Below are 144,179 nucleotides of genomic sequence, written 5' to 3'. Positions count from 1 at the left end.
TAGCAACTACAATACTGTTAACAATAATCACCATGCTATACATTAAAGCCCCAGAACTAATTCACCTTTTAACTGAAAGTTTGTATCCTTTGACCAACCTTCCTCAGCCCTCTGTCCTTGGCAACCACCATTCTTCTCTCTGGTTCTATGAATGTGACATTTTTTAGATTTCACATATAAGTGAGCTCAAACTTGCCTTTCTGTGTCTGGCTTATTTTCACTTAGCATAACCTCCAGTTTCATCCATGTTGTCACTAATGACAAGACTTCCTTCTTTTTATGGCTGAGTAATATTTTACTATGCACACACCCACACAGACAAGTTTTGTTTATTCATTCATCTGTTGACGGTAAAAGCTGAAATTGTTTCCTCTAAAATCAGGAACAAAAGAAGGGTGCCTACTTTCACCATTTGTATTCAACATAGTACTGAAAGTCCTAGCCAAAACACTTAGGCAAGAAAAATAAATAAAGGGCATTCAGAAAGGCATCTACAACCCAGAAATAAAACATGCTTAAAAATCAGCTCATCTTTGAGAAGGCCTCCAAGAATATAGAATGTTGAAAAGATAGTCTCACCTGTTATTTCAATGATTTTTTAGAAGTATCAAATAATAAAATCTTCTGTTCACCCTGTAAACTGGTACCCTTGCTTTGACAGACTCTAAACATATTTCAGAGGGAATGGGTCCTAACTCATTCTATTATACATTATCCTTATACCAAAACTTGTTATATGTATTATAAGAAAATTATAGACTAATATGACTCACGAACATAGATATACAATTATAAAACAAAATATTAGCAAATCTAGCCCAATAATGTGTAAAAAGAATTATAAACCATGACCAAGTAGAATTTATACCAGGAATTCAAAGCTGGTTCAACATTTAAAAATCAATTAATGTTATCCACCACATCATCAAGCTAAAGGAAAAAAAATCATATCAAAGATAGATAAAAAGATTGGAATACACACCTCACAAAAGAAGGCACACAGGTGGCAAAAAAAATCACATGAAAAGATGCTTATTGGAGGGGAGGAGCAAGATGGCAAAGGAGTAGGAGACCAAAATATCATCAGATCCCAGGAGTTCAGCTAGATAGTTATCAAACCATTCTGAACACCTACAAACTCAACAGGAGATAGAAAAGAAGAGCAGCAATTCTAGGAACAGAAAATCGACCACTTTCCAGAAGGACATGCGGAGAAGTGAATCCGAAGCAACAGGAAGATAGACTGTGTGGGGGAAGAGGCCAGCTCCCAGCAAATGAGGGAGTGGCAGAGCACAAAGTCGGAGCTTTTAGAAGTCTGCTCCACTGAGGGACGTCCCTCCAGAGGCTAAGTGGGGGGTGGAGCCCTCGTGGGGACAGTGGTCTCTACTGTCCTGTGGTCTCAGGACCCACAGGGAAACAGAAAGACCAGGGGTGTCTGAGTGTGGCAGAGCTCCCAGGTATCAGAACAGGAAGCTGGCTTCAGAGACAGAGCCAAGGAGGGAGCTCTCAACTTGGGATTACCTTAAACTGTGATCTGCTGGGCCACTGCTCTTCGGGCAGGGACCCAAGAAGCAGCAGATCTGGGGAGACTCACCTTCCTCCTCCAGGAGGTACAGTGAAGGACCATGCTGCAGGAATTGGCTGGATTTGGAGACTCCAAATGGGGTCGTGTGCCAGAGATAGAAATGCTCAGTCACAGGCCAGGTAAGCACGGAGTGCAGCCAGAGATCAGGAAGGCATGAGGAATTAACTACTTTTCTCTGAGGGTGTACTGAGGAGTGGGGCCCTGAGCTCTCAGCTCCTCCAGGCCAGAGATTGGGAGGCCACCATCTTCATTCTCCTCCTCCAAAGCTATAGGGAAAGTGTTCAGGGAACAAAAGCTCCTGAGAGAAAAACCATGCAAATTAGTTATCATGGACCCTGGCATAGGTGGTGCAATTCCACCTTGGGCAAAAACATTTGAGAATCACTGCAACAGGTCCCTCCACAAGAAGATCAGCAAGAACATCCAGTCAAGGCCAAGTTCACTGATCAAAAAGAACTATAGAACTCCACAGCTAGGGGAAAGCAACACAGAATTCTTGGCTTTTTCCCCTGATCCAGTAGTTTTCAAGGTTACATTTTTCTAATTTTATTTTTTCTTATTCTATTTTTTAAATGTATCCTCTTTCTTATTTTAACATTTTTTAACTATTTTCTTATCAATACCTTTCTAAAAATCTTTTAATTTTCATCTTTGTAGTCATATTTTATCCCTTCATTGTATTTAACCTTATTTTTTGTATACATATGTTTTTTCTTCTTTAAAATTTTGGGATACAATTTCTTCTAATAGATCAAAATATATCCTAAATCTAGCATATGGCTTTGTTCTAGCCTCCAGTGTGATCACATTCTTCCTCTTTTTTTCTTTTTTAAGCCAACGTCTTATCTTATCAATTCCTTTTTAGAATCTTTTTTTTCACCTTTATAGTCATATTCTATCCCTTCATCGTGTTTACCTTTATTTTTGATATACATAAGTTTTTCTTTCTTTAGAATTTTGGTAGGTAGTTTCTTCTAACAGACCAAAATACACCCAAAATCAAGTGTGTGGCTCTGTTCTATTCAATGGTCTAATATATATATATATATATATATATATATATATATATATATATATATATCTTTTTTCCCTCTTTTCTTCTCCCCCACCCCCAGTTTTGAGTCTCTTCTGACTTGGTCAATGTGTATTTTTCCCTCTTTTCTTCTCCACCCCCCCCCCCCCCGGTTTTGGGTCTCTTCAGACTTGGTCAGTGTGTATTTTTCTGGGGTCATTGCCACTCTTTTAGTATTTTGTTCTCTCATTCATCTATTCTTACCTGGATAAAATGACAAGGTGGAATAACTCAACACACACACACACACACACACACACACACACAAAGAAAAAGAAGCAGTACCAATAGCTAGGAAGGGACCTAATCAATATGGGCATTAGTAATATGTTAAAACTAGAGTTCAGAATGGCACTTATCAAGGTGCTAGCTGGGCTTGAAAAAAGCATGGAAGATATTAGAGAAACCCTGTCTGGAGAAATAAAATCCCTTTTTGGAGAAATAAAAGAACTAAAATCTAACCAAAAAACCAAAAAAGCTATTAATGAGGTGCAATAAAAAATGGAGGCTTTTACTGCTAGGATAAATGAGGCAGAAGAGAGAATTAGTGATATAGAAGACCAAATGATGGAGAATAAGGAAGCTGAGCAAAAGAGAGACAAACAACTACTGGACCATGAAGGAAGAATTCAAGAGATAAGTGATATTATTAGATGAAACAATATTAGAATAATTGGGATCCCAGAAGAATAAAGAGAGAGAGGGGCAGAAGTTGTATTGGAGCAAATTATAGCAAGAATTTCCCTAATTTGGTGAAGGGAACAAGCATCAAAATCCGGGAGGCACAGAGAAACCCCTCAAAATCAATAACAATAGGTCCACACCCCATCATCTAATGGTAAAACTTACAAGTCTCAGTGACAAATAGAAAATCCTGAAAGCAGCTCAGAACCAGAAGTATGTAAAACACAATGGTAGAAATATTAGATTGGCAGCAGACCTATCCACAGAGACCTGGCAGGCCAGAAAGGACTGGTGTGATATATTCAGAGCACTAAATGAGAAAAATATGCAGCCAAGAATACTTATCCAGCTAGGCTATCATTGAAAATAAAAGGAAAGATAAAAAGCCTCCAGGACAAATAAAAATTAAAAGAATTTGCAAACTCCAAACCAGCCCTTTGGAAATATTGAAAGGGGTTCTCTAAGCAGAGAGAAAGCCTAAATGTAACAGACCAGAAAAGAACGGAGACAATATATAGTAACAGTCACCTTAAAGGCAATACAATGGCACTAAATTCATATCTTTCAATAGTTACCTTGAATGTAAATGGGACAAATGCCCAGGAAAAGATAAATAATAAAGATCACAGCAGAAATCAATGAAATAGAAACCAAAAGAACAGTAGAACAAACCAATGAAACTAGGCGCTGGTTCTTTGAAAGAATTAATAAGATTGATAAATCCACGGCCAGACTTATCAAAGAGAAAAGAGAAAAGACCCAAATTAATAAAATCATGAATGAAAGAGGAGAGATCACAACCAACACCAAAGAAATATAAACAATTATAAGAACATATTATGAGCAACTATACACAAACACATTTGACAATCTGGAAGAAATGGATACATTCCCAAAGACATATAAGCTACCAAAACGGAATCAGAAAGAAATAGAAAACATGATCAGACCCCTAACCAGTAAGGAAATAAAAGCAGTCATCAAAAATCTCCCAACAGGGACGCCTGGGTGGTTCAGTCGGTTAAGCAGCTGCCTTCAGCTCAAGTCATGATCCCAGGGTCCTGGGATCGAGTCCCCACCAGGCTCCTTGCTCAGTGGAGAGCCTGCTTCTCTCTCTCCCTCTGCCTGCCACTCTGACTGCTTGTGCTCTCTCTCTCTCTCTCTTGCTCTCTCTCTCTGTCAAATAAATAAATGAAATCTTAAAAAAAAAAAAAAAAAAAAAAAAGGTCCCAACAAACAAGAGCCCAGGGCCAGATGGCTTCCCAGGGGAATTCTACAAAATATTTGAAGAAGAATGAATATCTATTTCGTGAAATTGTTCCAAAAAATAGAAATGGAAGGAAAACTTCCAAACTCATTTTATGAGGCCAGCATTACCTTGATCCCAAAACCAGACAAAGACCCCATAAAAAAGGATAATTACAGACCAATAACCTTGATGAACACAGATGCAAAAATTCTCACCAAAATACTAACCAAAAGGATCCAAAAGTCCATTAAAAGGATTACTCACCATGACCAAGTGGGATTTATTCCCGGGCTGCAAGGTTGGTTCAACATCCGCAAATCAATCTATGTTATACAATACATTAATAAAAGAAAGAACGAGAACCATATGATACTCTCAGTAGGTGCTGAAAAAGCATTTGACAAAGTACAGCATCCTTTCTTGATCAAAATTCTTCAAAGTGTAGGGAGAGAGGGTACATTCCTCAATATCATCAAAGCCATCTATGAAAAACCCACAGCAATTATCATTCTCAATGGGAAAAACTGAGAGCTTTGCCCCTAAGGTCAGAAACACAGCAGGGATAGCCACTATCACCACTGCTATTCAACATAGTACTAGAAGTCCTAGCCTCAGCAATCAGACAACAAAAAGGAATTAAAGGCATCCAAATCAGCAAAGAAAAAGTCAAACTCTCACTCTTTGCAGATGATATGATACTTTATGTGGAAAACCCAAAAGACTCCACTCCAAATCTGATAGAACTTGTACAGGAATTCAGTAAAGTGTCAGGATATAAAAATCAATGCTCAGAAATCAGTTTCATTTCTATACACCAACAGCAAGAAAGAAGAAAGAGAAATTAATGACTCGAACCCATTTACAATTACAACCAAAACCATAAGATACCTAGGAATAAACCTAACCAAAGAGGCAAAGAATCTATACTCAGAAAACTATAAAGTACTCATGAAAGAAATTGAGGAAGACACAAAGAAATGGAAAAACGTTCCATGCTCATGGATTGGAAGAAAAAATATTATGAAAATGTCTATGCTACCTAAAGCAGTCTACACATTGAATGCAATCCCTATCAAAATACCATCCATTTTTTTCAAAGAAATGGAACAAATAATCCTAAAATTTATATGGAACCATAAAAGACCCTGAATAGCCAGAGGAATGTTGAAAAAGAAAACCAAAGTTGGCAGCATAACAATTTCAGACTTCAAGCTTTATTACAAAGCTCCAATCATCAAGACAGTATGGTACTGGCACAAAATTAGACGCCCAGAAATGGACCCTCAACTCTACAGTCAACTAATCTTCAACAAAGCAGGAAAGAATGTCTAACTGGGAAAAAAAAAAAAAAAAAAGAAAGAAAGACAAGTCTCTTCAACAAATGGTGTTGGGAAAATTGGACAGCAACATGCAGAAGAATGAAACTGGCCATTTCCTTACACCACACACAAAAATAGACTCAAAATCGATGAAAGAACTCAATGTGAGACAGGAATCCATCAAAATCATTGAGGAGAACACAGGCAGCAACCTCTTCGACCTCAGTCACAGCAACTTCTTCCTAGAAACATCGCCAAAGGCAAGGGAAGCAAGGGCAAAAATGAACTATTGGGCCTTCATCAAGATCAAAAGCTTTTGCACAGCAAAGGAAACAGTCAACAAAACCAAAAGACAACTGACAGAATGGGAGAAGATATTTGCAAATGACATATCAGATAAAGGGCTAGTGCCCAAAATCTATAAAGAACTTAGCAAACTCAACACCCAAAGAACAAATAATCCAATCAAGAAATGGGCAGAGGACATGAACAGACATTTCTGCAAAGAAGACATTCAGATGGCCAACAGACACATGAAAAAGTGCTCCACATCACTGGACATCAGGGAAATACAAATCAAATACAAATCAAAACCACAAAGAGATACCACCTCACACCAGTCAGAATGGCTAAAATTAATGAGTCAGGAAATGACAGATGTTGGCAAGGATGCAGAGAAAGGGGAACCCTCCTACACTGTTGGTGGGAATGCAAGCTGGTGCAGCCACTCTGGAAAACAGTATGGAGGTTCCTCAAAAAGTTGAAAATAAAGCTATCCTAGGACCCATGAATTGCACTACTGGGTATTTACCCTGAAGATACAAAGGTAATGATCCAAAGGGGCATGTCCACCCAAATGTTTATAGCAAAAATGTCCACAATAGCTAAACTATGGAAAGAAACTTGATGTCCAAATACAGATGAATGGATAGAAAAGATGTGAGATTACTATATATAATAATTTTAATAATTAATATGTATATATAATATAATATTTTATGTATAATATATAAATATATACTATAATAATATATTAATATATTATATATTTTATTATATATGTTATATATGTTATATATTTTTATTATTATGTTATTATATGTAGTAATATATAATATATATAAAATATATTATTATTGTTGTTATATATAATTATATATAAATAAATATATATAACATATAATTACTATTATTAATTATATTAATTATTATATATAATTATATATAATATTATAGTGTATTAATATAATATTAATTTTATTAATAATATTAATATTAATATATTATATGTTATATATTATATATACATAATAAGTATTGTATATAATAATCTCACATCTTCTTTATCCATTCATCTGTTTTTGGACATCAAGTTTCTTTCCATAGTTTGGAGATAGATACAGATATAGATATAGATATATACAGATATATGTATATATATATGATGGAATACTATACAGCCATCAAAAGAAATGAAATCTTGTCATTAGCAACAATGTGGATGGAACTAGAGGGAATTATGCTAAGTGAAATAAGTCAATCAGAGAAACACAATTATCATATGATCTCTCTGACATGAGGAATTTGAGGCAGGTCAGGAGGTTGTAGGGGATAGGAAGGGAAAAAATGAAACAAGTAGGGATTGTGAAGGAAACAAACCATAACAGACTCTTAAAAACAAAACAAACTGTGGGTTGCTGGGGGGTGAAGGGGTAGGGATAGGGCGGCTGGCTTATGGACACTGGGGAGAGTGTGTGCTATGGTGAGTGCTGTGAAATGTGTAAGCCGGAACAGTCACAGACCTGTATCCCTGGGCAAATAACACATTATATGTTAATTAAAAAAAAAAAAAAAGATGTAAGCATCCTATCATAGGTCATTAGGTAATTGCAAATTGGAACAACAACGAGATACCAGGACATATCTATTAAAATGGCTAAAATCCAAAATCTAATAGTACCTAAATCTGGTGATGATGTGGAGCAATAGGCAGTCTCATTCATTGCTGGTAGAAATGCAAAATGGAACAGCATCTTTGAAAGTTTGGTGGTTTCTTACAAAGCTAAATATTACCCCTTTTTTTCCCCCTCCAGCTTTATTGAGATATAAGTAACATATAACATTGTGCAAGTTAAAGGTGTATAACATAGTGATTTGAAATATATTGCAAATGATCACCACGATAAGGTTAGTTAATGCAACCATTACCTCATATATTTACAAAATTTTTTGTGTAGTGAGAAGTTTTAAAATCTACTCTATTAGCAACATTCAAATGTACAATACAGCACTTTTAACTATAGTCACCATGCTGTATTCATCAAAACTTATTCATCTTGTAACTGAAAGTTTCTACTCTGACCACTTCTGCCCATTTTCCCACCTCTTATCTCCCACCCCAACAAAATTTTATCATATATTGTAGACTGAATTGTGTCCTCCAAAAATTCATATGTTGATGTCTTATCTCCCAATTTGACTGTATTTGGAGATGGGGGTTTGGGGTAAGGAGGGTAATTAAGGTTAATTAAGGTCAGAGGGGTGGGACCCTAATCTAATAGAACTGTATTTATAAGAAGAGGAAGAGACACCAGAGACTTCTCTGGAACAAATGAGGACACATCAACAAAGCCAAACCAGGAGAAGAGACATCACTAAAAACTAAAATTTCCCACACTTTAATCTTAGACTTCTGGCCTCTCTGATCTCTGAGAAGATATATTTCTGTTATTTAAGTCACCCAGCCTGTAATATATTGCTATAGCAGCTGAGTAGATTAAGATACAGCATGATCCAGTGATTGTTTTCCTACATATTTATCCAGGTGATTTGAAAAGTTATGATCATACAAAAACCTGCTCATGGATATCTCATAGCAGCTTTATTTAGAACTGCTAAAAATTGAAAATTCACTAAGTGAATGGAAAAACTGTGGTATACCCAAAGAGATATTATTTAGCGATAAAAAGAATGAACTTAATATTAAGCTCCCACACACATATACAAAAAGACATGTAAAAAATTTTAATACATAATGCTAAATAAAAGCAGCAAACCTGCAAAGACTATAGACTCTATGCTTCTAAGTATATGACATTCTAGAAAACACAAAATTATGCAGACAGTAGAAAGATCAATGGCTGCCAGGGGTTCAGTGGAAGGAAAGAAGGGACTAATAGCAGGAGTACAGGAGATTTTTTTAGGGCAGTGAAACTAGTCTGCATGATCCTGTAATAGTGGATGCATGACATTAAATATTTGTCAAAACCCTTAGAACTCTAAGATGCAAATAGTAAACCCTAATATAAACTATGTATTTCAGTTAATAATTATGTTCAAATATTGATTCATTGATTGTAATAAGTGTACCACATTATTGCAAAATGTTAATAGCAGAAGTTATGCAGGTGGAGGAAGAATATGGGAACTCTGTACTGTCTGCTCAATTTTTCTATAAATTTAAAACTGTTATAAGCAATAACATCTACTAATTTAAAAAATCATATGACTTGGAAAGGAAGAAGCAAAAATTTTGATTTTGGAAATGAGATGTTTATATATAGAAAATCCTAATAGATCTAAAGTAAAACTACTAGAAATAATGAGTTTAACAAAGTTGCAAGACACACAGTCCATATACAAAAATCATTTATATTCTATATACAATGGTAAACAATTAAAAATTGATATTTAACAATTGCCATGGCACCAATAAATGTGAAACAGGTAAGGATAAAATTAGCAACGTGTATGTAAGACTTGTATACTGAAAACTAGAAAATACTGGTCAGAAAATTTTTTAAAAGATCTAAATAAATGGAAATCTATACAATGTTCATGGACCAAAAGACTCAATATTGTTAACAGGTCAGTTCTTTCCAATTGTAACTACAGAACACAATTCCAATCAAAATCACAGCAAGTCTTTGAAAAATCAACAATTACAATTCTGTAGTTTCTAGTCAGACATCTAAGTGTTTTGACATTGTCACTCCCATCCTCACAAGAAAAAACACCAAACTGAAAATCAAGAACTCTTCTTTGATACATCAGAGAATTGAGATCACAGGGTAAACTGCTGTCCCCAAAACTGAAGAAACAAACAAATAGATACAAAGAATCACAGCTTACTGGGAACAAAGGCCTAGGAGAAGCTGGCAGCTGGAGTCAATATTACAAGAATCACTTTAAACTGTAACTGATGAATTGCTGGAGGCTTACTGTGGAGAAACTTGAAGGTTAAAACACCTAAAAAGGCCAGTTGCTTTGGGGGGAATTCCACAATTAAAAGAAGCTTATCTCCAGGAGTCCTACTACTGTGAAGATCAGGGAAAAATTCTTCTGTGTTTACAGGGGTGGTACTGGAAAAGGAATCATATAAAAAATGTGCCCAGAGCATTTTGTTCTTTTTAACAAGCTCTGCCCTCAAGGGGAACTATTTTATCAGAGCATAACTGACTTGGTGGAGGGAGGAGGTTTACCTTATCCTCCTAAAGGGAGGGAAATAACTCCATCCTCCTAATAGCCTTCAGTGTGGGGGAAGAGAAATACTCAAACCAGGATCATTAAAAGACTGAGACCTAATCACACAACTACAGAAATTTAAATAACTATAATTAATATGCTAAGAGCCATAATGGAAAAAGTAGATAACATACGATAGATAACATAAGTAGGTAGATGCAAATGCTAAGAAAGAATTTTTTAAATTCTAGAAATCAAAAACACTTGTAAAAGAAATGAAGAAAAGGGATGCCTGGGTGGCCCAGTTAAGTGTCTGCCTTCTACACAGGTCATGATCCCAGGGTCCTGAGATTGAGCCCTGCACTGGGTCCCCTGCCCCCACTCATGCTCTCCCTCACTATCTCCCCGTTCTCTCATAAATAATGAAAAATAAAATCTAAAAAAGAGAGAGAGAGAGAAAGAAAGAAATGGTTAATGAATGGGCTTGTCAGTAGAATGGACAAGGCCAAGGAAAGAATCAGGAGCTTGAAAACAGATCAAGAGAAACTTACCAACTAAAATGCAAAGAGACAAAAAGAATAGAAAAAAAATTTAAACAGAATCTCCAAAAACTATGAGACAATTACAGACAGTATATGTTTACTGGAACTGCTAACAAGAGAGGAAAAAAGAACCAAAGAAATATTTGAAGTAATAATAGCTGAAAATTTTCTGAAATTAATGACAGACACCAAACCACAGATCCAGGAAATGCAGAGAACTAGAAGCAGGATAAACACTAAAAACAAACAAACAAACAAACATCTAGGTATATCATATTCAACCTGCAGAAGATCAAGGATAAAGAGAATATTTTGAAAGAAGTCATAGAAAAAGAATACCTATAGCAAAACAAGGATATTAATTATATCAGATTTTTCACCAAAAACCATGCAAACATGAAGAGAATGGAGTGACATTTTAACTCTTGGGAGAAACAAAAACCAAAATACCAACCAAGAATTCCACATCAAGTGAAATTATCCTTCAAAAGTGAGAAGGCTTGGGGTGCCTGGATCACTCATTTGAAAGAGCGTGACTCTTGATCTTAGAGTCCTAAGTTCAAGCCCCATGCTGGGTGTAGAGATTACCTAAATAAATAAACTTAATTAAAATTATTAAAAAATAAACAGAAGTGAGAAGACTTATCCACCAATGTCCAAACGGGGAAGATAAGTAGCAGAGTTTACTCAGGATGAGGATTTTAGGAGGCAGAATTTGTGAAAGGCAGATAGAAAAAGGAATTAAGCACATAATCAAGAAAGAATAAGTGAAAATAATGTAACATGGAATCTACGCTAGGCAGAGAGAAGAGTAAAAAGAAAAGATGAAAGAAACAATGAATTTAGGTATCACAATGAGATTGAAAATGCTCCATTGGACAGCTAACATCATAATCAATGGTAAAAAACTAAGAGCTTTTATCCTAAGGTCAGGAATGAGACAGGGATGTCCACTCTCACCTTTTATTCAATAGAGTACTGGAAGTTCTAGCCACAGTAATCAGAAGACTCACTATTTGCAGATGAGATGATTCCATATATAGAAAACCAGAAAAACTCCACCAAAAACATTACTAGAAGAACTGAAAAATGAATTCATTAAGGTCGCATGATACAAAATCAATGTGCAGAAAGCTGTTGCATTTCTATACACTACAAAGCAGAAGAAAGAGAAATTAAGAAAACAATCCTATTTACAATTGCAACAAAAATAATCAAATACCTAGGAATAAGCTTAACCAAGAAGGTGAAACAGTTGTGTTCTGAAGGCTATAAAACACTGATGAAGAAACTGAAGACAGCACAAACAAATGGAAAGATATGCCATACTCATGGATTGGAACAACAAACACTGCCCACTGGTCCATACTACTCAAAGTAATCTACACATTTAATGCAATCTCTATCAAAATACTAACAATATTTTTCACAGAACAAGAACAAATAATCTAAAATTTGTATGGAACTATAGAAGATCCCTCATAGTCAAAGCAATCTTGAAAAAGACCAAAACTAGAGGAATCACCATTCCAGGTTTCAAGTCATATTACAAAACTGTAGTAATCAAAGCAGTATCGTACTGTAACAAAAAATGACACATAATTCAATGGAACAGAATAAAAAGCCTAGAAACAAATCCACAATTAAGTGGTCAGTTAATCTTTGACAAAGAAGGCAGGAATATATAGTGGGAAAAAGTCTCTTCAACAAATGGTGTTGGGAAAACTGGACAACTACATACAAAATAATCAAATTGGACCACTTTCTTACACAAAACACAGAAATAAACTCAAAATGGATTAAAGACCTAAATGTCAGACCTGAAGTCATAAAAATCCTAAAGGAGAACACAAGCAGTAATTTCTCTGGCATTGGCCATAACATCTTTCTAGATATGTCTCCCAAGGCAAGGGAAACAAAAACAAAAATAAAACATTGGAATTACATCAAAATAAAAAGCTCCTATACAGCAAAGGGGGCCATCAACTAAACAAAAAGACAACACTCTGAATGGGAGAAGATATTTGCAAATGACATACCGAGAAAGAGTTAGTGTCTAAATATACAAAGAACTTAAATAGCTTAACACACACACACACACACAATCCAGTTTAAAAATGGGCAGAAGATGGGGCGCCTGGGAGGTTTAGTGGGTTAAGCCTCTGCCTTTGGCTCAGGTCATGGTCTCAGAGTTCTGGGATCAAGCCCCACATCAGGCTCTCTGCTCAGGAGGGAGCCTGCTTTCCCCCCTCTCTCTGCCTGCCTCTCTGCCTACTTGTGACCTCTCTCTCTGTCAAATAAATAAAATCTTAAAAAAAAAAAATGGGCAGAAGACATAAACAGACATTTCTCCAAATGAAGCTATCCAGATGGCTGACATATGAAAAGATGTTCAACATCACTGTTCAGGGATGCCTGGGTGGCTCAGTTGGTTGGACGACTGCCTTTGGCTCAGGTCATGATCCAAGGAGTGCTAGGATCAAGTCCCGCATCGGGCTCCCAGCTCCACAGGGAGTCTGCTTCTCTCTCTGACCTTCTCCTCGCTCATGCTCTCTCTCACTGTCTCTCTCTCTCTCTCTCAAATAAATAAATAAAATCTTTAAAAAAAAAATCACTGTTCATCAGGAAAATGCAAATGAAAACCACAATGAGATATCACCTCATACCTGTCAGAATGGCTAAAATCAGAAACACAAGGAACCAGTGTTGGTGCAGATGTAGAGAAAAAAGGGACCCTCATGCACTTTTGGAGAGTGTCACTGTGGAAGACATTATGGAGGTTCCTTAAAAAATTAAAAAATAAAATAAAATTTTTAAATTTTTTAAAAAATTAAAAAATAGAACTACCACATGATCCAGTAATTTTAGTACTGGATAATTACTCAAAGAATATAAAGAATATGAATTTGAAAGGATATATGCATCTCTATGTTTATTGCAACATTATTTACAGTAGTCAAATTATGGAAGCAGTCCAAGCATCCATCAATGAATAAATGGATAAATAAACTGTGGCATATATACAAACAAAGGAATACTCTTCAGCCATAAAAGTGAATGAAAACATGGATGGACTTTGAAGACATTATGCTAACTAAAATAAACAAGACACAGAAGGACAAATATTGTATTATTCTGCTTATATGAGGTAGCTAGAATAAGCAAATCATAGAGACAAACAGCAGAATAAAGGTTACACTAGGGCATGGGGAAGGAGAAAAGGAAGAGTTATTGTTTAATGGGAATGTAGTTTATGTTGACAATAAAAAGTTGGAGATGATGAAAAGCTTTTGTGTATAAATAGTAGTGATGAGTACACAGCACTGTGAATGTAATTAATGCCACTGGGTTGTATGTACATTTACAAATGGTTAAGATGATAAATATCATGATATATATATTTTACCACAATTTTAAAAAATGTTAAAAATAAAGGGAATAGTTACCCAGAAAACTAATAACTGACAAATTCTAAAATTCATATGGAAATGGAAAGGACCCAGAATAGTCAAGCAATTTGGAAAAAATACAAAGTTGAAGGACTTGTACTACCTGATTTCAAAACTTGCTATTAAAGTGGGGGTCCTGAGTGGTGCAGTTGGTTAAGCTCTGATTCCTGGTTTCAGCTCAGGTCATGATCTCTCCCCAGACCCTCTGTCCCTCTCCCACCCCATCTCTAAAATAAATAAAAATATATCTTTTAAAAAAACTTGCTATAAGGCTATAGTAATTAAGATTGTGTAGTATTGGTATAATAACAGACATACTGATCACTGGAACAGAATGGATAGTCCAAAACATACTCATACATATATATCCATTTGATTTCTCAGCACAAGGACCAAGGTAATTTAATAGTGTTGGAACAACTGGATCGTCATAAGAGAAAAAAATTAAAAGAATCTTATCTCACACTATGGCAAAAAAAAATTACCTGGGCAAGCTAAAATTACACAATGTCTAAGACAAAACATCAAAGAAAAAACCAGTTTCCTTTACTGAAAATAGATTTCGTGCATAAGAAACTGTATGTGTTGCAGCAGATTCAATTAAAAAAGTGGAATTAGTCACATGTAGTTAATATGACTTTAGAAGAGCATTGAAACAAAAACTATTTCAAGGCAACCCAAAAAGTTAAAATAAAATACTCCCCTAAAGCAGCCAACTGTTTTCAGTAATGCTTTTCAAGTTCTCAAAGCACTTCATAATTACGTATTTTTATAACATGTTTAGAGAAGTTATTACTTTAAAAGCCTCTGTTAGATACTTACCTAAAAGCTATCTATTATCAGCCACTTTTCTTACAAAATATTATGTCTTAAATCACAGAGCTAAAAGTAACAAACTTCCAAAGAGTGATATTTGGACAGCAGTTAGCCAAACATTATGTAAAAGAAAAGAAAGAGGATCAGTAAGAAAACCATGTAACTAAGAAGATAAATGATCTTACCAGTTTTTTTCTTCCACAAATTACCAACTCAAGGATAGTACAAATTAATTAAAGAAGTGGGTAGTTGTATCGCCTTTTCCATGTTTCTTTTTTAAAGATTTATTTATTTATTAGAGAGAGAAGGAAGGAGGGGCAGAGGGAGAGGAAGAGAGAGTTCCAAGCAGACTCTGTGCTGAGCCTGGAGCTAGACACGTGGCTCAAAATTAACAGAGATATGTATAAAATCCTAACACACAGTGGAGAAGTGGCAAAATTAAAGCTGTGCTAGACCACTCAATAGGAATGGTACACTGCTAAGTTTTTCAGTTACATAGTAGAATAGATAGGCTCCCATGGAAGAGCATTTCCTAGGACCCAGAAGTTGCTCTAATTCATACAGAAAAACTGGAAGTGATACAAAACAACTCATTATTCTCAAAACCCTTTTAATTACCATGGACTATCAGCAGCCACTGCAAAGGAGCAGAAAGAAAAGAGAATTAAAGGCAATATGTCTTAAACAACCTGTTTTTAAATCCTGTCTCTGCCAGCTTAATGGCTATGTGACTTGGAAAAATTACCTAACCTCTCTGTTCTGCAGATTTTTCATCTGTAGAATGAAGATAATACTGCCTACTACCTAGATTTATTATGAAGGTTAAATGAACTAATATGTTTAAAGCACCCAATACAGTGTCTAGTACATAGCAGGCATAAGTGTTTGCTGTCATCATTATTACAATATTATCATTATGGAAAATGTTAGGAAAAACAGATTTTTCAAAATTATTTACAAGAAGTGGTTAGGAAGATCAATTCAGCATATAAAGTCTGATGCTGATTTTAATGTTCGACAATTAATAGCTTTCCAGCCCGACATTCCCCTATCCTCCTTGTTCCACTTCTGAGCAAGATGATAAAGTCCAAATGTCCCCTATTTTGGTGTATATTCAGACCACACCAGCCTGGACCCAGGCATGAGAACTTCACCCCTTAACCACCAGGATAACCCCAAGTCTGTCACCTTTCCCTGCTCTCTCAAGCCATTTTCAAACCAAGTTAGGAGCCAGCTGTGCTCTCCCCAGAAAGCCTCACTGTGTGCATAAACTTTTCCGTACCTGCTTGGTATATTTGTGGTATCATCAATCTCATAATTAAATTCTGAATGGGGTCTATCCTTCTATGCAAGGTTTTCCATAGAGAGAAGAGCTAATCCAAACAAAAATTAATTATATAAAAAGGGTTGAAGAATGTCATGAGAAAGCCAAGAAGTCAACTAAAGGATTCAGAAAGACACATATTATGGTGTCAAATGTATTTATGAGTATCTAAAAAGTAACTATTATAATAAGAATTTCAAAACCTTCTCAAATATGTTAGTATCAATAAAAAAAACAACAGGCCCTGAGTTTCCTCATTTTCATAGATCTCAGGATTATCAAATTATTCATAAAATATATTGATCAAAAGGCAAAAGAATATATATTTGAGGAGGGGCTCTATACTCCTATTTCCAAATTCAAACTCCATTATTAAAATAGTAGTACAGAATATTTTAATTTTAAAAAAATTTCCTAAATTTCATCCAAGTTTTGCCCTCCTTCACTGATTCTACCTAAGTTTTTTTTTTTTTTTTTAAGATTTATTTATTTTAGGGGCTCCTGGGTGGCTCATTTGGTTGGACATCCAACTCTTGGTTTCAGCTCAGGTCATGATCTTATGGGTCATGAGATCTAGCCCCATGTTGGCTCTGTGCTCAGTGGGGAGTCTGCTTGAAGAGTCCCTCCCTTTGCCCCTCCCCTCACTCATATTCTCTCTCTCTCTCTAAAATAAATAAATCTTTAAAAATAAATAAATGAAGATTTATTTGTTTTAGGGAGAGAGTGTGTGTGTGTGCAAGTGGAGGAAGGGGCAGAGGGAGAAGGAAAGAGAGAATCTCAAGCAGATACCCCGCTGAGCCCACAGCTGGACATGGGGTTTGATCTCATGACTCTGAGATCATGACCTGAGCCAAAATCAAGAGTCAGATGCTAAACTGACTGAGCCACACAGGCACCCCAGGTTCTGCCTAAATTTTAAATGACTAAAAATAATCTATGAAAGCATCATGTTAGGTCTAAAAAAGAAAAAATAAATAAGGAAACCCTCAAAAATTTGAAACTGGGAAGAAATGTACCAAAATGTTAGTGGGATAGTTTCTTGGTGAGAGAAATATAACCTACTTTTCACTTTATGGTGTTCCATATTTCCTAGCTTTTCTCCTAATAGCAAGTCACTTACAAACTGATGCAACTTTGTTGTTGTTGTTATTTTGTTTCCTTCACATTCAGAGTGCAAATATGAGTAAGAATTGTAGGCATGAGCACTGAAATGCTTAGGAATCCCAGGCAAAATTTTATCTGTCTAATAAAGCACAGCAATATGCAGATAATCTATAAACTTCAAATTGATTGTGAAGACCAATCTGAAATGTTTTAATTCTATGAATTTTAATTACTACAGATATTATTTAAACCTTCTCCTATATATTTACAGATCAATATACACTGATGATCATAAGATCAATATATCAAGCTAAATCCTATAGATGAAAAAAGCACAAGAATGAAGTTACAATTTATAAAAGAGTACAACATTAAAGGATGGAAATACTGTCTCAAATATAAAAATCATCCTTGCATACTCATACTGGCCTCATATTTGTTTAAGGTAGTCTTCTCTTCCTCCAAGTGTTTTACCCCTGCTCTCATCTCTTTCTCTTTTACTTTGGTAACTTTCAGTAACTAGTATTTGTATATAACCTTACAGACTACAGTGTACTTTTCACATATATTGTGTAATTAAGGGGAACCACTCAGAATATCGAAATAAGCCTGGTAATGTAGTAGAGTTGTCTAAAGTATTTTGAATAGTATACATATAATTTCTTGTAGCAGTAATATTATAACCTGGCATTTATAGATTTTTGTTCCTGGAAAAATGAATGAACTTCTGTGTATCTAAAAATTAGAAGTCATCTCACTGGCACCTTCATTTTAGAGCTTACAAGCCATTCCTATATTCTGTATGCGTTCTAAAAAGTTCTTAGTATTGAAGTATAGTTGACATACAATGTTAATTTCAGGTGCACATTATGGTGATTCAACAATTCTATACATTACATGATGCTCACCAGAATAAATGTAGTCACCATCTGTCACCATACAATGTTATTACAGTAACATTGACTATATTTCCTATGCTGTACTTTTCATCTTTGTGACTTATTTATAACTGGAAGTTTGTACCTCTTGATCCCCTTTACCTATATCACCCTTTCTTCCAGCCCCCTTGCCTCTGGCAACCACCAGTTTGTTCTTTGCATTAATGAATCTATTTCTATGTGTTCATTTGTTTTTTAGATTCCACATATAAGGGAAATGATATGGTGTTTGTTTTTCTCTGACTTATTTCATTTACATAATACTCTCTAGGTCTACCCACATTGTCACAATAGCAAGATCTCATTTTTTATGGTTGACTAATATTCCATTGAGTACATCCCATACCACCTTTAGACATTCATCTACTAATGGACATTTGGGTTGCTTCCATACCTTGGCTATTGTAAATAAGGGTGTATACATCTTTTAGAATTAGTGGGGTTTGGGGGGAGTAAATATCCAGTAGTGGGGAATTATGAGATCATGTAATATTTCTATTTTTATTTTTTTGGGAAGATTCATATTGTTTTCCACAGTGGTTGCACCAATTTATACTCCCACAAACAGTGCACAAGGGTTCCTTTATTTCCACATCCTTGCCAACACATTTTTTTTTATAATACCTATTTTGACTGATGAGAGGTGGTATCTCATTGTGGTTTTGACTTGCAATTCCTTGATGATTATCAAGATGTTGAGCATCTTTTCATGTATCTGTTAACCATCTGTATGTCTTCTTTGGAAAAAAGTCTATCCATGTCCTCTGACTACTTTTAATGGGATTACTTAATGTTGAGTTGTAGGAGTTATTTATATATTTTGAATATTAACCTCTTATTGAATATATCATTTGCAAGTATCTTCTCTTATTCAGTAGGATGCCTTTTCATTTTGTTGAGTTTCCTTTGCTATGCAAAAACTTTTTATTTTGGTATAGTCCCAATAGTTAATTTTTGAACACATTAGGACATTTAATACAAAGCAATTTCAATTTCCCCCAAAATACTACCTAGGACTTAAAACTTGGGGCAGTGCCCACTAACCAACCAAAGGAAACAGTGGACTTCCTTCCATGGAGAAAACCAAAGTTGCTACCAAAAGAGGAAAGAGCTCTCAAATGAAAAGGGAGAGTCTGGTAGCCAGTATCTACTTCGAGATATAAGGAAAGTAAAGAAATGGTTCTCTTGTAGAAATAATCTAATTCTGTCAGCCATTTGTATGTCTTCTTTGGAGAAGTGTCTGTTCATGTCTTCTGCCCATTTTTGACATGATTGTTTTGTTGTGTGTTGAGTTTGAGGAGTTCTTTAAAGATCTTGGATATCAGCCATTTGTCTATAATGTCATTTGTGAATATCTTCTCCCATTCCGTGGGTTGCTTCTTTGTTTTGCTGTTTCCTTTGCTGTGCAGAAGCTTTGATCTTGATGAAGTCCCAAAAGTTCATTTTCACTTTTGTTTCCTTTGCCTTTGGAGACATGTCTTGAAAGAAGCTGCCGTGGCCGATGTCGAAGAGGTTACTGCCTATGTCCTCCTCTAGGATTTTGATAGATTCCTGCCTCACATTGAGGTCTTTTACTCATTTCAAATGGATAAAGAAGATATGGTCCATATATACAACAGAGTATTATGCCTCCTTCAGAAAGGATGAATACCCAACTTTTGTATCAACATGGACGGGACTGGAAGAGATTATGCTGAGTGAAATAAGTCAAGCAGAGAGAGTCAATTATCATATGGTTTCACTTACTTGTGGAGCACAAGCACTAACATGGAGGACAATTGGGAGATGGAGAGGAAAAGTGAGTTGGGGTAAATTGGAGGGGGAGACAAACCATGAGAGACTGTGAACGCTGAGAGACAAACCAAGGGTTTTGGAGGGGAGGAGAGTGGGGGTTGGGTGAGCCTGGTGGTGGGTATTATGAGGGCACATATTGCATGGAGCACTGGGTGTGGTACATAAACAATGAATTGTGGAACTCTGAAAAGAAATAAAATAAAATAAAATAAAATAAAATAAAATAAAATAAAATAAAATAAAATAAAAAGAAATTGGTAACAAATGAAAACAATCCAAATGAGGGGAAAAAAAGATAATTCTGTAGCAGATCTCCTCACAGATAATCTCTTGTCAGATTCTCTCCTAGTAAGAATCAGATTCTCTACTAATAATCTACAAGAGGAAGTCAATCATCAGTTTAATAAGCACCAAAAGGAGGCAGTATCTATTCCAAATAGTTTATTGAAATGGCAGAAGGCTATAAATAGACAGAAAATAACTTGAGAAAGCGTGACAGATACTGACAACATGTTTCTCTAGGCTATAAAAATGGCATATGCCCTAGAAGTTTTGATTTTATGTTTTCTTTGGTCTCAAGGACATTCGTAGTACACAGCTATCTAGCCATTTCTTCACTACTTTGGATTCATGGCTATTAGGTTATACATTTTAAATTATGCCTAGTTCCCTACTAATTTAAAAAGTTCAAAAGCAGGGGCACCTGGGTGGTTCAGTGGGTTAAGCCTCTGCCTTCGGCTCAGGTCATGATCCCAGGGTCTTGGGATCAAGCCCCGCATCAGGCTCTCTGCTCACAGGGGAGCCTGCTTCCCCCTCTCTCTTTGCCTGCCTCTCTGCCTACTTGTGATCTCTCTCTCTCTCTCTCTGTTCAATAAATAAATAAAATCTTTAAAAAAAAAAGAAGTTCAAAAGCAAACATCTATATAATTGTATTTTATAATAATTTCAACAAGAAAACATTACAGAATACATTAAAACAAGATGATTTAACAGAAAAGAAAGTAAAACACATAGCATAGGCTAGCCCAAGAGAAGCAGCAGGGAAGACATAACCATTGGGAAGTCAGTCTCATACCCACAGTCCTTCCATCCCACTCAGCCATAGAAGAACAGGCCTTGGGCAAGAACACTTCCTTACCAAGGCAAAGAGTCCACACAACCTGTGTTGATCTTATCACCTTGTGTAGGAAGATAAATCCCTGTTTCAGGCTCCTTTGTGTGTGCTCATTTGTCCTGCTGAAATGAGTGCCTCAGAGGCCCTCAGACCTGCCCCTAGCATTCAATATTTCAGTCTCCACAGGGGAGGTGTCAGGCCATTTGTCCTGCATTGGCTGCCAGGGGACTCACTGGCCATGGGGGACCAAAGCACACTGTTAGAGCTGATCTTGTTCTGCCTCTTCTGTACATGAATGAGCATTGCTCCATTCAGTACTTGACTGTGTTGTGTTTTCCTTGGTGACTCTGATACCAAGATGCAGCAGGCAGAAGTGTCTGGACTTCTATTCCTGGTGCTAGCATAATGAGAAGCTATTCTGTCCTCCGTAGAGTTGGAGTCTTCTCTGGACATGGGTAACCAGTACCCAGTGTTCGACTTAACAGGTATGGCAAAAGTAATCCCTCCCTATTTTGTCTATTTGATTAACTTTTCTAGCTACCATTGTACTTCTCTAAGTATGGTCCATGAATCATTAGGGGTCTCCAAAACTTTTCTGTGGGGTTGACAATGTCAAAACTACTTTCATAATACAGGCTTCCCTCATTATCTGAAAGCAGAGCATTCCTATGAAACCTTCCATTAGGCAAAATGGGGTAAAGCAAAGAAGTGATTACCATTAATTTATTTAAAAAAAAATGTTTTAGGGGCACCTGGGTGGCTCAGTGGGTTAAGCCGCTGCCTTCAGCTCAGGTCATGATCTCAGGGTCCTGGGATCGAGTCCCGCATCGGGCTCTCTGCTCAGCGGGGAGCCTGCTTCCTCCTCTCTCTCTACCTGCCTCTCTGCCTGCTTGTGATCTCTCTCTGTCAAATGAATAAATAAAATCTTTAAAAAAAAAAATAAAAAAAAATAAAAAAATGTTTTAAGTGTTCCCAGACCCAATAAAACCCCCTTAGGCTATTCTTATACCCTGCAACTCATCTTGCTAATGGATGCATGAAGTAAGTTGAGCTAAAGCACAGATGCTCACAGACACAGTTCAAAGTTATAGTGACTCCGCCCTGAGATGGCCAGTATAGTTCCTGGGGAAAGAGCCTGGCAGTGCTGTCCTCCCTATTTGGGAGTTACAGCCTCTGTAACTGCCCACTGCCAAACAGATGCTCACAACTATTTCCACTTTACAGAAAAGTGGAAATCCTCTAAGGCTTTCATTCAGTTAGTGAGGAAAGACTCTGACATAGGTCTTTCATAAATCCAAGATGGCAAAATGCAAACTTCCAAAAAAACAGGGGGCACCTGTAATACCAAGATGCTATTTGCTTTTGGCTGTGCTGATATTGTACTGATGGCACAAAATCAAAGGTGGTAAAACCACTGGCACCTTAGTACACCAAAGGCAGTGGCATCAAACTGTACAAGCAATTCTTGTATTCTTCACGGTTTTAATTCACAGTAAACAGACAGTAAGTCTATTGAGATGTGTCTTTAACTCTATAAAATTAGGGACATAGAGTCAGACATAGATTAAAAGGAGACAATGTAATTCATACACTAGAAAATCATTTTCCACTCACATGTACTTTGATTATACCAAATTGTATCAAACTGCCTGAAATTATGCAAACGACAAGAGGTTAATCATACAGTTGCACTAAGACGCGCAGGTGCCATGACTGTTCATGTCTAAAATACAATTTGCAGAATATCACTGAAGATGAATGAGTAAAAACAGCAACAACAAAAAGAAATGTTCTAAACTTACAAGTGAAATTACTGAGCAGATTTAAATAAGTCATTATAATGCTAAGTCTCCTGAGATTACTTCCACATTCAGCTTCACAGAAAGCTAAACATTATGAACACTAAAAAATACACTAAAAATGATTGATTCCTCTTCTTGGTGACTGATTCCTATGCACTCTCACCAATCATTTAGTTTCAAGAAAACTTTTTCCATATCAAGCACTCTTACTAGCATTTGAAATTTTAAGTGTCCTCCCTTCAAGTTCTAATCAGTCATGTGTCAACTACAATAGGAACATATAAATTCAAAAAGTCTCTTTTGACATTCACAGTGTAACAACTTTGGTCTAAGATACCATGCTACATAGAATGCTTCTCTCATCATAACATTTTAACAGGTGAACTCATGTCATTTCTTCCTTCTTTTCTGCCTTTTATCAATTCTCTGTTTTGAAACCACTTTGGACACTTAATTATACCAAGGTTTTGAGATTGTATACTATAAACTCATTATAAACCAACAGTAGTAAAGCACTCAGACTAGGTCTTTTATCTTTCCAACCTGATTTTAGCTCAGAGGATATTAGCCACAAGAGAGAAAAGCCCCTTAGCAGGAATTGTCCAGCTTCTTCAAACAATGTTCTTGCTTCATGAGTCTGGGGTACATGAGGACTGTTGTTTTGACCACCTAGAGTTAGAATCTGCACATAGCATTTTTTGGGAGTACTCTAACTCTACATTGATAACAGAAAAGAAATCTTTCTCAAGTTGTTTTTTTTTTTTGTCTTGTTTTCTGAATAATCTTCATTCTAAAATTATTGATGTGTTGTCTGAGCCAAAATTTATTTCTAGTTCAAAACCGTAATGCCACCTATCTTTTAGAAGAAAATTAAAATGTAGTTCTTGAGGTTTTTCTTTGTGCTCTGATAAACTGGCAAAGCTTGCACCTATATATTTAACAAAAGTATTTCAACCAGTTGCAACTTGAGCTTCAAGTCCTTCCCCAGGGAAGAAAAGGATTGGGCATTATGATTTTCTGATAATTGTCAGGATCTCATGAAATTTACTAGAATTTAAATTTGAACTCATTAACAACACAGACCTACAAATAGGAAAAAAAAAAAAAAACAGAGAAAAGAATGTATGATAAGGCATTTTAAAAGACTGGTATTAAATTCTCTTGTTCTCACAGTTTTATTGAGATACAATTAACATACAAAAGGGTTAATGTTAAATGTAGTAGAGACTACAAGGCATAAAATTTTAAAAATAATCTATTGTGTGAGGCTCCTGGGTGGCTCAGTCAGTTAAGCGTCCAACTCTTGATTTCAGCTCAGGTCATGATCTCAGAGTCATGAGACTGAGACCCCTGTTAGGTTCTGTGCTCCGTGCAGAGTCTGCTTGAGATTCTCTCCTTCTCCCTCTGCCCTTCCCCTGCTTGCATACCCTCTCTCACTCTCATACATAAATAAATAAATAAATAAATTCTTCTAAAAATTATCTACTATGAATGTGGAGGGAATAATGTTGCTAAAAAGACATCTAGTCATCTGTAATTCCACCCACTAACACAATGATACACTTATATACAGGTCTACCTCACAAATTTGCTAGCTGAGGGCTTTTTTAATAGATTTATTTTTTTAGAGCACTTTAGGGTTACAGAAAAACTTAACAGAAAGTACAGTATCACCATATACAGTAGTCTCTCCTTACCTGCAAAGAATATGTTCCAAGACCAACAGTGGATGCCTGTAACCTCAGATAGTACTGAACCATGTATATACTGTTTTTTCCTATACAAACATACCTATGATAAAATTTAATTCATAAATTAACACAGTAAGAAATTAACAATAACAATACACTGTAATAAAAGCTATATGTATGTGGTGTCTCTCTCAAAATATTTTATTGCACTGGACTCCCTTCTTCTTGTGATGATATAAGATGATAAAACATCTATGTGATGAGAGGAAGTGAGATGAATGATGTAGGCACTGTGATGTAGTGCTAGGTTACTACTGACCTTCTGAAGATACAGCCGAAGGAGGATCATCTGTTTCTGAACCATGGTTGACCATAGGTAACTGAAACTGTAGAAAGTGAAACCATGAATGGGGGGCAGGGAGGACTACTGTCCTCTCCCACCCCACCCTGTTTCCCCTATTATTAACATCTTGCATTGGTGTGGTACAGTCTTCACAATTAATGAACCAATATTGATGAATTATTATTAACTAAAGTCCCTGGTTTCCATTAGGCTTCACTCTCAGTGTTGTACATTTTTTTTTTAAACTTTTTTTTTTTTTTAATTTGTCAGACAGAGATCACAAGTACGTAGAAGGGCAGGCAGAGAGAGAGAGAGTGAGAGAGAGAGGAGGAAGCAGGCTCCCTGCTGAGCAGAGAGCCCGATGTGGGGCTTGATCACAGAACCCTGGGATCATGACCTGAGCCGAAGGCAGAGGCTTTAACCCACTGAGCCACTCAGGCATCCCCAGTGTTGTACATTCTTATAGGTATGGACAAATGTATAATGACAGGTATAGATCATTATAGTATCATACTATGCTATCTATGACTTCTTTCACATACTAAGATTTCTTTCACTTAGCAATGTGCTTGTAATATTCCTCCATGTCTTTTCATAGCTTGATAGTTCATTTCTTTCTATCACTGAATAGTATTCCATTGGATGGACGTACCACAGTTTGTTTATCCATTTACCTACTTAAAAACATAGCCAAAGAAGAGCATAGTCTACTGAAGACTACTGCATACAGTACATACAGATGTCTATTTCGCAAATTGCTGCAAATAAAAAAATTTTTTAAATATAAAGTGCTTTAAATTCTAAGCAGATTTATAGAATTTTAGAAGTTTTAGTGAAATGAAATTTAATGAATGAAATGAATTTAATGAAAAATTAAATCACAATATATTATTAAGCCTATAACACATGGAAATGTAACATATTTTCTAAGGAGGTGGGTAGGAGGTGGGTAGGAGCAAAGCTGTACTGGGCTAAGGAAATTATTTCAAATGGTAACATGAACCCACAAGGACAAGAAATGAAGAAAACCAGAAATCCTAAATAAGAAGGTCAAGGTCAGGGGTGCCCGACTGGCTCAGTTGATAGAGCATGTGACTCTTGATCTCGGGGTTGTAAGTTGAGCCCAACATTGGTAGAGGTAACTTAAAAATAAAATCTTTTTTAAAAAAAGTCAAGGTCAATATAATAAAAGCTATAAATATGTACTTGCTCTTTTTTTTTTTAAGATTTTATTTATGTATTTGACAGACAGAGATCACAAGTAGGCAGAGCAGCAGGCAGAGAGAGAAGAGGAAGCAGGCTCCCCGTGGAGCAGAGAACCCAATGTGGGGCTCGATCCCAGGACCCTGGGATCATGACCTCAGCCGAAGGCAGAGGCTTAACCCAGTGAGCCAACCCAGGCACCCTGTACTTGCTCTCTTACTGCTTCTTTAATATATAAAGTAATCATTATAACAATGTATTGTTGGGTTTGTCACAACAATATATACAATATGTATAACAATTATGCCACAAAAAAAGAGGGAGATATGGAATAAAATTAATTTAGAGCGAGGTTTTTAATCTCATTGGAATTAAGTTAGCACAAATCTAAAGCTGAGTCTAGTAAATTAAGATGTTTATGGTAAGCCCTAGAGCAACCACTAAAAAAATGCTTTTAAAAAGAGTAAAAAAAAAAAACAAAAAAAACAAAAAAAAAACCCTATGAATAAACTTAACCAAGGAGGTGAAAGATTTGTACTCTGAAAACTAAAATACATTGATGAAAGAAATTAAAGATGACATAAATAAAAAGAAAGGTCTTCTGTCTTCATGGATTATAAGAACCAATATAGTTAAAATGTTCATATGATCCAAAGCAAACTCAATACAATTCCTATCAAAATACCAATAGCATTTTTCACAGAACTAGAACAAATAATACTAACACCTGTGTGGAAACACAAATGATCCCAAATAGCCAGAGCAACCTGAGAACGAACAAAGCTAAAGGTTCGTAATTCCAGAATCTCAAGTTATACTACAAAGCTATGTAATCAAAACAGTATGGTACTATCACAAAAACAGACACATAGATCAATAAAACAAAGGAGCCCAGAAATAAACACAGGCTTATATCATAAATTAACCTATGGCAGAGGAGGTAAGAATATACAATGAAAAAAAGAAAGTCTCTTTAACAAATGGTGCTGGGGAAACTGGACATGAAAAAGAATGAGACTGGATGACTATCTTACACCCTACACAAAAAATAAACTCAAAATGGATTAAAGATCTAAATGTAAGACATGAAGCCATAAAACTCTTAGAAGAAAACATAGGGAGTAATTTCTTTGACATCAGCCACCACAAAATTTGCTAAATATGTGTCTTTAAGCAACAAAAACAAAAGTAAAAATAAATTATTGAGACTATACCAAAAAAACAACAACAACAACAACTTTTGCACCTCAAAGGAAACCATCAACAAAATGACAAGGCAACCTAGTGGATGGAAGAAGATATTTGCAAATGATATGTCTGGTAAGGAGTTAATATCCATAATATATAAAGAACTCATATAGCTCAACACCAAAACAAAACAAAACAAATAATCTGATTAAAAATGCACAGAATATCTGAATAGATATTTTTTCAAAAAAGAAACACAAATGGCCAATAGACACATAAAAAGATACTCAACATTACTAATCACTAGGAAAATGCAAATCAAAACTGCAATGAGATATCACCTTACGGCTGTTAGAATGGTTAGAATCAAAAAGGCAAGAAATAATAAGTGTTGGCAAGGATGTGGAGAAAAAGAAACCTTTGTACACTGCTGATGAGGATACATATTGTTGTGGCCACTGTAGAAAACATTACAGAGCTTCCTCATAAGATTGAAAATTACAAACAGAATGATCCAGCAATTCCACTACTGAGTATTTACCCAAAGAAAATTAAAACACTAATTTAAAAAGATATATGCAGGGGCACCTGGGTGGCTCAGTCAGTTAAGCATCCAACTCTTGGTTTGGGCTCAGGTCATGATCTCACGGGTGGTGAGATCAAGCCTAGCATCAGGCTGCACATTCAGCAGGGTACCGGAGTGATACTTTCTCCCCCTCCCCCTCCCCTCACACGTATGTTTTTTTTTTTTCTCTCTCTTTCTAAAATAAATACATCTTAAAAAAAAAAAGATACATGCACCCCTACACATTATTTACAATAGCCAAGATATGGAAGCAATACAAGTGTCCATCCATAGATGAATAGAGAAAGAGGTTGTGATATATATATATATACACACATATACAAAATGGAATACCATTCAGCCATATAAAAGGATGAGATCTTGCCATTTGCAACAACATGAATGGACCTAAAGAGTAAAATGCTAAGTGAAATTAGTCAGAGACAAATACTGTATGATTTCATTCATATGCAAATTTAAGAAACAAAACAAATTAAAAAAGAGACAAAGAAAAAAATAGATCCTTAAATACAGAGAAAAACTGGTGGTTGCCAGTTTTGGTGGTTGCCAGTATGTTAATTATACTTCAATTTTTTTTTTTTTTAAGATTTTATTTATTTATTTGACAGAGAGAGAGAGATCACAAGTAGGCAGAGAGGCAGGCAGAGAGAGAGAGAGAGAGAGGAGGAAGCAGGCTCCCCACTGAGCAGAGAGCCCGATGCGGGGCTCGATCCCAGGACCCTGAGATCATGACCTGAGCCGAAGGCAGAGGCTTTAACCCACTGAGCCACCCAGGCGCCCCCAATTTTTTTTTTTTTAAAAGGAGACAAAGTGAACAAATATCATTAAAGTAACTGCTCCATTAGGAAATATTCACCTGATGCAAAATAAAGCAGTAAAAGAGGGATAGAGGAACAAAAAACACATTAGACATATAGGGAAGAAAGTAACATGACAGACATAATCCAACTTTATCAATAACATTGAATGCAAATGAATTAATCATTCTAATCAAGAGGTAGAGGTCAGGGACACCTGGGTGGCTCAGTTGGTTAAGCAGCTGCCTTCGGCTCAGGTCATGATCCCAGCATCCTGGGATCGAGTCCCACATCGGGCTCCTTGCTCGTCAGGGAGCCTGCTTCTCCCTCTGCCTCTGCCTGCCATTCTGTCTGCCTGTGCTCGCTCTCTCTCCCTCTCTCTCTCTGACAAATAAATAAAATCTTTAAAAAAAAAAAAAAGAGGTAGAGGTCATTAGACGAGATAAAAAAGTAAGATACAACTATGTGCTGTCCATAGGAGACACTACAACAGTGATCTATCATGCCAGCAGCAATCACAAAAGGGACATTTTGTAATAATAAAAGTGTCAATCCAAATGGAAAAGATTTGTAAACATGAATGCACCTAATTAAGAGAAGTGAAAGGAGAAACAACTCAACAATAATTGAAGTTTTTAAGACCTCACTTCCAATAAGACACTAAGATTCCAAAGTGTGATCTGACTAAAACAGAACCCTTCTTTCCCACTTAAAATCTGTTCCTCCTTCAGTCTCTATCTCTGTAAGCAGTAACTGCATCCATCCAAGTGCTCAAGCCACACACCTCTAAGTCGCTGTCTCTTGAGCCCCACATCCAAAGAATCACTGAATTCTATAGCTTGTCCTTCCAAAATATACCCAGAATCCAGCCACTTTTTCCATTTCCACCCTACTTGAAACCACCACCATCACTCAGGAGGATTACTGAATTACACTCCTATTGGATTCCATCTTTCCTTTTCTGGTGCCCTGCTGTCTATCTCCACAGAGCAGCCAAATGAACCCTCCAAAATAAATTAAATCAGGTCATTCCTCAACCCTAAACTTACTCTATACATTTGAAATGAAATCTAAATTCTACTACCTCCCCTTCCAGCTTTTTTCCTATTCCTTAATCACTGCACTTTCTTCACACTGAACACTTTGTTTATAATGCAATTCTTAAAAATAACAAAGTAGGGGTGCCTGGGTGGCTCAGTTGGTTGAGCGACTGCCTTCGGCTCAGGTCATGATCCTGGACTTCCAGGATTGAGTGCCGCATCGGGCTCCCAGCTCCTTGGGGAGTCTGCTTCTCCCTCTGGCCTTCTCTCTCATGCTCTCTCTCACTCATTCTCTCTCAAATTAATAAATAAAATCTTAAAAAAAAAATTAAAAAAAATAACAATGTAGTATGTATAAAAGGTAAGAAAGAATAGGCCGTACCATAAAATGTGAATAATTATTTACAAATTATAGTCAAATATAACTTTTATTGCAAAAAAAATTTCTTGCTTAAGTTTTCATGAATAATTCATGTAGTAAAGTATATAAAAACTCAATGTAGAAAAACCCTTAGACGCAATGTGTATTTAACCATATACCAAATATGGGAATAAACCATGCATGTTACCAAAAAAAAAAAATCATAACAAAAGAAATTTAAAAATACAAAAATCGAAAAAACTTTACATGTAGAAATAGTGTTTACTAATATATGATCCAGGTACTTTCACATTCATTGTTTCAGTTAATTCCCATAAAAACCATTTGTGATGAGAACCATTATCCTCATGTTACTGATGTGTAAAATGAGGCTCAGAAAGGTTAAATAAATTGTTTGAAGTGGCAGAGTGGTGAAGCCCAGGTCAACTCCCCTTGAATGGTCATTTTCTAAATACAATTCTAAATAGCGCTTCATCATGGTCATATACAATAGCGCAAAACTGAAATGACATACACATCCACCAACAAAGGAAAAAAGAGACGTCACCTAGTTATAAAAAAGTTTACTGAAACCAGAATTTTGTAAAAATAGATGGATGTGTTACATGAAAAAGCGAACTATAGCATTCTATTCATGAGTACAAGAAAACAGTATTTTCATATGGAAATTGTCCAAAATAAGCCAATATGTTAATGTTGGTTCAGTTTCAACAATAGAACTCTGGGTGGTTTTGTTTTGTTTTGCTTTTTGTATTTTCCAGATTTTCGTGAATGCATCAGAACTGTTTCTAAAACAAAACAAAAAACTAAATTTCATGGAACAAAAGTAAAAGTTTTTGTTTAGTAATAAAAAAAAAAAATTCAGCCTCCAGTGTCTTCCCAGCTACGGATTCCGAGTCTAGATCTAAACTAGATAAAACCTTAAGTATTATCTAAAAGGGGATCTACATTCTTTTAACTGACATCTGAGAACTCTCCTTGGAGCTGGAGCTTTCTTCAAAGGATTTTAAGATACACTTTTTATTTTGTTGGTAGCCTACGCTAAGACGAGCCAGTTAAGAGCTTATCAGGATTAATGACTGTGCAGCTAAGGCGGTCCAACTGTAATAATCTCTTTCCATGGGAGGAACATAATGCAGAAGCACTTTCAAACTACCCCTGGAGTGTGTATCTTGAACGAAAATAATACTTAAAAGGAACCAAAGATGGTAAGAAAAAAAAAGTCAAGAGTACATGCTTGTTCCCAAAACCTTGTCTCTGGGGCAGAACACTTTGTGGTACTGTTTGGTAGCGGGGATCCAAGCGTTGTGGGTTTTACGCTCCCTGTCTGCAAAACACAGTCAACGTCCGCTTTTTTGAGTTCGGCCTGAGCGGGGGTCAGCAAAGCGTGCTGGGTCCCCTGGGCCCTAAACTGCGGCTCTCGGACCTACTCACAACCAGTCGGATCGGCCCCGTAGCTCCGAAAAACCGCCCTGGCTGGAAAGGTACCGAGAGCGGCGAGGCTGACGAGGGCAAAGGAGCGCAGGCTCAGGGCCCGAGGAAGGAAACGCCGCAGAGGTTGGGCGGTTTCTCCAGGCGCGACGAAAATGTACTGATCCGAGAAAACCAGTTCTCACCATAGAGCCGTGGATACGCGACGCGGCGTACAGGGGACCGCGGGCCACTGCCACCCTCAGGCACGCCCACCCCTTTCGCAAGACGCTTGCACGCACGCACGCACCACGCACGCACGCACGCACGCACGCGCGCTCTTCCCTAGGCGCGCGGACGGAGGGCCCACGGTCGGGAAGCGCGTGCTTGCCGAACCCCGCCTTTTCAGGGACTTCCGGCTGGTGGGTTCGGCCGCTAGGCTGTCCCTCCTGCGCGGGCTGGGTCTGGGCTGTGTCTGCACGTTTCCGGTGCGGCGGTTCCCGAACTCTGGGAGGAAAAGCAGAAGAGTGAAAATTTGGACTTAACATTGTCTCTTTATAAACGTTTGCTTACTTATTAAAGTAGTAAGTGCTGTTTGCCTTAATTTTAACTCCGCCTTGCCTAAACCCCATTCTTCCAAAACTACAACACTGTTTCGGGTGCACTCTTGACAAATCCCTCTTAGTGCAGTAGGAACCTACTAACTGGTAGTAACTACTAACTGGTAGTAACCGTGTAAGGGAAAGAGAATTGGTGAGAAAATTCTAAAGGAAATTTGCCAGCATCATTTTCTGAAGTGTTTTGTTTTTGCTTTTACTATGCTCTTTTTTAAAAATTTGAAGGGTTTGTCCAAATCTGAGTTTGGACCAGTCATAATGTGGCTTCAAACCTGAACAGCTTAGCGTCTATTCTCCCGACCTGTTTTCCTTTACCCACACTCTTACAGCATGGTGAGCATTGTCGGATCACTCTGTTACACATTTGAAACTAATAAAACATTGCATGTCAGTTACACTTACATTAAGAAATTTTTTAGATGGTGAGTGCAATGTGTAAACCTGACGATTCACAGACCAGTACCCCTGGGGCAAGTAATACATTATAATGTTAATAAAAATAATTAATAAAAAGTATTTTTTTAAGAATCATACAGCAGAGGTGACAAGGCAGACAATACTGTGGTTGAGGAAATTGAGATTTGCCTATGAGCTCTCAGTAATAAGCTACTCAGCAAGAAGGAAGACGCTACAGCCTTGGAACCCAGGGAAAACAAGATATCCGGATGCCCATCCAGTGCTCTTTCCATTACTTTTAACTCAAAAAAAAAAAAAAAAAAATTGAATATCAAAGAGCTGTGTGTGTTGGGGGTGGTGCTCAACAAGTAGATGCTAAACAAATGACATTTCTGTGGGAAGCAGCAGGGTAAGAGAGGGGAACGACTGGAATTAGATTTCACTTCATATCCTAGCTTCACACTTGGGAACTAAGTCATCATAAGTTACCTTACCTCCTGGTGCCAGTGCGCTAGGCTTCTTTTGCCTTGAGGTATATTCTACTTTATATCCAAGATGAGACCTCTTACAGATTCGCACTTACTTCCAAGAATAAATCTGAAATAGGTTTGCACATACATAGACTATGTTCATCTATTTTAATTTTAAAATTTATTTTTAAATAATTTTTTGTTATTTTAATAAAATCTGAGCCAATCTGGATACAATGTCACATGGCCTTGCCTTCATGGGCGCTGGGGCAGAGAATATAATAAACCATAAATATAAGACTGAATTCATGCTACTTTTGAAAAGATATATAGGGATAAGAATTTAGAGGCAGAAAACAATTAGAACTCTGAAATCCCAACCTACACACTATTAGTACATAAATAGACATATGGTTGAATATATAAACCATCTTCAACATATTTCTGAAAACTTTTTCCTATGAAAAATGTCTTCCAAGTTATACCTGAGTCTCATTGTTAAGGAGAAAGAAAAATCCTTCCCAAAGAAAGCAATATAATTACGGACCATATAAAGAAATGCTACAGGGGAGGCAGGGAGGAGAGGGAATCCACAAAAATCAGTACTTATCCAAGGATTAATGTCCCATATTAATAGAGTCCACGAAAGTAAAACGTCTAACATTTTGAACACGTTTAGGTGTAAGCCAATGAGGGACTCATTTTGTACAAACATTTGTAAATCTCCCTTCCTGAAAACCAAAATATATAACAAGCCCAGATATTCTGAGGTCAAATTTCTATGGTGAAACCAAACTCAGTTGATTACAAGAATAAAAGCGATCGTCACCCCGATTTTGGGTTCCAGAGTATAAAGAAAGATATTTTTGAAAGAGAACGAATATAGAAATCAACGTGGTGTTAAAAGCTCTCCAAGAGCTAGTAAATATTTTCTCATAAAATGTTTCATTTAATCGATTGCTGTAGAACTCATTATAGAAAAAAAATGACATTGATTTGGATCAAAAATACTACTGAACCAGCAAACCTAACGACTCTCGAATTGTTACCCCCAAATTAAGCAAAAGCTGAAAGGAAATGCAAAAGATTCAAGTAAATGTATTAATAATAATTCCATATTAAAAGACATTTACGTTCTAGATACAGTCCTAACCTCCCAGCATTCTCAAAATGTCTTTCTACAAACTTTCCATTAATGCCATTTCAGATTGGATTATCTAGCCAGTAATAAGACATTTACTATGTCCCCATGCAACCCAGCAGCAAAATCATTTTGTTTGCCCTCGCTCGTTTGAATTAACTCGTGGGTCCCTCAGTGAAACTTGCTCTCGAAACCGCACACGAAATACCGATATCCAACTCCCTCTCTCCCTTATAAAGCAAGTTATCAGAACCAAATGTCCGGTGCCAAGAACGACAAGCGGGTAAGCCTAAATCACTCACCCCTAAACCCTTAGCAGGTGCCGCCTATACCTCCTCACGCCCAACCCCCGTCCCGGAAGTTGCGTCATGGCGCTCGTGCGCCATGTCCCCGGATGCACTTCTATATCCGGATTCTTAGAGCGGAATCAGAGTTCCGAGGTTCCCTACGCGGTTAGCACATGCGCGAGGGCTGTGCTCCCTCTTCCTCCACTTCCACTAGCTTCTGCTGTCCGGGAAGCCGCCGCCACCGCCGCCGAGGAGTCAGGAAGTTCAAGATGGCCGCCGCGGAGACTCTGTCGCTGCGGGAACAGCCAGAGTAAGTAGTCTCCGCGAGCGGTGCGGAAGGCCGGCGCACGGGAGACTGCCGAGTGGGAAACCGCGGAGACCTGCACGGGCGGGCGGGAAAGTTAAGGCCTAACGGCGAGAGCCAAACTTTGCCTTTCCCCGCGCGATACGTTGTTGGGCGGGAGGCGTAGGGGGCGGGCGGGCCGACGGCCTTCGAGCTTCGCTCTCCCGGAGGCCGCGGCTGTTGGGTCGAAGGCGGCCGCGGCCTGCCGCGCGTCGTTGCCCTGGGAGGCGTACGCGCGAGCGGCCTCTACAGGTCCCGTGCGCGAGGCGGCTGCCGCGACTGTGCGGTCGCGCCTTAGTATTCCTTCCTCTGGGACCGAGCGGAGCTCCCTGGCTGCAGTACTCAGTGGCATCGGTGTTGGGCACCCGAGGAACAGTGGAGGGAGAGGGGCAATCCACAAGACTTTGCAAGTCTTAAGACGTCCTGCCGTCGTCCCGCTGCTGGTGTCCTAAAGGACTTGAAAACAGGAAAAAGGGATGCTAGGGCCACCCTCTTTGACCCTCCTAGAGCTATATAATAGTTTGTCTCTAGCGGGGTACTTGCCCTGTGCTTTTACTCCAGCATCATTCGTTAATTTTTTTTTTTTCTCCTTTGCCTATTGGCAGTTTATTTGCCAACTTCCCAACTTGAGGCAAAGTAAGATCAAGTTCTTGGTTTTGAGGCCTGACATTTTTGGCCTGAGTTTGTAGGGCTTCTTTGGGAGTACAAGAGGAAGAAGTAGTAGCTGCTTCCAAACCCAAGCACTTTATGTCTATAATTAAGCTAACGTAAGAATCAATGTGGCCAAGTGAAAACATAACTTGTATATTCTACAAAGTCTAATCGTTGCTTAAAAGTAGTATTTTGTTCTGCTCATGTTGGGAAAACTCAAAGAACCGAAAACAGAGTGGATTTTAAAACAATTCATAGAGCGGTCGTTTTGTGCATTAGCATTATCTGATTTTTTTTTTAATCCATTTTAGGAAAGAGGTAGATATAGACTCCCCGCAGCTAGGGACTGGGAGGAGAAATTTTTACTACCAGGCGCCCCAGCATTTCATTGCTATACATTCTGTTCTAGACTCCTCAATCATTTGCTTTACTCAGAGAATTATACTGTTTTTCATTAAGGGCTTTTGAAGATTGCTCTGTTTCCTTCACAAATTGACTTAGAAGAGAGCAGATGGATTCTAAAGTTTTAATGAAACTTCACCTTTTTGTTTCTCATTGAGTCCACAGTGTGGCACGTTCCAGTATTTATGCCAATACAGTACAGATGATAGGCAGCTGTTTTTTTCTAGCAACCTCTTCAAAGTTCTATAGTATTATGTCCATTTATTTGATTTCAGGGACTGTTCAGATTAATTTTGAGGAGTGCTTGAGTCCTATTTTATATGCATATTCAAATTCTAGACTTAATAATTAGCATTTATTTATGCCTCTGCAGTATGAGTGCCCCTGAAATAAATAGTCCTTAATTCCACCTCGCCTCCCCCACAGAACTCTTGGTATAAATGGAGTATTTGGTCTGTAAGTGTCCCACTTAGTTGGAAATGTTTAACAAATAAATTTTGTATGAAAGCAAGTACTGTGTGTGCTCCTTATAGTGAATGCTGGAATATAGTGTCTAAACAGTTCTTTTAGAGGACACCAAGTAGTTTACAATTGTATGAATTCTGTTCGAAGTGGAACATTTGGGAAGAAATTAAAAAATTTTAAGTAGTTCAAGGCCTTTTAGTGGCTTTTACGTTTGTCCATCTCTTTAGCTCAGCCTCTTTGATGGTTTTAAACATTTAAATTTTTATCTGCATTCACTTATTTGCACTTACCGAGTACCAAATACTGTTCAAAGCACTGAACAAAATATCCTTATAACAATCCTATGGACGTAGTTGCTATTTTACAAATGATTAAACTAAAGCACAGAGAAATTAAGTTAACTTACCCAAGGTCACATTAAGTGACAGATCCAGGATTTAAATCCAGGTAGTCGAATTCTAGAGCCCTGCTCCTAACTTATTCTATTGTCTAGCCATCCACTATACATAGTGGCTCCTTTTAAAAACAGCCTTTAAGGTTTGAAATCCTTTTTATTGACTTCCAGTGTCCCAGAAAAGGTCCATTTTATTTTGATGTGACAGCTCTAATTCTTTGAAGCTTAATTTTCCACACCCGATTTGGAAAAGGGGGGGGTGGAGGAGTTCATTTTAAGACTAGTTGGTTTTTTTAAATCCATTCTTATTTTTACATCTACATTAATTCCGTATTAAAGTAGTTGAAGTTGTCAGAGAAACAGGCTTAATTACTTTCTTTGTAAAGAAGTAATGGCATTCACTTTGCTCACCATTCTCTATTTCCAGAGCATAAATTGAATGCCTCCCAAATAGATGTCATTAAGAGTATTCTTTTTTAAAAATTTGAAATAGGAAATTAAAATAACAGTAGTGGTTCCTAATCAGTCTTTATTTTAAAGTTGTTTCATTGTACCAGATGCTCAGAGACCCTTGAATGAAGGATGAAACTTACACGTTGCATTTAACAATAAATGATAAAACCAGTCTTTTAATATTCGCATATAGTCTGCACTTCAAATCAGCTTCGTTTCCAAATAATGTGATTTGAAGGATATTACTCAATTCTCAGTAAGTACTGTTTTATGACAAACTTGTTATAGACCATGTTGGTTTAAATATAGACCTGCTAAATGTGTAAATTGCAAAAGTGTTAAATTGCAGAACGTAAATGCTAAAATGTAGATTTGCGTATATGGAACTTCAATACCTGTGTTTATTACAGATATGAACTATGCAAGAAGACTTTTGTTATCAGGGTACCTTTCTGTAAAGTTTTAGAAGAAAGTTGTTGATGTTGAACCTAAATTAGCTGCTTTAGCACAAGCTTGTTAGGTGTAATATGCCATCAATTCACTGAGTTCACATTTTCCTAATTTATGTAGTCAGACTTTAGCTGGTATTTTCTATGGAATTTGCATTGAGAGAGCAACTTGAGGGTGAAGGTCTACGAACCCTAGCATAGGAGAACTCTAGAATTATTAAGGTTAAACTAATGGGCCCTAAGTGCTTTTCGCATCTTTGTCAGTAATGTAATCATTTCTTTAGATAACATTCATTAAGTTACATTAGAAACTAGGGCCACTCAGATAAATAACTCAAGTGACAGTGGACATCACGATATAGCTTCTAAATTCTCAGAAGCTTTAGGAGCTAGATTTTCTTTTTTTTTTTTTTTTTTTTTTTTTTTAAGATTTTATTTATTTGTCAGAGAGAGAGGAGAGCGAGCGAGCACAGGCAGACAGAATGGCAGGCAGAGCCAGAGGGAGAAGCAGGCTCCCCGCCAAGCAAGGAGCCCGATGTGGGACTCGATCCCAGGACGCTGGGATCATGACCTGAGCCGAAGGCAGCTGCTTAACCAACTGAGCCACCCAGGCGTCCCTAGATTTTCTTTTGAAGGAAATTACTTCCTATCTGGGTAAACGCTTAAGAATTTTGATTTGCAAGTCCTCGAACACTTGTAAATTGTAGAAAGCACTAGAAGAGGGTTCAAAGAGTAGATTTTTCTTGGGGAGGGAGGTAATTAAATTTAAATCATTTTGAGGTACTGCATCCACCAGATAGGTGTATGCAGTGGACATATAATTGAGCAAAACCAAAACATTTCCTGTCAAGAGATCAGCGTAATATAGGCAGTGTAAGCCAAGCTATAGTCTAATGAATACAATTTTTATGTGTTATCTATATAAATCATTTCATTGACACAACAAATTACTTACTGAGTACCTGGTTACTATAGGTTCAGAAGTTTACTAGGCCTTAGGGATAGAACAGTGAACTAATAAGTAAACTACAATTCTGCTCTCACAGGGCATATATTACAATACAGAAAGGCAAACAAGAATTAGGTGGTGGCAATTACTTCAGAGAAAAAAAAATAAGAGCAAGGGGATATGTCTGTGGTAGGGTGAGGGTAATGATTAAAATGAATTGGTGAGGAAAACTTGACTGAGAAAGTAATTTAAGCAAAGATCTGAGGCTGGGGAAAGGAACCAGTAATGTATATGTCTGGGAAAAGCATTCTAGGTGGAGAAACGGCAAGGACCAGTACCAAGGCCCTGAGATAGAGGTTTTAACTGTTGTTTAAGGGGAGTGATGTGGCTAAAGCATAGTGAGTGAGGGAGGAAAGCAGTAGGATCAGTGTGTTGGGGAGGTTGGGCAGATAGTGTGGGGCCTTGTAAACAGTTTTGGTTTTTACTCTGAATGTGATAGGAAGGAATAATCAACTGTCACACAGAGTAGTGATATGATCTGACATTTTAAAAGCATCTTCAATCAAATGGAAGAGCTCTTGACTGACTTGTAATACTAGCCTTCTCACTAGCTTGATGTGTGTTTGACCAAAGGCAGGACTATTTAACTTCCTTGAAACTTAGTCTCCTCTGTCCTGGAGACTTAGACAGTATTTCTTCAGTAATTTGTGTAGTAGCCTTTTATATATGAACTTATTGCTGCAACAAACCTGTGACTTATCAGTACTGTTATTTCCCCAGTGTACAATTAAGAAAACTGAGGCATGGAGGAAGGACTTGCCTAAGGTTACACTAGGTGTGTCATGTTGGAAATACCATTTGAACAAGGTAGTTTTACTCAGTCCATGCTCTTTGACCATTTTACTGAAAATAATATTCTTAGTGTCAGCCCTGACAGCTCTGCAGTGTTGTAGTAAGTAAATCTTTTTATCCAGTAAGAGTAATCTCTTACCTTTGAGGCACTTGGTTTGTGCTAAGCACCATCATGAGCCTTAATAACATCTGTTAACAACAATGCAATCCTGACAGCTTGCTTTGAGTAGGTACTGTTTTCTCCATTTTGTAGATGAGGTGCCTGCAGAGCAGAGATAACTGAAATTTGCCTGAGGCCACACAGCTAGTAAGTATTGCATTCAGGATTTGAACCCAGATAGTCTCACTCTGGAGACTGGTTCTTGAAGACACATTAGAGGGTCCTTAGATAGTTTGAGTTGTAGCTTATCGACTAGAATTTTGTACTTTGGGACTGAGATTTTATATACCTGAAAATTATTGTCAGTCTTTAAGCAGGTTCTCCATACTTGTCTCCAAATCTTAAATTAGCCTAATTCAGTTTTTCTCACGTTTCCCCCTACAAGTCGAGTTTTGGGGTGGGGGGGGAACATACACCATCACTTTCTAGCTTGATGGGAGATTTCAGGTGAAGGGATGTGGTTACCTATATGAGGTTACAGCCTGTATAAGGAACAAAGTTGAAATGACTTTGTATTGGGGCACCTGGGTGGCTTGGTTGGTTAAGCATCTGACTCTTGATTTCAGCTCAGGTTTTGATCTCAGGGTCTTGGAACGAGCCCCATGGAGGGCCCCATACTCAGCAGGGAGTCTGCTTAAGGATTCTCTTGCTCCCTCCCACTTTGCGCACTCTCTCTCAAATATAAACCTTAAAAAATAAATCTTTGTATCTCTACTTAAATCTATGATCTCCCCTCTCTCCTCGCCATAATAAAACCATACTGGGTTTTTTTTCTCCCCCATGTAAAGATACTACACTTTCTTTTTTTAAGTCTTTGAGAAAATTTGATGATCCCGGAGAACCTTGCTGTATTTATTCTGTCATCTTCGTGTCCCATTAGCGAGAAGTCAGTCCATACTAAAACCTGTCATCCAGAAGATCCAGCTTTCTCTGCAGCTCCCTTCAGTACTCAGAGTTCAGAGTACCAAAATGGAGATTGGCAGTCTGACAAAAATTAAGGTTCTTGCTATGTGGTAGTTTTATGTTCTTCATGTTCTCCACACCACCTCATTGTTACCAACTAAGAACTTTTCAAGCATACCTCTAGTAGTCACCTCCCTCTCCAAGCCTTCCAAGTTTACTGAAGACTGAGACCTGGCTGGGGGACCAGACTCCCTTCTGACTCCTGCTGTAATGGCAGTGTCCTTACAGACCACTGTCTAGCAGTCTAACCCTGTAGATCTGGGCCTCTGACTCTATCTCAGCCATTCTAGGAAGAATCTCCTGTAATATCTTTTTATCTCCTGGAATTGGTGCATTTGAGATCTTAGCCATTAGACCAGTTTCTTCAAAAGTTTGATGCCCTGGCAACACTGATCTGCTTATAGTTTGCTATTTATAACTGTACCTTTTGTCACCTCCCCCCCCCCCATCTAAAGTACTCTTTTCCTTTCTTGTTAATTTCTTACTCATTCTCTAGGACGTTATTACTCAACCTTTATTTTCTGATCCATGTTCCTTCTCAATAAATATTTCTTCTCTCCTTTCAGAGTCTCTGCTTAACAAATAACTTGGGTTTTTCTGTGATCTCCTTGATCTTTTTCAGAGTGATGTTAAGTGATCATTGTTCCATCATGCCCTTATTTGTGTCTTTTATCACTGCATTCTTCCAGTGTTTTATATGACTTTCTTTTCCACTGGACTATAATTTTCCTTGAGGATGGCTGTTATTAGTCTTACACATTATTTAAAAAAACATTAAAAGAAATTCAATTCCGGGGTGCCTTGGTGGCTCAATCAGTTAAGGGTCTGATTCTTGATTTCGGTTCAGATCATGATCAGAGGGTCATGAAATTGGGGCACCTGGGTGGTTCAGTGGGTTAAGCCTCTGCCTTTGGCTCAGGTCATGATCTCAGGGTCCTGGGATTGAGCCCTGCATCAGGCTCTCTGCTTGGCAGGGAACCTGTTGGCCCTCTCTCTGCCTGCCTCTGTGCTACTTTGATCGCTCGCGCGCTCTCTCTCTCTCTCTCTCTCTCTCTCTGTCAAATAAATTAATAAAATCTTTTAAAAAGGGGGTGGGGGTCATGAAATTGAGCCCCAGATCTGACTTTGTGCTGGGTGTGGAACCTGCTTAAAATTATCTCTCTCCCCCTCCTCCCTCCCCCTCCCTTTCCTTCTCTTAAAAAAAAAAAATTGAATACCTTAGTTCTTAACTTTGGCACAAATCATAAATTTACTAGAAGTACAGGAGTATATAACTTGAAGGACTTAGACAAAATAATCCATATCTTCCTCCAAATATTGTGATTGTCAGAATCCAGATGATTGAAAGTCTGGGATGTGATGTTTTAGTATGGAATGATTTTAAAGGAGAAGGTTAAATAATGAACTGCAAGGATTTAGCAAAATAATTTGGAATCATAAACTCAGCATAGTCTAAACATTTAAGCACAAAAGCTACCCCTTTGCTGTAATTAATTTTATTAACATTATTTTTGCATGGCACCAATCAATATGAGCATACTTTGGGAAACTAATCTTTCATTTGAAATTTAAAGAGATTAAATAGCCCATTGAATAAATATTGTTTGAACTGTAAGCTTTGGCTGATATTGAACTATTGTTGACCTACAGGAGATCCTTTGATGTGATTCAGTCTAATACCACATGGCTGCTCAGTGGCCACTACAGGCTGAGCTTAGTAACTCCTGGTCAGATCACTCTGAAATTTTAACCCTTGGAAGGTGTGTTATACTCAGCATCAGCCACCACTGCACATTGATAGAATGCCTGTTTTGGATATAGCTGAATACTGGTTGTAAAGATTTTAAAAAGAAAAGTATACTTCTCAATTTAAAGTGGAGAAAGAGATTGGGGGTGTGGCACGTAGATTTGATTTTAAGTCTGTGTGGGAAATTATGATTTAAAAACAAGTTACTGAGTGACTATAAATCAATATTAACATTTTATTATACTGGTTTTGGATTTTCTTTTTATTAAGTGTGATTATTTTAACCTCCCTCATGTATGTAGTCTGTGTATTTGAGTTCAGCCATTAAGTTAAATCACTAAGTCAGTTTTTGCCATATATCTTTGCAGTAAAATGTCTGAAGCTGTTCCGAAAATATTTCAGTGACTAACTTCATGTATTACATTGGGATGTATTTTATTATTATATTGTTGCGACTAAATGCTTGATAAATGATACAATTTTGAAATGTGTTTGATACATTTATAGGATAGAAGATGCTGATAATTCCGAAAAGAGTGTAAATGAAGAAAATGGAGAAGTATCAGAAGACCAATCTCAAAATAAGCACAGTCGTCACAAAAAAAAGAAGCATAAACACAGAAGTAAACATAAGAAACATAAACATTCCTCAGAAGAAGACAAGGATAAAAAACATAAACATAAGCATAAACATAAGAAACACAAAAGAAAAGAAGCTATTGATGCTTCTGACAAAGAAGGTCTGTCTCCAGCAAAAAGAACTAAACTTGATGATTTAGCATTGCTGGAAGACTTGGAAAAACAGAGAGCCTTGATTAAAGCTGAACTTGATAATGAGTTAATGGAAGGAAAGGTCCAATCTGGGATGGGGCTCATATTACAAGGTTATGAGTCTGGCTCTGAAGAAGAGGGGGAGATACATGAAAAAGCAAGAAATGGAAATAGGTCTAGTACCAGATCTTCCAGTACTAAGGGGAAACTTGAACTAATGGACAATAAAAATAGTACAAAAAAGCGAAGTAAAAGCAGATCCAAAGAACGGACTAGACATAGGAGTGATAAAAAGAAAAGTAAGGGAGGTGTTGAAATAGTTAAAGAGAAGACAACTAGGAGCAAGTCAAAGGAGAGGAAAAAGTCCAAAAGTCCATCCAAGAGAAGTAAGTCTCAAGATCAAGCAAGGAAATCAAAATCTCCTACCCTTAGAAGGCGATCTCAAGAAAAAATTGGGAAGGCCAGATCTCCTGCTGATGACAAAGTTAAAATTGAAGATAAAAGTAGGTCAAAAGACAGGAAAAAATCCCCAATTATAAATGAAAGTAGAAGTCGTGATCGAGGCAAGAAATCCAGATCCCCAGTTGACTTAAGAGGTAAATCCAAAGACAGAAGATCACGGTCCAAAGAGCGAAAATCAAAACGGTCTGACATGGATAAAGAAAAGAAGCCAATTAAATCTCCCTCTAAAGATGCTTCTTCTGGGAAAGAAAATCGGTCACCCAGTAGAAGACCTGGTCGAAGTCCTAAAAGAAGAAGTTTGTCTCCAAAACAACGGGATAAGTCAAGGAGAAGTAGATCTCCACTTGTAAATGATAGAAGGTCTAAACAAAGCAAATCACCTTCCCGAACTCTGTCTCCTGGTAGAAGAGCCAAGAGCCGATCCTTGGAAAGAAAACGAAGAGAACCAGAAAGGAGAAGACTTTCTTCTCCAAGGTAACTTGTTTTCAAAATGTTAGTGCTTTTTACCAATGCACCAGATTTTAAAAAGGAGAAACTAGAACTTGTGGACAATAAAAAATAAGGTAATATAATCAGTCTTATGGTTTTAAGTAGTCTTACAGTAGTTTTACAATTGTAAGTAGTCTTACAGTAGTCTTATGGTAGTTTTATGGTTTTAAGAAGATCCTGTCCACTAACTATATTAATATTTGTACTTTCTTAATGAGTAGCTTGACTAAAAGATTTAAAGATTTATAAATACAATCAGTTTTTTTTCCCCAAGTTCTTAATTTAGTATCAGGTTTGCGGTCGCTCCTTTAAACCCAAGTAATTTGGCCAATAAATCACGTATACCCATTTATGTAGTCCCATTTATGGGAAGTAAGGGGAATTTATATAATACTTTTAGCCCATCAGTTTTTTTTCCCTCAAATTCTTGTGATTATCCCTCCTCACAAAGTGCAATGACTCTTATATTCAGTTTATGAGTGAGAAAATTTATAGATTGAGAGATTATTCCGCTTACCTCGCCATCATAGAACTAATAGGTATTTAAGGCACAAGAAGGATTTTAGCAGAGTGGGTGGGGATTATTTAGACTAGTCTAAACTACTTTAGAAACTGATTTTTTTAGTATCTTTATGTTGAATAATTGGACATGTGAAATTATCAGCCAGGTTTAGCTTAAAAGAAGGTTTGCTTATACTACGTAAAGATAAAAATTCCTGGCCATGTATTGTGTGTGAATATAAATACAAGCTGACCTTGAAGTTTAAATCGTTTTCTGAAAAATTTCAAGAACACTGTTTGCACAAAGTACTGTATCTTAGATACTCTTAATTCTTCTAAGTGGCATTTTAATTAAATGGCCCCCTTCTTCGTTTAGCTTTCTAAATTGAGACCGTTAGTATTGCTGATTATGTCCTCTAAAGTGTTTCTAAATCTTTGTTTCTTTCAATTTGCCTTCAATTTTAAAAGGAAATTCTGAGCAGTTTATTAAGGACTATAGTTGAATATTTGAAAGTTTTTTTTTTTTAATTACAGAAAAGGTACTAATTAAAGAGAAATTCAGATACGGCAGAAGCCTGTAAAGTCTTTCCCTTTTCATCTCTCCACTACAAGTGATAAGAATATGTCCTTCTAGTTCTTTTTTTATGCACATACAATTTTATGAATGTTCTTTCTTACAGAAATGGAGTCCTACATGTTAAAATGTGATCTGCTTTTTTTTCTGAAACTTTTCTGTGACAGTAAAGATCTCTTTTAACTCTTTATATAGCAACACCGTATTTCATAGTATATATATACAAAGTTGCACTTTGAACAACATGTTATGGGCACCAGTCCTTTACAGTCAGAAACGGGCAGATAACTTTTGACTCTCTGGAAACTTAATTACTAATAGCTTACTGCTCACTGGAATCTTTACCAATAACTGAACACATATTTTGTATGCTCTAGTATTCTGTATACTGTATTGTTATAATTAAGTTAGAGATAAGAAAATCCTAAGGAAGACTAAATACATTTGTAGTACTGTACTGTAAAAACAGTCTGCATGTGAGTGGACCTGCTCCATTCAAACCCATATTCAGGGGTCACTTCTAATCACTTCTTTATTGAAACATGAAAATTTTGGTTGGTTCCAGTTTTTCAGGATTATTTGCAAAGATGTCCATTGTTTATGTGCAAAGTTTTTAATAGAATAGATTCATAGAAGTGAAATCGCAAAGTCTAAGGTAATGTACATTTACATTTTATAAAGTATTGTCACATGTCTTTCCAGGAAAGTTATAGAAAATGTATTTCCTTGAGTAGGTGACTGTCCCTTTCTCTAAACCCTAAGTTACATTTTCTTTGTTCTAAGGTTAAGAGTGATTGTAAGATGTTGTTACATGTAATATATTAAAAATAAGACTCTGTATTACAAAAATGTCAAAATTTAGACAAGTTTTATTTGAGTTGTTTGTCTGGAATTAGAATCGTGGCTTAACAAGGTGAATAACCTTTATAATTTTTCAAATTGTGAGACCAGAGGAAGTAGACCTTTTATTGTAGTGCATACCTTAACACCAAAATATCATTGTGATTTTCTGAATTCAAGTGCTGTTGCAAAACATGTTAATCTCTGTGCACTGTCTTCAGGTTAGTGTGCCTTTCTTAAGATGTCTTTTATGTGCCAAACAAATTCATTAATATATTTTTCTATTAACCTGTATTTGGTCCCTTTAAGAACACGACCTCGAGATGATATCCTCAGTAGACGTGAAAGATCAAAAGATGCCAGCCCAATCAATAGGTGGTCTCCAACCCGAAGAAGAGCAAGTAGATCTCCCATTAGAAGACGGTCTCGTTCCCCACTCAGACGTAGTAGGTCACCCAGGAGAAGAAGCAGGTCCCCTCGGAGGAGGTAGAGATATGTTACGTATATTGACCTTTTTAATTCTTTAAATTCTGTATGCTTCTCATATTAGCTCATTTGGTGGGTTCATATTAGCTCATGTGATAGGTTTTCTTAAAGACCATTTTTCTCTGTGAAAAATTGTAGCTGCAGTACCATATGGTTTCCCTTTTTCCACCTTGTGATATTTCACACTGATTTTCCTTTATCTTTTTTTCAAATTTAAATCAGTGGTTCATTAAAAACAATCTTTTGAAAGGGAGACACTTTTTTCCTACTTCTTGAGAAAGATAAATCCTACATGAGCTATGCTTACATGTTTGTTTTGTTTTGTTTTAAGCAGGATGGATCATAAGGTAATAAATAAGTAGCCCAGATTCCAGTCTTTATGTAATTGCGGCTCTCCATTTTTCTATTAACTTGTATTTGGTCCTCTTAGAACATGATCTCAAGATGCTATCCTCAGTAGTTGTGAAACTCTTGGGCAAATACTTGTTTAACTCAACAGTAGTAGAAACCATTTTTTGTGAAGCACACGTGAGTTGGTTAATCAAAATGTTGGTTTGTAAAGCAGGAATCATTTTAAAATATATGTATTATATTTGTTTTAAAGGTGTATCTATTTTAGGGAAAGCATGCAAGTTGTGGGGCGGGCAGAGGGAAAGAATCTCCCACAGACTCCCCACTGAGCACAGAGCCAGCCTCAGGCTCCATCTCACAACCCTGAGATCAGGACCTGAGCCAAAACAAAGTCCACCACTTAACCTTAACCAGCTCAGCCACTCAGGCAGTCCTGTGTTTAAACATTTTAACTCAGACGTAAGTGGACTTTGATTTGCCAATTTTTTTAACATTTTTAATTGAACTAATACATTAATGTAGTTTAAAAAGACAGCACACCAAAGGCTTATATTCCAGTTGGTGGATACATCATTGCATTATCTCTGAGTATTTTTGTATACTAGATTTCTTGAAGCAGAAGTGCTTTGTCGGAGGTTGTATATGTTTAAATTTTTGAAGTTACTGCCATATTATCTATTGATTTCTTACTTTGGGCAGTTATGTATGTTTCTTTTCTTTTTTCTTTTTAAGTGGACTCCATGGTCATCGTGGAGCCCAGTGTGGGGTTTTAAACTCAAAACCCCACCTGAGATTAACACCTGAGCTGATTCCGAGTTGGGCACTTAACAGACTGAGCCATCCAGGCACCCCAGCATCTCCTTTTGTTTTTAATTCCACCCATCACACTTTCTCTTCTACCTAATTGTATAACATTTTTCTATGTTGCTGTTACGGTCATTATGCTCTTGTGCGTATTGCTCATTGTTGAGCCAAGTAGTCAGGGGAAGGGGGCAAGGAAAGACCTTACTCCTAATGCTTCTGACCTTCTGGCTCCAAGCTGACTAATGGGCCTGCTTATATAATTACTGTAGAATTTGTTTTCCGTTTTCTGTCCTCCGGATATTCCTTTGTTTCTGTCTTATTTTGTGATTCCCTTTCCTGTGTCCAGCATTATCAGGTTTTACTTCCTTGCTTTGTTAATGCATCTCCAGTAGCTTTCTATGAAAAAGATATTTTGGGGGACCTTTGTTTCTCAGAAGCCTCCCCCCCCTTTTTTAAATCCCCATTGCTAATTTGATTTGTCAAGGAGTAGAATTGCAAGCTGAAATAATTTTTTCTTAAGAATTGTGAAATTGTTACTCCGCTGATTTCTAGTTTCTGATACTGCTAGTGAGAAGTCCTGTTCTGATGCCTGGGCATTTCTTAAAGGACTTGGTTTTTCTCTCCCTCTCTTTATAAATAAATATCCTGTGTTCTTGAATTCCGCCATAATGTTCCTTGGTGCATGGCTCTTTTCTTTCCATTAATTTTGTTGGGCACTACATAGGCCCTTTAAAGCCGGGATATTATGGCTGCCTATTCTGGGAAATTTTATTTCTTTGGTTTGGGTTTTGGTTTGCTTTCTTGCCCATTTGCACCCCCCCTTCACTGGACCTTCTTTATTGTTCCATTGATTTCCCCCCACACACAGTCCTCTTTCCTGTTTGTCCTTTTGTTCCACTTTCAGTCTAGGAGATTTTCCCATTCACCCTTCTTACCTTTCTATTGATTTTTTTTCCCCCTGTGTTCATGTATATTTATTTTTTATTTCTAAGACTTGTTGGCTGCTTAATTTTTTTATGCCATTTTACTCATGTTTTATAGAAGTAACATCTCTTGGGTCAAAGGTGATAATGAGTTTATGGAATTTTTGTTCTTAATAGTTTTCTTACCTATGCTTTGTTTCTTCCCATATTTCTTTTGTTCCTTTACCTTTTTCATTTGAGCACTTTACTCATAAACAGCCGGATCCTTCTTGTTGCCTATTCTCATTTAAAACTTAGCCACTGTGAAAGCTGAATGGAAGCTTTCTTCCATTCTAAGAATGTAGAATTTGTGTATTCGTGGGTATCACTTCAGTGTAACTAAATCTCTTTAGCATATCAGTGACTGTAGCCCTATTCTTTTGGGCTATCAGTTTTCCAGAATTCTCTCCTCTGCTGGAGAATATTGACATGGCTGCTGGGAGAGTTGTGGTTCTTCATAATGTAGACTTCCCCTTAATCCTTTAATGTTCAGTACTGTGCCTCCCTGCTACCTTGGGTCAGTTTTTATAACATCCTACACCTCTCTATAAAATAAATTTTAAGTATTATGCCAGAACGTAAAGGAGAATGTTTGGCATTTTCTGCTGAGTAAGGAATGGGACTGTACAGAGGCAAGCTGTTCCTAAGGCTTTCAACCAGTTCTTTTAGTTTTTATCTCACACTGCATCCAACAGAATATGTTGTCTCCAATTCCTGAGGCTTTCTTGGGGTTTTGTGGCATGCATTTACTGGTTTCTTACTTACTTTATTAGTCCTATTGGACTAATATTTAAATTTGATTTGTTACTATTCTATCCAGTTCACACATCAAGATTCTGTTGACATTTCTGTTGTCATAGATCTTCGCATTCTCTTTGCCTGAGGATTTTCTTTTCAGTTGTTCTTTTCATGTTATTTTAGTAAGGTTTCTTGAGAAATGGGACATAGCTTGGTAGTCAGATGTGACATTAACTGGGAGTTTGCCAATTCTTTGTAGACTTAGCAACCTTTTCTCTTTGGAGTTCCATAGCATCTTTCCAACATAAACTTCACCTTTAATGCTTGAGCCATGATACCAGTTTTTGTTAGACATGAGGCAAGACCTTTATGCACTTACAAAAACATCTGAAGGCCATATTAATTAGACTTGGAATTTTTGTCACATTTATCTTTTCTATACCTTATTACCAGTGATCTCTTTTTAAATTCGGTTTTATTTAAACATTCACATAAAATCACCCTTTTTGGTGTAAAGTTATATGAGTTTTGACAAACACATAATCATCATAATCAACATTTCCATTGCCCCCAAAGTTCTTTTGTGACCCTTTACAGTCCAGTAAGAACAATAGCTGTGTTTTAGTTATCTTCAGTGGAGCTGATTACCCCTGATCTTTCTGATATGTTACTTAACTTTAAATTTTTAATTAATCTCTTTTTAAAAGATTGCATTTTTAGAGTAGTTTTAGGTTCACAGCAAATTTGAGCTTTTGAAAAGTACAAGTTCCTATATACTACTGCCCCCAACACACCCACAGATTCTCTACCTTTAATTGATCTTTAAAATGTGTGTATGTATAATTCCCTCCCTCCCCCCCAAAATAGGGACAGAGGTCGGAGGAGCCGGTCACGCTTGAGAAGGCGGTCTCGATCACGGGGTGGTCGTAGACGTAGGAGCAGAAGCAAAGTAAAGGAAGATAAATTTAAAGGAAGTCTTTCTGAAGGAATGAAAGTTGAACAAGAATCTTCATCGGATGATAAGTAAGAATGGAATTTCCCATAATTTCCTTTTTCCAATTCAGACAAGTACTATTGGATCTGGAAATCTTTTAATTTCCACCTGGATATTATAAGTGAATCTATTAATTAGGTCCTGAATTTAAAAGTTTATTTATTTTTTTAATTTTACTTATTTATTTGCAGAGAGAGAGAGAGAGATCACAAGTAGGCAGGCAGGCAGGTGGGGCAGGTGGCAGGGAGGAGCAGACTTCCTGCTGAGCAGAGAGCCTGATGCAGGCCTCAATCACAGGACCCTGAGATCATGACCTGAGTCGAAGGCAGAGGCTTAACCCACTGAGCTATCCAAGCACCCTAAAAGTTTATTTTTTTGTGCATATTTTATAGGTAATGTGGCAGAGATCATGGTTTTCTGAATTTAGAGGTTTCAATTTTGGCTGGAGTATATATGAGCCTTCCCTTTTTCATTTTTTACTGGAGACAACAGATCTGTTAGGTAGCCCTACCAATCTTGATTACAAGTTTTGCAGTGGTTGGGGGTGGAGGGATATAGTAATTTTTAAACTTTTCAGTTTGTGAAAATGGTAACCTACTTTGCAGTTGAGGCTGTCTGTTGTTAGGAATGCCTGTTACAGTGTGGAAAATACAGAAACATTTCAGTGTCTAGTGAGAAAATTTTTTAATGTGAATTTAGTTGTCTGGTTGGAACATCTCAAAAAATAAGATAATTTAGAGCAGTGATCCTCAGCTGGGAGTAATTTGCCTTTCTGAGGACATTTCGGCAATATCTAAAGGTATTTCTGGTTGCCGTCTTGTGGCTAGAGACCAGAGATACTGTTCAGCATCTGCCGGTGCACAGGGTAGCACCCTCTCCTATAACGAAGAATTGTCAAAATGTCAGTAGCACTAAAGTCATGAAAGCCCAATCAGAGCTATGTGATATGCAAGTTAAGTGAAGGGTTTTGAACATAGGTTCTGATACCTTTGAGTACAGTTTGCTTACTGGTTTTTAGTGAACATTCAGCAGATCATAAAAGAGGCTGTGTGGGGACGATTGTAAAGATTTGGACGTCTTTGGGTGGAAATTGGGACCAGTCAGGGCCAGTGTCTGGAGGTAGAGCCACATTCTCTGTCAGATTGTATGCAAATATTTACATCTGCATTTTTTATAGGAAAAGGATCCATAGCTTTCCAAGGATCTATAGCTTTCTATGACTCAGAGAAGGTACTAGTTTTATGTGTCTCACTCTTGTTCTGTTAGGGGTTAAAACTGAGCCTGGCTAGGTGAAATGACTTTAGTAATAGCAAGGTCATGGTAGAGCCAGGGGTCACTTTTTTGAACTTAAGGATCTTTCTTTTGTTCCCTAGTTTGGTGCCATGAAACAAGTGAGGAGAAAAATGAGATATAGAGGGTTAAATTACTTGCCAGGATTCTAAACCAGGCAACTGAGAGAGTTTATAAAGAGAGTAAGATGGCTTAAAACTTTTGCTGGAACTTTTGGATGACCTATGTTTTCTAGTTTTTACTTTAATACTAAGTAACAGTTATGACTTTCTAATTAGGGATGTTTGGAATTAATTATGTGTATTTTTCTTTTTTTAAGCCTTGAAGACTTTGATGTAGAAGAAGAAGATGAAGAAGCCCTAATAGAACAGAGAAGAATACAGAGGCAGGCAATTGTTCAGGTATGTGACATTAGTAAAGTGTTGAGTAATCCTTTTTAAATAATTACTCTCCAAGTAAAAGGGTTTTTAATTTAATAAAGAATAAGTGGTAGTAGCAATTGAGGAAGTCTTAAAGAAGTATATATGTGAAATTATCTTTATGAGATTTGAAAAGATAGTTTCTTAAGTTTAAATGGTTGTCCTTTTTTGTTATATATAGGATTAAGATATAAGCCTTTTATAAAGACAAAATTTGAAGTTTTTTTTTTTTTTTTTAAGAAAACCCTCATAAATGAGTATAGAATAAATTGGAGAAATTTCATGTAGCAAAAAATTATGTACTTGTTTCTTTGTGGAGGGGAGAAAAACAATTTTAATGTCTAAAAAAAACAAATATTGTATACAGATTCTTGTGTAAATGTGATTGCTTAAATGGAACATCTCAAAAATAATTTTAAATTTAGTTTAGAAGTAAGTGATTTAGAAAATGGGGTGGGGAGAAGGTATTGTACATAGGTCTTTGTGTGGTCATTTAATAATAAGATTACCTGCCTTGGAAGATTGTCCATTATGTCTCAGGCATCCTGAGATAGAGCCATGGCCACTAGATCCTTTGTGGATGGCTGTCCCTGTGAAGTGTAACACCTTCTCCTGATAATGGGAAGGTGAGTGATAAAGTTGAGAACACATTCTGGAAAAAGTGAAAAATGTTTAGATGCTATAAGGAAGACAACAGGCAAAAGGAAAGAATAGTTTGTGCCAGCTTACCTGCACATACATAGCAAATCATAAATCAGGCACTGGTGGGTCAGAGCAAAGGAAAACTTGAATCACCAGAGGATGTAAGGCAAAACTGGAATCCAGGAGAAACTTTTCTGGGGCACTGATGAAATTGTTGTTACTAAACTGATATCCCTAGAGACTTGGTTGAATCTTTTTTTGTTCTTGCCCAGGTCCACAATCCCTTATCTCCAGCCCTTGGGGCCAGATGTGCTTCAGAACTCAGAACTATTTGAATTTTAGAAAGGTAATACGGTGCATCTGTGTATATTACTTAGCCCCATCAGTGGGGTCTAGAACAGCACCCCACTATCAAACACATTAGTATTTCTACAGTGAGACATACCGTGTTCACACTGGGGGAGATAAAAATAAGACTACAAATAGTATCACATCTGTTCAGGTGAGGTTTTGTCACCTAATGAATGTGCACCAAACATAGAAGAACTTTTTCAGAATTTTGTGGATTTTGGAAATAAATGTAAGGGATTGTGGATCTGATTCAGTCAAGACATCAATACCTTTTAAAAATGTTAAAAAAAATTTTTTAACTGTCTTTTCAGTGCAATACTTCTTGGCAGATATGCATCTGATTTTATGAAAATAATATGTTGTATTGTTACAGAAATATAAATATCTTGCTGAAGATAGCAATATGTCTGTGCCATCTGAACCAAGCAGCCCCCAGAGCAGTACCTGTACACGGTCACCTTCTCCAGATGACATTCTGGAAAGGGTAGCTGCTGATGTGAAAGAGTATGAACGGGAAAATGTTGATACATTCGAGGCCTCAGTAAAAGCCAAGCATAACCTAATGACTGTTGAACAGAATAATGGTAAGTTAGATTTTTGTTTTGGTATGTTTTTCACTGAATTTTTAGTTCTGTAAATAATGAAAGAGATTGGGGATGGGTAAAAGTGAAAGGGATTAGAAATTTTGCCCCTGCTACCTCTTAGAGTAATACAGTATTAAATGTGTCCCAGTGAATGTCCTTTATAAATGTTTTCAGTTAGTTTGCGTAGCCTAAACGGTATTATAGTGAATCTCATGTATTCATTACCTTCTGTTTGGGGCACCTGGCTGGTTCAGTCAATAGAGCATGTGACTTGATCTCAGGTTTATGAGTTCAAGCCCAGTGTTGGGCATAGAGCTCACTTTAAATACTTTTTTTTTTTTTTAAGATTTTTTTATTCATTTATTTGACAGACAGAGATTACCAGTAGGCAGAGAGAGAGAGAGGAGGAAGCAGGCTCCCTGCTGAGCAGAGAGCCCGATGTGGGGCTCCATCCCAGGACCCTGAGATCATGACCTGAGCCGAAGGCAGAGGCTTAACCCACTGAGCCACCCAGGCACCCCCATAGAGTACACTTAAAAAAAAAGAAAAGAAAAGAAAATGTCATTTCCTTCTGTTTTGCTTGCTAGAGTAATTTAAAGCAAATCCCAGCCATGATTTGATTGATTTCATCTGTAAATACTTCATTGTGTATCTATCTCTTGTAGATAAGGACTTTAAAAAAAAAAAAAAAAAAGGCATTACTTGGGCACCTGGGTGGCTCAGTCTCTTAACTGTCCAGCTCTTGATTTTGGCTCAAGTCATCTCAGGGTCCTGGGACTGAGCCCCATTTCAGGCTCCATGCTCAGCATAGAGTCTATTTGAAGCTTCTCTTTCTTCCTCTCTGCCTCCCCCTGCTCGTGCTTTCTTAGTAAAGAAAATCTTTTAAAAATAAAAATAAAAAACGTTATATCTAAAGAATTGGTCATTTTTAAGTCTTTCTAATTACAGTTGGTTGGTTTGAATCAAAATCCAAGTAAGATGCACATATCTCTTTTAAGATTTTATTTACTTATTGACAGAGATCACAAGTAGGCAGAAGGTGGGGGCGGGAAAGCCGGCTCCCTGCTTAGCAGAGGGCCCGATAGGGGGCTCAATTGCAGGAACCTGGGATCATGACCTGATCCAGATGCAGAGGCTTTAACCCACTGAGCCACCCAGGCACCCCAAATGCACATATCTCTTAATCTCTCAGTCTTTAATAGTTATTCTCATCGTCCCCCCCCCTTTCCATTTTCTTGTGATGATACTGAGGCCATGTGTCCTATAAACTTTTTCTTTCCAATCTGATTTTGCCACGTTCTTGTTTCATTTATCTTGTTTCCTCTGTCCTCTGTGTTTCTTGAAAACTAGTAGGAGTGTTAGAGACCTGAGTAGATTTAAGTTAATTTTGGGGGGCAGGAATACTGCCTAAGTAATGGTGTGTACTTGCATTGCATCAGGTGGCTTATGTGGTGTGTGCTTGTCCTATTTTGATTGAGATTGCGATTGTGTGTTGAGGTAAAATAATCCCATCTGTCCAACATGAAGTTGCCCTTCAGCTGTTCACCCAGCAGTTTCAGCGGCCATTGGTGATCATTCCTCAGATCCACTGTTTTTCCTGGAGGTTGAGGGCACGTGGGCACACTCCAAAGTCGTGATTCTTTAATTTCCATAATTCTTTTTGAGTTATTAGCTGTAATTCCATAAAAGAAGAGATTTCCATTCTTTGGTTACCCAGGAAATACAGTTTGTACAGGAAAGTCGGGATAAATGCTTGGTTGTTTTCTTTTATTGACTAATACTTACCATAGAATAGAATTGGTACATTAACAACCTCTGGAGATGACCGGTGAGATTGGGGTTGTTTTTATCAGCTTTTTATTATTTGGTATCATGTACTTAAATTCTCTCTCCAACTGAGATGGGGAGGGAGGAAGCCTTTTTAAATTGGTTTCCAGTGTCTTTTTGATCCAAACCCTACAGGATATATTGGTATTAATATATTTATTAATGTGTTTCTTTCTAGGACTGGTTAGCAACTAAGGTCAGGTAGTATTTAGGCTTTTGTAATTTATGCATTTTTTTTGTGTGTTCCAACTACTGAACTCTGCTCTTGTAATGCAGAAGTGGCTGTGTTCCCAAGAAAACTGTGTGAACACCAAAATTTAAAATTTGATATAATTTTCACATGTCACAAAGTATTCTCTTGTTTTTCCCTAAAAACCTTTAAAAATGTAAAAATGGGCCATATAAAAACAAGCAGGGGACCAGATTTGCCCCACTCTGTAGTTTGCAAACTCCCATTCTACTACAATGGAAGGTATCACAGATCACGTTGCTCATTATCATGTTCCAGAACAGAAACAGTTATTGCTCCAAGGAACCGTGGTTCCATTTAATAACTAATGCCATTTAGACTTCACAAAGCACTTAGGAGCGCTCATTATTCATGGGATTTTTCAGTGGACAAAGCTAGGACATACATACATTTTTGGAAAGGGGAGGTTCATACTGAAAAATTGCCATTTCAAACTTGAGATTATAGGGGTTTTAACATTGATTTATTTTTTTTATAGTGAAAATGATCCTTAATAACATGATTATGTAGGTTATTTTGAACCTTTTTTTTACATAGTTATTATGATCACCAATATTGAATGTAGTGAATGCAAATTGAAAATTTAATGATTCTTTTTATCCTTGGGGTACATTCTAAGTTGTAAAGTCATTTGAAATACTTCTGTATGCTTATACCACACATTTGATAGATTTAGGTTAATTTTATTTGCTTTTGATTTTTAGTATCTTCTGTTTGATTATTAAAATGTCTTTCACATGTGTGCATAATTTGCCTACACAAGCACACACAGAAATATGCACACTTACTGGTATGAAAAGATCTTCATTCCTTTTTACAGTTATGTGCTATTCCAGTGTGATGAATGTGCCAAGGTTTATTCGAACTGTGTCTTCTAATGGTGGATGTTTGGGTTGTATCCACTTGTTGATTATTCATTGGAACATTAAATATTGTGGCATTGCACTAATTTTTTTAATGCTTACCACTGTGTCTTTGAAATGATTTCCTAGAAGTGAGGTTGCTGGGTCAAAAGAGTGTAATTGTGCTGTGTTTCCTTACTCTGTAAGGCTTGCACAGTTTTTGCACCCTGCAAGTAATGTCTGAGTACTTGCTTATCAGGGCCTTGTTACTAGGCTATTGTCCTACTTTTTGGGTTTTTTAGCCCATCTCAAAAGAGAAAGGGTATTTTGTTGTAATTTTAATTTCATTTCCCTTACTATAAGTGAGATTGGATGTATGTTCATATACTTAAAGCCATTACATTCCTTTTTTTAAGGAGTTCCTTTTATTTTGCCCAGTTTTTCTCAGGGTTATTGGACTTTTTAGGGGATACATAGAGATCTAGATCTGTAGTGGGGTTATTAACCTTTTGAGATTCAAGTTGCAGTTTGGAAATAGAATTTTTTAAAGAGGAACTTTGATTTTAATACATAATCATCATTTAGTTATTAGCATATTAATTTAAATATTGGAGAAAAACAGTGGAGAAAGTACTATCATTAAGCCTTTCAACTTTCTGAAATGCATCTTTTTAGTAAAAAATGCATAACTTCATACATCTTAAGTGTTACAAAGTGACTTTAAGTTGTGTATTAATGAAAAACATGTACAAGTTTGAATTGCTAGTGATATTACATTGATGACTTATTTATGTTTCAATTTGTATCTCTTCTTTTTTCAAATTATTACTGTCAATTTCCATTAAGGTTCATCTCAGAAAAAGCTCTTGGCACCTGATATGTTTACAGAATCTGATGATATGTTTGCCGCCTATTTTGATGTAAGTAATTTTAAATCCTAAAAACATTACTCTTAAACAAAATATATATAGGGGCACCTGGGTGGCTTAGTTGATTAAGTGGCTGCCTTTGGCGCAGGTCAATGATCCCTGGGTCCTGGAATCAAGCCCCACAGCAGGCTCCTTGCTCAGTGGGGAGCCTGCTTCTCCCTTGCCTGCCGCGTCCCCTGCTTGTGCGTGCTTTCTCCCTCTCTCTCTGTGTCAAATAAATCTTTATTTTAAGAAAAACATACATATATACATATATGTATAATAAGTATATGTGTTGTACAAAAAGAGAAAAAAGGATAAAGCAAATTAATAAATGTTAACATTTGGACAGTCTGAGTGAAGGGTATCTGGAAATTCTTTGTACTAGTGTTGCAACATTTCTCTTAAGTCTAAAATTGGGTCAAGATTTTAAAAACAAGTATGGCAGAGCAATTCAAGAGCTTCAGGAAAGTTAAACACCAGATGACTTAAACGTGTATTTTTTGGAAACAACTTTTTTTTGTTTTACAAACGGGGGTTGGGAGGAGGGTTGTGGTGCATAGTTAGCTGAAACAAGGTGATGTCCGTAATTTCTAGCCCGTATTAGAACAGAGTCTCCTTTGGACTTCGACACTGTGGATGATTGAGAACTTAGGATTTGGATCCTAGTACATTCACTGAAGAGTTGGGAATGTTATTACAAGGAAGTGATTAAGAAATTTTGGTTTTTTAGCTATTAGTGACATTTCTTGAAAAAATCTTAAAAACATTTTAAAAGTATGAGACCATTTTCATTATAAATTCAAGAGAACGTGAGAAATAGGGAAGCTTTAGCAAGGGAAAGTGGACGTAAAATAGAGAAATTAAAAATAGAGTAAGATTAAGCAGTCTGTGTCCAGGACCCTGAAGACATTGGTCATTGGCTTAAGTAATATATCTGTACTTTGCAGCAGGAACGTCAAAAGGAAGCTTAGGTTAATAGAGAATGAAATGATTAAGCCAGTGAAAGTATCCATGCACATCATTTGCTTGGACCTGGAAGGGTCTTCTGGGTATCATGGAAGATGGTGCATCATACTCTTCAGAAGTGCAGATACTCTTAATTTCCCACACGAACTGTTAGTGCAGCATATATGTGAAGAGAAATCAGGGGGTGTTCATGGACGAGGCAATAAAAGAAATGTGAAAATTGGTAGGAGAGTCGAATATTGTTAACTGAATGCCCATCTGTAATTTTTGTCCTCCTTTGTCTGTTAATAGCTGTAGAAAACCAGATCTGGTTTTTGAGTTTTTATTTTCATTTATAATCCCCTAGTCATATTCCTAAGAGTTTTTGAAGATAACTTTGTTAATTTTTTTCCTGAGCATCATTGTGATGTGAGACTTTGCTAATTGTGTTTCTAGCTACATTGCATTTACGTAGGTGATGGTAAGAGTTGACTTAATTTGGCTAAAATGTTTTTATTAAATTATAGCTGGTTTTCCCCATTTTGGTTTTAAAGGAAGTGCTTTAAATGTCTGCCTGATTAGTAGGTAAATAGCTTTTGTTGCCTCCTTCATTTCAGAGTGCTCGTCTTCGGGCTGCTGGCATTGGAAAGGATTTCAAAGAGAATCCCAACCTCAGGGATAACTGGACAGATGCAGAAGGCTATTACCGTAAGTTCACAGTTCTGATGAATTTTAGGTTTGTTAACAACATTTTTTAGAAGTATGTTGCTTGATGCGGTCACACGTTGAAGAACTCTGAAAGTCACATCACAGTGCCATCACTTAAAACGGACGGCACATCTAATGGCTGCGTGAACCCATGCTGTATTCCAGTAAGCAGCTCAGGGGCTTCATGCATAGAAGTGAGGTAAAGACTTGATGTGCAACCTAAATCTATTCAAAGTTGTTTTCAGCCATGAGATAATCCTCCAGGAGGAAGGGGGAACGTCACTTCCTCGTCTTGATCTGAAACCAAGAAAAACGACACACAAGGAACTTGGGATGCCAGTCATGCAGTATTTGTCATTCAGGACTACAGTTGGAAACACTTCAGTGAGCACATTTCTTCCCTACTCAATGTTAAAATCCTCAGCAGTTAATAGGAAGTGGGCATGCAGCTTGAACCACATTATGAAAGAGTGACTGATGGCGGCTCATCTTTGATTCTCTGTGGTGTCTAGGAAACCAGGCACACAGTAGAGATTTGACACTTTTTTTTTAAGTGACTGCACTGTGTTTCTTTGTGCTTTATTATGTATATCTCAAGTTTTGTTAAGTATTTATTATGGTCAAAATTCCCATTTTTTAATTTACTTTTTTAGGTGTGAACATAGGTGAAGTCCTAGATAAGCGTTACAATGTGTATGGCTACACTGGCCAGGGTGTCTTCAGTAATGTTGTACGAGCCAGAGATAATGCAAGAGCCAACCAAGAAGTGGCTGTAAAAATCATCAGAAACAATGAGCTCATGTAAGTTCAGAAGACCTATGTAATGAAACCTAAAAACACAGGTATTCACAAGTGAACGTTTTTTAAAATGTTCTATATAGTATTTGGTTTTCCTCTGTAAAATATTCCAGTCTGTAAAAATATTGCAGTTTTAAAATGACAGAAGGCTAGTAGTGAATCTGTTGCCTTTTTCTCTTTTGTATAATAGAGGTAATTGCCAAACCCATAGGTTTTAATAAGCACAGTCTGTACTACACACTGAGCTGCTGTTAAAGTCTGCTTGCCATCAGCTTTAAAACACTGAAAAGAACTGTTATATTATATATTAACATCTTCAGCCACCATAGGCTTAGAAAATATTTTTACAGCCATTTTAAAAATATGGCCTGTTTGACAAATGATAACTAAAATTCTAGAGGAAAACCAAATACTAATATTTGGTAAGACATCTGTTCTTAGTCTTTTATATAGTGTGGTTCCATTTTTGTTAAAATAGCATTTACATCAACATGTCTTTGAAATAAAAATGGGTAAGATTTGGGGCACCTGCGTGGCTTAGTCATTTAAGCATCGGACTCTTGATTTCAGCTCAGGTCATGACCTCAGGGTTGTGAGATCAAGCCCCATGTCTGGCTCCGAGCTGGGTGTGGAACCTGCTTAGGATTCTCCCTCTGCCCCTCCCCTCTCTCTGGAAAGAAAAAAAAAATGTACAAGACTGAATACCCTTCAGGCAAGGTGGGTTTATTCCTGCAGTATTTCTTTCTGTTAATTATTGTGGAAATAAGCTCCAGGGGAACAGTATTTGACAAAGTATAAAATATTGTGTGAGTGACATACAAAATTGTCATTCCTCAACAGATTTACTATTAGTACTTAAAAAATCCGAGCTACTTACCATCTATGATACATCAAACTGGAACTCGTAAATATTATTTGGTTTTCTTCTGTATTCAGTTTTGAACTAATTCTCTTTTTCTTTTCAGGCAAAAAACTGGCTTAAAAGAACTAGAATTCCTGAAAAAACTTAATGATGCTGATCCTGATGACAAATTTCATTGTTTGCGACTCTTCAGACACTTTTATCACAAACAGCATCTCTGTCTCGTATTTGAGCCTCTAAGGTACACTGTCAACCCTGTACATTACTAAAAATTTAGATAAACAGCATGAGAAATTTCTGTGTGTTTATTTTTACTAGTTAGCTCTGGTTTTGTTGTTTACTTTTGATTAAGAACTAGCTTTGTGACAATCATTTACGTAGACAGTAATTGACCATATGCTGTGTGTCAGACGCTAACCTAACGTAGCCTTCGGCTCAACAAGAGATTCTCTGAAAGTTAAATACTTCAGGGAAGGATTACAATGTCATAAAAAGAAACGGGAGTAGTGAAGTAGAAATACAGTTTTGATCTTGAAAAGTATGGCTTCAGTTTTGGACTTTGAAATGTAAACCCATTCTAAAATCAATCGGAACTTTACCACTGTATGTCTTCCCTTCCATTTATTTTGAAAATTGAGTTTTATTGGAAAATTGTCTTACATACACACAGGTTCATGTGCTTTCATTTCAGTGTAGAATAATTTGTTAAACATCTGAGAGGGCTCATGAACCGATACTTTCATTTTAATTAATATTTTGAATTTGATTTTACTTTATGCTTGAACATGTTTTTGCCTTTTTTATTTCCATTTTGCATTTTAACCCCTAATTTTGTGGGTTTTTTTTTCTCTCCTAAAAGTATGAATTTACGAGAGGTGTTAAAAAAATATGGTAAGGATGTTGGTCTTCATATTAAAGCTGTAAGATCCTACAGTCAGCAGTTGTTCTTGGCATTAAAACTCCTTAAAAGATGCAATATCCTACATGCAGATATCAAGCCAGACAATATCCTGGTAAGTTAAACAATCAGGCTGCCTTGTACATCCATAGAGGTTACGAGTAATGTGATAACCACTGTATTCTTCTAGAAATGATGTCTTAAGAGAATAACTCAGCATATTACCCATTACAAAGGACTTAGCCAGTGTTTACTTTTTTAGAAATCAGTCCATGAAATTTTATAGTAAAGTACAAAGAAAGAGGAAATAGGCTATTGTCTCAGTTTTATCCTTTTAGATTGATGAATTTAGAGTACACACAAATCCCAAGAGGGCCTTAATATAGTAATGATGGGCTTCCTCTGGTCCCTAAACACAAAAAATGCACATCTTGCTGGTTTGAAATAGTGTTCACAGTTCTTTGTTCTCTGATTTGTGGTCTCACAGGCTTAGAGACATTTAAAGGAATTATCTCTTAAATAGTTGTATAGAGTAATGTTTTTATAGGTGCCCAAGAAGGGCCCAAAGACAGAAGAGCTCAGTTGTGATTAGGTGTTATGTTGAAAGGTGTTCCTTTCACATTCTTCACCTCTTAACTAAAGACTTCTGGAGTGGTAATACGCAACTTTCACAGGGTTCGTATTTCTTAAATTTAGAAATAATACATTTTCATAGGGGAATGATGAATGCACACAATGCATACATACCCTTCCTTCCCTTTCTTTAACCCTGTTCTGAGGTATTCAGAATTGGGGGTATGTTCACAACTTGGGGAATTCCTAGCTTGTCTGCTGATAACATTCTACTCCTTTTTTTTTTTTTTAAGATTTTTTTCATTTATTTGACAGATCATAAGTAGACAGAGAGAGAGGGGACAGCAGGCTCCCCGCCAAGCAGAGAGCCCGATGCAGGGCTCAATCCCAGGACCCTGAGATGATGACCCGAGCCGAAGGCAGATATTTAAGCCTCTGAGCCACCCTGGCGCCCCTAAACTTTTTTTTTTTTTTTTTTTAAGATTTTATTTATTTAAGATAGAGAGTACAAACGGCGGGGAGGGAGAAGCAGACTCTCCACTGAGCAAGGAGCCCGATGCGGGGCTCGATCCCAGGACCTTGAGATCATGACCTGAGCCAAAGGCAGATGCTTAACTGCCTTGAGCCACCCAGGTACCCCGTATTCTACCCTTTTAAAAGATTATGATCCCATTAAAGTTCATTAAGGGCACCTCATCAATTAATTATTAATTAATTAATTAATTAGCTCTTATTCAGATTTTTCTTCTTTTTTATTACCTTAAAATATTTCCTTCCAGATGACCACGTTAGTTATGAAACATGCTGCTGTAATAATAGATTTTATTTGACTTCACAGTCTGTTACACATCTAATATAACTTGGGTGTAGAGGAGCTAAATAATTACAGTGAAATAAATGAATTGTAGACTCCATGTTACAAATGAATTGTAGATTTGTCTAGTCAGCTTCTTAGTTAATTTTTATCTCAATTTTATTTCTCTTTTAAATTGTGAAGTATATCATCTGTATCAAAGCATGTATACAGTATGTAAAATTTAAAGGTGAACATCTGTGTAAACCACCATAGAAGTTAAAGAATAAGACATTTGCCAGAATCTTAGGAGCTCTTGTTTTTAAAACTTTGTTTTCCTTAAGTTAATGCTACGCTAGTATAGGTTTATACCTGGGCTTCAGACACTGAATGTTGTCTCCTTCCTGAGAAAGGGGGAAAGTAGACCTCAGAAACCAGAGGGAGCTTTTAGCCCAGAATCAACCATCAGTGTGGTAAGGAGTACCATGTTCCTCAGGGAGGATAGATGTTGTCTAGCCAAACTGGTGGAGTGCGTGGAAGTGTGCATACCCAGCAATTGTTACAGGCATTTTAGCTAGCCCAAAAGTCCTACTGATAGGTTCTAATTTTAAAATTGTCCCAGGATTTCTCTGGGTTTTAAACTGCATCCTTAAGTAGCTCAATGCAGTTTATACCTCAAAAAGCTTCAAAAGTACTTTTGCATTTGAAGATACCAATTTTCCTGGTCCGCCAGGAGAAGAGAATGGTTATGGATATGGCAGTGAGAAATAATCATTTCCATTAATAGCTTAATTCCGTGGATATCATCTGTAATGGGCCAATCTGTAACACTGACCAAACTTTATGATATCCCAGTAGAAAGTGCCTAAGGCTATTTATTTAAAGTGTTATGTTTCTTTGGGGTGGGAACGATAGGCCAAGTTCAAGTCCCAACTCGGAATTTGTGTGTGTCTCTTTTGAAGGGGGGAAGGGACTCTGGAATATGAATTATCTTCACTTGTTAATCCTGAACATGCTTCTGACTCATGAGTGGCAGCAGCCATGGGAGCAACTCCAGCCTTTCTCAGCAGATGTCACTGTTACTGTGTATGTTGAAGTATTTACAAAGGAAAAAAGAAACAAATAAACTAATATAGAGTTCATATTTATCAGTTGTGCCAAATGTATTTAACATTTTCTTGACTAATACCTTCTTTATATTTAAGGGATTTAATATTTTTTAAGACTTGAAGTGATTGCTAAATTTGGGATGGTCTAGCAGCTACGGATGAAGAATGTTTTTATTCTGTTTTTGTCCAGATTTAATCTGAATCATCCTCTGCTTTCATTGCTGTCATAATTTTCTGGCAACTGAAAGTTAACTTCAGTCAGTTGAAAGTTCATCTAAGTCTGATTGCTTATTAATAAATTATCTTCATGTTCCTTTAAATAGCAACTCAACTTTATTCAGGTATTCTGGGGATTTTTAGAAGATGCTTTGCTTCAATGAGATTTTTTTCTCTTACTACCCCCCCTTTTCAAAGTAACATTGGTTAAAATTGAATGTACTTGGTATTATCCCGTATTTCGTTACTGAAAAAAGTTCTTTTACTAATTATATTCAAATATTTGATAGCTCTTAATTTTTTGTAATTAGGAAATTGAATTATAAGATAATTAGAAAAGGAATTATAAAATGGGTAACTTTGTTTTCAGTATTGGAAGTAACTTCTCAAAGCCAATTATTTTTATCTGATTACTTGCCTTAATTATTTCTGGCATGAATTAAACTTCCATGATAAAATGTTTTGCAGGTTAATGAATCAAAAACTATTTTAAAGCTCTGCGATTTTGGGTCGGCTTCACATGTTGCGGATAATGACATAACACCTTATCTTGTCAGTAGATTTTATCGTGCTCCTGAAATCAGTAAGTTTCTTCAAATGTTTTTTGACCTGGGCCATCATACACAGTGGAAACAGCATATTTAATGTCTAAGTACTGTTTTCCATCGCACTTCAGCAGCTGCACGAGGTCATTGATGAGGAAGGGAACCGTAGCAAGTTCATCCTCCTCAGGTGGAATGGTGGTAGTTGTGACAGGAGTCTTGATCATGTCTGGCAAGAGTAGCAAAACAGTTGTGGAAAATCCTCGGCTTTAGAAGACTGCTCTTGATTACTCAAGGTCTGATTATCAAATTTATGGATTGTATGGGACCTTTTTTTTTGCTCTTCCTGTTGCCTTGGTTAAGGCTGGTTAGCACCTCCACCAAAGGTGAAATGAGAAAAGAAATATTCATTTCCTTCTGCCCCCCCGCCCTTTCAATTCCTTCCTCATTCCCTCATTTTTTAAGAGTCTGTTACGAATTAGTGGGGAAAAAACATGAAGCTAATGCCAAAGTGAGGTATTAAGATTGCAGTTATGTAGGCCAAGCTAAGGTAACCCCCTATTAATGAAAATGGTTGATTGTTTCTATCATTGTGTATTAAACTTCAGTTTTGTTTTCAGTTATAGGTAAAAGCTATGATTATGGTATAGATATGTGGTCTGTAGGTTGTACCTTATATGAACTCTACACTGGAAAAATTTTATTTCCTGGCAAAACCAATAACCATATGTTGAAGCTTGCCATGGATCTCAAAGGGAAGATGCCAAATAAGGTAGGACATTAACATGAGCTGTTTTTGGTTGTTTTTCAAGGTCTTAGCAAGAGTTTACTGTAGACCAGTGGATTGCTGACACTTTACTCATCACTAATGGCTATAAAACCATTTCAGAAAGGCAGGTTTATGGTTACTGTGATTGCTTAGCTCTTTTCATTTCTGCTATTTAAAAATAGTGGTTCTAATCATCCAAGAGCTATCAGAAGTGATTAAGAGAACTCCATTTTCCTGTTCACCTCTAATGTCTCTTTGCTTTTCTTTACTCTGTTAAGCAAGAGGGTAGGGTCCTACAGTTTAGAGTAGAAGTGTAGTTGAGGAAGAGAGATTGATGAGCATAAGTTTGTTAAGCACCATACATGTATATATATGACTGTTTCATATCTTTGTTCTTCCCTTGTTCCATTTATTATCCTTTAATGATGGGCAGAGAAGCAGCCTTGGGAGCACACCGTTATTGGTAACAGGACCAAACATGCTTGAGAGGTGGAATGAAAAAAGATGCAGGTCAGGTTAGTTCAGATGTGAAGAAGGGCTCAGTTGTCAGAGAATGACGGGGTGAATATTGGAAAAGGAACTTGATGGCAATCAGTTTATTAAAGATGGAAAGTTATTTGGGAAAGGTACCAAGAAAAACTCACTTAAAATTGACCTCCTTCTGACATAAAACTCACCCTTAATGCTTCAGGTACAATAATTAGTTTCAGAAATGAAGCAGAAATTTCAGGCATTTATAAACCTGTCTCAGGGCCATATCTTAAACTTTGATAATTTTAGCTTATTTGCTGAATTTCTGAGCGAGTACAGATTTTGCCCCATATAAGTCAGAAGCCATTATGTTTTTTAGGTACGGTCCAAATTCTCTCATGTTGGACTTGTTTAGAATAAGTTATACAGAAATTAGTTATGTTGGTATTTGTTTTAATAAGGTCTGACCTGTATCATTTCAGGGCTCTTGGAACATAATTTGTAAAACGTCATCAGGTTTCTTAAACTGCCAAGAGAAAAGGCCCCAAAAGTGTTATATTTTTCCTAAGAACAAATGATTTCATATTTGAGTCTCAGTTTTGAGTAGTGAAAGCATAATGTGATATTATAATTGGTTTAAGTCATTGCCTGGGAAAATATAATTTCAGGTTATTAAGTAATTTCAGGCACAGCATTTATATTAGCTTTTTCGAATATGTTAAACCCTCCAGAGCAAGGAATCTAAGAGATTCCTTAAATGAGAAGAGAAATCCAGAGAGACTGAATAAGTCTTATTTGTGACTTGTTATGTATTAAATTGTTGGTAGGCCAGACTGTTTTGTAATAGTTCAAAACCCAAGTTTTATTTTGCTTTATTGCCAGATGATTCGGAAAGGCGTATTCAAAGACCAACATTTTGATCAAAACCTCAACTTCATGTATATAGAAGTTGATAAAGTAACAGAGAGGGTAAGTCCCTTTTAACTGTGCTACGTTAAATGATTGTCTTTTTGTAAACAAGCTGAATACTGGGTGGTACTAGGAGCTGTGAATATTTAAAATACTAAAAATAATTTCTTTTTGCTGGTGGCCAATTCCTGAATAAAACACAATGAAGTTATGAGAAAGAGGAAAGGAATTAAAAATGTTTGTCTAGTATAATGAATCTATTTTTATGATAGGTCGTATGTAGGCCCTCTTCCTCTGTTCTTGGGAGCATTTTCTTTCTCTGCCCTCCATCCAGCTTCTGCCATCCCACTCTGCTTACCAGAGTGATCTTTTTGAAAACAAATCTGATCATGTTATTCTCGGTGTTTAAAATCCTTATCCTTTTGTTGGGTTCCTCTCTGATGAACTCTGCGGTCTTGAGCAGTTTGCCCACCCCCTCAGGGTCTCTCTAACCTCCCCCATTCCGCACTTGGCAGTCTGCTGAAGGGCGTGCCATGTCCTGTCTCTCTCTGCCTTTGTTCACAGACCATCCTGACCTTATTTGCCTCCTCTCCCTCCTCATCCCCTAAAAATAACTTATCCAACTTCAAGCCTCTGGGGGAAATGCATGCTCTATATGAGCCTTTCCAAATCCTCTAGGTTAAAGTAGGGACTTTTCCCCTTTTTTGCCTCATTATATTGTCTGTTCCTAACTTTGTCAGAGCACTTAACCGGCACACAGTTCCATGTCTGTCTGTCACCACTTCAGGGCAGGGAGAGGAGAGTTGAAACAGGAAGTGCTTACTGTTGTTATTACTAATTACTATTATTGCTATTAATCATATAATTATTATTAATTATGTAACTGTGGGGATTTTCATAGACTTCCTGTTAGCAGTTTGATCTTCTTAGAAACAGTATGTTTTTTAAAAACCTTCATAGCTAATTTGGGGTTGGTTTTTTTCTTTTCTGGTGGGGGGGTGGTTGGGTTTTTTTTTTCATTCAATTTTTTCATTTGGTTCTTACAAAGATATAGAGAATAGGGGCATCTGGGTGGCTCAGTCGTTAAGCATCTGCCTTCGGCTTGGGTCATGACCCAGTGGTCTTTGGATCGAGCCCCACGTTGGGCACCCTGCTCAGCAGGAAGCCTGCTTCTCTCCCTTTCCCACTCCCCCTGCTTGTGTTCCCTTTCTTGCGGTCTGTCAAAATGAAGTTTTAAATGAACAGATGATATATATATCATCATCTATATATATGTGTATATGATATATATATGTACATATATTAAAATTTCTGATAGACCAATCAGTCTGATTTAAGATACATATGCTCAGTAACTCTTTAAAAGTAGACATACACATCTTTAAAAATTATTTTTAGGAGAAAGTTACTGTCATGAGCACCATTAATCCAACCAAGGACCTGTTGGCTGACTTGATTGGGTGCCAGCGACTTCCTGAAGACCAACGAAAAAAAGTACACCAGCTAAAGGACTTGTTGGACCAGATCCTAATGTTGGACCCAGCTAAACGAATAAGCATCAACCAGGCCCTACAGCATGCGTTCATCCAGGAAAAAATTTAAACGAGATGAAGAAGCTCCAAGGGTTTGAGTAATTAAATACAAAGACTGAAGAAATTTCACAGCAGTTTATTAATGTATATAAACTTATAAATATTTCTCCAGCAAATTTGAGGAAGCATGATATATTTGAATTAACACCAAGGGTGATATTTCTTTTAGAAATGTTAGTTAATCTGTTTTGTGTCTTATGTGAAATTTCACTGTAGAACTGTTTTAATTGCCAAGACTGCACAAAATTACAGTGCTAATGTACATGGTTGCAGTTCACATAAAAGACAAAAGCATCTGTTATAAAATGAGTAGTAATACTGGGTGGTTGATTTATTTTTAGCAAACTTGGCTTCATATTGGTCTTCAGATAAAATGGCCAGCATAAATGCTGTTTATATTCACGTTTTCCTAGGTGTGTGTGTGCAGGCCACAGCAGCATGCCCTTGGTGTAGTCAGTGCCGAAAGGGGTCTGTTCCTTCTTGAGCCTGCCTGCAGGGATGGTCTCCTCTTTTAAAGCAGGTTGTGTACAACATTCAGTACACTGAAGGTAAGCTAAACCATCAACATCACTGGTGTTTTAAGATGTTATTTTATTGGAACAGTTGACAATGAGGGATATTAGCTTTGTGGCGGAATTCCCTGCATGTGTGATAGCTGATGTTGTGTTATTTTTGGCATTGCAACTGTGGCGTAGTTACAGTTTCCTTTCTGTTCATTACATTTAAAATCGGAAGAGTGTGCGCTTGATGGACACAGCGCCTTCAGTGTACTGTTTCTTACTGACTTTCAGTTTTTTAGACCAACTTGCTATAGACTTTATATACATTTTGTTAGATACAGTTCGTAGTGACGTAGAGACAAGGCATCGTTTTCCTTTACTAATGACACATGTTGAGGCCTAATTCTGAAAGTCCTCATATTTAAAAGTTAGACAACATAATGAAATTTTTAACTATTTGTATGTCATTTTGAAAGTGTACTGCTTTATGGTAAAAGTGTTTTTCATTTGTTCATTGTTTTCATTATTTGTGATCATGTTGTCTTTCAATACAGGCATAAACCTTCCACTCTTGAACAAAGCAGCTGCTTTTTAAAAGCGGTAATTGCTTCTTTACCTTTTATTTCTTTTGTAAATGAAGCTTTTCTTTAAGAATGTGACTTTAAAGTGTTGTCTATTGCATAAAACAGTTGACACTCACTTATTGTAAAGTGAAGATTGTTCTCCTGCATGTGAAGTGGACCATGCAGATTTCTGTATGTTCTCAGTATGCATCACTAGATAATAAAGTCTTTTGTGAACAAGGCATTTGTAGCCATTTTTAAAAGTTTTTGTCTTCAGTGCTGGTAAGTCAGGTAAACCATAAATAGTTAAAAAGCAACCTTTCATTTCTTCCTTTAAGTCTTTAAAAGATTTTTTTGTTAAAGATGTAAGCTTAGCCACAAGTTGATTGTTTTATTAATAATCAGGATCCTAACTATTTCATCAAAAAAAAAATCCTACAAATATTGTCAGCTTTCAGTGTAGTGAGATAATTCCTGTAGGTTACGGGGTGTAATTCAGGATTTAACTAATGTTTCTGCTATTTTCTCACTTTTCCTTTTGATGGTGCGGAAAGAGAAAAGGAAAACGGGGCACAGGCCACTCACCGCCTTCTCCAAGGGGTCTGATTTGCTGAGACACCAGCTTCACCTTCTTAACAAGGTTATTTCTGACAGCATGTGTAGATAAACATTTAGCAACAATTTAAAACCAAATCATGTAAATCAGCTTGGTTTTGCAACACAAAGGAATTTGTATTTTTAACATGGTAGGAGAGAATTTTCAGAAATGTATGTACATCTTTTCTGTTTGGGTGGTAAAATTAATGCTTGTCTTCCTGAGCATTGTGGAAAATAACCAGATTTTGGGGGTTTAAATAATATTTTTAAATTGTAAATGGGATTTTTTTATTCACCCAGGCACCTAATTACAACAAGCATGCACATTTTGGTGCATTCAAGAATGGAAAATCAGAATAGCAGCATTCTTCTGGTGGGTTTTGCTCCATTTAAAGACATGAACTACAGCCAGGAAGGTGATAGATGATATAATAAGCCAACTTTGAATCTACACCCCGTCTCTTCATGGTTTAGACTTACTAAAAATAAATAAAAGGTGGTTTCCATCTTCAGGTAGAGTGAAGCCTTTTAAATAAGGCCTCACGGGTGCAGCTTGTCTACCTTACTAAAATGGGTAGTGATTTTCCCACCATGACTTACTTTATTTTGGTGATAATATGCTGCATATTCAAGTCTTTTGTAGTTATTTTCACTCAAAAGTAGTAGACATTTTGATGCTTCTGGTGATTTTCATGGCTTCATTTTATATAATTATTTAATAAGTAAGTTAACTTCCACTAGAAACAGTTCATCTTATGCCTTCAAAACTATTACCTATTCCTTAAAAAACAAAGTTGCTTGTTACTTGTTCTTTGTGTTTTAGGTGCAGTTCAGTGGAAGATGATGACAGCCAGAAGACATGAGCTAAGGTTTCTGTCCTATAAAAGATTTAAAAAAAAAAAAAAGAAAAAGAAAAAAAGGAATTCTCCATTTAATTTTTGTCTAATTTTTTTAGTTTTCAGCATTATGATTTGGGTTTCATTAATGTTTGGCACTTAGAGTAGTAGTGCTATTGCGGTGTTCATCTGTAAAGTGCTTGTTTTATCATAATTCCTGCTTCCCTCCCTCCCTCCCAATAAAAACAGTGGTCAAATGTAGTAATACTATGAAAGGCTCTTGAATGGTGAGATTCCCCATAATACATGGCCATCAAAATTGGTTCCTAGGGGTTATTAGAAAAATAGAAACCACCACAATCACATACATCAAAAAGTAGTTTTTAGCTTTAGGTATCTTCTTGGCAGATGCAAAAGAATAGAAAGTGGAACTTTAAGAACGCTGTTGCCCAACTCCTTTAATACTCTATTCCCTGACTTTCTCTTTTAGTAACTCTTTTTGCAAGTACTTCAGTCATGGTCTTAAGATAGATAAAATATTTAGAAACACTGTCAGTTTTTCTTCTTAAGTGAGAGAAGTAGATCTTTGTTCCCAAATTTAGCATTCCTAGGTTTGTCTACTCTAAAGGAACCCTGCAAACATTCTTCATATACATATACATGATTTTATTAGAATTAGTAATTTTGCTGAGGCAGAGATTTGGAACTTTGTAAGACCTCTATTAGATGGTGGTCATAATTTAGTGAATTATCTTTAGCCTGCATTCATGTTTCAAAGTAGCTATGTAGTTTTTAAATAAGTTAATCTCTGATAAAGCATTTGGGTTTTTTTAGACTTCACAGCAAAATATCACATGGTTGTCAGACGTCAGGGTTCCAAAGTCTTAGGACATAATCCTCGAAAAGGTCATAGTTCTTTCTGTAGTCAGGGGGTAAGTGAGATCCAGAAACCAGATATTCTGTAGTCCCTGTTCTCTATATGGACCTTCTTCTCAAAGGTATCAGACATCAGGTGGGAGCATCGAGGTTTTGAAGGAAGGGAGTATCTTGTCATAAATTTTAAAGACCTTCCCAGTATTCCTGTTCACCTCTTAGTCCTTATTAGTTGCATCCTTATTATTCCCCAATGTAGAACTCATTCCACTCTACTACTTTCAAAATAAGTTTTTTAAGATACTCTAATTTTTTTTTTCATTATAGTAACCACCTTTTTTTTCTCCAAAACACATACTCAGGACATTTCTACAATACAAAAAATATATGTTTTATGGTATGTGGTAGAGGCAAAGAAATGTAATATTCTCAGATCTATTTGATATTTGCATTCCTCCTACTATGCTCTACTTGTTCTTTATCATTTTGTAATGCTAGCTGGTTACACAGAAATAAGATCTCTGGAATGAAACAGAGGAATCAAATATCTTCAAATTTAAGCCACATAGTTAAAGAATGCCCTTTTAAATGTTGGAGGTAGGAAAGAAACGGATACTCAAGTAATTTCCTTTCATTAATTATGATGACATCATTGGAAATTGGGCTTCATAAAAAGTGTTTCTTTCCTTTCCATACCCTAGTTCAACCATATATTCAACATGAGTTTTATCATCCTCCTAGATGGGATGTCTTTCTTATGGAAATGTTCACTACAAATTCATTTGTGTTTTTTTACATGTCAGTAATGTACATGAAATTGACTTTAAAAATGTTTTCCAGTTACTTGATAGATATCATCATGGCATCTTTAATTTTTTTTTTCTCCTTCTATATGTAGGGTAAGGGACTGTTCTTCTGAAGAATCTTTCCGTTTAATGATCAAGATATGGAAGCTGGTCTCTGAAAATAATATGTATCCCAGTTACTGTGGTATCATGTGAATTGTAACTTGCATTTTAGCAGCCATGTTTCCAGTTATTGGAAAACTTAATAAAATATGCCTCTTGTTACCATACTGTTTCCTGATTTTTCCTTTGCTGGGGTTTGCTATTTTACGTTTAGTTTTAAATTAAAACAGCATTCCCTCTCTTAAGGTTTCTGATATGCTATTTCACTGGTGTTCATAGATGTGCTTTGAAAGGTATTCTCTGCCCAAATATGATTAGCTACTGTCAAATTAAATTTAAATATTTATGTTAAAACTTCTCAGTAGATATCTGATATGCATTGTGAACCTCAGTGAAGGAGAACAGTGTAGAGAGAAGTTTACCAAACCACTTGGCAGAACCTGCTGCATGGAAACAGCCAATTTAGTATCTTCCTTACAAACATCAAAATACTTCTAGCAGCTAAGTGCAGAACACATGCCAAATAGAAACATCATAAGTAAGGAGGTAACTCCCTTTTCTGTAATGATTTAAATCAGTTGGTTCATTGTACATGGGGAAGCCTGACAAATATGGACCATATCCTTAGTCTATCCACTTCTCATCTTCTTCTAAAGAAATGTCCTCAGCTTAAAACAAAAAACTGTAAAATACCTAAAAGAGGGACAAGGAGATCCAATCTTCAACATAAAGCAGGACTGGAGGAGGCAGGGCCAGAGTGTCTGGCTGTGTTGGGTACTCCCATCTAGCAGGTGCCATCTTCTCTACCTAGTGGTCAAGTCCTACTAGTTTTTTTTTTTTCAAAATTTATTTATTTGATAGAGCACAAGTAGGCAGAGAGGCAGGCAGAGAAGGGGGGGAAGCAGGTTCCCTGCTGAGCAGAGAGCCCGATGCGGGGCTCAATCCCAGGACCCTGAGATCATGACCTGAGCCGAAGGCAGAGGCTTAACCCACTGAGCCACCCAGGCGCCCCCCTACTAGTTTTTCTAAGAAATGGGCCAGAGTGGCAGTGGCTCTAGACAGCCGCCTTGCAAAGGCCCCAGCTGTAGTGTTCTACTTGGGCTGGCAGAGGATAAAGAACTACATATTCTGTCTAAAGCAACTGACAAGGATCATGAGATCCTGCTTTTTATTAGGGAAGGTAGTATGAAGGGTGCATTGGGTTTGGTGGGGGCTGGAGGTGGGGGGTTATGGCAAACTTTGAAGAGACTTTTCTCCCTGTGCTTTCATTGATGAGAAAAGAATTTGCCTCGGGTAAGATCTGAAAAGGAGCCAAGAAAAGGTGTCAGTACTGGACAGCCAAAGTATGGGGAATTTTTAAGCAAGCCAGAAAGCCAAATTCAACTGAAGTTTCCTGAACAAGAATCACTTTAATTTATAGGTGTCTGTTAGAAGCTGCCAAGTGTTTCTTCAAAAATAGTGGTGGAAGTTGGCTTCCAACAGATTTGAAAAATTGCTAAGTCTTCCAAGTTTGTTAGTAACTACAGTACTCCCAACCCCCAATGGTAAGTTTTTCTCTTAGCCAAATATTGCCTGTTTTACTCCCATCATTTGACAAGATGAATTTAGGATGGCTACATCTACTCTCGTGTATGTGCCTTTTCTGACCTCATTTTAGGGACTCTGCTTAAAAAATTCCACTATTTTTACTAATCATATTAAAATAAGTACCTGTGCCTTATAATTGAAATCAGCATTGCTGCTAATGCATTTTTTACATCGTTAAATTTAAAACAATTTAGGACTAATAGGAAACTCGTGTTTCAGTAACTAGCTCCTTTTTTAGGCCTAATGGCATCCTAAATAAAGTAGCTCGGTTATGTTTCTAGTAAGATTTGCCCTGCCTGTCTCTAAGACATCAAAGCCTCCGACCCCACCAAAGCAATCCTTCAGTGCAGAAATCTATTTCTTGGAACTGCGGACACAGTGATCTTCCATTACCCCTACCTCCTGTTTCCTGTCTCCCATGTCCACTCCCACTCTTGGTCTTCCTGGAAACAAGGGCTTGTGTCTTCACTCCACAGCATGTTCCTGATGGTGGACACATGTAAGAAGCAGGATGTGAATAATCTGAGTTGTTACTCCAGTGACGGTTAATTTAGTCCTGATGCGGCCCATTTCATCCAGTCTGCCCTCCTGTGTCATTTATGTCTTTCCTCTGATCTGCTTTTTAATTTGCCAGGCACTTGATTCAATCCTCACATGATTATATGCACTAAAAGATCCGCTACCTACCTGACACATCAGGAAAGTGAAGAACTGAGGTTAAGGAACCTGCCTGAGGTGCAGATCTGTCACGTGGCAGAGCCTGGCTGTGGAGAAGGCCCTCGAGACTGCTCTCACGTAACTGTCCTCGAGGCTGGGCGGAGTCCTTTCCCTAACCCAGGGTATCTACATACCAGGCAATGACTGTTTGGGATAGAGTGGTGAACAGAACAGGCATGTCCCCTTCCTGAAGCTTTTACAGATAAAAATTAACATCATTATGATCCTAAAAGTGAAGGGATAAGATCCAAGCAGGGTAAAGAAGGTAAAAATGAGAATGGGTACGAAGGCTGCCAAATAAGGCTCGGGACTCAAGTTAGAACTCTTAAGAATGAAAGGAAAGGTGGTTGAGTGGGGAAGCTGGGATGGTGTGAAAGCACAAGTCCATTTTTACATGCTGTTCTGGGAAAGGGATGTTCTACCACTTGGGATAATGACACCAACTGTATGGGATTTAGGTAAAATACTGTTCTATGGTAAGTTATCCTGAACAGTTTATTTTTCTATGGTCGTATTGATACAGTTCTAGAAAGTTCTTTGAAATTAATCTAAAAACTAAACCTACTCTCTTTTACCTCTGCTTCTAAGAAAATTCTTTGAACCTTATTCTTTTACTAAAAATAGAGGAATAGAATAGAGGAAAGTGAAACCACAGTTGCTTTCTTCAACATGTATTTGAAGTGTCTTTTAGTTCATCTCGCCTATCCCAATCTTGAATATTTCATCTTGCTTTTTTTTGGGGGGGGGTGCGGTGCAGCAAAGATGATACACAATATTGACCATGCCTTGGCAGTGGGCTGGGAGTAGGGAGAGCTTTTTACTTCTCATTTTCCTTTGGGCAATGCTTGAAGTTTTCATCGTGTTATTTTTAATGTTTACCAAAAACTCATTTGAGGGCAACCCTAATGGGACCCCTCTCACTCCTGAGAGCTTTCTCTGTCTCAGTTAATAAAACTATTTCTTTCCTCACAAAACAAACTCATTCGAATTCACCAAACATCCACTGAAACCAAAGCACACTACACCCACCCCCAAACATCCATTTTACATCAACTTTTTCCTTTAAGATGTTTTTCGAAGTGTGATCCAAGAATCACCTGCATTAAAATCACCTGGAATGTTTGTTTACAGTGCAGGTCCCCCAGCCCCACTCCTGGATTCCACGTCCTTGGGGCTGTGAGAGAACCCCAGACTCAATTTTTTTTGTTTCCCTGATTAGGTGCAGTAAGGTGTGTCAGTCGCATGGTCTCCCCTACACGCACACACTTTTCTTTTGAACAAGTTAAGATGCTTTCCCTGCTTGCATTTCAACTAACAAGGGGCGGGGCAGTTAAGACTTGCAAGAACAAAGAACTTTGGGAAAAGTTCCATTAACGTGACATTTTGGCTGCTCTGTGTACATCAACCTTTTCTCATTTTTCCTTTGACATTCCAAAACTGTTGTTAGGTCTGAGTGGAAGAGGGTTGTTTCATGCCTACAACATCATTTGGCCCCAAGATAACAGATCTCGCTTTCATGTATGTGACAGAAGACCTGGGAAAGGAACAATTTTTAAGATACACTGGAGGATCTAGAGGACCTTGCATATTAATTCAACAAAATCACAAGTAGTTTAGCTTTTTTTTTTTTTTAAAGATTTTATTTATTTATTTGACAGACGGAGATCACAAGTAGGCAGAGAGAGAGGAGGAAGCAGACTCCTGCTGAGCAGAAAGCCCGATGTGGGGCTCGATCCCAGGACTCTGGGATCATGACCTGAGCCGAAGGCAGAGGCTTCAACCCACTGAGCCACCCAGGTGCCCCAGTAGTTTAGCTTTTAATGGCCAAGCAAATACCAAAAGATAGGTTCAAGATGATAGACAAAGGAGATTTTTAGAGATAGTAAAGGAGAGGGAAAAAAAGGTATCAGAGTCGGAAGAACTAAAAAAATTAATTCGCTAAGAGGTAATTTACTCTTAAAGCTATAACAGAAAATGAAATACACCAGCAACCAGTCGATTACAGCATTTACTGATGATGGAATTCTACTGGGAAACACAACAAAAGAATAATCTTTTGAATAGTTTACTAAGGCAAACATTCCTTTGAAACATGACATGCAAAAGATTGTCAAATATGTCAGGATGGAAGCTCTTGGATTTACATAGAGACACCTCAGCAGTGCTTTTCACAAGTTCCACTCCACAGCACAGCAAGTTCTTCACGTGTGTAATACCTGTATCTCGGCATGATGAACCATATTTTAGCCAAGTTTCTTGGCAATAGATTTGCTCACATTGAGATATAGGAGAGAAAAGTTACTTTTGATCAATGGGTGAACACTTGTCCTTACCTACAAAGGAAGGCGATAAACAGTTTAACTTCTGAATATAGAATGGTTTGTTCAATTCTATGTTTTTCTGATAAGGTTTCTTTTTGGTCCTTGGTGCCTTATCGTCTTCTCTCTGATTTTCGGGAAAAGACAGAGGTATAGGCGAAACTGGTATTGGAGACCTTGGTGGCAGACATCTTGTTGAGACCATTTTAACCGATTGAGTTGTTTGGGAACTAGTGGGCTTGGCTGAGAGTTCTTGGCATGGGTTTAAAATGGAGCTTTTGAGATTCCTAATGTCATCACAAGTTGCAATCAACTGTTTGGTGGTGAATGAACTTTTTAGAGGTGGTGGTCTAGAAGTCCATTTGTGTGTATTGCCAACATTGCTCCAATTCCATTTTGAAGCATTTTGTTCAAGTTTGCAAGACCCAGAACTGCTTTTTCTTTTTTCGCGACTTTTATCTACACAAGTTGTCTGAAGACTCAAAGAGTCTGAAAGTTTTGGCTGTCTCATTTTGGGGATAGCTTTGGAGGAAAAGGGTCGTTCAGTAGCTGCTGGAGCACAGAAGGTAGTTTGTAGTCTGGGCCTTTCTTTTTGTATAGTCGTGTGTTGTAATCTTTCCATTTCCAGTAAACGGGTTATCAAACGTTCAATAGAGCTTTCTGGAGGTTCCACTGTCACTTTCCAATTTTCAGATTTTGAGAGGGCTAATTTGTGCAAGTCCAGACTATTGAAAGGAGAAGGGAGAAAATCAGGATATGGAAATACTTCACTTGGTTCCTCTGTGAAAGATTCCTCAACGTTTTCTATCATTTCTGGCTTTAAGTTCAGATCCATCTTTTTAAAATAGCTGAGCAAACTATCATTTGCTTTTTCACTTTCTGATAAATCACTTTCATCTGTTAAGTTTTCCTCCATACTGCTGTTTCCATATTTCAAATTCCAATTTGGGGCAGATAAAGTTTCACCATTATTGTTTTCCACAGCTGAACATAAATTAATATAAGGCTCATTTCTGTCCTTAAAAAAGTCTCCATCAGCATAGGGCCAGCAGAGGCCCGATGGCACCTGTAGGCCAGGGTAAGAACCAACTTGCTTATCTACTGAAGCAGTAGTCAGTGAGTGGTTCAGTGTGAAGAGCTTCATGGGGTTATTGGTTACATTAAAGCCAGGTTCCACTGCAGACTTCTTGAAATCTCTTTAAAAAATGATTTAAATAGTGAATGGTTTGTTGACTAGAATTAAAATGCTGTTAAAATGATAATCAATAAGCAAAATCATCAAAGACTGGGTAATGTTTGGTTTCTAATGGCCTATGTGTATCTATCTATAAGAAAGATATATTCATTTCCAAATATGCTCAATTATATAAAACTACATACATTTTTTAAAGTATAGATCAGAATATTAACTAGACAACCCTCTGTACATGTCCAGGTGACTAGATCATTCTACCCACAAATGGCTAGCTGTTTGTATGAATGCCCACTAGGTTAAAAATGGTAATTATATCTATTTGCCTATGAATATACTGTGCATGCAGTGATGATGTCTGAGAAGGGGGCTCTCCAACTCAAACTGAAATTATAGTGAAACGTTCAGGGACCTGGGATTAGATGAAAGGAAACTCAAAGAATGTAATTAAGTTACTCAATAAAGTCTACTTTAGCCACTGTGGTTTTAAAAAATTATGCTAACATAAAAGGAAGCAAAACAATGTTTACAAAAAATTATCCCTTAGTATAAAAAGGAATGAAGGAAGGAAGAATGGAAGGGAGAGAGGGAGGAAAGGAGGGAGAAAGGGAGGGAGGGAGGAGGAAAAGGAGGGAGAGGAAGGGAGAGGAAGGGAGAGGAAGAGAGAGAAAGAGAGAGAAAGAGAGAAAAAAGAAACTAACTGCACAATTAAAAAATTATCCCATAGTAATTTTCATTAGATGGTACTCTTTTATGAGTAATGCTTCTAGGTAGTTTATTAGAATGAAACTGCGAAGGAGAGATGCCATAGATTATTGAGTTTAAAGTTCTTTTTTTTAAAGCTTATTAGAAATACCGACATTGGAAGAGCTGAAGCATTAATTGACATATATAGTCTCACTCTCTTCTCGCTTCCTTTAATGCCAGTTTACAATAAAGACAGCAAAGTATTCTTGAGGGATTTTGAAAAATACTTTTATTTCTATAGAAAATACTAAAAAATTATTGATTCAGGTAAATATTAGTTAAACTCACTTGCCTTTGTAAAGCAACAAAAAAGTCACTTTAAATCTACAATTGAGAAGAGACAGGATCCATGTTGTTTAGTGAAAAGAGCATGGAATCTGGGGGTGAGGACCTAGGTGTGAAACCCTTTGCCGCCAGAGGTAATGATAGTACCAAACTTGGGGTGGTCTGAGAAGCAAAACAATTACATGAACATACTTTGCAAAAACGTTAAATGCTAAATGAAAGGTATTTTATTCTTGATGGCATACTGAGGAGAAACATTTCGGTAACGGAATATTTCACTGATACAGGACTTCCAACTGAACAACATACTCAGGCTTCCCCAGGATTATAACAAATACCTAAGAAACACCGGATTCTGTTTAGTCCTCACAACAACCCCACAAGATAAGCACTTTTATTTTCTTTTATGGGGAAGGGAACTGAGGCACAGTGTGGTAAGGGGTGGAGGTGGGATTTAAACCCGAGTGGCGGTGCCCCGTGCTGGTAATCCTAGCCACTGCCCTCCACTGACTCAGTTTACATTCGCTGTGTGTTAGTAGGATAACATTCAATTCGTTTCATTTGACCTCTGACCTTGAAACCCTGTTCCCAGCAGAGTTCGTTCTAGTCAAAGTAGCCTTTCCTATGCCCCTCACACTGATGTTCCCTTAGGACATGAGTCACTGCGGTCCCTTTAGCACTTCTTGTATTCACGCCTCGAATTTCAGCATGACACTGAGTTTTGTCCTGAGCCTCCTGGAAGGAAAGTCCTCTGGGAGACTGCTCCTCAAAAGCAGGAACAAAACTGAGGAACTAATTCTAGTTCTGATCCAGTACTTGGGCTCTCCATTAAACAACACACGGTATGTTAAAGTGACCCGGTGTTCAATAAACGGAATCGCCACGTTAGTGACCTGTGTCTGTGAGACACGCTCCAGCTGGTTCCAACACCCACTAAAGTTTAAGAACCAAAAAATAAGAATTCAAACCCAGGTAAGGTGTGCGAAGCAATATACTGTAGCACACAAGAGCATGAATCTGGTTCTACCACTCCTTCATTGTATGACTTTGGGCAAGTTATGTACCTCGTCACCCTGACTCAATGTCCTCACCTGTAAAATAGGGATGCTGACAGCAGTGCCTTACAGGATTGTTGCGACAGTTAAATGAATTAATATATACAAGGGACAGAAATCATTCCTGCCTGTGGGCTATTATATTTTTATTACAGTTCCTCTTCCCTTTGGTGAGAAGCCCCAACTCTATCCATGGGAGCTCTCATTATAAGGGCACAGGGACCTCTGAATTCTTCATATACAGGTGATCTCTGTGGTGTATGCCAGCCACTTCCTATTTTACGGTGAGTTTCCATAATTTCCCACAAGTGACACACAATACTTTTTCTTCCAGTTGTTTTTTCTCCTTGTGTATCAGAGGACTAGTTAACTTATTTGTTTTTAAATGTATCTCACTAATTTAGAGGCTTATGGAGATAAATATTCTCTCACCTCTTCTCCATGGTACTTCCTTCGTTAAAAGGATAACTCCACAACTGAAATATCCCTTGTTTACTATTCTGATAACAGAACAACATGGACATTTTAGTAACTGCACGTGTTGAAAGAAAAATACTTTGAGTATGATGAATAAATCTCACCTGTGTTCTTTTGTGAGCATGTTCTGACAAATTTGGGTCTAGCACCAGTTGCTCTATTGGAATTTCCAAATGGTTCTATAAAGCAGCAGAAGACTTTTAAACACAATATATCTCTATTCCCTGTTATTGTTCTAAGAATGTATAGTTCTTGTTCTAACCAAGAAATACATAGTAAGGTCATATAATACTCCCTTTTATACATGCAGATATCACTTGTTTTTACTGACTTCAGCAGGAATCAGCATAATCTGTTACAAATACCAACAGTGTGAACTGATGAGCCTCGAATATCATTAAGATTATCTTTATCTTACTAACCGTTAAGTGTTTTATATTTTGCTCAAAAAAAGTAGATGAAAGATTAATTGCCTTATCACTTCAAAACAAAACATTAATCATTTTAACTGCCTCATCATATCTTACGAGCTGAGACTACTTTTCTTTTGGCAATGACTACGAAACACTATAGCCACTACAATGTTAATTTCCATTTCTGACATTACTATATTGAAAAAATATGTAATAAAATATTAACTTAATGACCAGTTTGCTGCCCTTTTTCTGTAGAACAGAAAAGGCTTTGACTTGTTTGAAGAACTCTACAGAAATGAAATTGAAATTTTTCAAGAAATTTTTTAATGAACATACATATAATTTCAAAAGTGTTTTGTGAATTATTTAAAGCCAAACGTTTATCCTTACCTTGTTAATTTTGCCTGAAAGAATGTATATGGAAAAAATGACAATTAATAGTTACATAAAACTGGTTGTCTGAAAAACAAACCCCCTTTAATATGAATGGTTATTCATATTATAAATATGAATGAACATAAATTTGCAGTATTAATAAATACACACATCTAGGATTTCTTACCACCTGCTGCACTATCCTTCCCAGGTGGGAGATTTTTATTTTCAGGAGCAGGTACTTCTGAATCCAAATTCCGATGAGACAAGTTCTAAAACAATATTTGTTTTAGGATAAACTTAATATTAAGAACACTTTAAAAGCTCAAGTACATAATTTTTCATGTCTGTGGCTAAAACACGAGAAAGGCATAAAGTTTTGTGACCCATTCTCCTTTATATAAGAACACTACCAGTATTTTTGAGAAGCATGCAGCATTCTCTTCTCAAATTATTATCAGCTTGATAACACCTACTAGTAGATAGGCTTTTACAATAATTTATGGTTTCATTCTCATTTTGTTAAAAATAATGACACAAAGGTTTTCAAAATTCATTTAAAAATTTTAAAAGTTTAAAAATTTTCTATTTTAAAAATATAATAAAATACCTAGTTCAGTGTGTCGCTGGTACACAATGGCACATTCACCCAATTTCCTGTATCTGAACACCAGATCTATAAAATCTTTCCGTCCACCAAAGAAAATTCTCTAATCTTCAAATTGTACTCAACACTGACCAGCCTGCTACTCATTCTAGATTCTAGACATTGAAACACACTCAGGAAATATTCAAAAGCAAGTGAAAAAATGAATAGGAAATGGTACTAATATGTACCAGTATTTATGTTTCAGACATTGTGCTGAATGCTGTGGGGGGAAAATGTGGGGTGTGTGCAGGAGAGGATTATAACAAATTATCCCGGAATAGGGAAAGTGAAGAGGTGAGGAGTTTATTTTTTTTTTTAAGTAATTTTTTAAGAGCAAACTCAGTTGTTTTCTAACTCAACGGAGAAAATCCTTTGTAAATTAAATTCAGCAACACACAAATAAAATGTTAGGTATCACTCCCAAACTAAAGCAGGAACAGGGAGAATCAGCTTAAATACAATATGAGGATTTAATTGGCCCACAGGAAAATTATGTCCTGCTGGAAAGATAGCTGAACATTGGAAGGTTGGCTACAGATGATCTTTGGAGATTAATTTCCTGTTCCCCAAGATGACACGTAATTAGGTCTAGTCTCTGTGAAAATCATCTGGGGAGCATTTTTAAAATGATACTTGAGAGGTGCCTGGGTGGCTCAGTTGGTTAAGCATCCAACTCTTGATTTCAGCTCAGGTCATGATCTCAGGGTCATGGGATCAAACCCGAGTTAGGCTCTGCACGGAGCGGGGAGTCTGCTTGAGATTCATTCTCTCTCTCTCTCTCTCTCTCTCTCTCTCGCTCTCTCTCTGCCCCTCACCTCGCTTTCACTCTCTCTAAAATAAATGCATCATTAAAAAATGATACTACTTGAAAAAAATTGCTGTAAGGTCTGACTCAGTAGGATGAAGGTAAGTCTCAATTATTTATTTTTTTAAAAGCATCCTGACAGATTATTAGACTTCTTTCAGCTCTCTGATCCTGGTTCACTGATGTACAAAATCCATGTGGCAGAAATACCCTTACAGTGACACGGAAAGGGAAGCTGATAAAAACTGCAGATATATAATCAGTTTTTATCAGATCATATAATAAGATAAATATAACCCAATCTGTCAACTGGTAAGGGAGGCTATCAACTACACACGAGGTCTGCTGGATTGCAAACTTCTTACAGGTTGGGAATTGAAAACGCTTTCTGACATCCCCCCTGCCTTACCAACATTTCTTACAGAATACCTATGAGAGAATAAAAAAAGGTGAGCACAGCCTGAGGAAGCAAGGTAGCATCTTTCAGGAAAACCAGTGCAATAAGAACCATTTCAAAATTCGGAGAGAAGCTGGTTAATTTTTCCTTTATTAAAAGAAAGAAAAAAAATTCCCATTTGATATTCCAAAAAGTGCCAAGAGGACAACTCAGTGCAAAATGCTCAGAGAGAAAGCTGCAGGGATGTAGGCAGTCAGATTCAGTGGGAGCGAGGTCTTGACCAGGGGAGGGGCCCAAATGCTCAGGTTAACACCATTAGCCTTACCTCATGGGAGATGTTGGTTGCACACGAGTTGGTACCACTGTTCTCACCATTTCTTCTCCCCATTTTGCTCCTCTGTTTCCTTAAAATCCTATATAGGTTGTGGGACAGGCACATTTATGGGTAAGGTACACAACGCTTGTTTTAAAACCTTGAGCTTTGGTTCCAGTCTAAAGGAGGGCCAACAATGCTTCAAGTGCAGAACGGGACTATGAGGGCACAGGAGGGCTAACAGTACGAAATCAGCCAGAAACAAGGGGCAAGCCAGTCCAAAAAAAAAGAAAAAAGAAAAGAAAAAGAAAGAAGAAGAAGAAGAGAAAAGGCACCGGGAAAAGCAAATTGTAAAATGTAACTGATGGAAGATCAGGAAATTAAGGTCTTAGGTGAAAACAGAGACATTATCAGACAGAAAGATAAAATACAAATTAGAAAGAACATGATGAATTATCTGGAACTTATAAAGCAGGGCCATGAACTCTGCTTTTAATTATTCAAAACAGGTGCTACGTTTGAAAGCAGGATTAACCTTACAGGCAGGACAAGCACCTCGTGTGGGTTTCGGGGTCACTAAAAGGCCCACAGGGCCAAGCACCACTCTCCAAGCCCCACTACCGCGGTATGTAAGCCCACTACTGTTTAAGGTAGAAGGATCCGAGAACTACCAGATAACAGGTAGAACAACCACTGGGTTAAGGTAGGACTATCCGGAAAGAATCACAAATTAAAGCCACCGCAGTAATCAGTGTATTTGCGAATTGTTTACAATTTATTGTCTCCTAGAGGGAAAGGTGTATCCTGAAGAAACAGAGAATACAGTAAGTATTGCTCCCCCTGCTCCAAGCTAGGCCCTGGCATGCGACAATGAAGAGGAGGGAGTTTGCTGAACAGATGGCGCTACGTGGGGACACCCACGTGTGTGCCACGGAGGAGGGCGCCGGGCGCCTGGAGGAGGGGCCCGAGGACACGGGGCCTTCGTGATCAGGGGTCAGGAAAGGAGCCTCGGGGCAGGAGGGCAGGGAGATGCAGGTGGGCGGCCCAAAGCCCGCGGGCGAGCAACCCCTCCCTCTCATACCAACCCACCCCCCCCGGCTTCCCCCAGGCCGGGCCATCGGTCGCGAGAGCAGAGCAGGGGTCAGCAGGTGGGGCTCGCGGGCGCGCCCCGGCCCAGGCCTCTTACCCCACCGCGCCGCAGGCCCACGTGTCGTCCTCGGCGTCGTCTCCGAGGGCGCTGCCGTCCCGAGGCCCGGGCACCTCCGCGTACGGGGCGAACGGCTTGACGGGCGCCCCCTCGGACTCGGCCTTCCTGCGGCGGGAGGACAGGGAGGGCAGCGGGCGGCGGCCGGCCGGGAGCACGGCCCCCTCGGCGCTGGACGGCCTGCGGACCGCCGGGACCCGGGCCGGGCCCAGCGAGGCCAGCCTCGGCCAGGGCGGCTGCTCCGCGGGCCTCCCCCGTGGCCGGGTCTCCCGGCAACTACCATGGAGCGCGGGCGCCCCCGACGGCTCTGCGTTCCACCAGGGCCACGGGTATTCGGGGGTCACCAGGCCGCCAAGCCCGCGGCACGGGCGGCGCCACCGGGGGAGGGCGCCGAGCCGGAGCCCGGGCCCCTGCGCCCCTCCGCGCCTCCCCAGCGGCGGCCCGGCCCGCTCGGCCATCGCGCGTGGAGGGGCCGCCCTCGGGCTGCGCAGGGGCGGAGGTCACGGCCGCCGGGGGCCTTCCCAGGCCTTCTCAGGCCCTGACCTGACCCTGACCTGAGAGCTCTGCGTGGCGCCCGGTGGGTCCCTGGCGCCGGTTCGAATAAAGCCAGCAGCTCGAGGGTGTAGTGCGTTAGACCAAGCTCGCTCTCTGTATTTGCACCAGTAATGTACGGTCCTGTCTGGGCTTATAGTGTATGATTTTTAGATAATGAAGTTGGAAGAAGGAAGGTATCCCAGCTGAGAGCAAGCCCACCGCTGGTCGTTCCCGATCAGTCGTTGGTCTTACAACAGAAAGAACAAAAGCTGATTTTTTTTTTCTACCTAGGATGCATGTAGATGATACGAGGCCAATTTTGCCCTCCAAATGCCTATCTCTTACTTCAGTTCACTGAAATAAGTGTGTGGGGTGGCAGAGGGAGGAATGTTTATATATATATATATATACACACATATATAAATGGATATATTATAGATATATATGTATATATATGTGGATATCATATATATGGATATATTATGGATATATATACACGAATATAATATGGATATATACACATTATTTTGTACATATGTATATAACATAAGTATATATATATATATAAGTGAATACTTACATATTTATGATTGATATGTGGGTGTAAGTAAACGAAATGTTTACTAAAATGTTTACTAAGAATGTCAGATATATTTTTTATAATGAGGCACTGACATTTGAGGAAGACATTTTTGCAATCCTTTGCTGATGATACTATTGCATTCTGTTGGGTTGAACATCCGACTGTGGATTCAAGCCCCAAAATGCTTCATTAAGCATCTAAATGCACTGGTTCTTAACATTTGGGGGGAAGCGATGCCATGCTCTTCTGAGAGTCTTCCCAGAAAAATGCACATAGAAAACCAAATGTCCAACATAATTTCAAGGGTTTGTCAGCTCTTGGATCTCCCTCCTGTACCTCCTACCCAGAGGGGTCAGTCTCCTTCTTCTGCACATCTGTTTTCCTTTAGTAAGGCCAGCTCTGACCCAACTTCAAAGACACCTTCCCATCCACATGACTCTAATTCGTAACACCCTGTTTTAATTTTTTCTCTGTACTCTTCACAGTCTTGTTAATCATGTGTGGTTTTCTATTGCCTGTCTCTTCCCAATAGAGTATAAAACTATGATGGCAGAGGCCTTGCCTGTCTAGTTCATTGATACACCCCGTCACTTTAAAACTGTGCTAGGCATGGGATGCCTGGTGGCTCAGTCAGTTAAGGTCTGCCTTCCGCTCAGGTCATGATCCCAGGGTCTTGGGATCGAGTCCTGCATTTCGCTCCCTGCTCAGTGGGGAGTCTGCTTCTCCCTCTGCCTGCGGCTCTCCCTACTTATTCTCTCTCTGACAAATACATAAAGTCTTTTTTAAAAACTGTGCTAGGCACATAGTAGGAGCTAAGTAAATATAGGAGAATGAATATAAGATTAGCATAGGCCTCTTTGGATGCCTCCCTCCTAGGTGCTCTCTTCTCCTTCAGACTATTTTCCATTCTGCTGATAAAAAGCACTGATCTGCTCTAATGCCCTCCTAAATCCCAAAGAATAAGCCAGGCTTTAGTGTCTGCTTATCACTTCCAGTGCCTACATATATACAAACACCTCAGATATTTTGCAATTTTTCTAAACACTCTGTCTCCTCCAGGACATACACCCCCCCAAATATAGCTCCTTCTTTCTTCCCTCCTCCCTCCTTTTACCCACCTAGTTAAGTCCTATCCATATAAATCTAGCTCACAAATCATCTTCCCTAATCCCTCAGGGAAGAATAAATTGCTACCTCTTCCAAGACCCTTCATTCATATTATTATGATTTATTTGCTTACAATTCCCTTCTCACAGTTACATTATAATTCATTTACAATATCTCACTCGCTATCTTTTCCAATACCTTAAAGGCAAGACCTGGCCTATTCTATCTGGCCTGGTACCTGGCTTATAGTAGGTACTCAATAAATGTTGGAATTAATTTAAGTACTCCAAAAAATAACATTTGCAAGAAATAAAATTTGGTTATCATGGGGCAGGCATAATGCTGAACATTTTATGTAGATTAACCAATATTATACTTTTAACAACACAATGAAATTGGTCCCACTAGTTATTCCTATTTTACAAATGAGCAACCTGAGCCTTCAAGATACTGTTTTTCCCAAATTACAGTCACTTGAATTGGGTAAATATTGGGGTCCATGTACTCCCAGCTAACACATTCTACAAATAAATCTAGCTGGGAAAAAGATTTTTTTTCTGTTCTACGGATAGGAGATGAAAGTGATGTGTGCATATCTGTATTCGTGCACGCATGTCATTTATTTAACTTCCACACCTCCCACTATCCTTGCTTTATGTTGGTTTCTGCATTTTCCTTTGGTTTCAGAACATGAACTGATCCCTGATCCCTTAAAGTCCCTCTGAGATTCGTCATCCGTAAATACATCCTCTAAGGTTCTCTCTCTCTCTCTCTCTCTTTTTTTTCTTGACAACATATTCCTAAAAACCTTTATCAATTCGACTCTCCTTCCTTTCTCTGGAGACTTTTTGAATGCTTTGATGTCAGCATAAAAATCATAAAGTTTTAAAACGATAGTGACAGCCTCGTCCCTGTAGAGAGTCCTACAGGAGAGCACGCAGTCGGGGCGGTGAGGAGAGACGGCTGAGAAAGAGGGAAAGTAAGCGTGAGACACTGTGGTCATGGGAAATATAAGGGCAACGATGACAAGAATCATACCCACTCCGAGACTTTGAGTCTGGGTTGGCTGTCATCCAGCCTTGAAGGAAGTCATTAGACAGGGGACTGGTCTCCAGATCGGGGGCAGTTCTAATATCAGTCCTTAGCCCAACAGAACGCACCTTCCTTTGAGGCCTCCCTAAGACCCCTCTGGGAATTCAGCTCTTAGAGGTAGCATCAAGGCTTGCCTTACTTTAAAACTGTACCTCTTTAGCTAACCCAGTGAAGAAAGATGAGGTGATGTTCTGTCTCGTGGCATTGTACAAGCTCTTACATTCATGAATACGGAGGTAGTCTGAATTGGTGGAAAGAAGGGAAGCCTTGGGCCCATCCCTTGGTCGGTAAGCATGCGTTGCTGCTAACCTCAGTTTCCCCTACTCTGAGAGAGGTGACAATTTGGGCCCACAGAAGACTCTTTCGGAAAGCACTTTGATAAGACATTCCTTTTTGTAGCCCAGGGTGAGGCAAAGAAATGTCAGTGACAACACCACTTAGCCTCTAATTATCCTGCGGGGAAATCCTTCCTCTTCAGTCCACCTCTTTCAAAACCTTTCATATTTTTAGGTAACCCGCGTGTTTGCCTTCACCTCCCTTTATTTGCCCCTGCTGCATTGTCAGTGTCATGGCTGGCTATTTACTGCCATGGAATCTTGTTCTGTGTAATTATGTAAATGCTTTTAGGAAGTCAAGACCATATTTTCTAATTAATGACACGCATTTTTGTTCTCAGGTACATACGAGGCTATATGCAGTGGGAAACACTGCAGTTCAATGCTGGGCAATTGTATTTTGTGTGTGGTTAAGTAACCAGTCCTGTGCTTCCCCTGTTTCCAGCTTCTGCTTTCTCTTTCACTCATAGACAATCAGATTTATCCCCGACTGAGGACTCCATTTCTGTGAGCATTTACCTGAAATGTCCTAACTTCCTTGGGTGTGTACAATTCCTTTTTAGGAAATACGTATAAAAATATTTTTTTAGTTAGGTGTTGTTTTTCTCTTTTAAAAATTCACCTTGAACAGTTTGCTCCCTTGTCTGGGAGACCACCATTTTGTTGCAAAAGTGTAACGAATCTTGTTTAAAATCTATTCATAGAATGAATGTGATAGAGCTGCCAGGAACATCTTTCCAAAAGACAAACAGACCCACGGGCAAATTCTACACCTGCAGAAGTTGCAGCCAGGACTTTTGAATAAATTCTCCATTGTATATGTCCAGCTCTATTTTAGATTTTTCTGGAGGACTTGATGCCTGCCGTTGGAATAGCTTTATGGCTTCTGTCCTTCAGACATGTCTATGCTCTGCAGTCGTGTTTTCTTAGCCTTAAATCACCAATACACTTGGAAGCTTTAAGTTTCAGGGTCAGGACTTACTTTCTGGTGCCAGGAAAGGTGTAGCCTGGGTCCTCCTTCTGGCGGCTGGAACCCTCCCACCTCGTCTGCTTTGATCGGAACACTCTCTTTAGAACGCTTTCTTTAAGAAACCTGGAGATGATCTTTTCCCTTTGGACATTACTGAACACTTTGCCTTCTGGAAGCCAGCTGATCTTGTCACATCCGCTGTGGCAGAGGGGGAGGGGAAGGTGTTCGGGAGACACGACAGCCCTCTTTGGAACAAAAAAAGGAATTGCCGTTTACCTAAAAGTCATGAATAAGAGATCAGCCTAACTAGAAAAACAACCCCGTGTCCTGCAGGTGATATGCTGTGGGATCAATTTAGTTAATAACACAACTGTTGCTCTACCTGAGCGGCGCGGCTGGCCCTTCCTAGCAACTCGCGGTCGCCATAGAAAGGGAGGGACTGGCTTAGGAGAATTCTCTCTTATCTTTTCTTTGAGAAAATAATTATATGGTACCACTGTGGTTGTGGAGATGGAAATATATCGATCATGGAAGAACGGCATTGGAAATAAACCAAAATCTAAACAAGATACAAAATAGAAGAGTCTGTTTCATCAGAGCACATTCCTTCTGTAGGCTGAGACCTGGCTGGCTGAGGTTAAGATTACAGAACTAGTTAGCAGCAGGGGGGCCCTGGGGTCCTGAACAGTCTTCTCTCCACTGAGGCACAATTAGAGAAAACCGAAGGAGATAGATTCCTTGGAGAAGTCTTATCCGTTGCAAAAGACATGTGTCCATCAGATAGTTTACTTAAAAATAAAATATCATAATTATGGCCTACTTCTGATTTCAGTCATTAAACCGGATAACTAGAAACACTCCATCAGTTGCTATGTAAAGCCATGATTAAGAACATATGGTGGGGATTAAGGGTACAGTATAGGGAATACAGTCAATGGTATTGACATCGCATTATATAAATACATCTTCATCGATTTATATTGATATATAAATTTATATAAAGCATTATATATGTGTATCAATTACTTTATATTGATATATCAGTTTATATATAAATACATATATATAAATTTACACGCAGTATAAAGAATTTTAATATATCACTTCCTTGGCCTGTTGAATGGCTTAAAACATGGTCTGTTCTTTTCGGTTTATAAATACTTAGAGTAATACACTCAGGTTTGCTTAGAAGAAAGAAGTCTCCATCTATCAAAATATTCTACCCCTCCTCACTTCCACCCGTTCCCTTCTCTTCCCAAAAATACCCATGAGATCATGAGAATGACATTCCATTCAAGCGGTTCTGATTCTATAACATATTTTAAGTATATTTAAAATACACCTTTTTTGTGTATGTTTAAAAGTCTTAATTTTTAAGTTTGCAAATGGAAAATGAACCCGAAAGTTAAGAAGTGAAAGTTGGTATCTTCTGCACTGGGCGCTAACATATCCTACAATATAATCCTGGAGTTTTTATAGTCTTGGCCAAGGGGTTTTACGTTTGGTAAAAAGCTGGCCAACTCTCCCAGCTCTTGTCCTCTGCATGCCTGGCCCCATGGCTTTCCCCATTTCTGATCACTTTGCGATTCCCAGCCAGTTCATGGGACAGAGCAATGACGGTGAACCCGGCCCCCTGGGTGGAGCGTGCTGAGATCAAGTAGTAGCTAGAACCACCCTTAGTATTTGCATGTTTGCCCCAAATCTGGGAGGAGCCCGTGGCACCTTTTATCTTGCTCTGGGCTGTGCCATCGAGTGTGGGAGCTTAAGATGATTTAGTACTTCTGTCCAGGATCCACAGTGAAGCATGGCTTCTGCCAGTCAGGCTAGAATTGAGCATTTGGTTTCCTCTGTTCAGTTTGGAGAAGAGAATAAGCAGCAGGTGGGCTCCTTACCTGTGTTAATCTGGACATTTCCTCAGTTTGGGACGATGGAGCTCGTTCCTCAGTTCTGCCTGGGAACTGTGTTGATGTCAGCGCTCTCCCTCAGGGCCCATCTGTCTGTGGAGTCGTAATTAGGCACACCCAGGTGGCATGGCCCAGGCGGAGCCCCAGCTGGAGCAACGGCACTGGAGGCGTGCACCCTGGCCTCCCCTCATCCCTTCGGGAAAGCGCGCTGTTTTCCTCAGGTATTGCTCATGGTCAGACAGGAAACCGGAGTTTCTGCCTGAAATCCCTGTAAGACTTGGCAAGGTGTTTTTGACTGGCCGATTTCCTCTGGTTTGAAGATAGAAGGAGCACTCAGGGTTCCAGGCCAAGGTCCAGGCCATTGTGACTCTCAGAACGCTAAGCAATCAGAGACCAGAAAAGGGATTCCATATCATCTCCTCAGAGATGGAGAAAAGTGTGGAGAAGGAATAACGACAAGGGGTCCCACCTTTTCAATTTTCTGTTTGTTCTTGTCTCGAACTCAGTGGATCATCATGGGGACAGCCAAGAACAACCACTTCCCACTGAAACTTCCTCTCCTAGACAAACCCAAGACCCCGAAAAACTACGTGCAGCCCGAGGTTCTGTGTCACACCTTTGAGACTCTGTCCAGCCTTCACAGACTGCTGCCTAACCATCTGATGGAGAAACTTTATTCCTACAAGAGTGAAGAGGACAAACAAAGCTGTACGTGGGTAGAGGGTGCTGTGAGCTCTTTTAACAAGCACACACCTTACACTGGCACAAACTCCTGCTTCTTTTAGCCACAAGAACTGTTTTGTTATTGTTTTGTTTTGAGAGAGAGAAAGAGAGAGACAGAGCAGGGGGTGGGGCAGAGGGAGAGAGAGAGAACCCCAAGCACTCTCCCCACAGAGCGCTGAGCCCCGCAGGGGACTCGATCTCACAACCTTGAGATCATGACCTGAGCTGAAATCAAAAGTTGGATGCTCAACCGACAGCCACCAAGGTGCCCCAGGAACTGACTCTCTACAAGGTGGATGTGGTCCGTCCTGGAGACCCTTGGCCTCATGTGTAGCCTGCCCAGCGATGGACTCCACCATCACTCCTTCCCATTCCTTTTCTTTCACTGGTCTTTTATGATCGGGGATAAGTCTGTAACTCTTCTCTCAGCAAAGCTTACCTATGGAATGATGGAAAGTGGACTAAGTGGGAAATAATCACAAAATTTAAGGTGTAGATGTGATTTTGAGATGAGTGAGAGAACTTCAAGTTGAAGTTCAGGCCTTTGCTCTCTTTCCTGCTGCTTCTCCCTCCATTTGTACCTCTCCAGAGAGAAGCCGGATATTCCCCCCACCCCACGAGGCTTACAAATGACCTTCCGTTTCTCGAGTTTGGAGTGGCCCACCACTGCTGGAATTCTGTCAGGACAGTTGATAACTGGACTGATTTGCAGAATTGAGTGGAGCTTGGCTCCTGAATTGTCACGTTTCAATGAAGGACAAAGGTAGCTGGTAGCCACTTGTGCCCATGGACTTTAGAAAGCAAAGGAACAGCTGCCACAGTGATTAAGACACAAGTCATGGGTAGGAAGGTTTGATGGCAAATTTGTCCATCTGTATTCTGGTTAGTCCTTGGTCCCTGAAAACACAGTTTTATGAATTGACCCCAACATCTAGATTACACTAACAATTACATAAAAATAATCAAGGAAAATATAAGGAACCTACTAGAAGTGATACATGTCATAGATAGGCAATTCCCAAGATGAAATGCAAATTATCGATAAGCACGAAAAATGTTCAAACACTCTGGTAATGGAAGAAGTAGAAAATAAATCAAGGTGGTATTTTTTAGGCCATCATACTGCTCAAATCTTGAAAGATCAATTGTGATGAACATGTGGGGAAATTAATACCCTCACAATCAGTATTAGCACGCTTATTGATTCAGACATTTTTTGAAGATATTTTGAAAGTCTTTGTCAAAATTTAAAATGTATGTTACTGACTTATTAAATGAGTTGAACTTGGCAAAGAGTAAGTAGAAAATAATTTTCATTTTTCTCACAACTTCCCCCTTTGGCCCATCCATTCTCTTGCTCTTCACTCATCACCTTTGGGTGAAATTACGAGCAGACCTTACAGCTTTCCTGGTCATGTTCATTCCGATAACAAAAAGTCCACTCTAGTGTCCAAATTCCAAACACCTCAACCAGAGTAAAAACCTCCCTGCTCCCCACTCCCGTGACGTGGTGGTTTTTTTTTTTCTCTATCGCTCCTTCCCTGCTCCCTAGCTGATATTGGGTCAACAAGGGTGAGGGTAGGAAGAACTGAAAAGACTTCCTTGACTGTAAAATATCAAATTGTCACCAGTCATTCATAACTTCTAGGGCTGGCAGCTTTCCAAAGCTGGCTTCTTTTTTCCAGGCTGTTTGGTGGGTTCCCTTGCTGGAGATCTCTCATTCACTCAGCCTCCTGCTGACATTTCCCCTCTCCCATCCCCACCCCTGCCCCAGCCTCTGTAGGCTGTGCTCCCAACATATTTCAGTGGAGATTACCTCACTGGTTGGCAGAAGCCCTCTTGAGAGCCTATTCAAGATGACTCAAAACTAACCCATTTCGAGGGGGTTCGCATATAACATGTAGAAAACTTGACCCCCTTGTCCTTCACACCTTCACCCAGCTGGTGAAAAGGCAACCAGCTCCCAACACTGATCTTTTGTCTCTGTGGCCACAGGCAGCTGTGCTCCTAGCCAATTATCTTATACTCTGAGGTGTTAGGGTTGAACTGCATCCCCCAAAATGATATGTTGAAGTCTTAACCCCCCAATATCCCAGGGTGTGAATTTATTTGGAAACAGGGTCTTGAGAGAGGTGCAGATGTAATTAAGATGAGATCAGATAAGATAAGTTCCTAGTCCAACACGACTCTCCTTGTAAGAGGACAGAGATACAGAGGGAGGAGATGGCCCTATGGCAACAGAGGCAAAGACTGGACTGATGCTTCTGCAAGTCAGGATAACACCAGGAATTGCAGCAAATACTAAAACCTAGGAAGAGACAAGGAAGAATTCTCTCCTAGAGGTTTCAGAGGGAACAGGGCTTGGTTTCGGACTTCCAGGCTCCAGAACTGGGAAAGAATACATTTTGGGTTTTAAGCAACCCAGATTGTGGCACTTCATTATGGCAGTCCTAAGAAATGAACACATCAGGCATTAGGGGACATAGCCCAGCTCCCCAACGGGTTCTTTTACTTATTTATTTACTTGTTTGCATATTTATTATTTTTTTAAATTTAAAGTTAGGTCACATATATTGTAAGATTGGTTTTGGGAGTAGAATTTAGTGAATCATCATTTACATTTAACACCCAGTGCTCAACACAAGCGTCTTCTTTAATGCCCATCCCCCATCTAGCCCCCCCCCCCCCGCCTCCCCTTTAGCAACCCTCTTAACTATGGTCTCTTATGTTTTGCCTCCCCCCCCTTTTTTTTGAAGATTTTATTTATTTATTTTATAGAGAGAGATTGAGAATAAGCAAGTGGAGGGGCAAAGAGGGAGGAACAGGGACAAGCAGACTCAGAGCTGAGTAGGGAGCTTGACACAAGGCTTAATCTGGAGACCCTGAGATCCTGATCTGAGCTAAAATCAAGAGTCCAGTGGTCAACCAACTGAGCCACCCAGGCACCCCTTCCTCTCTGTTTTTATCTTATTCTATTTTTTCCTTCCCTTCCCCTATGTTCATCTGTTTTGTTTCTGAAATTCCACATATGCATGAAATCGTATGATTTTTGTCTTTCTCTGAAAGACTTATTTCGTTTAGCATAATACCCTCTAGATCCATCCACATTGTTGCAAATGGCAAGATTTCATTCTTTTTCCATTGTATATGTATGCCACATCTTCTTTATTCACTGTCGGTAGTGCTGCTATAGACATTGGGGTGCAGGTGCCCCTTCAAATCAGCACTTTTGTATCCTTTGAGTAACTGTCTAGTAGTGCAATTGTTGACTTGTAGAGTAGTTCTACTTGTAACTTTTTGAGGAACCGCCATACTGTTTTCCAGAGTGGCTGTACCAGTTTGCATTCCCACCAAACTTTTCTCCACAGCCTCGCCAACATTTGTTGTTCCCTGTCTTATTAATTTTAGCCATTCTAACTGGTATAAGGGGGTATCTCATGGTGCTTTTGATTTGTATTTCTCTGATGCCAAGTGATGTGGAGCTTTACTTTGTGTATCTGTTGGCCATTTGTGTCTATTCATGTCTTCTGCCCATTTCTTGACTGGATTTTTGTTTTTTGGGTGCTGATTTTGATGAATTCTTTGTAGATTATGGTTACTAGTCCTATATCCAACATACCATTTGCAAATATCTTCTTTCATTCCATAGGTTGCATTTTGGTTTTATTGTTTCCTTCACTGTGCAAAAGCCTTTTATCTTGATGAAGTCCCAATAGTTCATTTTTGCTTTTATTTCCCTTGCTTCCAGTGATATGTCTAGTAAAAAGTTGCTATGGCCAAGGTCAAAGAGGTTGCTGCTTCTTTTTCACCTCTAGAATTTTGAGGGGTTCCTGTCTCACAGTTAGGCCTTTCATCCATTTTGAATTTATTTTGTGTATGGTGTTAAGAAAGTGGTCCAGTTTCATTCTTCTGCATGTGGCTGTCCAGTTTTCCCAACACCACTTGTTGAAGAGACTGTCTTTTCCATTGGATATTCTTTCCTGATTTGCCAAAGATTAGTTGACTGTAGAGTTGTGGGTCGCAGGTCATTCTCTTAAAGTACCTTCATCTGCCAGGGGCAGGAGAGGTGCTACAGTGCACAGCATTACAACAACTCAGCCTAAAGAAATCCTCACATGCCTTAAAAAATGCTTAGCTTTTTCTTGTTTGTTTGTTTTTTTAAGATTATATTTATTTGTCAGAGAGACAGCACAAGCAGGGGGAGCAGCAGGCAGAGGGAGAAGCAGGCTCCTAGCTAAGCAAGGAGCCCAATGTGGGGCTCAATCCTAGGACCTTGGGATCATGATCTGAGCCGAAGGCACTTAACTGACTGGCCCACCCAGGCATCCCATGTTTAGCTTTTATTTATTTATTTATTTATTTATTTTTAATAAATAGGTATGCTGTACATAGGTAAAAAACTCCCATCTACCAGATTTTCCTCAGACTGTGTGGCCTTAGGACAAAACTGAGACAACAGAAAATCTCACATTTTAACCTCCCATTACATACTTATGCCCTTTGACTTAGCAGTTCCCCTTCCAGTTAGTGTCCTAGAGTAATTCTTGCACCTGTGCACACAGATGCAGGAAGGAGTGTGTGTGCTGAAGCATTGTTTATCATGGTGACAGATTATAAATAGCTTCATGTCATTCAATGCCAGAATGATAAAATAACGGATGCATCCGTATTGAGCAATACTATTAAAAAGGAAGCTGATGTTTAAATATTTACAAAACACATTGTAGAATATTAATAAATAAGCTGCAAAATAAGAAACACTGATTCCATTTATACCAAAAGAATACTGTATACCTGTACGTACAAACATGTGTGTACACGCAGAGGAAAGAATTCTGGAAGGAGACGTATCACATTCCAGCCCTTGGCTACCTCTGGAGAAAGAGGAATGACATGTTTCCTTTAACTATGTATACTACTTTAAGTTGTCTGACTTTATTCCGATGGAAATTTATCCTGTACTTTTGCAGTTAAAATGCAGTTTTACCATTGAATATGCATTCAGCGTTTATGTGAGGTAGCAGAATCAGGTTTTGACTCTCTCGTGATATTTCAGTTATATGTTGATTTCAGTTTTGTTCCCTTAGCCTGCCAATGGAGACACTGATAGGTATTGATACACCTTTAGCCCCTGGGAGTGTTCCTGCCAGGTAAAACCGCCGTTCATGAGCTCTGAGATGGCTTTGTTTCAGAGGGGTTGGGCTGCAGGACTCCTCACTGTGGTCGGAAGTCAGCTGAAAGTGAGTGACGTAGCTGAGGTGAACGGCGTTCTCAGGCAGAAATGTTTCCTCAGAGTCCTGTGTCTGTGCCTTGAAGGACCCTGGCCTGAGGCAGAATCCAGTCATTGAGGGGACATTAGCCTCTGAGACCTTGAATTCTTCACTCAAAGGCTGTTTCATTTCCAGAATGCCATTTCCAGTGATTGCCTTGATCTGCAAGAGATGACCCCATTTCTCACACTTGCATCTGTCAGATCATGAATTCAATAATGGATACCAGCGGCTCCCTGCTACGTGTCTAAAGCCTCCGTCTAGTCGAAATTTCACCTGGCCTTAAAATGGGTTTTATTTCTTCTCACGCCAGCCCCATCTGCACCCGCCAGGGAGCTTTGCCTGCATTAGACTGTATTTATTACCCAGAGCCATCAGAAGAAAAAAAAGAGAGAACTAAAAATTTATAGTTAGAAACACAGGGTCCTTTTTTTTTTTTCTGGATTTTAAATAATAGGAAGTTAAATCATACGAAAAACATAAAATGAGGAATGAGGATCCATTATACTATACGCATTTAGGTCTACCGTGCCCAGATAACTGCCCTCAAACATCACAAGCCTCTGTGAGCGACCCTCTTCCTCCTCTACCCCACATCCCAGCACAGCAGCGTAAGGAGCTATCCTGAGATCATGTTAGTATTGGTTCTATGATGTTTTTTAAAGACTGTCCAAACCAGTGTTTCAATGACTGGCACCAAACCAAAAACTAGAAAGTGGGCAGAAGTTTAAGGCTTTTGTATGTTGTTTTTAATGCTTAAGAAGATGACTCTCTTGGTTAATTCACTGGTCTCCACACCCCCGACCCCAGATACTTCAGGAGGCTGCTTAACTGGATACAGGGAAGGACAAGGCAGGCAGGAAGAGTGGTTTCCAAAAGAGTGAGTGGGCTGGGGAAGGAGACCAGTGGGGCAGCTCTCGAAGCAGCGTGTACGTGTGTGTGTGTGTGTGCTGTTCACAGTCTGGCTGGCCACCGGTGGCCACCAAATTCCATGACTTCTGTGTGTAGACTGGAGAAGACAATTATGATGTGTGAAAGCAACAAATCATTTTAAAGCCTGAAGTTCTAAGTTACCTATTTTTACTGCCTCTGGTAAACACACACACACACACACACACACACACACACACACTGGCTTGTGTACTTGGCTCAGGTACTTGTGTACCTGATTTATGCTGATTTGTCTTGTGATTACTAATTCCTTCACCCATTCTTCTGTCCATCCATCTGCCCATCTCACATGTATTGCCCTCTGCACATTAAAATAAGAAATACAAAACCATCCAAGTAGCTCACAGTCCAATATACCTAAAATGTCACCTATAAATTGATATTCAATATTATTATACTTCCAATAATTTCTTTTTTAATTAAGTTTTATTTATTTAAGTGATCTCTACACCCAACACAGGGCTCAAACTTTCGACCCAGAGACCATGCTCTTCTGACTGAGCCACCTCCTCCAATAATTTCTTGAGCCTTAAATACCTGAACTGGGTTAATTAGTTCGGTTTAATATTAACTTCAGCTTTGAAATTCTGACAACCAAAGCAGAACATATGCTCTTCCTATGATTCCAATGCCCGGGAGAGCTTCTGGGTGCCCCGCTGAGGGATCCTGAGCTAATACACTGCTTCTAAGAGCAATAGGTAGAAGCTGTCTGGGCCAGGCCTGAGACCACTGGGCAGGAGCCCCAGATTCCAGCCCTGTTTTTGACTCACTTGGAAGGATTTTCAGGCCTCTAAGGGTCAACCTATTAATCATGACATCATTTAGTCAGATTGCCGAGCTATGGGCCCTTGGTTCAATTCTTGGTTCGTTGGTGTCTGTGCCAATTACCCTGTCCAGTAGAGACCATCAGTGGTTCAGTCTGAGAGACAAAGGAGGCTGGACGAGTTCTGATCTAATTTCTATTGTAATTAAAATGCAATTTTATAATTGAAAATGCATTCAGTGTTTCCTGAATCCCCAGGGCTCAAGTCCTCTTCCTGCATTAGGTTGATGACAGTGTCTTAGTTTCTCATACACCCAGATGGATTGCAGAGCCATGCACAAAGCAGCCTGAACACTGACTGTTGATCCTCTGATCATTACCAGTTGGCAAAGAAAAAGCTTACACTACAGTGTAAGTCGGTTATGTCACTAAATTCATAGTGTAGTTCTACTGATTCCTTTCCCTTCCCTTCCTTTTGGTAGCAGGGCTGTCTTGATGAAGGATGTAGGGTATTGAATCACATTCTGGCACAAGCTCTTGGTCCCATGAGAGGAACATTTGGTTAGGGGCCAAATGAGGTCAACGTGAAGCCATGCATGTGATGTAAATGCGGAGTGTGGTTAACATCTCCGAAGATAGAAATAATTGTGCAGTCAATTGTCATTAATTTGAGAATCAGGCACAAATTGTTTAAATAGACTTCAGTATTCATGCTGGTACCAGCACGTTGGTTTGTATGTTCATTCACTCATTCATTTGCTCTGCAGTCTATTAGATGTCCAGGACCAGGCTCAGGTCTAAGTGGAGCTCAGTAATGTTTTTGCAGTGAAGGCATGGCAGTTCAATAGTAATTATGAAGTAGCATAAATACCCTTTCTCAAATGAGTGCCATGTTACTCTTGCTATGCAAACATGGAAAGGCACGCTGAATCACCGTAACTGTTTCTTCTATTACTAGGTCAGAATTCTGAATTCTCTGGCTTAGAAAGGATCTTAGCAAGACACCAGTTCCCAAAAGAGATTAATGCGACCCCGAAGCCAAGTAGCATGCCCCTGTGGAAAAGGAAATCCATCAACAACTCGAATCGTGGGTGGAAGAAATGCTACTTGTGGAATAAAAACTTGGAGGTACCTCCAATGTCAACCATAGCCGTCAGGTAGGTGTCTAATTTTTGTCTGCTGCCGACATATTTAGAGATATGCAGATGACCACAGACTCTATTTATGCCTGAGCTAAAAAAATGACTTAATGTGGTCTTTGAGATACATGATAGGCTTGAGAACAAGTATGGCTGTTAAAGCACATAAGCCCCATTTTCACACAGCCAAGTGTCTGGAGGAGTCCTCAATCAGAGAAAACTCAGGGACACAAGAGTGGGTGTGTGTGTCCCCCAAGAGCCATTGCATTGCAGGTTGGTGAGCAGAGATCTAGCAGGGCTGGAATGGGATTCTTGGAGAGGGACCCCACACTGAGCTATGGCCCTTTTATGCTGCATGAAGTCAGGAAGGAGCAGCTCATCCCCAGCATGACCAAGGGCCCAGGATCCAATAGTTTTAATAGTTTGGCTTGATCTGTCCTCTGCTGGATTTTACATGGACAGAAATGGGAGCCATTTCAGGGTCTTCAAAAGAGGGGTGACGGGATCTGATCCAAAACCTCCCTGGCCTGTTGGGAAGCGAGGGTGGTAGCAGTCGAGGGGTGGTGAGCATCAGACCAGGTGGTAACAATGAGGATGTGGAATTGCCTGGATTCTGACACTTGAAGTTATAAGCTTTGGGGCACCTGGGGGGCTGAACCAACGTTCAGCAACTGACTCTTGAGTCTGGCCGGGGTCATGATCTCGGGGCCCTGGGATCGAGCCCCATGTCTGGCTCTGTGCTGGCTGTGGAGCCTGCTTGGGATTCTCGCTCTCCCTCTCCCTCTGCCTCCCCCCAGTTCCTGCACACACTCTCTCTCTAAAAAGAAAAAAAAAAGGAAAAAGCAAGTTATAAGGTTTGGTGCCTTGGCAAATTATCTTTGTTGGTCTGCTTCCTTCCCTAATTATGCCAGACAGATGATGTCTCCATATTTGTTTCTTTAGTATTGCTGTACGTGTTGCTGTACAATACCTAATAAAGGATTTCTAGTTAGTACTTAGTGGGTATTCAAAACATATTGCTAGGCTGACAGGAGAAATATATAATTTGCTATAAAGACAGTGTTCTCTCTGCTTTGAGGGTGACAGAGCCAGGCAGAGACATCCAGCTCATGAATTTCCTGTAGTAGACACTCCTACTGTGGTTATTGTTCTATGGAATTAATTTCCTTGTCTACTTTTTTTACCCCAGTATCCTCAGTGGCATAACTTGACAATTTGACTTAAAAATCCACCTTCAAAGAAGGCAAAGATACGTTCTGAAAGAATTAGAACAGTGGTATTTTCTCCTTGGACAATACAAGGAACTAAATTTGTATCTAGATTAAGGGTATAAGTTATTTTAAGTGATGATTCCTGATGACTTAAGATTATTTAACCATACTTTGGAGGCCTATAAAAGAGAAAAAAGCAATTTCACAATCATGGGAAGTTTATACACCTCAATTTCAGGCCATAATGTCTTGACATGAACTAATATATTTTAATTTATATCCTAGTTTGTTTGGTTTCTGAAAAGATAGCTCGATTGTTAGAACATAAGAAATGACATATTTATTCACCTTTCTTCTATAAACATTCATTGGCTGTCCTTTAAAAAGTTAGGACTTATAAAAGCAGGCATCTTTACTTGTTCTTCACATTAGGGGAAAATAATTAAGTATTTTGTTGGCTGTTTGTTTTCGCAGGTTACTTTTATCAGTTTGAAGAAGTTCGTGATTGTGGCTGGTTTGCTTAGTTTTTATCATAATGGATACAAATGCTTTCTCTCTATCCATCAAGTTGATACTATTTATCTTTGCTATTAATATGGTGAATTGTATTGTTTTTTAAAAATATTATTATCACGGAAGAATGTACACAACATAAAATTTCCTATTTTCCCCATTTTTTAAATGTGTACAGTTCAGTGGCATTAAGTACATGCACATTGTTGTGTAAACCATCATTGTCCATTTCCACAAATTTTTCATCTTCCCAGACTGAAACTCTGTTCCCACTGAACACTCATTCCCCACTAACACTCTCATCCCTCCAGCATCTGGCAAACATTATTTTACTTTTTGTCTCTATGGATTTGCCTAATCTAGACCCCTCAATAAGTAAAACCATACAGCATTTGTCCTTTTGTGTCTGGCTTATTTCACTTGCATGTTTTCAACGTTCATCCATATTGAAGCCTATATCAGAAGTTCCTTCCTTCTAAAGGCTGAATATTCCATTGTCTGTATATAACACATTGTTTTATCCAAACAAAAAACCCCCACCATTTACTGAAAATGTCCTCCTTTCCCTATTGAATGGTCTTGGCACCCTTGTCAAATCATTTGATCATCAAAAACAACACTTGAAAAAAGAAAAAAAATTAAAAAAAAACATTTGATCACATATGCAAAGATTTATTCTGATTCTCTATTCTAGTCCATTGTTTATAGGTCTGTCCTTATGCCATGCCACACATTGTGTGTGTGTATAAATATAATTATATATATATATATATATATATATATATATATATATATATAATTGTTATACATTATTATTCCATATTGGAGGTCCAATATTTGACATGTAAATGCTTATGATTGTTATATCTTCTTGCTGTATTAACCCTTTTACTCTCATGTCTTTATCTCTTATTTATAAGTTTTTTAGACTCCTTTGTCTGATATTAGTATAACCATCCCTATTATCCTTTGCTTACTATTTGTAAGGAATATTTTTTTCATACTTTCATTTCTAAACCATGCATGTCCCTAAATCTAAAGTGAGACTTAGGGCACCTGGGTTGCTCAATGGGTTAAGCCTCTGCTTCAGCTCAGGTCATGGTCTCAGGGTCCTGGGATTGAGCCTGCTCCCTCCCACCCCCGCTGCCTGCCTCTTTGCCTACTTGTGATCTCTGTGTCAAATAAAATCTTTAAAAAAATTAAAAAAAATAAAGTGAGACTCTTATAGGCAGTATATTAACTGAATCCGGACTGGTTTTATTATCCATTCTATCAGTCCATGGTTTTTGGAGAGTTCAATCCATTTACATTTGAAGTTAATTATTCATAGGGAAGCACTTACTTTTGCCATGTTGTTTTCTGTATGTTTTACATAGTTCCCTCATTCCCTGCATTACTGCTTCCCTTTGTGTTTAGTTAATTTCTTATACTGACACATTTTGATTCTCTTTTCATTTCTGTGTGTCTTCTATGGGTATTTGTTGGGGGGGGTTACCATGGGCATTACATAATAACATCCTAAAGTTATAACAATCTGTATTACAGATTATTAACTGTATCTTATATGTAGTTCTAACAATCTATAACAATGTATCTTTGTTACCAACTGAACTCAATTGCTGCTCCACCCCTCCACTTATGTTGTTACATATTACTTTTATACCTTGCATACTCATTGATATAAATAAATTACATCTTATGCATTTGTCTTCTAAATCCTATAGAAAAAGTAGATTTGCAAACCAAAATTATAAAAATACCATTTTTATATTTGTGCATGTATTTACTACCTTCACTGGAGAACTTTATATATTTATGTGGCTTTGAGTTACTATCCTCTCATTTCAACTTGGACGTCATTTAGTATTTCTGGTGGGGGCAGATCTTGTGGTAATGAACATCCGCAGTTTTTGTGCAGGAATGTCTTAAATTTCTTCCTTATCTTTGAAGATGTACAGTTTGCCAGATGTAGGTTATCTCACCATTTTAAATATGTCATCCTAACTGCCTTCTGAACCGTAAGGTTTCTGGTGAGAAATCTAATAATCTTTTTGAAGATCACTTTATGTGATGAGATGCTTTTCTCTTGCTGCTTTCAAGATCCACTCTTTGTCTTGGACAGATCTGATTATAACATGTCTTACTGTAGGTCTCTTTGTGTGAATCCTACTTAAACTTCATTGTACTTCTTGGATTAGTATATTCATATCTTTCCTCAAATTTAGCCATTCTTTTTTTTTTTTTTTTGGCCATCTTTTTTTCAAATAACCACCCTGGCCCTTTCTCTCCTCCTTTTCCACCTCACTCCTTCTCTGCCTAGGACTCCCATTGTGTGTACATTGGTTGGCTTGGTGGAGTCTGTCCCATAAGCCTTTTAGACCCTATCCACTTTTCTTCATTCTTTCTTTTTTAGCTCCTCGAACTTGATCATTTCAAACGACTTCTCTTTAAGTTTGCTGATTTTTCTTCTACTTGTTTGAGTTTGATGTTGAACCCCCTCTAGTGAATTCTTCCATTCAGTAATTATAATTTCCAGCCCAGGATTTGGTTTAAAAAAATAATATCATGCACCTCCTTTGTCGATACTTGTATTTTCTTCACGTGCTGCTTTCCCGATGTCCTTTAGTTCTTTGTCCATGGTTGCCTTTAGCTCTTTTGAGGTATTCGACATTTGTTTTGAAGTCCTTATCTAGTAAATCTGATCACTTTTTTGGGGGGGGGGAATATTTCCAGAATTTTTCCTGCTTCTAGTGGGTTGTTTTTGTTTCTTTGCACACCTTATAATCCTTTGTTGAAAACTGGGCATTTTTGCAAAAACAAGTTCCTCTTTCACTGATGGGTAGACCTTCTCTCATGAGTGGGTCTGTGAGTCTTCAGATTAGCCCAGGACTTCTCAGGTATTTTCTGGGCATGCTTCCTGTCTAGGCCTGTATGTTTGTTTGCTTTGGGGTTTTTTTGTTGTTTGTTTTTAATTTTTCCTCAGCTGCTTTCAACGTCTAGAGTCTCCAGCTTCTTGTCAGGGCCTTAAGTGCTCTATATGATTCCTTTTCTGTGATCTCCCTCCCTGCATTGGAGGGTCTGCAGTCAACTTGTACCTTTCATGTTTCATTGTATGCCACTGCTTCTCGTGGTTTCTTGACTCCCATCCAGACTATGCCAACCTTTTCCTCCTGAACTGTGAGTCAGACAAGACAGCAACCAGTCCCTCAGGCAGCCCACACACAGCCCAGAAGGTTGCAAACAAAGTTCACTCTGTTCCTTCCATCCCAAGGCAGGGAGCTAGGACTTAGGTGCATTACTTCCAACCACCCCATGCAGGGTAGCGGGTGGGGTAAGGGCAACTAAGAACACCACACAGTGACCTGCAATTTTCAATGTCTATTTTCTTTGTTGGACATCCACTGGTTTGCTGTAGATGTATGGCTTCTGTAGTTTATTTGGTTTCTGTAGAGAAATGAGGGTATTTAGGAGAGCAAAATATTTCATGCCAGTTTGGCAGCCACTGGAATTATGCCCTTGTCCTTCTCGATATGGCACTAATCGAAACAGGAAGTTACAAGGATGGTTAAGGGAGTTTGGAGGTATGTCTTTCATAATATACCACATTGGACAAGAACTATATCATACATAATTACATAATAGCTGATCCAGATCACTGCTTTTATTTCCAGTGATAGCCCCATCTTCCCTTCTTGCCTTTTTATTAAATTATGGGGAAAAACATGGAACTAAGATTGTCATTTCTTTTCTTTTTTGTGTGTTTCTTTTCTAATACTACTACTGCTCCATTTGCTCCCTTGCTAGGTGGTTGAAGAAGAACATGCAACCCACGGAAGACCTTCAGTCAGTGATCCAGAGGCTATTGGTGTTTGGGCCAATTACGTCCGTCACCCTCTGTGGTCGGCAAAGCGCTATTGTGGTGTTCAAAGACATGACTTCAGCTTGCAATGCTGTGAATGCTTTTCAAAGTAGTACCCCAGGCACCATGTTTCAGTGCTCCTGGCAACACAGATTCATGTCGAAAGATGTAAGACTCCCTATGACCCAAATCTTACATAAATTCTTAAAGCTTGTGGTACGTAACTGGTTTGTCATCAGGGCTCTAGTGAACTATGATAATCATAAATGATATGTTAGCGCTGAGAAAAGGCACAGTTTATTAGTTCAAGTATTGAAAATCAATAATGACAGCACATCCCTTCATTTGAAATGCATAACACTGCTGTAACAGGCATCACAGCTTGGCTTTTTGGGAGAAGAAGTTCATGATGGCATTCATGCATTCGCTTGACAGCCATCTTTCCTGAAGGATGCTGCTTTCTTTGGCGTTAATAGCATGTAGCTTTTCTTTCTCCTGACTTCTGATGATCTGTTTCGAAATACACATGGCCTGAAAACACAAAACCAACAGTAAGGCTAAGGGGCATTCTAGAGGGAGTGGGGTTTATTCTAGAGTGCTGAATTTTGTTTCTCCATGGTTCATGGAATCCTGTCCCGCCTTCAGATGTATGTGTAACATAGGACAGTGCTTCTCAAACTATAATGTGTGTGTGAACCGTCTTGGTAGATGTGGGAGAGGACCTGGGATCACACATTTCTAAAAAGCCTCAGAGAGACACTAAAGCTTCTGATTCCAGGACCACATTTTCAGCAGAATGAATATAAGAGCAGTCAGTCACGAGTCATCCCATATAAAAACCAAAGTGCTACACAAGAAGAATCTCCTAAAAGTCAACCTGATATGGCTTCGCAACTGGATTCAAGAATAACAGTGCTCGGCAAATACCACTTATCATCCTCCTCAAAGTTTTCCCCAGAAAGAACTGTCCCTCTGCCTTCATACGTATCATCGCACTAAAATGCCTCCTTGAGAAGTTTTTTTAAAAAATCAGCATTTCTAACATTATTATGGTTATTTTTAATCTCAAATTTAGATGTGCTTAAAGCCAACCAAGGTATATCTTGTTTTTTAAAATGCTTATTCCCTTAAGGCAAATAAACTATTTCCACGGTTTCTACTAGGAGAAAAAATGAAAAAAACCGAAAGACAACACTAACATTCTGGGGGAGCTTTGAATATGCTTTCAGCCTGGCCCAAACTTCTTTCTGAAAGGTGCTATCAGGAAAAACTTCAGTAACAAGTCCTTGAGCACAGGCTTCTCCAGCAGTTAACTTTTTCCCAAAAATGAGCATCTCTGCTGCCTGAAAAGAAAGCAAGATTAAGACATTAACTTAATGAAACACAGGTCAGTTAACCTCAGAACTAACCTCTGAACTAACCACTTTGAGGAGACAGATGGCAGTTCCTTTATAGTCTTTCGAGGCTGCCAGTATTTCTTGTTAAGGGCGAAACTGAAGACCTCGATAGGCAATGCTTGACAAACTGTGCTGAGAGCATCTCAGGCTCTCTGGAAGGTTTGCAAGTATTTTTGCTTCTGTATGTGTCTGTGCTGAGAAGGCAAGATCAGGGAGCCCAGGGTAGAAAGGACCTGAAGTAGATGCTGATCCTTTAACCCACACAGCTAGAATTTTCCGCTTTATACACTACAATTAAAGAGAACTTAAAAAAAAAAAAAAAAAAAAAAAAGGAAAATCCAGGTCACAGTGAATGCCAACCAAACTTGAGATACCCAAACTTTCAAAATTCCCTTCCTTGGAATTTCTACGCAGTGGTCTAGCTCTGACACTTTTCTTTACCCTGCACAGGTACTACAAATTAGTTCACCTGACCAAAGAAAAGGGAAGAAGGACTGATACTCAGTTTCTAACAAAACAGAGGTCACCAAGCAGATATCCTCTGTATTTCCAGGAGTGCTTTTGGAAAAATATTATTTCATAGTCAAGTGCCCTAAGCCTTGGAGTTGGCTCTGCCCAACTTTTCAAAGTTAAAATCTGTCATAAAGACTCAGGACATGTGATGGAATAATGAGCTTTAGAAAACTATGTATTTGCAGTGAAAACCTGGCAGTCAATAAAAACAGGCTCCATTCCAACCCCTCCCCATTCAGAGCTCCAAGAATTGGCTAAGCCTTCCCTATCCTTGGCTCTTTGCTGTTGGGTCTCATCATGCACAGAGCCTGGCACCTGGGCTTCCAGAGACTCGGGGACAGACATGCACAGCCACGGAACGCTTCTGGGAGTCTGAACACATAGCTAAACCTACTGACGTGGAGGCTGCCATGACTGGGAGCAGCTCTGGAAGGCGTAAACCCCCATGAGGACGGCTTCCAGGGGACCCTGCTCATCTACACAGATATTAAGTGTGACCCCGAGCTGACACAGCCCTGGTCCTCTAACGACTGATGCCACACAGCAGTGGAGGATGAGGCACCGGGCACCCAGGGGCAAAAGCAGATCCTAGTTCTGGGAGTTGGGGAGGGTTTCTAATTTTCCCTCATATCAGACATTTCTTCTATATTTGAAACTTTTAGAGTTGAGGAGCAAATAACTCACTTTTCTTCTGTCTAGATTATCAAGGGAAAGAAAAGAGTATAGAATTACTTTTTGAACAGAGGTTACTTTTTTTAAAGATTTATTTATTTGAAGATTTTATTTATTTATTTGATAGAGAGAGATCACAAGTAGGCGAAGAGGCAGGGAGAGAGAGTGAGAGGGAAGCAGGCTCCCTGCTGAGCAGAGAGCCCGATGTGGGGCTCGATCCCAGGACCCTGGGATCATGACCTGAGCCGAAGGCAGCGGCTTAACCCACTGAGCCACCCAGGCACCCCTAAAGATTTATTTATTTATTTGAGAGAGAGAGAGTGTAAGTGGGGGTGGGGCAGAGGGAGAGAGAGAATCCTCAAGCAGGTGCCCGCTGAGCGCGGAGCCTGACACGGTACTTGATCCCAGGACCCTGAGATTATGACCCGAGCTGAAATCAAGAGTCAGATGCTTAACCAACTGAACCACCCAGGCGCCCTCAGAGGTTACTTATTACAACTTATTTTGAAGGTTTCCAAGAGTTACCTTGGCTGGGCCCATTATCTTCGGAAAAGTGTAAGAGGAACAACCTTCTGGAGTTTGGCCAAGGTGACTAAAAGGAGTGTGAAATGTTGCCTATTTGGAGAAAAAAAGAAAAGAAAGACAATTATTTTTTATGTGATTTTTAAAAATCACTATTTGTATATATCCTCACGATACTAAATTGAGGAAGTTTTGTTTTTGTTTTGTTTAAATTAGGGTTGCTGTGGTATTATCGAACACAAAGTTCACTCTTAGATACGCAGGGTGGTGAGTTTTAAGGAAGGTACATGGTGACGTGCCACCACCGTGTCAAGATGTAGAATTATCTCCATCACCCCAAAGACTTCTTGTGTCCTCTGGAGTCAATCCCTTCCTGACACCCTCAAACCACCACTGCATCTGTTTTCTGCCCCTTGTTTTGCCTTCTCTGGAATGTAATATAAATGGAATCATGCATTCTGTAGCCGTTGGTTCTTAGCATGACTTTTTGAGAGTCACCATGCTACTGTACTGGTGGCTCGTTCCTTGTCATTTCTGAGTAGAATTCCATCGTATGGACACCGCAGTTCCTGTATCCACTCACCAGTGAAGCCACTGGTGTTACTTCTAGTATTTTGGCTATGATGAATAAGACTGTTAATGAAAACTTGTATATAGGTCTCTGCATGTACGTGTTTTCAGTGCTCTTGGATAAATACGTAGGGGTGGAACTGCTGGGATGTGTGGTAAACTGTGGTCTAAGACCAACAAAAGAATTTCCAGCGTGGTGTATCATGTATCACTACCCCCAGCAGTGAATGATTCCAGTTGTTCCACATCCTTGCTAAACCTTGTTATTGTCAGTTGTCTTAACCTGAACTGTCCTGATAGATGTGTAATAGTGGCTTGTGGTTTTAAATTACATTTCTGTAATGACTAATGATGGTGAGCATCTTTTCATGTGCTTATTAGCTCTTTTTATATCTTCTTTGGTGAAGTAACCCTTATAATACTTTGCTCACTATTTTTAAGTTAGTAAGTTGTCTTTCTTTCTTTCTTTTTTTTTTTTAAATTTTTAATTTTTTTCAGCATAACAGTATTCATTATTTTTGCACCAGTAAGTTGTCTTTCTATTAGTGACTTGTGGTTCTTTACATATTCTGATTGTAATAGGTTCTTAATAGAGTCTTTTTCCTATGTTTTAAGGAGCCATTTATTTTTTGTGAGCTATGTGTCCCTCTCCATTGCCCATTTTTACATCAAGTTGTTGATCTATCACTTTATAAAATGTATTTTTAAAAAGTATATTAGAGAGATTACCTTTGATAATATCACCTGGAAAATTGTTTCCTCAGTCTGTCATCTGTCTTGATTTTACCTCAGAGAGGTTTTATTGAACTGCTTTAAACACAAGAATCTATTTAATTGCTTTAAATACAAGAATCTATTTCAATACTGGTTATTTAGACCATAGAGTCATCTTTAGTTTTTTTTTGTTTGTTTGTTTTAAAGTAGATTGCAAGCCCAGCATGGAGCCCAGTGAGGGGCCTGAACTCGTAACCCTGAGATTAAGGCCTAAGCTGAGATCAAGAGTTGGATAATTAGCTGACTGAGCTACCCAGGCGCCCCTTGTTTTTCTTTTTTTAAAGATTTATTCACCTATTGTTGGGGGGGGAGGGGCAGAGGCAGAGGGAGAGAGACTCTCAGGCAGACCCCCTGTGAGTGCGGAGCCTGACGCAGGGATGGATCTCATGACCCCGAGATCATAACCTAAGCTGAAACCAAGAGTCAGAAACTCAACCGACTGCACCACCTAGATGCCCCCCGCCCCTTTTTTAAATTTAAGAAATATTTTTGTGTATTTCTTGACGAATGAGAAGTCCTTATGAAAGGAAATCAATTTATAATTGACAATATGTATGCAGAACATTTAGACCTCACATCCCATAATCAGATATGGCGCTCTTTCTTAATGAATATTGTTAGAAGACATAAATATATAATATACACAGCATGTAAGTAAAAATGAAAATATCAAATAAAAAGTTACTAATGTCACTTATCACTCCCTCCCCACAAAAGCAAGCTTATTCAAGAAGATGTACTGAGAAGTCACAGCCTAAGGAGTATAAGAGGAAAGTGAAAGAAAACATCAACCGTAGCTAAAGGGCCACAAACAGGTATGTGCAGAACTGACAGTAAGCAGCATTTAACTTCTTTTCAGAAATAGAGCAGTAAATGTAATTAAGGGTCAGGCTCTGGCATCTGACTGCTTGGTGACTCTAGAAGCTTCTTAGCCTCTTCGTGCCACAGTAGACTCCTTTATAAAATGGAGACGAAGTACCTATCTCATAGGGTGCTGTGTGCGGAAGTGAGTACGCATCATGTGCATCAACAGCGGGCCCAGGATGTGGTGGGCACTCAAATACTATTTTTATGATTTCTACCCTTTTATTATCTCATAGGGGAAATGTATGATTTGCCAACAAAGAAGCTAATGGGCATTGTTAACTCTTGCCTCTTGCCCATAATAAAGAATAATCTGGTTGTAAGAGTGTTAAACCCACATTTAATATGGTATTTGTTTAAGAAGCCAATAATGGTAAATCCTATAAAATGCATTCCTCTCCACAGGTTCTTTCTTCTGTATCTCTGATTTTAAATTGAACCTTCTTTTAATTCAATTGGTCAGCAGTGGTCACTATTTGTCAAATATTTTACTCTGGGCCAAATGTTTTAGCACTAAAAGTATCTACATATGTTTCTTTCTATTTCAGTTCCATTTTGTATCATAGGACCGAAGTCCTAGATATCTTGAAAAGATGATGGATGTGACAGTCATTTTAAATTCTGAGGGAGAATGTGGAGAATATTCAAATAGGATGATGTATCTGCCTTCTAAGTACTGAAAAATGAGATCCTTAAGTTCAGGTCAGGACCTCCTGACCCCACCCCTGGACAAGACCAGGTGATCAATCAGTCCTCTAACATACATGATGTGACCTCAGGCTATTGATTTCTGCCTTTCAGCAAAAGCTTCTACCTATGAAGGTTAGGCAGCCTGGCACCTAGAATCTCACTTGTTATTTTCATGGTACAACTATTAAAAACAATTAAGTGTGACAAGATGCCCAATCCAATCAAACTGAAACCAGTTAAAAAAAAAAAAAAAGATGAACTCAAGAGATAAAGATCTTGAAATATGGTCATATCTATCATAGAAAACACCTTCAGACAAAACTAGGCATCTCTTCAGTGGTAAAAACCAAACGTTTCCCATAAGGTCGTAGAGCAGGAAACTGTACCACTGCATAAGCAAAAAGTACTCTAAGAATCGATAACCCTAAAAGTGGTTCTTAGTTCTACAGTAAAAGTTCTAAGATACATGGTCATCACATCTTTGTTTATAATGACAGAATTGGAGAGAGCCTAGGGTTCAGCAGTCAGTGACTGGTTATGTCTAAATGGTAAGCTAAGAAGTGATTTTTAACTTAGCCCTTCGTGCTTTTCCAGATTTTTCAAAATTTTATCTTCTACTATGATATACATTAATACTATAGTAAGAACAGAAACTAAAATCAATGCAATTCAATGGTGAACACAACACTAAACCGTTTAGGTAAGTAACTTGAGCTTTCATTTATCTGCAAAGAAGGGTGTGAGGGTAGATAGTCCTTTAAAACCCCTTCTTATTAAAAAATTCTAATATTCTAAAATTCGAAACTCCGGAATTTGTTTACAAGGAAAAAGGTATCAAACTATCCACTTGCAGAACATGCAAAAATACTGTTTCCCCCCTCACCCCACCAACAGCCAGCTTTCAAGAATCTCCTATTTTAAATTAATTGGAAAATCAAAAGTTGAGGAACTGTTACATAATCTGATTAGAATATAGAACCAAAATAGTTGGAACAGTGTTCACAACAATACTGGTGTTTAGGAAAACCAGTTAGTAATGAAGGATAAATAAAACAATTTCAAATTAAACTAAGAGTAATTCTTTGGGAAAAAGCAAAATTTAGTCCATTCTACTATAAATCGTGAAATACATTTATTAACAGCCAACAATAAAAGAGAATTCAGAGGACCTCATTTTTACTCCATGACTTTCTATGTTGCTGGGAGCTCGCTCACCCTGTCGGTCGCATACACAAGATCAAATAGCCCGAGAATGGTGACGGAGATTCCCACAGCTGGACCGTTGACCACGGCAACCAGAGGCTTAGGAAAATCTATGAAAGAGCCTACAAAATCCCTACAGAAATGGAAATACAAAAGCATAGTTAAATGAGCTGGAGGGGATTATGCTAAGTGAAATAAGTCGAGCAACGAAAGACAATTATCATATGGTTTCACTCATATGTGGAACATAAAGAATAGAGCAGAGGACCGTAGGGGAAGGGAGGGAAAACTGAATGGGAAGAAATCAGAGAGGGAGACAAACCATAAGAGACTCTGGACCCTGGGAACCAAACTGAGGGTTACAGAAGGGAGGGGGTGGGAGGTTGAGATAACCAGGTGATGGGTATTTTAAGGAGGGCACATTTGGTGATGAGCACTGGGTGTTATACGCAACTAATGAATTGTTAAACACTACATCAAAAATTAATGATGTACTATATGCTGGCTAATTGAACACAGTACTAATTGAACACAGTAATGGTAATAAACAGTGTCCCAATGCAGCATGATTGAAGTACAGTAAGGAAGATAGCATGAGTATGAAATGAACTCTGACCAGCCTGGACACCGATCTAGATGGCATTTGATGGAAACTCATAGACTGAGTCCTCTATGCTTGACCTTGGTTCAACCTCAGCTAGGTCAGGGCTGTAGGTCAGCTGCAGACTTGCAGACTGGGATGGCTGGCTGAGCGTATGTTGCAATATTATAGCTCATGGGAATCAGGAACCCGGTAGGGATACATGAGTTAAGAAGAGAGAGGCCTTCATGTCCTCTGTGCTGAGAGTACTTTACATGTCCCATTACCCGCAATCATGGAAATCATGCATTTTTCTAGCTGGATGAGAATTTGCTAAATCTCCCTGTTTCAGTATGAGAGAACTTTTTTTTACAACTGTAGTTAACTTTTATGCTTTCTAATTGAACCTCACGTAGAGCAGCAGGATGAATGGGAAACAGCAGTTAAAGTGATAGAATAAGTGTCCACAACTGATAGAAGCGGTCTGAGAAACTTTGATGAATATGAACAAGTCCGCTGGGATCAGACAAATGTCACTCTTACCTCAGTAAAATGGCACTATTTTTAGCTTTCGCCTCTACACCATCAGGAGGAATATTAGTGAAATTAGTCAGGTCATTTCCACTAGAGTAATAATCTCCGTTTCCTGTAAATGAAATCAACAGATTCACCATTCACTCATTCTGTAATTACTGAGTATCTGCCATGTGCTGGGCTCTATAGCAAGCACTGCAAATACACTTGTGAACCAGCCATGGCTCTTGCTCTAATTTACAGACAGGTGAGTAAGCTGGACATTGATCTAGAAACATGCAAACAAATGTAGATAATACAACTCTGATACAAAGGAGAAGTACTCAATGATGATATGACAGAGTCTAACAGAGGATCTGTTTTAACCTGAAGGTTTAAGGAGGGGTGTTTCTAAGGAAGGAAAAACTGAACTGAGATCTGAAGGACAGGCAAGGCTAGCTAGAAGAAGAAGGGTAGGAAGAATTCATGCCGAGGGAACAGCATGCGCAAAGATCCTGTGAAAAGGGCTAATTCTGGCCACTGTGCCAGAGCAGAAAAAGCCAGAGGGGAAGCTGGTGTAGGAGGAGGACAGGCAGTATGGACCATTCAGGGCTTTGCTGATCCATTAAGACTTTTTGACACCACCGAAGGTGTTTTGTGTTAAAGCATAATTTACAGAAACAAGAACACCAATTTTAAACATTCAGCTCAATGATTTTTGATGACGGCAAATACCTGCGCGATCACCATCTGAAACAAGATATAAGACCTTTCTACCATCCCAGAAAGTTCCCTTAAGCTCCTTTCCAGCCATCCCACCCCACCTTGCCCTGACACAACCACTTTCTGACTTCAATCACCGTAGAATACTTTTGCCTATTTTAGAAATTTTATATGAGGAATTCTATATGGACTCTTGTGTCTGTGTTCTCTTTGCTGAACTGTGTCTTAAAGATTCACCTATGTTCTCGAATCAGTTCTCCATTCCTTTATATTGCTGCGTAGTAGTCCACCGTATGTCCAGTCAACACTGTTCATTCGTCTGCTGGTGGACATGAGTTGTTTTTGGCTCCTGTGAACTAGATTACAAATCATTCAGTGGATACCTGCTCAATTTAGCTGAACTAATTGCTTAGGAGTGGACTGATATGTCACTGAGCTGGCAGAGGTTTTATTCCATAAAAAGCTGCCAGTTTCCTGAAGCAATCTCATCTGAGAAATGTGGAGAGGTCCCAATTGCTTGGAATCATCACCAACATTTCATGTTTGTCTATCTTTTAGATTTTAGTCATTCTACTGGGTGAAATATCTCACTGATTTTAATTTCCATTCTCTGAAGGCTAATGATATTGAGCACCTTTTCATGTATTTATTGGCAATCTGTGTTATCTTCTTTTATGAGGTGTCCAAATCCTTTATCTCATTTTTAAATCTGGTTGTTAACTGTTAATTTCTAACGAGTTCTTTATGTATTTTGGGTAATAATCCTTAATCTAATTTATGTAGAGCAAACAGTCCCGTACCCCAGCCTGTAGTATCTGTATATTCATTTTCTTACTATTGTCTTTGATAAGCAAATATTTTAAATTCTGATGAAGTCCAAGTTGTAAATAGTTTCTTTTATAGCTAATGCTTTTTGCATCCTGTCCAAGAAATCTCTGCCTACCTCAAGGTCACAAAGAGACTGTTTTCTTCTAGAAGCTTTAAGTTTCTGGGTTTTATGCTTACATAACTTTTAAATTAGATTTTGTATAGGGTGTAAGATGGGGTTGAAGTTCATTTTCCCCCATATGGGTATTTAGTTTCTCTGGCATCATTTGTCAAAAGCTTTTTCTCTTTCCACTGAAATGTCTTGGAAACACTGAAATTTTAACTGGGGGAGTAATAAGATTTTTATTTGGAAAAAGATTCTATTGGATCTGTGAGATTGGACAAGGCAAGGGAGAGAGGAGGACAAAAGGCAATCAGAAAGATGAGATAGGGACTGTTTCAGTTCAGACAAGAGTCCATGGTAGCTTGGACTAGTGCAGAGGACAAAAAACAATGGGCTACTAATGACAGGAAATAGGATTAGATTGGACATAGTTGGTGAGAGAGGGACAAGATCAATCATGAATGTTAGGATTCTGGTCCATGTAACAGGGCAAATGTGGAGCCACCCACTGTGATTTGGAATACTGAGAAAGCTCCAGAGAGAAAGACGTGGGGGGTGACACCTATGAAGAAATGCCAGCTGGATATACTGGACGGGAGCCCTGGGGAGTGTCTTGACCCAAGAGATACCAAGGGGGGAAGCACCAGCATATGGATTTTTGTTGGAGAGAGGGCATGGATGCAGGGTCCAGGGAGAACAAGAAGTGAGAAGAGAACAGTGCCTAGAACTAACCTTTCAGGAACCCTCCCTTCTGATGACCACATAGAGGATGAACCCGCAAAGAAAATCAGAGACAGCAGACTGGAGGGCAGACCTAGGGAAGCCTAGGGAAGACAGAGGTTTAAGAAGGGGGAGAAGACAGATGAAGGCTGAAAAATGGCCCTGGATTTAATGATACAAAGGTCAGAGTGGGAATCTAAGCAAAAGGTAGAGACCACACTAGAATGGGCTCAAGGGCAAGTTTCAAAAGAAAAATTCAGAAGACATATTTGTTTTGTAGTAGGGCTTCAGTTATATCTGGGGAACTGAGAAACAAAGAGCTATATTTGTTATCGGCAGTATTTTTATCTAATAAATTTGTTCTTTTTCTTGCATTACTATCAGGAGCAAATGGTGTCATTAATAATATTTTCAATAATTTTATGAGTAATAAAGCTTCTTTTCCAAACACATTGTTATGCTGGTCTCCAACATATATATAAAAAATTAACAGCTGAACTTTTCTTTGGACTCAAAACAGAAGTGACGGATGAGAGAAAGAAAAGAAAAATGCCTGGGAGCATTCAGGAAGAAAGATAGAAAATCACAACCACTAAAGAATGATGGCATCAGAGGCCATAAAAAGGACAGGCAACACTAAAAATGCGATCAGAGTACCGGATTAAGAATAGTGAGCAAAGCAACAGAAGACAAGAGTTAAGAATTCAGAGACAATAAAAGATAAGAGTCCCAGCAGACCAAGACATTTCTTCTATAACTAGAATTTCTTTCAAAAAGAACAGATCAACTAAAACAAAAACATTCAGAGATACTATCAAAGAAAACTTAAAACAAGACCTTCCTAATGAGTTTTCACAGGATACATATGTTCTATGAAAAAGTGATAAAGGATGGGAAAGTACCCCCTGGTCTTCTAGAGGGAATAAAAAGATCTTATAAAAACAAAATTAATGGTAGCCTCAAACTTCTCCAGGGCAACATTCTATGCGAGAAGATAATGGAACACTACTTAGCAGACAATATACTCAGAAGAGAATTCTGAGGAGCACTGGGAAATGCGTGCTCCCTTCCTCGCCTCTCATAGGGGCAACCAAGAGACACTGTCCAAGGGGAGTCAGACAAGCTAGAGAAATTGATGGGTACCATGCAACGCTGTAACAGCAATTACTAAAAGCAGGAAAAAAACCTTTCAAACCATGAGAAGTAAAGCACACACCAAGTCCAAACCAGATCACGAAGTAAAAAATAACAGTCAAAGGAAACGTAAGTAATAAGTATATGTAAGATGCAGAACTAAAAAGTAACAGATCTGTCATATACATAAATCAAAACAGGTAAAGGGGCCTTTACAAAAAAAAAAAAAAAAATCAGACTGGATCAACGAGGGAAAAAAATCTAACAATGTGTTCTAGGAGACGCAGACTGTAAAAAGTAATTCAGAAAGACAGAAAGCTAAACGGATGGGTAAAGGTTTGCCAGGCAAGTGCAAATAGTATCAAGGCAGGTGTTAAGGCATTACTATTCGACGAGGTTGATTTCAAGGCAGGAAGCCTTAAGTGAGACAAAAGATGACCATTTTATAATAAAGGATAACTATTCACAAGTCTTCTAGTGTCAATAAGATAAAAACTTGCTTTAAAGCAATTTTTTTGACATGAAGGAGAAAGTGAAAGAAACATAATAGCAATAAATGCCCTCACTTTTTTCAGTCTAAGATTAATTAGAAGACAAAACCAGAAATGGGGAACCTAACATAAATTAGAAAGGTCAGTCTAACTGACATATTTTTAACTCTGTATCTTCAAAGAATGAACTTATTTTTGAATAGTTCCTGGATGATATAAAAAGTTGGCCATTTTCCAGTTCTTTATCTTCAAGGTAGAGAGTTCAATATGGAGCTATATACATAAAACTTAATAGATTTTTTTTTTAAAGATTTTATTTATTTATTTGACAGACAGAGATCACAAGTAGGCAGAGAGGCAGGCAGAGAGAGAGAGGGGAAAGCAGGCTCCCTGCTGAGCAGAGAGCCCAATGTGGGGCTCCATCCCAGGACCCTGAGATCATGACCTGAGCCGAAGGCAGAGGCTTTAACCCACTGAGCCACCCAGGCGCCCCAAGCTTAATAGATTTTTAAAAAGTAAATCTAGTGGGGCACCTGGGTGGCTCAGTCAGATAAGTGTCCAACTCTTGATTTCAGCTCGGGTCTCAGGGTAATGAGATTGAGCCCAGTGTCAAGCTCTGTACTGTGTATGGAACCTGTTTAAGATTTGGTCTTTCCCTCCTCCCTGCCTACCCCTCCACTCCAAATAAATAAATAAATAAATAGATAGATAAATAAATAAATAGATAGATAGTTAGATAAATAAATAGATAAATAGATAAATAAATAGATAAATAAATAAATAAGTAGATAAATAGATAAATAAATAGATACATAAATAAATAAATAGATAAATAAATAAATAGTAAATCTCGTAAAACTGATCATCTGATTATAATTAAGTGAAACCAGGAATCAAGAACAGAAATGGAAAACCAAAAACCAACCAACAAAATAAACAACAACAACAAAAAAGCCTTTCTGGAACTCTAAGAAATTAACATTATTATGTAATGCTAGGATCAAAGAGGAAATAGAAACCAAAAGTGGAGAATATATAGAAAATAACTATAATAAAAGCACTACTTATCAAAACTTAAGTTTTCACCTATAAAATAAGTAATCATAGGGCCTAACTTCATTGGGTTTGTTGCAAGAATGCTTAGAAGAAATTAAAAACTAAGAAAAAAAAAAACCACTTTAAAAAGAATAGAGTATCTCAGGGTACCTGGGTGGCTCAGTGGGTTAAGCCTCTGCCTTTGGCTCAGGTCATGATCTCAGGGTCCTGGGATGGAGCCCCGCATCGGGCTCTCTGCTCAGCAGGAAGCCTGCTTCCCCTCCTTCTCTCTGCCTGCCTTTCTGCCTACTTGTGATCTCTCTGTGTCAAATAAATAAATAAAAACTTAAAAAAAAAAAAATCTCAGTACTGGAAAAGACCTCAGAGCTATTTGCTCAACTTCCTATCTGGTTGGAAATCCTCCAAAGTAAATTTAATTATTAAGAAATTCAAGAAAATGTCTTACCTGTTAAAACAGTTATGGCAGAGTCATCCTTGCTTGCGGCTTCAAGTGCAAGTATGATTTCTTGATACATCTATGTGAAAGGGGGAGACAAGAAAAAGATAGGAACTCTGAAAATGACAACCATAGTGTGGGATTCACTAAAAGTCAGTCTGTAAGCCTGTCCTCTATAAAGCGCCAACTGTGATGCTGGTTGTATTTACATAACCAAAAAGGCGGCCCAATACAGTTGAAAGGATTTTCAATCCTTTTACAATTACTTGGTGTGTGTTACATACCATGTGCTCTTGTGGACACTGGGGGATATATCCACCTTTCCCCAAAAGTGAACAAATAAGACCTAGTCCTTGAGCTTTTGGAATTAATAGAGAGGGGGAACTCTAAACTGGGTGGAAAGTACATCATGGCAGACAGCTTGGAGGAAGCACTGATATCCAGCATGGGTGGGATGGGAGGCGGCCAGGGGAAGATTTCCATGAAGCAGTTTGTCAGCTTTGACCTCAAAAAAGAGCATGCATGTCCCAGGCAGTCTGGAAAGTGTCAAAGGCTGGGATTTCAAGACATGTAATGGTAGCTGGAGACAATGGGTCCAATATTTTAAATTAGCAACGTCTGTGAAAATCTTGGGAGGTGCTGTTGTTACAGTTTTTAATGCACTGGTGTCAATTCTACCTCAGATAAGACATCGGTGTAGGAGAGAATGATGAAGAGGGTTGGTATTTATGGATACACAGATACTGAAAAAAAAATATGGACTTGACATAATAGACAAGTAAAGGTGAAGTTGTATTCACTGAGGGAGGAAATGAGGAAATAACTCCATTATTATTATTATGGTTATGATGACACAGCATGACTGGGTAACTGGCCAGAGCTGGGATTATGACATGGATATATTAGGGTTTTAATTTAGGTTTTCCAGCTTATTAGTTATGGGAATTTGAGCACATTCCTACTTATTTTATTGTTAAATAGTATTAGAAGTGGGACCCTTGTGGGAATTAAAGAAATCTCTGTGTGGAAAGTGCTGACACACACTGGGCACTCTGCAAAGAGCAGCCGCTATTTATTATCACCACCATCATCACTATCATCACCATCATCATCACCATCACCACCACCATGATCAAAACCATCACCATTATCACCACCACCATCATTCACCATCATCACTATCATTACCACCATCACCATCATTCACCATCATCACCACCACCACCATCACTACCATCTTCATCACCATCACCACCATCATCATCACCACCACCACCATCATTACCATCTTCATCACCATCACCACCATCATCCCCATCATTCACCATCAAAACCATCATTATCATCACCATCAATACCATCATCACCACCATTATCACCATCATCATCATGATCACACAGAAATGAGGCAATGGCAATGAAGTTGAGGATCAAATGTTTTACCAAGTCAATGGCACATATCCAACTTCACGGAATTCTTATTTAACACTATTTTAAGTGAGCAGACTCCTTCTGCTATAATATAGATGACAAACCCAATGAAAAGGATTATAGCCACGCAAATTTTACTTGCAGTTCAGCACCAAGCATCCAATTAATTACCCACATATTTTTCAAGGGGAAGGGGTAGAAGTGGTTATTTTTATTATCATTGTAGTTTGATGAAAGACTCAAAGATCAAAGGAGCTCTTGTGAGCAGCTCATCTGAAGCAGAGTTGGGTTATGCTATATTTAAAATGAAGGTCCTCTTTCCTTTCTCCCTCTACTTGTATAAATAAAGGCCCATGCAACTTGAACAGTAGTCACAAGTCTAAATGAAAGGAGCAAAGTCTGGGGACAGTCTGTGTCAACCTTAGAGAACCTCTACACCTACTCTCTTATATCAATGTATGTTTCATTTCTATTTAATTTATTTGTGTTTCTAACATTAGGAGAGTTGCAGGGCTTTTTTGGACACAAAGAACCTACCCAAAGCCAACAAATTCTAAGTAACAAATGCCCAACTCAGTTGTATGAAGAAGTAGCCACCATTACTAATCTTCCTACACAAATCAAACAAGAGCTCACAACAATAGCAATGATGCTGAAACATTCTAGTTGTTGAGTGAAACAGACAGAGGGAGGAAAGAAAAGTAGGACAAAGTCCCAGGGCAAGTCACATTACCTGTTCGGTCAATGCATTCTTTTTGGCAGGCCGGTTCAACATGATCTTTGTGATGCCGTCTTCAGAGGTCATCACCACTGTTTCGTATCCAGCTTGTTTCCGGTCTGCTTCAGGCTTCGCTTGGCTAGAGGAGTCAGACGAAGAACTCAAACCAGACACCAAATCCACATAGTTCTGCCTAGCCGTTTCCTGAGGAGAAGATGACAAATAACCTCAATCCTCGGTCAGTAAGCAAGCACTGTGAGAAACTTAACCATGCTAAGAAACAGCACCTTGCAATGAAGAAAGAAGAGAGGTCTGATTCAACAGAGTCCAACCAGATCTCGCAGGTTCTACCTACAATGGTTTAATAACGAGAAGCACCCATCTTCCTCCGGGAATATAGCAAGTAAAATAAAAGCAAAGTAGCAAGTAAATGTACCTTGGGCAGATTGCCAAGAGCATTCCATGCCTCCCATTTGGCCTTATTGATCAAGTCAAACACACCCGGTTTGGGTGTATTACAAGGTCCTTCAGTGGCCTGGGAAAAGGACAGGGGCAATTATCAGTTACATGTCCATGCAAATTAGAGCGTCAAATAGTTAAGATTTAAAATGTACAACTAGCATGAATGCGCCGTCCCCTCCCAAACACTTTTAGAAGATACATAAATTCATCTTAACTTCCCCCTTGCACTGTCTTTGATGCTGCTGCTAAAAATATACAACAGAAAAAAGACCGGAGAGACAAAATGTGCCATCAGCTACCGGTCCCTAAAATAAGTCATAAATGCCTGGATATGAAAACAAAGTCAGACAAGGGGTTTGGGAAAGTACTTTTTAAAAACTCCTAGGGCGCCTGGGTGGCTCAGTGGGTTAAGCTGCTGCCTTCGGCTCAGGTCATGATCTCAGGGTCCTGGGATCGAGTCCCGCATCGGGCTCTCTGCTCAGCAGGGAGCCTGCTTCCCTTCCTCTCTCTCTGCCTGCCTCTCTGCCTACTTGTGATCTCTCTCTGTCAAATAAATAAATAAAATCTTTAAAAAAATAAATAAATAAATAAAAAATAAATAAATAAAAACTCCTAATAGTTAGTTTTGTATCAATGATCCCATTTTTCACACACAGTCAAAATATTCAAGCAAACTATCTTCAAACGTAACCAGCCAACAAACATTTGGAAACCTACCATATATTCTGAAACCCACTCAAAGGCACAAAAAAATTCCACGAATTCAGTGGTGGATTTCTGCCAACTGAGAAGAGTTGAACCTGGGGTAGCAGGGATGGGAGAGTGCCAGAGCCACTGGCCCTATAGAAACTTAAATGAAAGCTATGCAAAGAGGAACCATAGAAAACAACTAAATTTTACTTGTTTGAGAGTAGGTGGACTGAATGTTTTGAGATGAATATCCCATGCTGCTTATGTAGCCACCTGTATAAACTTTAAATACCACCATTAGCTGAAAGAGGAAAGAAGAAAGAGGCTTTGAGAAACAAAGGCAGTGGGAGAGGCATAGATTTTCCAAAGACAAAGAGGCAAAGGTCACCCTGCAAGAAGGAGATTATCTGGAGAGAGAGAGGCAACATGGTATGCAAGTCCCCCTCCCCGCACCCAGCCTGGAGTCAGGAAACAGTACTTCCCCCAGAACAGATGTGTAGTAACACACAGGGAGTACTGCCCACCAGGGAAGCTCACTTAAGCTCTGGTGGTCAGAGTTTTCATTTGGGGCTCCACGGGGTAGGCATGGCTGACTACATAGCCAGGAGCCCTCACTCTAAATCACACTGTGAGACTCAGGCCGACAGAGACACTCCTTAGCAGGCCTGACCTTTCGAGGCTTAGGGATTACTTCCCAGAAGTTAAGCTCAAAGTCCTGGCCTCTTTCTGAGCAAAGTCAAATTCTAGGACACTAAGAGAGGCTCATACCGATCATGGGAAGAGGAACACAGATTACACACAGGAGCCCCAAACCAGCTGACTTCCCAAGGTTGTCCTTAGACATCACAACTTAAAAATTTTAGTTTGAAATTTTTGTTATACAAATTTTCAAACATATAGAAGAGTAGAGTATTATAACGCATTCCAAATACTCAACTCAATAACCATCAATTTCTGGCCATAATTACTTTGTCCATCCTTTTCTTTCTTTCCTTCCTCTCTTTCTTTCTTTGTTTCTTTCTTTCTTTCCTTCCTTCCTCCTTCCTTCTTTTTTCTTTTTCTTTCCTTCCTTTCTCGCATTTTAGTGACTCTCAAAGTGCCATTCTATTTCAGCCCAACATAGTTAGTGTGCATTCCTCCAGAACATCAACATTTTCTTATATAACCATGGTGTCTTTAATAATAACTCCTAGGTATCACCTAATACTCAGTCCACAAATTTCCCCAGTGGTCTCAGAACAGTTTTTCAGTTGATTTTTTTCTAGTCAGAAGCCAAATAAGGTCTACACCTTCAGTGGTTATCTCTTTTAAGTCTCTCTGACTCCAGAGTGATCCTGGTGGGTTCCTTTTTGCTATAACAGTACTGCAAAGACAAGTATACAAAAACTCCCATGTAGACACTCTTTAGAGGAAAGGAAGCAATACAAACCTTCATAATATGAAAGCTGCATTTCAGTAGAACACATGGCAGATCTATCTGAGTAGCCATCGGCTCAAAATGTCTCTAGGTTACGTCAGACATTAGGCATTTACCTGCTTATAGAGTGCATAGAGTTTGAGCTTCACTTCATTTCCTGGGTCCTTCTTCAACAGTTTCACCTGATTCATCGCATTCTCAAAATCCTCCTGACTGGCTCCCATTGCTGTTTTGCTCACGTGCAGCTGAAGTGCCGGGACCTTCAGGGAGCTGCAGACAGGCAGACTGATTTCTAATGGCTGCCAATCCGTACATACCAAAACGCTCTGTTTCTCCTGAAATACGTTCCCTGTACCTGACCCTGTACAACAAGATGGCTGCAAACGGTTAGTGGTGTAAGGGTCATGGTTAGTGGTGTAAGGGCCACGGGCAGGCCATCCCAAGATGGGCCCCTTGGGCATGAGCAATATTTTGAGTTAAAAGCAAACAAAGCCCAGCAGAAGCAGGAAAAGCTCTCTGACTCCCCATCTACTGCCCAAGTTTACATTGGAAAGAAGAGCCTGTACCACGAAGAGACCCATGAACAGAGATTCCTCTTTATCTAAGAAACTTATCTGAGTAATGGGACAATCTTTGTTTTCTCAAGATCTCCTCTCACCTTCCTGCTAATGGTCTTCCTCTGTTTTGTATCCTCAGACTCCTAACCCTTCTCCTTAGCTCAGAATATAAGCTTCAAAATATAAGTCATGTAAGCCTCACGCAGCCCATCTTTGGAATTTGACGTTTATGTGGATTCCATATGGGTATGAAACGAAATTTGATTTTCTCCCATTAATCTGTCTCTTGTTAATTTGATTCCTAATCCAGCTAGAAGGACCTTAAAGGGCAGAATAAATTTCTTCCTTCCCAACAGTGGTTTTCAAAATGATCCCTAAAAAAAGAAATACAGAAGCTAACTGTAGCAATCTTAAAATAAAGGAAAAGGAAGCTACAATCCAGCACAGCAATTAGAGCAATTCTAATTAGATACTGATAAAAGCCAAGGGATCGTGAATGTAAATTCTGCCACAGGCAAGAAAGTAAATGAAAGGCACTGTAAGATGTAAGTGAGCAGGAGACTGAGACTGAAGAGTGCACAGAATTTGGTCTTTTGTGTCCTAACAGCCAGAAATCCTGTCTGCCCTTGTCGCTCCTTTGATTACAGACCCATCACCCTCACTGATTAACAAAGTATAAAATTATTAAAGGTCAATTCTTTCTGTTCAGCAAAATGTGTGTCCCAACCTATAGGTGGAAGGGATATTGGAAAGATGCTGGGGTTCAGAGCTAACGGCCAAGAAAGAATTCTTGAGACGTCTTTGGTGCAAAAATGGTGATTTTATTAAAGCATAGGGACAGGACCGGGGGCAGAAAGAGCTGCACCAGGGTCATGAGGAGTGGCCCATCCCACACTTTCTTTTTTTTTCCCTTTCTTTCTTTTTTAGATTTTTTTTTTTAATAAACATATAATGTATTTCATCACACACTTTCAAGTTGGAAAGGGGTTAGGGATAGCCTAAGTCTCTAGCGAATTTTGAAAGCAAGGTTTCCAGGACCTCCAAGGACCAACTATTGTTAGGAAAAGGTCATTTATTACTGTCTAATGAAACCTTAGTCATGAGACCCTTCAGATGTGTATCTGTGGGTCATAAGCTTGGGGGATGATTGTCAAGGTGTATCTTGGGGTAGAGATAAAGGAATTTTTATATGTTAATGTGGACTTACAGGAGCCTGGGGGCTGGGCTTAAGATTGCTTTTTGCCTTTAGCAAAGTATTAACACTAAGGCAACTGAGTTCCCAGAGGAATGTCGCTTTGTCTGTTTCAAGGACTCGTCAATGGGCTGTTAAGTAGTAAGGAAATTTAATTTTTCTTTTGCTTTTGTTTCCCACATCAAGAGGAGGAGAGACTGGGTTAAGATACAAGAAGGGTTCAAAAAGACAGATGAGCTGTAGTTGGCATTCCAGTCAAAGAGCCACATCTTAGTAGGTGGGGGACTTATCTAGAGGAAATCTAACTGCTGTGGAAGCTAGTCTGTGAAGCTGCGCTGATTGCTGATTAACACGTAATGACGCACCCTGAGAAGGTTAACCAGCGAGCTAGGAGCAGAGCAGAAACAGCGAGCACACCCAGGCAGAGTGTTTAGTAGGCAGAGGAAGAGAAAATTTCGGTGCACAGTATTGAGGCCACAAGCAAAAAAATGATGTTCCCAATGAAGACCCTGGCATATAAAGTTAAAGTCAGTGGGATCCAGGATGATTAAAATAATACAGTTTTAATAATGCCCACACCCAATGGATTACTTCCTCTGCAATAATACGACTTTCAGAGCATAAAGAACCCCTAGGTTCAAACTCTGAAATACTAGTAATTCAGTAAATTAGTAATTTTGCAATTTCTAATTACTAACTGAAATTAGTAATTCAGTAAAGTCTTCAATAATTTTTACATTAAATAACTGAATTTGTTTCTCTCCAAAAAGGGAAAAACTCTGCATCCTACGTGATGTATGTTAAGCTCCAAATAGAAAACGAAAGAACAAAATGTCTATCACAAAGCCTAAATGTGCAAGCTCTCACAAAATACGCACAAACTCACTTATTTGAAAGTGAGCTTTAAAAAATTACGAAGCACTACCGTTTAATACATAAAATCGAGAAAATCATTTATAATCCCACCACCTCAGTTTTTACATAGCTTGTGCTCCCCGCGGGTTAACACTACAGAAGTGTTCCCCAGGAAGCAGTCTGACCCCACACGGAGAACGGCCTGCGTTTCTACAGCATTCAGCAGAAAAGCCAAGCGTGCTGAGATGTTCTACCCCGTTTTAGCGAATTAGGTTGGCAACCTAGCAGCAGCCCAGGAGGAGGGCTGTGTGGCCCAAGGGGAGAGCTGAGCGCGAACGCCTGGGGAGAAGTGGCAGCTCAGGCCTCCCCGCGCGTCCACCGAGACCATCTCGCGCCCAGCCAGAGAGAGGGCGCGCGTTTAAGGACACCTGCCATCACTCCCTCCCTGGAAAAACCATAAAAGCATAGCCCTGTGGCTACCCGGACAAGATAAGAGACAGGGCAGCTCCCGCGCGCGGCGACCGCCCCTGCTCGCCGGGATCCCACGGGCGACCCTGGATCCTCAGCACTTACCCCCCGACCGCTCTCCGACACCAGCACCGAATCAGCCGACTGGTTACCCCAGCCATGGCTACCCGGAAAAGTGGGGCGTGGGCGGAATTCTGCGGTGGTATCTAGAACCTGGATGGCCCGGAGGCAAAGGGGCGGGGAGTGGAGCGGGACCCGATAGGTCAGGGTAGGGGGCGGGGCCAGGCGGGGGCGGTTCCAGGGCCCGGGGTGAAGCCGCGACCCAGAGAGGGGGATAGGGAGGGGGAGGCGAAGAGGAAGGGGTAGGAGGAGCAGGAGACCAGGCGGGTCGCGTCGCGGGGATTTAGACGGGCTGTGCCGACGCGCGCCCCCTCCGGGGCGGGAACCGGAAAAACATAGCTTGGAGGCGTGGGCTATCCGAGCTCCTTGGGGTGCGTTCGGAAGAGCGTAGGTGTATCATGGGGACACAGGAACTGCCAGCTCTGGGGCGATCGCTTCCCTCCGCACCTCGACGTCCCTTCAGCCCCCAGCCACCAGGAAGGAGTTTTGCGTTAAGGGGGGAAAACAGTAAAGGTGTGTTTAAAACACACACACGCGCGCACACACCCCACCTAATTTACCGCTGCCGAAGATGAAAGGTTTACAGAGCCGGTAGAACACCTGGGGATCAGAAATGGTCTGCCCAGTAGTTTTAAACCCGTCTTTTCATGTCAATAACTGTGGATATTTTCGAGTTCGGACAAAGCATTCAAGAAAGTATTTTGGGGGGGAAAGAATCCTTAACAGTTGGAAGGGTCTTTGGCTGTCACCTCCCCCAGTTCAAGAACAATAAAAATTGCTTTAAAACTGGGCTGAAAAGAAAACCATAGGTGCAAAATAGATTCACTTATGGTAAGGCTGCAGGGTTAGCAAACTAAGACTTAATGCCTAAACAAACTTCGGTTTCATATCCATCCACCCCACCCATGTAAACCTTTAACCAGTCAACAGGAAATTTATGGATAAACCCCTTCTGTTCTCTTAGAAGGGTGACCCTGCCAAAAACCAATGCGTTCTTTGCTAATAATTTCCTCCCTCCTGCTTCTCCCTTTAAAATCATTTCCTTTTCTGCAACCCAACAGAGCTCTTTTCTATATGTTAGATGGCTTGCTACCTGATTCATGGGTCATTTAAAAAAGTCAGTTAGCTCTTCAAATTTACTCAGTTTAAACTTTTGTGATTTACAGTACTCAGGGTACAATATCCAAGTAGGCCTGGGGCCAGTCAGATTTTGAAACTGACACTGAATACTTATGGGCCAGGCTAACTGTAATTCTTTCCGTAATCCTGTAGGAAAAATGGTGTTGTCCCATTTTGCTATTTTGGAAACGGAGGTCAAGAAAGATTAATTAGGTGGCTTGCACACAGACCAGAGACTTGGAAGTGGTCAGAACCCTGTTTCAACTCAGAGCTCAGAGTTGAAGTCCCTAGTAATTTTATTATTTCATGCTGATGGCCCATTTACTATTTGTGCCGCATCAGGCAGATCTGGGTAATAGTGCAGGTGGGGGCAAGACGGAAGGCCAGGGTAGAACAATTTAGAATTATTCTAAAACTTAAGGTAGTACAAGGTAGTGACTGGTAGGTTGAGCTGTCTCTCAAAGACCTGGGTCCTGTCCTGGGCTGAGTTAGGTGACCCTCAAAGGTGATGGAAATACACTAGTCAGAAATTGTGGAAGTACTGGGCAATTCTCTGGACTCCAGAAGATGAAACACCTCTCAAAGAAATATTAGTATTTTTAAGAAGTCCCTTAATACTGAGCATATTTGGGTTGGGAAACATTTCATAATACAGGTTAACTCTTCTCATGCTTATGTCTACTACATTTCACACAGAAAAGTGGAGTTGGGAAATTAGCTATCTTTGCCAAAGTGTAACTTCAGCAAAGTAGAAGGAACATTTGTCCAAGTTTCACTTAACTCTTTCATTAGGGAACCAACAGTTCAAAGTTCAAAAAACCAACAGTTCAAATTACAAAAAAAAAAAAATTGAAAAGCAAGTTTATATAGTCTGTATGAGAAAAGAATGCTGGAATAGATTGCAAGGTTATATACAAAATTCGTTAATGTCTACAGAGCAATAAAACCATAAACCCTAGGGTGATTTTTTTTTCTATTAGACAAATTATTGGCATCTCTGCTGGTTGTATTTACTAAAGACCATTAAATGCCAGTGAATGAGTGAGGGGAGATGATTGAGGAGATGGACATTCCTGACAGAGAGTTCATCTTGGCACCTTTGGTCTATTAAATTGTTACCAGAAGTTCAGGCCATGCCATCTAAACATGATGACGATGGCCCTGTGGGTCAAGAGAACAGTTCTCAGCTAAAGGGAACCATTGCTTAGATGCTCCATCTGAGCGTGAAGATCACTGTATACACACCAACTTGTCTGGATTTGTGTTCCAAACAGGGGTAAGCCATTGAAGTTATAACTGGTATGTGTGGTTATCTAGTTCTTAGAACAATCAAATATTCCCACTCTAGGCTCAGGGTGTAATGTTTCTAGATAAGAGTAAGAAATGCAGAAGCCCAGTCAAGACCTCATCCAAAGTTTTAATTTCCACTGTGTTATATGATCAGGTTCTCCTAGTGCTTATGAAGAAGGCCTTGAAAGGGGAATGTCCTATCTGATCAGATCTGATTTTAGAGCATTGATTGCAGGTGAGGGAGTCTACTGAGAAGGGAATTTGGTGCTGTTCTGTGTACAGAGAACCCCCAGCTCCCCTGGAGGTCACAGGTGCCCAGGAGGACATCTATGTCCTTCTATAATGAAGTTTAGGAGCCAGGATGTCCACTGCCCAGTGTTGTGCTCAGTGGTGGGGCATTTTTATCTTAAACATGTTTGTTTTTTTGAGATCACAGAGTCCAATCTACTGTTTGTAAGTCTTCTGTCAGTCATAATTATTATTTTTATTTCTGATTTTGAGGACCTCAGGTATTGTGATGACATACAACAAGGCTGTCACATTCAGTCATGAGGAATGATTTTTGGTACCATTGTCCCATTAACTGCACGTTAGGGACCTGGACACATCCCAGAATCCCTCTGTCCCACTGACACCTCACTTCTCCAGTTGCCAAGCCCCAGTGACTGTGACTCCTCCATATTTCTTCACTTCTTTCCTTTCACTTCTATCTGTGTCTTAACTCAGGTCCTCACGTGTTTGGATTGCCATTATTTGGATTATCATTGCTAAAGTTACCATCACAGCCACTTACCAGTTTTGTTGACTTCAGCACCACATTGGCAGCCCATTGCCAATCTGTACCCTCCCTGGTCTCCCTAAATGATAAACCTGACACTACACTCATAATTCTCCCAACCTCCCCTCATGATTACATATTTTGTGGTGGGTCACCTTGGTTTGAAAAAATTCAAACTTCTTTGCCTGATCTAAAGGCCCTCAAGATTTGGACCTGGCCTCCCAGTCCAGTTTATCTCTCACCGACCCCACATTTGAAACTTCCACTGCAGATGAACTTGGAATGCCTTGTTTCTCTGAATCTTCATATCACCATCCTATCCAGGAAAGTTGCCTCTGACCCTCCCCTGGGTATATTCTCTCCTTCTGAGTGCCTATAACGCCCCTACTTCTCTTTCTCATAGCACCTGTGTGTCTGGTTAGTAATTTGTCTCGTTAGTCACCCAATGGCTCACACTAAGAAGAATTCCACATACATTAAACCCCAGATCCTGTTTTCTGACACGCTGCTTGATACAACAAAGTCTGTAAATTGTGTGTTGAATGATGGATGAGTTATTGAAAATGTCTCTCTAGGCCATGTTTTTCCACCTTTGATAATAAGCTGTGAGTAAATTTCAGTGTTTTTATTAAGTTGTCAGAAGGAATTAATATCAATGTTTTTGTGATTTGAACTATTTCAGTGAGGAGAGGAAATTTGACTATTGCCAGGTTCCTGCATTAAAACAAACTAGAAAATATGGGATCAAGGAAACTATGGTATTATTTACATCTCTAAATTTCTGTTAGGGGGGAGGCACAGAAATACATTTTCTTCAATTAGTCATTAAAGATCATTAGTCCACGTTCTGTGCTCCATATCATAACTATTTCTTGCTTGAGTTCTGCGACATTGCTTGTGATCCATTAAACCTCTATTATGTTTTCATATTAATGGTAACTATTATGTTATCAAATTAATCCTCCTTTTTTCTGTGTAGGCTTTGTATCATCCTCTTATACAGTCTTCTATTTATTAAAATATATGATATAAATGATTTAAAAATAGTATTCTGGGATCTTCTATGCTTTTGCACATTATTTGTCTTTTTCAATCATTACAATTTAGAGACGAAAGACATTTCAGAAGTAAACATTTCACTTACTGTTACACCTCTGCCTGAGTTCCCTATGCCTGAATAATTTGTTCGTTCACCCACATCTATTTTCCCCACATCGTATGTGTGCGTGTTGCACAAACATTAAACCAGTCTTGTGCTGATTACCTTTCAACCCCTTTTCTCACGCAAAGAAATCTCCCTCAGGAATTCTGCTCTGAGAATGATTGGGACTGATAGATATTAGCATGTAGGAAATGGCTGCTATTTCTGGAGTAATTCCCAGCTTTTCTTGTTCACACCAAAGTTTAACTTACAACCTGTCCAGATGCATAGAAAAGAGCAAGAACAATGGCTATAATAAAAAAATGAACCAAGGGGAGTCACAAAAAGAATCATCAGCAATGTATTCAGCACAACATTAAATAATTTATGTTGATTCCAGGGCTCAGAAAGAGGTCAGAGAAAGGCATCCCTGGTTGGGGAAAAAGGTGACATCCTTATAGACTAGCAGATGTTGATCTGGCCTCTCTTTTCTGTGTAAGAAAGGAGTAAATTAAAAGTTCTATCCATAAACCACCAAATTGAGGCTTTAAGAAAACACGGTCAATCCTTATTATTCTCAGACTCTGTACTTGAGAATTCACTTGCTAAAATTTATTTGTAACTTCAAAATCAATACTCCTGGGCCTTTCAAGTTATTCACAGATATGTGCAGAGCCCCAAAATATTGGAGTTGCCCTACATGCATGTTCCCAGCTGAGGGGAATAAGGTGACGCTCTGCCTTCTTCTTCCAGGTCTCATACTATAAACAAGTGTCTGTAAACAAGTGTCCTTTTCATGGTCTATTTAGTGTCATGTTTTCCACGTGTGTGTGTGTGTGTGTGTGTGTGTGTGTGTGTGTGTATTATTGGTGGTGGTGATGTTGATTTGCCGTTTAAAATGGCCTCCAAGTGTAGTGTGTTGAAGTGCTTTCTAGCGTATCTAAGTGCAAGAAGGCTGTGATGTGTCTTTTGGGGAATTTGGTGCTAGATAAGCTTCATTGAAACATGAGTAATAGTGCTGCTGACTTGAATTCCATCTTGAAGAAATTTTCAGTGTATATTAAATAAGTTGTCTTGAGGGCACCTGGTGGCTCAGTGGATTAAAGCCTCTGTCTTTGGCTCAGGTCATGATCCCAGAGTCTTGGGATTGAGCCCCGCATCAGGCTCTCTGCTCCACGGGGAGCCTGCTTCCTCCTCTCTCTCTCTGCCTGCCTCTCTGCCTGCCTCTCTGCCTACTTGTGATCTCTGCTCATCAAATAAATAAACAAAATCTTTAAAAAAAAAGTTCTTATCTTAAAAAAATAATAAGTTGTCTTTAAACAGAAACATGTATAAAACAAGGTTATATACTGATTAGTTGATCAAAATGTCATGACCAGAGGCTCACAGGAACCTAACTGTATTTTCCCTTGGAGCATTACTATTCAGTATTCACTAATTCATTGTTTGCAGTAAATTTAGAAATGCTCACTTCCACAAATAATGAGAATTGACTGTATATGCAGCTGTGTTAGCTTGGGCTTCTAGAAGCAGACCTTCAGAAAGAGTGAATTTGGAAATGATCCCAGAAAACGTTGGTATGGGGTTAGGGCAGTGAGACAGAAAAGCAAAAGCAACCAATAAAGGGTGAGTTAATAAAGCAAATGACTTCTGTGGGCAGCTGAAACTCAACCCAGGCACTCTGAGAGCCAATGAAGAACACATACTGTGGAGTTTAATTCCATTATGGTCCAAGTTCATGCTTGGTATGAATTCAATTTTTCTAAATTCATTTTAAATGAATTTGTCTTAAGGCCCAACATATGGTCTATCTTGGTGAATGTTTCACGGGTCTTAGAAAAGAGTGCGTATTCTATTGTTTTCTGGTAGATATTCTTTAAAGGACACTGATTTTCTGTCTACTTGTTCTGTAGATTACTAAGAAAGGAATGTTGATGTAACAAAGTATATTTGTGAACTTGTCTGTTTGTCCACTTAGTCCTATCAGTTTTTGCTTCATGTTTTGTTGTTAGTTGCATACAAATTGATGATTGTATGTGTCCTTGATTATTTGACCATCATTATGTATTGTCCCTTTTTATCCCTGAGAAGTAATTTGATATTAGTATAAACAATACAGCTTTCTTTTGATTGCGGTCTCTGTGGTTTATTTTCATCCTTTTAGTATAAGTATATCATCATAGTTAAACTAGGTTTCTTGCAAGTAGAACATAGTTGTTGGTGGTTTTTTTTTTTTTTAATATAGTTGTTTTTTATTTAAGTCCAATCTGACAATCTTTTTTTAATGGTGTTTTTAAAATCATTTATTTTTTTTTATTTTTTATTTTTTAAAGATTTTATTTATTTATTAGACAGAGAAATCACAAGTAGGCAGAGAGGCAGGCAGAGAGAGAGGAGGAAGCAGGCTCCCTGCTGAGCAGAAAGCCTGATGTGGGGCTCGAACCCAGGACCTGGGATCATGACCTGAGCCGAAGGCAGCGGCTTAACCCACTGAGCCACCCAGGCGCCCCTTAAAATCATTTATAATTAATATGATAACTAATATAGTTGACCCTACCATTTTGTTATTTTTCTATTTGTCTCCTGTGTTTATCATTCTTCTGTCACCTCTTCCTGTCTTCCTTTGAATATTTTTTGGTATTACATTTTAATTTATTTGCTAGCTTTTTTGGCTATATCTGTTTGTGTTTTTTTCCAGTGGTTGCTGTACAGATTAAAATATACATGACTATGTTTTTAGTCTATGTAGAGATCATATTTTAGGCTTCAGGTAAAATATAGGACTTATAACCATTTAGGTCACTTTATCTGTCCCCTTTCATCTTATGGCTATTAGATGCATCACATTTACACCTTCCCAGACAAGGCTAATTTTTTGCTTTCAAATTTTATACGTACTTTAGGGAACTTAAAAAAGAAAAATATCACTTTTTAAAGACATTTATCACTTCTATTGTTTTTCTTTTTTTCCTGAAGTTTCAAGTTTCCCTCTGGGAACATTTTCCTTCAGCCTTAATTCCTTTAGCAATTTCTCTGATAGCAGATATATTGGCAATGAATTCTCTGTTTTTCTTCATCAAGAATGACCTTATGTTACTTTCATTCTTGGAGGGCATTTTCACAGATTATAGAATTTTGAGTTGATATTTCTTTTGGCACTTTCAAGATATTGCTCCACTGCCTTATAATTTCTGATGAGGAATCCTTAGTATTCTCTAGTGACTGTAGTGTTAGAGTTGTTGTTCCTCTTTATGTAATGCATCATTTTGTTATGGCTGCTTTCAAGACTTTTCTTTATCTTTGTTTTTCAGCGTGGCTTTGATGTGTATAAGCATGTTGTTCTTTGAGTTTTTTGTTTGGGGCTAACTAAACTTCTTGAATTTATAAATTTATGTCTTTACCAAAGTTGAGGAGTTTTTAGTCATTATTTCTTCAGATACGTTGTCTGTCACGATGTCTCTCTCTTCTTAACGACTCCAGTGATATCGATATTATCCCATAGGTCCCTGTGACTGCTTTTTTTTAAATCCTTTTTTTGGTCTATTCTTCAGATTAGATCATCTCTATTTTTTAAAAAAGATTTATTTATTTATTTGAAAGAGAGAGAGATTGAGAGAGAGAGATGGCACACACAGATGGGGGCAGGAGCAGAGAGAGAAAATCTTCAGGCCCACTCATCACTGAACATGGAGCCCAACTGGGGGCTTGATCCCACAACCCATGAAATCATGACTTTAGCCAAAACCAAGAGTCAGACATTGAACCAACTGAGCTACCCAGGTGTCCCTGGATCGTTTCTGTTGATCTATTTTCAAATTTTCTGATTCTTCTCTCTGTCATTTCCATTGTTATTGAGCCTACCTAGTAAGTTTTTTTACTTTCAGACATTCTATTTTTTTCCTTTTTTTCCAAGATTTATTTATTTATTTGAGAGAGAGTGCATGAGCAGGGGATGGGGGAGCGGGAGAGGGAAGGTAGACTCCCTGATGAGTGCAGAACCCCATGCAGGGCTCTATCCCAGGACCCTGAGATCATGACCTGAGCCAAAACCAAGAGTTGGACTCTCAACTGACTGAGCCACCCAGGTGCCCCAGACATTCTATTTTTTCATTCTCAAATTTCTTTTTGGCTCATTTGACTAGTTTCTCTTTCTCTACTAACACCTATCTTTATTCTCATTTTAGAAGTGTTCACATTTACCTCATGGAGGAATGTTATAGTGATTGCTTTAAATGATTGATTCCTGTTGGTTTTATTCCACACTGCCTTATGGGTTTGGTCCCTTGCATTTGACCTCTTAGATTTTCTCGGTCTCTGACACCTTGCCACTCCTGCTTGTCTGATGGGCAACTCCACCCTCATGGCTCAGTCCTGCATTGGGCAGTCCAGTATTTGATGGTGCCACATCAAAAGTATGTTTTGGGCCCTCAGCTAGGCTATTAGATCTTTGATGGTTAGATTAGGACAGTTAGTTCTTCCCTCAAGAGTGTCTTCAATCATGCTGGACAATTTGACTTAAATTAAAGTGAGTGGATTCATTGATAGAAAATCCACAGGTCCAAGACAGTCAGCATAATACTTCATTACAATGTGATTATTATCTTGAATAACTCTCTTCATTCCAAATATCTGTGGAATTTCATGCACCAGAAATGTAGTGCGCATTCCACACTTCTCAACATTTGCAGCCCAATTATAATTGCAGGCAACCCTCATAAATCTAATTCTATATTTTATAGAGACTTCGTAGGTACCCAGGCCAGGTGGAATTCATGTCTTAGAGTGTCACTGTCAATCACAGCAAGTTCAAATCAAGCACCCGTTAACATAACCTGCCATTCTCCTGTCATGCTCACCTGCTTAATTAAGATATTGGCAGCATTTAGCAAGGCTGGAAAGTTGATTGATTCATTCATTCATTCACTCACTCTTCAAGCCTTCCTTTAGCAGACATTTATTATGCGTCTGGCAGTAGCAGAGGATGCCATTGGAGTGTGTTTGAGGCTTTTATGTTGAGCCCTGGGTACCTGTGGGGTGACAAGTTTGTTGAGAAGAAGCTAGGTAATGATGGATCTCTTCTCTCTCTGCTGATACAGAGAAGGGAGAGTGAGTCTGCAGCAGAACAAATCCAGGAAGTCACACTCCAGGGAGGAAGAATGTCAGGGGCCCATCTGCTATAACAACAATAACAACATCAAGAAGAGTTCAATAACTCTGAAGTTCAACAATGTCAATAAGCCACAATGTACCACATGTATTATCTGAAATTACCTCAGGGATAGGTACAATTATTCTTGTTATTTTACAGATAAAGAATTTGAAGCACAGAGAATCTAACTAGCTTGCCCCAAATCTGAGTCAGTAAGCAGCTTTCTGATCCGGGAGCTCGAAATTTGATCCATGGTGCTAACTCCTACAGTGATCAGAGAACCAAGAAAATGATTATTGTGAAAACATACAGAGTTTCTGCTGAGCAATACTTTTCTAAAAAGCCAGAAAATACAAATATTATGTAAAAAGATCAAATACCTTATTATTTATTCCAATGAATTTAATCTATGCTAAATTGAATTTAAATAAATGAATTGATATGAATGGAAAGAGATTACAGATTAGAAGGGTGTGAGGAAAACTCTTGGGAAAATACATTTAAGGGTCTAAGACCGTCTGACACTAATATGTGCAGATTTTTATTTTCTTAAAGGAAACAGATGAAATTAATGGATTGTAATTGTTATTGATTGTTTTTTAAGATTATGGTGAAACATATAACATGAAATTTATCTTAACCATTTTGGGTGTACAGTTCAATATTGTTAAGCACATTTACATTATTGTGTATCCAATCTCCAAAACCCTTTTCATCCAGCAAAACTGAAACTCTATATCCATTAAGAATAACTTCCCATTTCTTCCCCCTGCCCTGGCAACCACTCTTCTACTTTTCATCTCTAACTTTGACTACTCTAGGGACCTCATATAGTGGAATCATATAGTGCTTGTCTTTTTGCAAAAGGATTAATTCACTCAGCATAATGTCTTCAAGGCTCACCCATGTTGTAGCCTGTGTCAGAGCTTCCTTCCTTTTTAAGACTGAGTAACAGTCCATCGTGTATGTACACCACATTTTGGTTATTCATTCCTCTGTTGGTGGACACCTGGGTTGCTTCCACCTTTGGGCTATTGTGAATAATGTTATTATGAACACAGGTGTACTCTGCATTAAATTCTTTTGGGTATATACCCAGTGGTTGATTATTTTTAACCAAGGATCTCTAAATATTTTGTGACTCTCTTTCCTATAAGTTCTATGTTGTATTAAGTGAGGAGAATAGGTAATTTCTGCGAATTTTCTGGGGGAAAAAAGCTCTTGGTTTATAAAGTATATGAGTCAGCTTTCCATGTTCTACAGAAAAATAAGACTAGAAAGCAACTATACTTTGTTGAACCAATTGAGTTAAGAGAGGTTTGGTCGAACCAACTGAGTAATGATAATGGTCACCACCAGCCCATAAGTTATGCCCCAGAGCAAGTTAAAAGACTATGAGTAACTCCCTGCTTTGGAGGATATCCCAACGGAGTAAAGACATTCAGCTGGAAAACATGGGGCTCCCATGGTCACCAACCTTCAGTTAAATAAGGAGCACCATCCAGACAACTGAAGGAGCAGTTCAGGCAATATCTGAATTTTTCCTAGCACTGCATCTTTTTGGGAATGAAGGGACCATAAAAACCCTTTGAGCCAGTCCCTGACCACAGATATCCTGTGATTTCCATATCTTTTTCAATGAAAAAAATAAAAGTTTGGTCTGAGAGGAGGGAATACCTGCTTGTTTTACAGGTGTGAGGAGACTTGAAGAATCTTGTTTTTCTTCTCTTAAGAAGAAGATCAAGGTCAATATTGATCCACATGGCACACTTTTATTTGAAAAAGAAAGGATAAATCAGGTGGACCTATGCAGCCCCATAAGCACATGGTTTAGGCAGCAACTGGCTTGCGAAATTGAAACCCGTATTTGTCTTTGCTCTGGCACTAACCATTCTTGCACAACCGTGCTTATTCCAATCTCATTCTGGTGGCCCCATTTTCCAGTTATACCATGAAACTGAGTAAATATTTCTTTACCCAGTGTGTTTGTTGGCTCAGTAAGCTGTTAAGATTTGAACAGGCAGACTCAGAAGAGTTGGAGGTGGGAGTAGCCCCTGTGGGCGTGGCCAGGGAAGGCCTTCAGAATGAGGAAGGAATGTGGATACTTAGGAACTGGGGAAAGATGGTCTCTCTTCAGAAGACTTACCTACTTTCATGTTGGAGTCAAAGCCCACACTACCTGGCAAATGCAGGCTTTTAGATCAGTAGTATGCACTGTTGTAGGATATACAACAATCTTCTTTAATACAAACAATCTTCTTTAAAAACTCCATAGAAGGTAGAGACTTCTAAAGTTAAGCATCTTTCAGGGAATTCTATTATGTGATATATTCAAAGGAATAAGGACTCACTCAGTAAAAGGATATATTTTTAAGGAAAAATAGTAACTAAGATAGCTGTTTTCTATTGCTGATGCTGGGCATTTAACGGCAATAAATTGCTTCTTAACTCAAAGTAACGACAGATAAACCAAAGGCCATAAATCTTTTTAATTGTAGCTTTTTAATTTGTTTAATTATGGATTTCAAGGCAATGATTTCTCAGTTTGTACTCACCTTTATGAATTTTCAGAAGCCAGAATCAACTTGTCTCTGGCTACTATACGTTTTTTAATTCAAATTAAATACTTAAAAAAAATATTTTGTTTTTTTATTTACAGAGAAAGACACAGCGAGAGAGGGAACACAAGAAGGGGAGTGAGAGAGAGAGAAGCAGGCTTCCCGCCAAGCAGGGAGCCTGATTGTGGGTCAAATCCCAGGACCCTGGGATCTTGACCTGAGCGGAAGGCAGATGCTTAATGACTGAACCACCCAGGTGCCCCATATTAAATACTTTTTTGAAAAAGTTCTATTTATTCATTTGATTTAGAGAGAGAGAGGGCATAAGCAGGGGGAGCAGCAGGCAGAGGGAGAGGGAGAAGCAGGCTCCCCACTGAACAGGGAACCCAATGTGGGGCTCAATTCCAGAACCTTGGGATCATGACCTGAGCAGATGTTTAACCGCTGAGCCACCCAGGTGTCCCAAATTCATATTAATTTCAAATTGCTGATCTCAAGCATATTTAAAAACATATATTCTGGATATATTCCAGATATTCTGGATAATTTAATTCCTTTTTATTGAAGGTTTCCACAGAAATAGGTTAACTTTTTATAAATCACAAATATTGAAAATTGGAGTTTATTCCTTTAAGCCTTCAAGAGATGCTTATTGAAGAATTATCATGTACCAGGCCTGTCCTAGGCACCATGGAGATGGTGGTAAACCAGATAGAGTCTTGCTTTCATAGAATTCATATTCTAGTGGAGGGAAGCAAATGATAACGGGCAGAAAAATAAAATAATTCCAGGTATTGCATAGGAAATAAAACAGGGTGCTGATTTTATTTTTTTTTTTAAATAATCTCTATGCCCAACATGGGGCTCAAACTCACAACCCCGAGATCAAGAGTCATATGTTTAACTGACTGACCTAGCCAGGTGCCTCGAACAAGGTACTGATTTTTAGAGGTGCTAGGAAGGAGTTTGCCAAAAAGACTTCTCAGAGGAGGTCAGGTTTGAGTTTAAACCCTGGCAAGAAGCTACACATGTGAATATCTGAGGAAGAATGTTCTAAGCAGAGGAAACAAGTGACAAGGCCCTGAGGCAGGAAGAAACTTGGGAAATTCAAGGAACAGAGGAAGACTCATGTGGCCTGAATCTGGAAAGTGATGGAGAACAGACGAAGTTAAGAAGGAAGAGTAGGAAATGACCAGAGCATTTAGGACCTTGTGGGTTATGTTTAGAGTTTGGATTTTACCCTAAAATTCAAGAGAAGTCATAGGAAAACTTTTTAAGTAGGAAGATGTTTTATAAAGACCATTCCAGCTGTAGTGTTGGAAAAGGGATCGAGGAGGGAAAGAGTAATTAAGGGGTCAATGTTGTAGTTCGGATAAGAGAAAAACCTGAACCAAATGGAGCAGAAAAGGTGAAGAGAAGTAGTTCCATCTGACATGTATTTTGGACGGAGAGCCTAAAGGGCCTTAAGATGAATGGATGGATACGGGAGATGAAGGAAAGATAAGAATTATGGGTAAATTCTAGACATTTGGCTTGCTGTGGTGGTACATGTCAGATAACACTAAAGCCTAGGACAGGAAGAGTTGAGTACTGTGGGAATAAAGAGTGTTTTGTCTCACATAATGTGCCTTTTTTCTTTTTTAAGATTTCATTTATTTATTTGACAGATAGTGAAAGAGGGAAACACAAGGAGGGGGAGGGGCAGGAGGAGGGGGAGAAGCAGGCTGCCTGCTGAGCCAGGAGCTGACCCGGGGTTCATGACCTGGGCCAAAGGCAGACGCTTAACGACTGAGCCACCCAGGTGTTTTAAGATACTGTAGTGATTATATAAAAATATACTGTGATGCAACTGTCATAAAAATGCATATTAGATTTCCAAATGGAGGTGTTAGATTGCAATTAAGGTAATTAGATTCAACCACTGTTCTTGAGCACCCATTTGTGGGTGGGTCTAAGAGAGACCAAAGAGAATAACACAGTACATCTACCCTCAGCAGCTTCCCATCTACTGGGAGATTCAGACAACTAGGTAAGTTCACTTGGAGAGTTAACTTGGTAGTCACAGATTTAACTACTAGCAAGCAGCCCTGAAGGCCCCGTGTCTTGGAGGCATGGGCCAGAGAGGTAACATCTCCTTTCCAGAGCTGCCATGAAGACATAGAGCTGTGGCTGACTTTGGTCTCAGGGGCTGCAGGACTGGGCTGTGGCAGGGAGTCCCTCACATTGACTTTGCCAGGGAACGAGCTGCTTCAGACCTCACCTGTATCTCACCTGTATCTCAGCAGTGTTTCTGGTTTTAAGGTTCCTTCTGAGCTCAGGTGGGTTTCTTTTTTTTTAAATTTTATTTTTAGATATTTTTTATTTATTTGACAGACAGAGATCACAAGTAGGCAGAGAGGCAGGCAGAGAGGGAGAAGCAGGATCCCCGCTGAGCAGAGAGCCCGATGCGGGGCTTGATCCCAGGACCCTGGGATCATAACCTGTGCCGAAGGCAGAGGCTTTAACCCACGGAGCCACCCAGGCGCCCCCTCAGGTGGTTTCTATCTAAGGTCCAGGCAGTTATTCGTGCTGTCATTGTGGAGCAGTCAAGGACAAAGTGGGAAAGAGACAGAGAATCCCCTCGGAGAGGTTCTGATAAGCTCCAAGAGCAGATCAGAGTTAAGCAGACTGGTCTGATCCCAGGGTCAGCTCCTGGCTCAGCAGGCAGCCTGCTTCTCCCCCTCCTTCTGCCCCTCCCCCTGCTTGTGTTCCCTCTTTCACAAAAAAACAAAACAAAACAAAACAAACAAACAAACAAAAAACCAAACAGGTGGAGATGGGTAAGGCGCAGGTGCACTGGAGGTCAAGGGGTAATCAAACTTCCAGCTGAGGGAGGGTAGGGTGTAATCCAGGATGGTATGGTCTTGGTTGAATTCGAAGAAAACATTATTACTACAAATATAATCTGAGGGCAAAACCGTTAGCCTTTGAATCAGCTCTTCGCAAAATATTAAAGTGACTTTTTTTTTTTTTTTTTAAGGTTTTATTTATTTGTCAGAGAGGGAGAGAGAGCAAGCACAGGCAGACAGAATGGCAGGCAGAGGCAGAGGGAGAAGCAGGCTCCCTGATGAGCAAGGAGCCCGATGTGGGACTCGATCCCAGGACGCCGGGATCATGACCTGAGCCGAAGGCAGCCGCTCAACCAACTGAGCCACCCAGGCGTCCCTTAAAGTGACTTTTAAAGTTATTATCCTATCAGAGAAGTTGTGTGGAGAGAATGGGTGAGATCAACCTAATCAAGATGGAAGTCTTCAGGAAGGACACAGACAGTCTGTCACTTACCCTGCACAGTGCAATGCCTACGGTTTTTGGAAAACCCAGAGACAACTAACATTTGTTTTCAAATCTCCTGGTCAACTTGCTTAAGGACAGATGACTCAAGCTGACTACTATTTTCTAACTAATTATTGAAGCTGGAGAGCATAAAGCATGAGTCACCTTGTCCACGGCAGTTGTCCTCTGTCTTGTCACCCCCTCTCCTGTAAATCTTGTCTTTAAAGACCTTTGTTGGCCGGACTACAGACTGTGTTTCCCTCTTATGAATAAATGGCATGCAGATAAACCACATCTCTATAAATTTTTCCTTGGCACCTGTCAGGCCCCTTGGGTTGCAGCAGACGGGAATCCAGTGCATTTTGGTGTCGACATGCAGACATTCTGGTCTGGTGAGGGGTAGTGTGGTGGCAAAAATAGCCTGAATCCTTCCTTCAGATATTCTAGAAAGCACCCC

The 144,179-nt window shown here is 38.9% G+C and overlaps 4 protein-coding genes across 28 annotated transcripts; 2 read left to right on the top strand and 2 right to left on the bottom strand.

The window, feature by feature from the left end:
• The first annotated feature begins 34,946 nt into the window (after positions 1-34,946).
• PRPF4B (pre-mRNA processing factor 4B) lies at positions 34,947-73,350 on the top strand. 22 transcript variants are annotated; one of them, XR_007128048.1, is made up of 18 exons: positions 34,947-35,117; positions 43,143-44,342; positions 46,582-46,758; positions 50,481-50,636; positions 52,217-52,298; positions 53,683-53,893; positions 57,659-57,732; positions 59,286-59,376; positions 60,030-60,177; positions 61,140-61,277; positions 61,896-62,049; positions 65,094-65,208; positions 65,788-65,939; positions 67,290-67,376; positions 68,715-69,456; positions 69,963-70,008; positions 70,526-70,611; positions 71,392-73,350. XR_007128048.1 is itself a non-coding variant. In XM_047732815.1 (15 exons), the coding sequence occupies exons 1-15, from the start codon at positions 34,981-34,983 to the stop codon at positions 68,916-68,918; spliced, it is 3,126 nt and encodes a 1,041-aa protein (XP_047588771.1). In that variant the 5' UTR covers positions 34,947-34,980; the 3' UTR covers positions 68,919-73,350. The 22 variants fall into 22 exon arrangements, 2 of the variants coding, with proteins under 2 accessions (XP_047588771.1, XP_047588773.1); XR_007128046.1 differs by having other exon boundaries at positions 68,715-70,008; positions 71,392-71,437; positions 73,176-73,350; XR_007128040.1 differs by adding an exon at positions 70,869-70,941 and having other exon boundaries at positions 68,715-70,611; positions 71,392-71,437; positions 73,176-73,350.
• Positions 73,351-77,404: 4,054 nt separating this feature from the next.
• On the bottom strand, positions 77,405-92,586 carry FAM217A (family with sequence similarity 217 member A). Of its 2 annotated transcripts, XM_047733958.1 has the most exons (9): positions 92,236-92,586; positions 90,356-90,588; positions 85,705-85,830; positions 84,531-84,618; positions 82,542-82,626; positions 82,370-82,383; positions 81,668-81,742; positions 81,519-81,586; positions 77,410-79,003 (listed from the first exon to the last, which is right to left on the bottom strand). In XM_047733958.1, the coding sequence occupies exons 1-9, from the start codon at positions 92,251-92,253 to the stop codon at positions 77,788-77,790; spliced, it is 1,923 nt and encodes a 640-aa protein (XP_047589914.1). In that variant the 5' UTR covers positions 92,254-92,586; the 3' UTR covers positions 77,410-77,787. The 2 variants fall into 2 exon arrangements, with proteins under 2 accessions (XP_047589915.1, XP_047589914.1); XM_047733959.1 differs by lacking the exons at positions 82,370-82,383; positions 84,531-84,618; positions 85,705-85,830 and having other exon boundaries at positions 77,405-79,003.
• An 83-nt stretch (positions 92,587-92,669) lies between these two features.
• Positions 92,670-122,583, top strand: LOC125102447 (uncharacterized protein C6orf201 homolog). 2 transcript variants are annotated; one of them, XR_007128129.1, is made up of 6 exons: positions 92,670-92,955; positions 100,913-101,111; positions 106,622-106,844; positions 111,842-111,927; positions 112,537-112,727; positions 122,397-122,583. XR_007128129.1 is itself a non-coding variant. In XM_047733694.1 (4 exons), exons 1-4 carry the CDS (start codon positions 92,763-92,765, stop codon positions 111,923-111,925), a joined length of 699 nt encoding a protein of 232 aa, XP_047589650.1. In that variant the 5' UTR covers positions 92,670-92,762; the 3' UTR covers positions 111,926-111,950. The 2 variants fall into 2 exon arrangements, 1 of the variants encoding a protein (XP_047589650.1); XM_047733694.1 differs by lacking the exons at positions 112,537-112,727; positions 122,397-122,583 and having other exon boundaries at positions 111,842-111,950.
• On the bottom strand, positions 106,951-128,512 carry ECI2 (enoyl-CoA delta isomerase 2). Of its 2 annotated transcripts, XM_047733692.1 has the most exons (11): positions 128,361-128,448; positions 128,084-128,126; positions 125,300-125,464; positions 123,051-123,149; positions 122,630-122,818; positions 120,475-120,544; positions 115,005-115,107; positions 113,894-114,014; positions 109,784-109,873; positions 107,876-108,019; positions 106,951-107,207 (listed from the first exon to the last, which is right to left on the bottom strand). In XM_047733692.1, the coding sequence occupies exons 1-11, from the start codon at positions 128,414-128,416 to the stop codon at positions 107,052-107,054; spliced, it is 1,236 nt and encodes a 411-aa protein (XP_047589648.1). In that variant the 5' UTR covers positions 128,417-128,448; the 3' UTR covers positions 106,951-107,051. The 2 variants fall into 2 exon arrangements, with proteins under 2 accessions (XP_047589648.1, XP_047589649.1); XM_047733693.1 differs by lacking the exon at positions 128,084-128,126 and having other exon boundaries at positions 125,300-125,453; positions 128,361-128,512.
• Positions 128,513-144,179: the final 15,667 nt, after the last annotated feature.

The sequence above is a fragment of the Lutra lutra genome, chromosome 6 (assembly GCF_902655055.1).
Source record: "Lutra lutra chromosome 6, mLutLut1.2, whole genome shotgun sequence".
In the NCBI taxonomy this organism is placed as follows: Eukaryota; Metazoa; Chordata; class Mammalia; order Carnivora; family Mustelidae; genus Lutra; species Lutra lutra.
Note: the sequence above shows the minus strand (reverse complement) of the source record. Positions and strands in the feature narration are given on the sequence as shown.

Bases quoted from the DNA above. Each gene is read 5' to 3' on its own strand.
- ECI2 (XM_047733692.1), bottom strand. From the start codon at position 128,416: ATGGCTGGGGTAACCAGTCGGCTGATTCGGTGCTGGTGTCGGAGAGCG. The intron at 123,150-125,299 runs GTAAATGCCTAA...TCCTTTTCCCAG, and splicing joins TCTATGCACTCTATAAGCAG to GCCACTGAAGGACCTTGTAA. The intron at 108,020-109,783 runs GTAACTCTTGGA...CTTTCTTTTCAG, and splicing joins AGATAATGGGCCCAGCCAAG to GCAGCAGAGATGCTCATTTT.
- LOC125102447 (XM_047733694.1), top strand. From the start codon at position 92,763: ATGGGGACAGCCAAGAACAACCACTTCCCACTGAAACTTCCTCTCCTA. The intron at 92,956-100,912 runs GTACGTGGGTAG...TTCTATTACTAG, and splicing joins TGAAGAGGACAAACAAAGCT to GTCAGAATTCTGAATTCTCT. The intron at 106,845-111,841 runs GTAAGACTCCCT...TCCCCACAAAAG, and splicing joins ACAGATTCATGTCGAAAGAT to CAAGCTTATTCAAGAAGATG.
- FAM217A (XM_047733958.1), bottom strand. The intron at 82,627-84,530 runs GTAAGGCTAATG...ATATTGTTTTAG, and splicing joins CAACCAACATCTCCCATGAG to AACTTGTCTCATCGGAATTT. The intron at 79,004-81,518 runs GTGAGAGAATAT...CATTTTTTAAAG, and splicing joins GGAAGTACCATGGAGAAGAG to AGATTTCAAGAAGTCTGCAG.
- PRPF4B (XM_047732815.1), top strand. From the start codon at position 34,981: ATGCGCGAGGGCTGTGCTCCCTCTTCCTCCACTTCCACTAGCTTCTGC. The intron at 50,637-52,216 runs GTAAGAATGGAA...TCTTTTTTTAAG, and splicing joins GAATCTTCATCGGATGATAA to CCTTGAAGACTTTGATGTAG. The intron at 61,278-61,895 runs GTACACTGTCAA...CTCTCCTAAAAG, and splicing joins CTCGTATTTGAGCCTCTAAG to TATGAATTTACGAGAGGTGT.